At 34.1% G+C, this 144,179-nt stretch overlaps 10 protein-coding genes and 1 pseudogene across 12 annotated transcripts in view; 5 read left to right on the forward strand and 6 right to left on the reverse strand.

The window, feature by feature from the left end:
• Window positions 1–3,960: 3,960 nt before the first annotated feature.
• On the reverse strand, window positions 3,961–5,006 carry LOC109105457 (annotated as a pseudogene).
• A 3,274-nt stretch (window positions 5,007–8,280) lies between these two features.
• tmem176l.3a (transmembrane protein 176l.3a) lies at window positions 8,281–12,115 on the reverse strand. 2 transcript variants are annotated; one of them, XM_042773174.1, is made up of 12 exons: window positions 11,758–12,115; window positions 11,612–11,675; window positions 11,267–11,458; window positions 11,020–11,109; window positions 10,654–10,740; window positions 10,441–10,536; window positions 9,657–9,698; window positions 9,463–9,543; window positions 9,122–9,178; window positions 8,847–9,044; window positions 8,633–8,752; window positions 8,281–8,526 (listed from the first exon to the last, which is right to left on the reverse strand). In XM_042773174.1, the coding sequence occupies exons 3-12, from the start codon at window positions 11,438–11,440 to the stop codon at window positions 8,464–8,466; spliced, it is 1,008 nt and encodes a 335-aa protein (XP_042629108.1). In that variant the 5' UTR covers window positions 11,441–11,458; window positions 11,612–11,675; window positions 11,758–12,115; the 3' UTR covers window positions 8,281–8,463. The 2 variants fall into 2 exon arrangements, with proteins under 2 accessions (XP_042629108.1, XP_042629107.1); XM_042773173.1 differs by lacking the exon at window positions 11,612–11,675 and having other exon boundaries at window positions 11,758–12,111.
• A 1,611-nt stretch (window positions 12,116–13,726) lies between these two features.
• Window positions 13,727–20,318, reverse strand: tmem176l.4 (transmembrane protein 176l.4). 2 transcript variants are annotated; one of them, XM_042773177.1, is made up of 7 exons: window positions 19,946–20,318; window positions 19,352–19,557; window positions 18,264–18,380; window positions 18,040–18,096; window positions 17,733–17,960; window positions 17,445–17,564; window positions 13,727–13,878 (listed from the first exon to the last, which is right to left on the reverse strand). In XM_042773177.1, exons 2-7 carry the CDS (start codon window positions 19,526–19,528, stop codon window positions 13,816–13,818), a joined length of 762 nt encoding a protein of 253 aa, XP_042629111.1. In that variant the 5' UTR covers window positions 19,529–19,557; window positions 19,946–20,318; the 3' UTR covers window positions 13,727–13,815. The 2 variants fall into 2 exon arrangements, with proteins under 2 accessions (XP_042629111.1, XP_042629110.1); XM_042773176.1 differs by lacking the exon at window positions 13,727–13,878 and adding an exon at window positions 17,013–17,336 and having other exon boundaries at window positions 19,946–20,286.
• Window positions 20,319–20,535: 217 nt separating this feature from the next.
• Window positions 20,536–27,212, forward strand: LOC109105077 (ubiquilin-4-like). The gene is made up of 11 exons (XM_042773175.1): window positions 20,536–20,724; window positions 21,272–21,423; window positions 21,532–21,689; window positions 22,260–22,522; window positions 22,727–22,885; window positions 23,391–23,622; window positions 23,917–24,056; window positions 24,158–24,241; window positions 24,339–24,454; window positions 25,188–25,392; window positions 26,274–27,212. The coding sequence occupies exons 1-11, from the start codon at window positions 20,578–20,580 to the stop codon at window positions 26,424–26,426; spliced, it is 1,809 nt and encodes a 602-aa protein (XP_042629109.1). The 5' UTR covers window positions 20,536–20,577; the 3' UTR covers window positions 26,427–27,212.
• Window positions 27,213–28,833: 1,621 nt separating this feature from the next.
• On the forward strand, window positions 28,834–30,491 carry LOC109105073 (ragulator complex protein LAMTOR2). The gene is made up of 4 exons (XM_019118426.2): window positions 28,834–29,030; window positions 29,584–29,746; window positions 29,997–30,086; window positions 30,168–30,491. Exons 1-4 carry the CDS (start codon window positions 28,963–28,965, stop codon window positions 30,222–30,224), a joined length of 378 nt encoding a protein of 125 aa, XP_018973971.1. The 5' UTR covers window positions 28,834–28,962; the 3' UTR covers window positions 30,225–30,491.
• Window positions 30,492–31,623: 1,132 nt separating this feature from the next.
• Window positions 31,624–36,152, forward strand: LOC109105456 (ras-related protein Rab-25-like). The gene is made up of 5 exons (XM_019118759.2): window positions 31,624–31,913; window positions 33,808–34,003; window positions 34,407–34,600; window positions 35,587–35,667; window positions 35,829–36,152. The coding sequence occupies exons 1-5, from the start codon at window positions 31,877–31,879 to the stop codon at window positions 35,954–35,956; spliced, it is 636 nt and encodes a 211-aa protein (XP_018974304.2). The 5' UTR covers window positions 31,624–31,876; the 3' UTR covers window positions 35,957–36,152.
• A 2,168-nt stretch (window positions 36,153–38,320) lies between these two features.
• Window positions 38,321–46,136, forward strand: LOC109105071 (ras-related protein Rab-11A-like). Its single transcript, XM_019118424.2, has 5 exons — window positions 38,321–38,738; window positions 41,093–41,288; window positions 42,802–42,995; window positions 43,513–43,593; window positions 45,047–46,136. Exons 1-5 carry the CDS (start codon window positions 38,699–38,701, stop codon window positions 45,187–45,189), a joined length of 654 nt encoding a protein of 217 aa, XP_018973969.1. The 5' UTR covers window positions 38,321–38,698; the 3' UTR covers window positions 45,190–46,136.
• A 1,554-nt stretch (window positions 46,137–47,690) lies between these two features.
• Window positions 47,691–59,206, reverse strand: mex3a (mex-3 RNA binding family member A). Its single transcript, XM_042773179.1, has 2 exons — window positions 58,733–59,206; window positions 47,691–56,021 (listed from the first exon to the last, which is right to left on the reverse strand). The coding sequence occupies exons 1-2, from the start codon at window positions 59,136–59,138 to the stop codon at window positions 54,916–54,918; spliced, it is 1,512 nt and encodes a 503-aa protein (XP_042629113.1). The 5' UTR covers window positions 59,139–59,206; the 3' UTR covers window positions 47,691–54,915.
• A 5,434-nt stretch (window positions 59,207–64,640) lies between these two features.
• Window positions 64,641–69,205, reverse strand: LOC109060105 (spindle assembly checkpoint kinase-like). The gene is made up of 5 exons (XM_019077249.2): window positions 68,589–69,205; window positions 67,586–67,731; window positions 66,948–67,086; window positions 66,421–66,528; window positions 64,641–65,743 (listed from the first exon to the last, which is right to left on the reverse strand). Exons 2-5 carry the CDS (start codon window positions 67,729–67,731, stop codon window positions 65,342–65,344), a joined length of 795 nt encoding a protein of 264 aa, XP_018932794.1. The 5' UTR covers window positions 68,589–69,205; the 3' UTR covers window positions 64,641–65,341.
• A 5,058-nt stretch (window positions 69,206–74,263) lies between these two features.
• Window positions 74,264–78,011, reverse strand: LOC109067171 (cyclin-dependent kinase 1-like). The gene is made up of 5 exons (XM_042773180.1): window positions 77,873–78,011; window positions 76,693–76,847; window positions 76,466–76,604; window positions 75,485–75,592; window positions 74,264–75,198 (listed from the first exon to the last, which is right to left on the reverse strand). Exons 2-5 carry the CDS (start codon window positions 76,836–76,838, stop codon window positions 74,443–74,445), a joined length of 1,149 nt encoding a protein of 382 aa, XP_042629114.1. The 5' UTR covers window positions 76,839–76,847; window positions 77,873–78,011; the 3' UTR covers window positions 74,264–74,442.
• Window positions 78,012–90,397: 12,386 nt separating this feature from the next.
• Window positions 90,398–144,179, forward strand: part of LOC109106333 (thrombospondin type-1 domain-containing protein 7A-like) — a 97,645-nt gene continuing 43,863 nt past the window's right edge. The window contains 7 exon segments of the mRNA XM_042773181.1: window positions 90,398–90,833; window positions 126,211–127,054; window positions 131,416–131,664; window positions 135,864–136,045; window positions 138,480–138,548; window positions 141,540–141,695; window positions 142,128–142,331. Of these exon segments, the coding sequence (XP_042629115.1) occupies window positions 90,701–90,833; window positions 126,211–127,054; window positions 131,416–131,664; window positions 135,864–136,045; window positions 138,480–138,548; window positions 141,540–141,695; window positions 142,128–142,331 (1,837 nt within the window). The 5' untranslated portion in view covers window positions 90,398–90,700.

Consider the following 144,179-nt stretch of genomic DNA (forward strand, 5'->3'; position numbering starts at 1 on the left):
GGTTTAAAGTTAAAACGCTTTAATGGTGGATTTGTTTCTCACAAACATACAGCTTTTCACTTCCCAATACATTAACTGATGGACTGGAGTGGTGTGGATAATTGTAATGTTTTTATTTGCTGTTTGGGCTTTCATTCCGACGGCACCCATTCACTGCAGAGGATCCATTAGTGAGCAAGTAATGTAATGCTAAGTTTCTATAATTCTAAAAAATCTGTTTTGATCAAGAAACAAACTCATCTACATCTTGGATAACCTAATTTCTGGGTGAACTATTGCTTTAAATGTCAGACTGGGGTGAAAACCTGTTCCATCTAAAAGCAGTTTTGAGACAAATAATATATGAAAAGGAATTATGTGCTCAAGTACTCAAGACATTCATATCAAAAATCAGCCCCCTCATTTTCTAGCAGTAACCAAATGTTTAAGGATAACAGATGATAAGAATAAACATAGGAAATCATCTCACTACTATATTGAGAGGTGTTGTATGTACTGTATGTATTTGTTGCTTTATATCTCAGTGGGTTTGACTGATTGATTGTTGTAATAGTGCTGCTGATACAGTACCTTTGCATCTTCATCCTTCTTGCCACTGTGATGACCAGCTGTAAAACACAACAATATAAACTGGTGTGCTCAACATAACTTCCAAAAACTCTGATAAAGTGTTCCACAACTTCCAAAAACACTGATAAAAGTGTTAGTACGTACCAGAAAAGGACTGGGAAACTTAGCTGCAAGAATAGTCACGATTCCAACTACAAGGACCTAAAAAGAAAACAATTAAAAAAAACTGTGCGTCCAAACACAGTCATTGAAATGAAAAGTGTAAATTAGGTTTTGTGACCCATCAGATGTTCATTTTAACCTAAACAAAATCATCAAAATGCATCACATCTGTCATTGATGACATAAGACACTAGCAAATCAAATTCTATGAAAGTACATAAATAAAAAGTCCTCAACGCTACCTGCCACCCAAACAATAAAAGCAATATATGAGTCAACAGCTGAACACTTATTTATTATCAGGATATATGCTCTTCATAAATAAAAGAAAATGCAATTCAAACAATGACATGAATAGGCTTTTAAACTGTATTTTGATGCTTTTGTGCCTCTTGCTCAGGTGGTGTAAATAAAAGAAGAAGAAAAAAAACCATCTTATTAAAAACTTATAAAACCATTACAATAATAAAATGTTACTTTTTCTTAATATAGTTATTTTTTTTTTTAAAGTTATGGCTTTCAAATATGAATATTTAGCAAAAAAAAAAAAACAGTTACTACATGTGTGTGTACTATTTTCTCTTTCTTTTTTTTCTTAAATGATTAAGAGATGTACACTCACATTTTAGACATTTGAGTAACTGAATCAATTTTTTTTCAAAGAGATGACACTTCAAAAGTATTTGCACATGCATTTTACAGTATATTTCTCTCTTCTCATCCTCTCAAACATATCTGGTACTGACAAATTTAATTTATAGACTCATTACACATGTAATGGTTTAGAAACATGAGAATAAGCAGAATAAGACAAATTCTTACCACACCACCGATCCAGAAATCTGCAAGGTTGCCCCTTATCCAAGAGCTGTTAAGCAAAATCGCAAACACAATATTGATGACTCCAACTATTATCTGCATAGTCTATGGATAAAAAAAATAATAAAATAAAATAATTTGTTCATACACCTCAAAAATGAAAAATCAACTTAAAATGTCAGAAGTTTTCTAATGGAAGTATTAAAAAGACATTTGTTTAATTCACCCCAAGAGCAGTGTGGATGTTCGTCAGCTTCCCTTTCATATTCTGAGACACAGAACAGACTGGACTGCAGCACAGAAAACCCAGAATCTGACACAGTACGGGCCATCTGCTCTTTGGGTTCGAGGCGATGACCGTCAAACCCTCACCTTGAGACACTGTCAGAGACACGCTGCAGACTTCAGCCTTCCGACAGGTGATACAGGCCAAACGTCCCATCTAAAGACAAGCAAAGTACCATTCTAGTCGATCACAACCGATATAAACACATCAAGACGTTAAATCAAGCTTTAGAACAAAGCCAAAAAGCCTTGACACTGCTATTGCCAAGGACAAAAAGACACAGTTCAGTTAACAAATGATGACATAGCAGGGGGCATGTTGTCACAATAAGCCTTTAAGAATAAAGTGCCACAATGCAATTTACTGACACTTTTTAAAATACTGTGTTAAAAAGACATATTTCACTACATATTTTGTTAAAATATGATAAAATTCTGTCAACTGCAAAATAAAATTGGTAACCACTACTTTGTCCAATACATATATATATATATATATATATATATATATATATATATATAATATATATATATATATATATATATATATATATATATATATTCAGTTCTGACATTAAAAGCACATGTGACAATTTGCTAGAGACAAGAAGAATTTGGGTAATTAAATATACAGTACTTTTGAATTCAAATGGGACAACTTGGCCCAATCTCAATAGAAATCCCTCCCAAACATTCTAGAATAAATTTGACTATTGACATGGCGGAAGTTTTCCTTTCCACCAAAATAAAAAGAAATCTGTGTATAAACATCTACCAGTGACGTCAAATTTATACTTTTGCAGTATTACATATTTCAGAAGGCTTTTAAGAAAAAACTCAGACGTAATGTACCCTGTGACTAACAGTCCAGAGTTCAGTCAGATTTCAGGAAATTGTCAAACTTTAGGAGCAGAAAAGAACAATGATAGGCCCAAAACAACGGCGTCAGTTAATGAATCGTTCGTTTGATTCGGATATTTTCAAAGAATCTTCTGATCCAGTTCACAAAAAAACAGAATGCATTCAAAGATTCATTCACGAATCAGACTGAATCGGTTCGAGCGGTTCTCACAACAGTGACTCATTGAACCGTAAACCGTCTCCTTCAGACAGTCTGCCTAAAAAGTAAAGAACGATTCCTGCATATTATTTTAACAGACAAATAAACCTCTTTTAGCATTGTGAATACAAATTATATTTATGTTCTTATGCAATGCAGCATGATGATGATGACGCACCGCATTGCGAGATGACGCAAAGGAATCACTGAATCGATTTTGTGAACCGGTTCTTTAAAATGGTTCTTCAACTCGTTTTTCTGTCATAAGGCGGAGCAGTTTTGTTTTCCTGACACTGTTGTTAAATAGATATCCTTCTTGCTTATGCTGAACTCAGGTGTTCTAATCTACTGTTACATTAAAAGCACAATACAGGAAACAACAAACACTTTTACACTTGGGACAGCAGCTGACTTGTATGTGATACATGCCACCTGGTGGTAAAATCATGCAAACCTCTTCAGACATAATTTATGGCCCTTTATTTATTTTATTTATTTTTAATTATTATTATTATTATTATTATTATTATTATTATTATTATTATTATTATTATTAGATTGGCGCTTATCTTAATTTAGGTTAAAACAGAAGTTCGTTGATTTTCATGTCCCTAAAAAATATTAATAAAAAACAAGAAAAAGTAACAATTTAATAAGAGTTTTTTAACAGTAACAAAAATTTTGAAGAACCAAACAGTTGTTGGTCCCCACTGACTTCCATAGAGAAAGAAATACTATGGACGTCAATGTTTGATTACCAGCATTCTTCAAAATATCTTCTTTTATGTTCAGCATAAGACAGAAATTCATACATGTTTGATACGACATGAGGGTGAGTAAATGATGACAAAATTTTTGGGTGAACTATCCCTTTTAAACTATAAATGCAAACTACCAGATTTCACATTATTACAAATTAAAATTGTGAATTTTTAACATTGAAAATACACACATTCTAATTATCCCATCAAATCACATAAACAAGCAAATAAATAAACCAAATGATAGATTGAACTGAATTTCACATGACTCAGAAAATCACTTATGAGCAGATCATGCTAATTTCAGGTTTATTCAACTCAGCTGCTGTTGTCAAGACTACATGGTTTAAAAGTTAAAAGGAAAAGCATCCTAACCAGAAAAAAAACAGAAAAAAGTAGATATATAAATATAGACAAGAAGGCAGTGATGCTTTGTCATTAATAAAACAGAAAATACACACTTCTGTCCCACTAAAGTGTATACTTAATTAACAAATTAAAAATGACAGACTTATATGCCTACCTGTTTATTAAAATTGATGACCATTTGTATTAAATCAAAGCCTGGAAAGTCCATGGCTATAACCCCAAAACAAGACTCGATTTTTTTTTCATAAGTGTCTTTGAGATGATTATATAGCCAAAGGTTGATTTCTTTTGCCAAACTTTTTGGGGAGTTGTCTACCCTTAAATAAGGAAAGCCTGTGCCACTTGAATAGTTCAAAACAACATGATTAGTTTTACATGCTTCTATAGCCTCTTTCAGATGGTCAGTAATTTTATCTTTCTTTTTTTCCACATTTCCTACTTTATAGTCACCATGTTGATCAGTTTCATGTAGAGGGACACCCAGATGAAAGCTATTTTTTTGAACGAAAACAACCTTTCCTCTTACGTCTCTAATTCTTGGTATGTCTTTCCTTACCCAACTATTAGATTCATATTCAAGCTGGGATATAACATGATCTGGAAATTTGCTGCTATGCTTAAGTCTGACCAGCACTGTTTCGTTGAAGTCAGATAAAAATTCCTTTATTGTGTTGAAAGCATCAGAGAATGTTGTATGTTGGGAAATCGGTCCATGCACAACTTTCAGACCGTCCCCAGACACTCTCAGGTCAAAGTAGCGTATGCCGGCATTTAGCTGGTCCACTAGCGACCATGCCTGACATTTTGCTGCTGGTCCTCCATGAAGGGCCAAGCTGTCATGGGTACCAGGAATAGCGATGTCGGAAATAAACTTGTTATCATCCAGAGTTTTCATCCAGTCAATGGCATAATTTTCAGGGAGATTGAGTGTTTGCTCATCTACTCTTGTGCAGTCTGTGGAACAGAATAAGAATATCAGGTCAACGATTCTTGACATAAAAGTCAGATTTTCATATCATCATACATACAGACCTGTTGTTGGAGATTAGGATTTATTTAGACATTTATTTAGACATTATTTAGACAAAACAATACAGCTAGTCACCAAAAAAACTAAAGTCAGTGCAATCCCTTGTACAAAAAATAATAATGTAAGAAACAAATGTAAATGTGCAAGAAGCAAAGATAAGCCATATAGTGAAAAATAAATATAAAATGTATTTGAAATACATTAATTTCATGCTAAGTATACTACAAATACATTTGCAAATTTATGTACTTAATAAAAATTCCCTGACTTTTGGTATACTAAACTGGTATTCTGAAAGTCTGCTAAATTGGAACAACTCACTTTGTACTTAATGCACTTTAATTGTGCAGAACTAGTGCTGAAGTCCAAATAAAGATATTCTGAATACTTCAGGTACACTTTAAATATCTTGCATTTAAAGACCGATATTATTCAATGATCAAACAATCCTCAGCAATAGTGACATTAAAACACATTTTAGGCTTAATATTAAGAAATGTTCAATGTGCACAAATAAAGTTGAATTATAATTTTATATCAGTAAGTCTAGAGTAATATGTCAGTAAATATGTTAAAAGATTTGAACTATTTGAACTTGAAACTTTTTTGTTTTTACTAGGGAGACCACAGAAATGAAATAAAATAAAAATAGATTTAAAGTCCTCATTCAGCCCTTTGGTAGATCAGTAGTTTTCTTTTTGATTTCAAAGGCTTATAACCCCAATCTTTTTGGCAAATAAAAATAAAATGCATTAATTTAGTGATTTTCATACTCACAGCAGCATTAGGATGCACAGAAGTTTTCCAGGAGCTCCCATCCTCTTTATTGTCTAAGGTTAGCACAGAATAAAACAGTACAAATCTGCATTTATACAGTTTTTTTTTTTTTTTTTTTTACAAATATTACATTCTTTTGACAGATAAAATATAAACATTACTTTTATGCTTTTTAAATATTTGTTATGGATTTACATTTTTAAAGGTCAATTAAATTTATTTAAAAAAATTTAGCAGTTGTTACTGGTACAACAAAAAAGATAAAATAATACCTCCCACTTTTTGGTGGAAATCAAAGTGCTGATCACAGCAGTGTTTTTAGTTCTGGTACAGACAATTCCAGTCTGGGAGCTATAAGAACTCATTGGTATCATGTGATTGGCTATAAGCTTGATGTATATTTGCATATGAAATTGTTGATAAATATATTTGGACATTTAAGCAACACTTTTAATCAGTACATTTAAAGTGTCATTTATTTAAAAAAGCACAAGCTTTACAAGCAAAGTACTGCATAAAAATAAGTTTGCAAGGTTTTAAAGGATAAAACATGAAATCGATCAAATGTATTTGAACAACTATTGAATTACACGTAATGAATCCCTCAGCAAAACACAAAAAAAAAAATTCTAACCAAAAACAAAAAACTTTTAATTATGATGTTAATAATAATAATAATAATAATAACAATAATAATAATGATGTTAATAATAATAATAATAATAATAATAATAAACTTTAAGCAAATTTAAAGCAGCTTCTCAAGGCACTTTACACAGAAAACAAAGGAATAAAAACACAAAACATAGTATATTTCGTGTTTTTATTCCTTTTAACATACAAAGCAAAAACAATTAAAACAATCAAGTGAAAGCCAACCTAAAGAAGTATGTTTTAGATAAACTTTAAAAGTGCATAAATTCTGTGCATCCCTAAAAAAAAGAAAAGGAGTGTGTTTCAGAGTCTAAGAGCACAGGGTGAAAACGTCCTATCCCCTACAGTTTGCAAGCGTGTCTGTGGGACAACCACAAGGCCAGTGTGGGAGCAGCGCAAGTGATGCTTAGGAGCATATAAAGTTAAGAGGGCAGACAGATACTGAGGGGCCATTTATCCATTTAGAATATTTAGTGTGTTAAGTATTAGGGACCCTAGCAAGAAGTGCATTGCAGTAGTCCAAGTGAGAAAAAAACTAAAGGATTAATAACCCTTTCAGTTACAGGAAAATATAACATAGGGCAAAGTCTAGCAATATTTCAGGTGCTTTCACACTAGCACTTTTTGTGCGCACCCGGGTTCGACTGATGTCAGAGTTTTGTTCGTTTGGATGATGTGAAAGCTGTCTTCCGAACTCGGGTGCGGTTCAAAAACGTAAATATATAAAAGTGCTGAGAGCAATGTTATGCATTTGCCGCCTTCTCCTGCGCCTTCATTACTAAGCAACAGGGTAAACAGCTGCTGGCTTGAATACGCAAACAAACTGCTCGGACCCAAATAAAATAATATGAACGCAGTCCAGCTGGGGCAGGGGGAGGGGGGAGCAATCGAACTCGGGTGCGGACCAAGCAAGCGAACCAAGCGTGAAAGCATGTGTGGATCAAAAGTCAAATACAACTCTTAGATTTTTTAGTTTAGTAAAATCCAAAACAGAGTCATTCACATTTAACATTAGTGAACCACATTTACGAAGCTGATGAGGAGAGAGCCAATAAGCGTAACCTGCAATATAGATCATTCTGTATGATTAATACAATCTGCAAAGAGCACTGTCATTATAATCGTTAGGGTTAGTAAGAAACAATATTCCAATTGTATTACAGTACCAGATTGTGACCATATCTGTATGTTCAAGGCAAAACTTAACTGACTACGTCTGCTCTCCAAGTTGATATATGCAAAAAAAGGCAGTCAAACATACAAGAAGCATTTCATAGTACTATAGGGCAAAAATGTCGTTGGGCATGATCAGACAACATTCAGTAATGTTCTTTTATCAACATTTACATTTAAATGTATTGCAGCGGTTCTCAATTCCAGTCCTCGCAGCTCCCTGCTCTGCCCATTTTGTATGTTTCTCTTATGGCTTCAGACGTTTGTTGTATTCGAATGTAAGTGCCCTGCGAAGTGGACATCACAGGATATTCCGCCATGATTCCAGTTTGAAGCAAATGTAGGCTATATGTTCCATTCAAAGAGCATTGAAGTGTGTGAGAAGTAAATTTAAATTGTATTTATTTACAGAGATATACGATATCACACTTGTCCGTGTGTAGACATTCCACAGCGCAAATCCGTGAATTAATGTTCCGAAGTGAGGTAAACTTCAACAGATTTCCCCTGCTCAGGGAGTAGGGAGCATGTCAGTAGGAACACAGTTTATGCACAGAGCTCACTTCTAATGAGCTGATTTTCTGAATCAGGTGTGTTAACAAAGAGTGACATGCAAAATATGCAGAGCTGAGGGGTGCTTTTAATTCATTAAAAAAAAAGTTTTTGAAATCATTTGTGAAAAGACTACATGGAAATTATGCACCTTCATGTCTGTGGTGTTGCAGATGGCATCATTGCACTTTCCATTACCAGAACAAAGAAAGTGTATTCAAACAAAAATATGTATGCAAGTGTTCATCTTGTCATGCAGCACCAGCAGTGTCATCTTCCAGGAGCGGCTTGTGAAGTTCTGGATCCTCCACCGACTGCAAAACCACAAACAAACATGAACACACAGCAGCTCACTGAAACTCTCATGATCACAGTGGGTTTGACTGATTGATTGTTGTGATAGTGCTGATGATTCAGTACCTTTGCATCTTCATCCTTCTTGCACAAAGCTTTTCCAGTCAAAACACAGAAACTGATGGTCACACAGAGCTGAAGGACCGACAGCACTATCATCATGATATCTAGTCCTCCGAGCATCATCTAGAGGTGGAAAAACATCAGTGTATTATTAAAAAATAATAAATTACACACAAATATTTTTTATAACACTGAAAAAGATAAATCAAATCATTACCTGACTGAGATTTTTGTAGTAAAAACAGGACTCAAAGTTACTCTTTTTATGGGCAGGCCAGTCATTATTAGATGAATAATAATAATGTTCTCTGTAACAGCTTAAACTGCTTCCCATTGCCAGGTCTATTGAATACAGCACAGCAGCTGTGATAGCTAGTGCAGCACTGACTACATTCAGAGCCACTGTGATGACCAGCTTTAAAACACAAACAATATAAATTACTGATGCTCAAAAATAAATAAATAAAATCAAAACTTTTGATTCACACCTACCAGCCTGGGATGGGGAAACATCACTGCAAGAACACACATAATTCCAACAACAAGGAACTAAAAGGCAAAGCAAACACACAAAAAAAACATTGGTCCATGCAATCATGCTTCTTCAAATTGAAAGTGTGTATACAAATCACCAGATTTCACATTATTCCACCTCATTAGGATTTTGATAAATCATATAACATTTGAAAATGCAAAAATAAGTAAATTATTGTAGGGTATTCTCAAAATCTGATCAATGTCATAATTCACTTTTTGAATGCACTCACTCATTGTACTGCATGAACTCATTTAGAAACGTAATAATGATGATGAGAATGCGAAACAACTCTTACCACACTGCCGATCCAATAAGCAAAGACGAAGCCAAAAAACCCCACTGTGATATTCATGACACCAACCATTATCTGTACAGTCTATGAAATAGGAGAACAATATTTGTACCAGTTTACAGATTACAAAACACATAGTATAAACCATTAATAAAGCTGATAGTATCAAAAAGATCTCCAGTAAGTATCCGACTCACCCCAAGTGCTGTGTGAGTGTCTGTCAGTTTATCTTCCAAATCCTAAAATACAAACACATTGGATTGCTGCATCAAGTACAATCTATGAGCCATTTGCTCCTTAATTTTAAAGGAATGTTTTGTTTAAAAATGAAAATTTGACCTCAGGTCATCTAAGATGTAGATGAGTTTGTTTCTTCATCAGGACAGATCAGATCGCATTTGTAGAAATTTAGCATTACTTGCTCACCAATGAGAGTCCAAACAGCTGATAAAAACATCACAATAATACACAAGTGATCCACACGACTCCAGTCCATCAATTAACATCTTGTGAAATGAAAAGCTGCAAGTTTTAACTTTAAAGTGTCACTTAATACTGCCAAATTACCAGTCCAAATTTCATAATGATGCTTTCTACAGTGAAAAAAGCAAAAACCTCTTAACCAATCAAATTAAAAAAAACAAACATCTTTAAACAAAAAAAAAAATAAAAATTTATACTTTACTCACAAACACACAGCTTTCACTTCACAAGACATTAATTGTTAGACTGGAGTGGTGTGGATTATTGTGTTTTTATCAGCTGTTTGGACTCTCATTCTGACGGCACCCATTCACTTCAGAGGATCCATTGGTGAGCATGTGATGTAACGCTAACTTTCTCCAAATCCGTTCTGATGAAGAAACAAACTCCTCTACATCTTGGATGGCCTGAAGGTGAGTATATTTTTAGCAATTCTTCATTTGTTGCTGATCGAGGCTTATCAATTTAAGCTGATGGTGATAACAGTAAGTCCCTCACCTGATTCAATGCAAGAGTCATGCTACAACTGTGACCAAACGGAAGTGAATATTGGCTTTTCCCACTTCTAGATTCTGAAGTTGTGTTTTCCACCAACTGCAAATCCACAGGCAAACATGAACCCAGTAGAGAAAGGATAGCTATAAAGATAACTATACAGTGTTCACACAAGCAGATTGTAATGTTCTGTTTATTATAAGCACAATACTGTACCTTTGCACTCCCACCCTTCTTGCACAAAGATTTTATGGTTAAAACACAGAAACTGATAGCCACACAGAGCTGAAAAACCGACAACACCTAGAGAAAAAGTGGGTGAATTTATAAATTGCACATAGAAGGAAAGTAAAGGGGAATTTTTATTTCAACACACCCATATTCATTTTATAAAACTATCAAATTTCACAAAACTACAGCATATGATATATATGTTTGTGTGTGTGTGTGCAAAAGTATTCAGAACTCTTTGTTTTTGTTCTGCTGCAGTCTAATGCTATTTACAGTGTACATGCTCATTTTACTGCATGATCTGATATAGATATAGAAACATAAACATGAACATAATGAGAAATGTCTTACAATACTGTTGGCCGAAGTGGTAACAAAAAAGAAGATGATGCCAAAACATCCCAACACAAGATTCATGACTGCAACTACTATCTGTACAATCTATGGAAAAAAAAGAGAACAATATTTGACCTCCAACTTTTAAACTTGAAATGCAAAATTAAGAGTACATATATGAGGACGTACCTAAGAATCTTAAATCTGATTTATTTATTTTGAATGACATCAAGATTTTAATCAATGCAAGTCTCTCACTCACCCCAATAACTCTCTGGGTATCTGTCAGCTTCTCTTCCATTTCCTGAGATGCAAAACACACTGGACCATAGCATAGAGAACCCAGAATCTGACACAGTACGGGCCATCTGCTCTTTGGGTTTGAGATGACGGTGATGACCGTCATTCCCTCACCCTGAGACACTGTCAGAGACATGCTGCTTCAACCTTCAACCTTCCCACAAGACAAAGAAACAAGTAGGGCTCATGCATCAGAAAATCACAGTGACAAAAATGAAACGTTTCTTAGTCATGGAAATTCATAAGTTTGTTTTCCCTTCCCAAACAAGTTCTAGAATATGCATAATAATTGAAACAACATGCTGACTGTCGGTTCTGGTCGACTGCATCGATGATTCAAGAGGAAGTGAACGTTCACCTCCGCATGTTTGCTACAAAAGCAAATTGTTGCTATTTTTACGTTTAAAATGGTTCTTACTTTTTCAATAGCACGTGAATTTTATTTAGACTCACCTTATGAGTAATTGTATATATTTTACTGTCCAGACTGCGAGATAGCCTCTTCCCTGATGTGTTGAAGGTGGATCTGTTTTGTTCCTGATTCCTGTCAGTGATAGTTTCATATTTCCTTGTTCCACTTGAAATGTCATGGGAACCCATGTGTCAAGAACAGGAATTACATGATATCACTGAAGACATAAGATAGGCTACACTTTTCACACTCTTCACAAATATGAAGCCACATTAAAGACGATCTGACATGTATTTTCATGAAACGTATGAAACTCATGTATCAAGTAGCCTACGCAACACAATTTTCAGTAACGCTTCGCACTGCTTTAAAAAAGTCACATGATCGAATTCAGCTTCACTTTCTAAATCATGTGAGCGTTTCGCTGCGGGTCTAAAATTTCCAAGCACGCTGGCAGTGGTGGGTTTTCCGATGGTTGGTTGAATTGTGAAATGTGAAGAAGCCTATACGCTTCTTCACATTTCACAATTCAACCAACCATCGGAAAACCATCGGCTGTGCTGTACTTTTTGGGTAATTCATTGGACTTTTGATCTGTCTTTTCTTCACTCTGTTTTTTGTGTGAGAGAGAGAGAGAGAGAGATGGACTATGGCTGTTGTAATTCATTTGAGGCAGCAGATGGCGAGCTTCAGACATCATTTCTCCACCCCATGCAAAACCAGTCCTGGGTTAACTGTAAGTTATTTAAAGAGGAAAATCCCACACAACAACTTTAGGCATGTTTTCCACTTTAAACACTCCATGTAAAAATCTAGTTTTTTTTTTTCTCCATAGAAATTGTCATGCTATTGTAACTTTGGGTTTTCAGCTGCTATTGAATCATACTGAAGAATAAAAATCTGCTTCACGTTTTAGGAAAAGAGAAGATATTTTGAAGTCCTTGTCTATAAAAGAGGGGTTCAAATCAACATGTTAGAGGTTGTTGACTTTATTGTAGCTTTATTGTAACTTTTATCTTCTTTTTTAAAATACCTTCTATTTTTAAAGTATTTTAATTTTTGTATGTGAAACAAAAGGTAAGTTGTAAGAAAAAATACATAAAAAGGGTTTATGCCAAAGTGCTCCACTCATTTATCTAATTATATAAAAGCGGCCACAAAGATTGAAACATAATTGAAAAGGTAGGGGAGACCGGGGATGATAGGAACACTTTTTGTTTAGTATAGTATATTCATTTTTGGAACTTTAAACTTAACACTAACATTTCTGTGTGTGTGTGTGTGTGTGTGTGTGTGTGTGTGTGTGTCTGTATAGTATATTCATTTTGGAACTTTAAACTTAACACTAACATTTCTGTGTGTGTGTGTGTGTGTGTGTGTGTGTGTGTGTGTGTGTGTGTGTAGTATATTCGTTTTGGAACTTTAAACTTAACACTAACATTTCTGTGTATGTGTGAGGTTGTTTCTGACTGGTCAAACTTACAGTGTTATAACTAACCCCAAGTTACAACACTCCCCGGTCTCCCCTATAAAAGATAACATCCATTAATCTGTATATATATATATATATATATATATATATATATATATGTATATATATATATATATATATATGTATATGTATATATATATATATGTATATGTATATATATATATATATAATATATATGTATATATATATATATGTATATATATATATATATATATATATATATATATATATATATATATACACATAATATAATTAAACACCAGGGCCAAATTTACTACATCTTATGCAAAATCTTTTGGAGTTAAAAAAAAACTACCGTCAGGATTTACAGAGAAAAAATAGCTATGAAAATGCGTGTAGCCTACAGTTATTTGTAGGAGTTTTCAGATGCAAAAAGAGGAGAGTAGGCGACTATTCAAATGAATCATGCAGGTGTTACTAAGGTTTGCTGTGGTCAGAAACCTACTTTAGTAGTCAGTTGCGGTAAGCTACTTGCGTCATTATCTAATGCCAAAAAAAAAACATTTTGTCCTCGGCTCTGCTTGCAAATTTGTGCTGCTCTTGGTAGATTCTGTTGATTATTATGGAAAATTTTATGTTCATTTTGTCATGCAGCACCAGCAGTGTCATCTTCCAGGAGTGGCTTGTGAAGTTCTGGATCCTCCACCGACTGCAAAACCACAAACAAACATGAACACACAGCAGCTCTCTGAAACTCTCATGATCACAGTGGGTTTGACTGATTGATTGTTGTAATAGTGCTGATGATTCAGTACCTTTGCATCTTCATCCTTCTTGCACAAAGCTTTTCCAGTCAAAACACAGAAACTGATGGCCACACAGAGCTGAAGGACAGACAGCAATATAATTATAATATCTAGTCCTCCGAGCATCATCTAGGTGAGAAAAGATCAGTGTCAGCTTATTTAAATAAAAATTAAGTAATTGTAATTTATTTTTTATTTATTTATTTATTTTTATTTTTTTGAGTTAACTATCAAAATATTTGTTGTAGCTTGTCTTACACTGTCTAAACAGATTTTGGTCCTTTGTTTCTGTGTTGTGAAAGGCAAATCCTCAATCTGTGAAAAATAAACGTAGGAGTTGCAGAATTGAGTTGCAGTATTATTTTCCACGGCGAGGTCCTTTGAATACAGCACAACAGCAGTGATAGCCAGTGCAGTACTGACTACATTCAGAATCATTGTGATGGCCAGCTGTAAAACACAAACAATATTTAAAACAAAACAAAACAGAGCCAGAAATATCATAAACAGATATAATGTAGACATGGCTTTCTTTCATAGACACTCACCAGACAAGTACTGGGAAACATAGCCTGAAGAATGCACACTATTCCAACTGCTAGGAACTAATAGACAAAAGAAAACAAAGAAACATATCTGTGCTTTCAAAATTTATAAAAAAAAAAAAATCAAATGAAATGTGAAATATGAGGTCAAAATGAAACCGTAGTCTTACCACACCACCAAGCCAAAAGGGTCCCTGGGAAAATGTATAAATACTATAGGACCTAACCCACAAGAACAAATTCTCCGCTGCAATATTGATGACACTAAATATAATTTGCATAATCTATGAAACAAGAGAAAAACATAGTGATGCCACCAGCTGTCACGAATCTGAAAAATTTCAAGATATAAAATTAAGAATGTACACAGCTACTGACAGTCCTGACAGCTTGAGATCTTTTTTTTTTTTTTTTTGCAATGTTTTTAAAACATTTTATTTAGTCATATAAAGTTACTTTAACTTTAACACTTTAACTGGCCACAACCATGGAAAATTTCAGTTGTTTGTCATTGTTTGAATAAATTTAATTTGGTTGTATTAACATATGCAACTAAAAACTGGAACTAACAAGTGCAGATTAGTTCTAAGAATTTTTTATGATCCAAATACAAAAATTGCATGTCATGTTTTCAGTACATTTAAATGTTTTAAAAAACATTCAATATATTGCACTGCATCATAATTGTGAAATATTATCTTTTTTAATTTTCAAATAAAATCTGTCTAAAATCAGAAGGCCTGAAAATATCAAAAAGGTATTTTGCAATTAATGTGTCAGACTCACTCCAAGCGCTGTGTGTATGTGCATCAGCTTCCCTTTCATATACTGGGATGCAGAACACATCGGACTGGAGCACAGAAAACCCAGAATCTGACACAGTACGGGCCATCTGCTCTTTGGGTTTGAGATGACAGTGACGATGGTCAAATCCTTATAATGAGACATTGTCAGAGACATGCTGCAGAAGAACAGATGAACTTCAACCAAAAAACAAGTGTAAGACTCATACACCAGAAAATCCATTTTGTTCTCCTTCACAAACATGCATTATTATGAAACAGCATTGCTAGTTTATTCATCGACTGCACCAACATTTCTGGAAGAAGTGAGCATCGATGTGTGTGCTAAAAAGAAGTTGTTGAGATTCAAGTCACACTGTTTAGCTTATAGAATGTTTTAACTTTTTTAATAGCATGCAACTTTTACAGATCTTGAAACACAGTAAACTCAAACTCACCTTATGAATAACTGACTGTATGTAAGTTACAGTGCAGACTGAAGGTTGACTCTGATCTGATCCTGATCTGTTGAAGGTGGAGCTGTTTTTGTCCCTGTCAGTGAATCTCATATTTCCTTTTTGTCCCTCTTGAAATTTAAAGAACCCGAGTCTATAGTCAGGATAACACTCAAACTCTGCACTCGAACTCACATACAGTCAATTACTCATAAGGTGAGTCTGAGTTTACTGTCTTGTTTGTGAAGGGAAGCAAAATGTTGAGTGTGACTTGAATCTCAACTTGTTTTTAGCAAGCACACACACTGATCTTCACTTATTATGAAAAAGTTGACGCATGAGACAACTTGTGAAGGGAAACAAAATGTTAGGAATTTACATAACTGTCATTTGGGCCATTATGATTTTCTGATGCATGAGTCTGTTTCTTTTGTCTTTATCTTGTGGGAAGGTTGAAGTTCATCCCTCCTGGCAGCACTCACCTGAAGGTTGACTCTGATCTGATCCTGATCTGTTGAAGGTGGAGTGTTTTTGTCCGTCAGTGAATCTCATGTTTCCTTTTTGTTCCTCTTGAAATTTAAAGAACCTGAGTCTATAGTCAGGATGTAACTGAAGACATCATAGACACTGTTGATATTAGCTAATATTAAGCCACAATACAGCATAAAAAGATCTCACATCTACAACTTGAGTATTCTTGTCTTCAGTTTTTAAGTTGAATTGAAAAAATGGTTAATTTTATTTGTATTTTTTTTAATGTCTTATTAACCTTTTTATGATTACTATTGTTCCCTAATTAATTTTTTATGTCAAGCACTTTGTATAATATTTATATAGACTTGCCTTGCCTTACTTACAGATTGATCAAATACAAAAAGTAAACTGGCACAGTCTAGTTGGTTGAATTGTGAGGATTGCAGTGTCATTTACTAAGCAATACGTAGTATTTAATTTCTCAATAACTATTTTTTCCTTCTGCTTTTTGATTAATTTTTAGGAACATTTTAGTTGATAGAAATATGGCTAATTTAATGCTCAACAGCAAGGCTGGACAGAGAATATCATAACCATAAATGAATCATGATCCAACTTTATTGCGTTGATATAAATGAAGGTGGCACTTGGCCTGAAAACTTTGCAAACGACTGATTTATATAAAAATGTTTGCTAAATAAATATATTTATTGATTTATTTTTTTTTCATTGTACAGAGAAAGATTCAGATTTCATTTAAAAAATGAAAACATGAAAAGGGTTGATATCAAGTGCTCCAGTCATTTATTTTAAAAAGCATCCCCAAAGATCACAACAAAATTGAAAAAGGTAATAATCTTCACACAGAGAGAGGGTTAACACCACTTTTGTAAAAGAAAAAAATAAGTGTAATTAAATGTGTAATTTAAAAGTGTTGCGGGTGAGATTTGCTTTAAATCTTTTCACTACAATACTGAGAGACAAAATGTCATTGCATTACAAGCACAAAGAACAGCTTTGATTGTTTTGTGTGTTCATCTTGTCATGCAGCACCAGCAGTGTCATCTTCCAGGAGCGGCTTGTGAAGTTCTGGATCCTCCACCGACTGCAAAACCACAAACAAACATGAACACACACAGCAGCTCTCTGAAACTCTCATGATCACAGTGGGTTTAACTGATTGATTGTTGTAATAGTGCTGATGATTCAGTACCTTTGCATCTTCATCCTTCTTGCACAAAGCTTTTCCAGTCAAAACACAGAAACTGATGGTCACACAGAGCTGAAGGACCGACAGAACTATCATCATGATATCTAGTCCTCTGAAGATCATCTACAGGTGAGTATAAAGATCAGAGTGTCAGTTTATTAAAAGGAAAATCAAGTCTGTAAGACATTTATCAATAAAACACAACAGTTCCTTCCTTATACTGTGAGTATTTTTAGAAGATGTGCAGTATCTAGTCTTGCACCATTAAAAGAAAAGAAAGATAATCATTACCTCAATGAGGTTTCTGTAGTGCAGACAGATGTCATTTCTCCTACTCATTTCAGGGGAAGGTGTTCTATAACCATAACCATAATTATAACCATTATAATAACTTGGATAATAAGAATTGTAGGTTTCACAGTATTCAGTATGATCATTTGCAAGGTCCACTGAATACAGCACAACAGCTGTGATAGCCAGTGCAGCACTGACTATGTGCAAAACCATCCCGATTATCACCTGTAAAACACAAACAATATATATAAAACTTGCAAAACTGGACCTGTCAAAAACACAAATGCCTTTGATAGACACTTACCAGACAAAAATTGGGAAACCTAGCTGCAAGAATACACACGATTCCAGCAACAAGGAACTATAATAAGCAAAAGCAAACAAACAATAAAACCATCTGTGTATACAAACGTTTTTTTTTTTTTTTTGCTTCAGATTTTGAACAAATCAAAAGAAAGATACTTTGTGAGATGCACCTCACAATATTAACTGATTTAGAAACATAAAAATGATCAGAATGAGTCTTACCACACTACCGAGCCAAAAGGGTCCCTGGGCTATTCTATACATGTTATAGTACAACCCGACGCATGTAAACACAATCCCCACCGCGATATTGAAGACACCAATTAACATCTGCACAATCTATGGAACAAGAGAACAATGTTGTTAAGAATATACCAAGTTGGCACAATGACACGGTAAGTCAACCAATCAAATTTTTGCTTTCAGTGTGGTGAGGTTATAAATGTAATAAATAAGTATTTTCACAACGTTTCCAAAATGTTTCATATTGTTTGACTAAATTACACATGGTTGCATAGCCTAAATAAATTTGCAACTAAAACGTAAGACATTTTCTAAAGCACATCAAGTTTTCGTATGTTTTCGAGACCCTAAGGGACATTTATATGTGCTCACTCACAAAAGCACTGAAAGCATCATCTTTCTATCACAAAAAAGCCCACTTACCCCATGGAATGGCAAAAAAATAAAAAATCTTTTTTTTTTTAATTAAGAAAGGTACTTGTCACTTCTTATCTCACAGTTCGACTTTTTTTCTTGCATTTCTAAGCTTATATCTCACAATTTTAAGAAAAAACCCAGAACTGCATGATATAAACTCTTTTCTGGCTTTCTCACTATTCCAAGTTAATATCTCACAATTCTGACTTTTTTCTTATATTTCTGAGTTTACATCTCACAATCCTGTTTTTTCCCCCACCATGAAATATAAAATAAAACAAGTATTTTCGAGTTTATATCTCACAATTCTGACTTTTCTTTTCAGAATTGTGGTGTTATATCTTGCATTAAGTAGTTAAGATAAAATAAAAAGGACTTTTTAACTTACTTTTGAAATATGAGATATGAGCTGAAAAGTTGTGATTACATTTTCCCACTTTTGTCCCTTTAGGCAGGGTTTCATAACATTTAGGTGTTTAAAAAAATGATTTAATACATTGTGTACTGGCATAATTTAACTGTAACCAAATTTCTGCATGTAACATTGAATGTTTTTTAAAGTTCTATCCAAAAATCTACCCATCTTAAAATCACAAGACCTGAACATATCAAAAAAGGCATTTTGCAATTAATGTAAGTGTCAGACTCACTCCAAAACTCGTATGGACGACTTTCAGTTGCCCTTTTTTGATGTCTTGGGATACAGAACAGACTGGACTGTAGCACAGAAAACCCAGAATCTGACACAGTACGGGCCATCTGCTCTTCGGGTTTGAGGCGACGGTGATGACCGTCAAACCCTCACCTTGAGACACTGTCAGAGTCATGCTGCAGCGCTGAACAATGACCAATCCTTCTGTATGAAACAAGAAGAGCAAATGATTATCATTTCAGGAGAATCAATATATTCATTATACTGAGTGAGTGAGAGAGAGAGAGAGAGAGAGAGAGAGAAACAACCTTAACACTTAATGAACACATAATAATAATAATAATAATAATAAAAAGTATTATAGCATGTAAATTAAATATTCTACACAGTATAAATATGCATGATTTTCAAAACAGCATTGCTGACTGACTGAAGTTTTCTCGCCTGTTTTGGAGGAAACCTGCATTATTATCATTTCTATATGGAAGTTGTGGTGCAGGATGTTTAACCACATCTTTAACATTCTTGTCTTTTTATTTTTGTTTTAAGTTTATTATATTATTGTTAATAATCATAAGAAACACTGTGTTACCTTAAACTCAGCTTGTGTGGCACGTCCGTGGGTCTCAGAACAGATGAGTGCAGAAAGCATGACTCTCTGGGCTTTTTTAAAGGCGGAGTTTTGATTTTTCCCGGCAGTGACTTCCTCATTAACTCAAAACAAGTGTAACAGGGAAGTTGTCCATGACCTGACTCACCGTTTAAAAACTGAAGATGTAAGTTGTTAATAATAACAACCGATGTTACTTTCCTTCACTCCACAACGTTGAAAATCAAAGGCAAGATTTTAAAAAGTTTCAGGGTGAATCTAAAATGTAGCGTCTGTAAATGATTGATTAGACATGGAAACATCGCCATCTAGACTGGTGTTACGGTATAGAGCGAGACTGGGTTAAAAAAAAAAAATAATAATTCTGGTCACCTTCAACAATAAGCTAAACTAATCAAATTTTTTTTTTTTCTTTGCTCGCTTTTCGTGAGCAGCCTGTCGAACAAACCCAAAAAAAAAAAGATTTGAAACTTAATTTATTACACACAGACGTTTTTCTCGATGGTTGATGACACTCCGCGCCACCAGAGGCGCTGCGGAACAATCGGCGTTTGCAGCACTTTTCCCCGCTGCTTGTTGGTGCGATGATGTAATGAAGTAAAAGAAGAGTAAAGATGGCGGAGAATAGCGGCACGGATCCTGCCGTGGAGACTAACACTGAGGAAAATGCCGCCGCTAGCGCGACTATCATTAAGGTCACCGTCAAAACACCGAAGGATAAAGAAGAAATAGCCATCGCTGAGGACTCATCTGTCTCACAGGTGATTTTTTGGCGGGTTCTTGTTGTGTGTAATCACCCGGGCGTTCGTTACACCAGCGGCTAACCTTAACAGCTTTAGCCGGAGAGCTAACGATTGACGACGAACAGTCCAGAGGCGAAAACCGTCGCAGGGGATGTTTAGAATGACTTCCACTTTTGCTATTACTTAAATTGGGTTATTTTGAGCATCTTATTAATCGTTTTTAGTCTTTCAAAACGCCTACAAAGTAAGAGTTTCTAACTAGCCGTTGTCGTTGAAGAAACGGCCTGCTCAGGCAGAAGGTTCTAGTGTGTCATCATTGGTCGCGCTCTTTCTGTTTTGCTTTGTTTTGTTGACTTCAAGAATATATGGATGGATGAATTAAATAACGTGTTAGGTAGCATTTCCTAGCGGCGCTAGCAGTGTTTATGTTAGTTCATTTGACTAGTTGCTGATGTTCGCGAGATCGGTTTTAATAAAGGAGATTGTGATGTTGTACAAAAGTGTGGTTTTATTGATCTGATTTCACGTATAACATCATAACCGCATGTTTTTGTCCTCACAACAGTTTAAAGAGGAAATCTCTAAACGATTTAAGGCGAAGCAGGACCAGCTGGTTCTGATTTTTGCCGGGAAGATCCTGAAGGATGGAGACACGCTCGGTCAGCATGGCATTAAAGACGGACTTACGGTTCATCTGGTCATCAAAACCGCACAAAAGTAAGATGACCTGCTTTTAGGGTCAAAACACCAGTGGTATTTTCATATTCAAAGCCACAATGTGTTGTAGGATAATGCCTGTGCATTTAAAGTGTTTTTTCCCTTCAGGAGTTCAAGTGGTAGTTCGCAGACCTCTGTCTCTTCTGGCCCTGGACCATCACAGGGCAACACAGCTGGAACCGCTAACCCCAGCCCAGCCGGCAATCTGGGCACTCCCCAGGGCAGCGGGCCGTCCCCAACCCCGACACAGCCACCCAATATACTAGGTGAGTAATATTTTTAAGGTTTATTATATTAGATGTCAGCCTGTTGTCTCTTTTACATGTAATTTAAAAATATTGTCTGTGTTTTGTGTTGGATCCAGTGCTGTTTTTGTTAATTGAAATAAAATAAAATGTAAACATCAGATGAAAGTCTTAAACCTAAAAGAAAATAAATGTTGCCTTGGCAGCTAACTGAAACAAGTACTGAAGCATTAAAATTACTGATACTAAAACTATTTAAGATAAATTAAATAATATATAAAAAAAAAGAAAATAACAAAAATACGAGGAAAACTTATGACAGAATGTACATATTTCCTAATCTATTCAAACTTCAGCTCACTGAATGTTTTCAGTGTAATTTAACAATATTGTTGTGGTGTTTTGTTGTGCTGCAATTTTATATTTTTTCAGTTTACTGGCTGAATTTTTTTTTTCTGAATTGATTTCTCTACAAATAATTGTTTGAAATACAAACATTGTGAATCCTAATGGAGTATTTTGTTCTTTGTAAGACAGTTCTGTAATTTTATTTTGCTTTTGTTTGACGCTGGTTCTCTTGTGTGTTTTCAGCTGGGTTTGGTGACCTCTCGGGCCTGTCTAACCTTGGGATGGGATCTGCCAACTTCATGGAGCTTCAGCAACAGATGCAGCGACAGCTCATGTCCAACCCTGAGATGCTGTCTCAGATCATGGAGAACCCGCTTGTGCAGAGCATGATGTCCAACCCTGACCTGATGAGGCAGATGATAGTGGCCAACCCACAGATGCAGCAACTGATGGAGCGCAACCCAGAGATTTCACACATGCTTAACAACCCAGAGCTCATGAGACAGGTATGCTCTTGGACTTGTACTACAGAATGGAAATTTACAAGATAGTTGATTTGTTTGCAATAATAAAATGCTAAAGTTAGTGTGCAGTTATATTTGTCGTCTTTATTCCAACTTGCACTAATAAAAGGTGTGCATTTGATTCACTGCATTAAGGAACTGATTTGTTGTAAGTAACATTCTTTTTTTTTTTTTTTTTGCTTGTTAACAATGGAGTTGGCACGAAACCCAGCCATGATGCAAGAGATGATGCGTAACCAGGATCGGGCGCTTAGCAACCTGGAGAGTATTCCCGGGGGTTACAATGCTCTTCGGAGGATGTACACAGACATTCAAGAGCCCATGTTTAGTGCTGCACGTGAACAGGTCAGACACATTTATTGATTTAAAAAATATTTATTTTAATGAGGAAATAATGTTATTTTAATTAAAATAAATAAAAAGGTTTTCACCTAAAATATCATTGAATTGATCAAATTCAAAGTCAAGTCTCACCACTCTGAAATGGCTAACAGTAAGTGTTAGGCAGCTTTCACACCGCAAGCATAAGTGGCACGTGAGCAGCGCTGAAGTGATGGTTTCGGCACAGAGTTTATTTTTGCTGCACCGCTCAGGCTCAATTAAAGTGACAGCACCCTTTTGATGAACAAAATAAATGTGATTTCACACTAAATGTGCTAAAAATGCACCGAATTTAACAAGAATTGGACTATGTCACAAAAGAAAAAGAAGAATCAAAAATATGTATAGAAGATTTACCCATTTAAAGCTTCCAGTGTGAATACTCTTGTGCGTCTGACTTGATGGTGACACGAAGCTCAAGCTTGCAGTGTGAAACAGGCGTTATATTGCATCATCTTATTTTGAACAGTTTGGAAATAACCCCTTCTCGGCATTGGGTGGAAATACTGATAACTCCGGAGTACAGCCCTCCAGGACAGAAAACCGAGAGCCCCTGCCAAATCCCTGGGGTCCCCCTGATGCCTCCGCCGCCACTACCACCACCACCTCTGGGACGGCTACCACCACCAGCTCCACCACAAGCTCAACCACACCCAGTGTGTCCAACCCTCTGGGCATAAGCTCCTCTAGCCTTGGAAACGGTAATGGCCTTTTATGTAAACATTTGGCTTTCATTTTAAAACCAGGTCCATGATTATTATTATTTATTTATTTTTTTTTTTGAGGATATGTTGTAGTAGAATTTGCAAGCAGATAATGTAAAAGCACAGATTATTTATTTTGTTAATAATAATAATAATGAAAAAAAAATTCTGGTTAAATACTGCATCAAAGGGTTTAAATCTCAGTGTAGAATTGCTTAGTATTTCTAATTGATTTTATGTTGAACTATTTATTTATTTTACTTTTTTTTTTTTTTTGTGGTATGCTTTTAGGTATGTTCAACAGTCCTGGCATGCAGAGCCTAATGCAACAGATCTCTGAGAACCCTCAGCTAATGCAGAACATGCTTTCTGCTCCTTATATGCGCACCATGATGCAGTCACTGTCCCAGAATCCTGATATTGCCTCACAGGTTGCAAGACCATCATTCCCAAAAGTTCATAATTCATAGAAATTTTAATTTACTATGATGATCTGTTATTAATATGTTCTAAAATCGAATCATTCTTTCAGGTATTTACGAACAACCCTCTCTTTGCCGGAAATCCACAGCTGCAGGAGCAAATGAGACAGCAGTTACCTGTATTTCTACAGCAGGTGTGTTCAGTTGGAATTGTTGTATATTATGTCTATGGGTTGTAGGATTCATTTGCTTTTATTTGCTAACTGACTTGTTTTTCTGACTCGCTTGCAGATGCAGAACCCAGAATCCCTTTCTGTCATGACAAATCCTCGAGCCATGCGAGCCCTAATGCAGATCCAGGAGGGACTGCAAACCCTTCAAACCGAAGCCCCTGGTCTCATGCCCAGGTGCAATTCCATTTGTCAACCTCTATAGAAACATGCAGGGCAAATTGATAGGACTTTTGTTTTTATTTATACACACAAACATTTATTTTTTTTTTTTATGTTTTTTAAAGAGTAGTCTCTAATGCTCACCAAGGCTCCATGTATTTGATCAATAATACAGTACAAACAGTAAATAGTGTAAGAATCGGAATCAGCTAAAAACACATCTCTTCCATCTTTATTTGACCCTCTAACTTTAGCACTCACTATTCTAATTCTATTCTTTAAAAAAAAAAATCTAACTAGCTTTCTAATCTTTTTGTATTCTATCTGTTTACTTTTCATTTATTATACAATTAACAAAAGCAAAAAAAAAAACCTTTAACACTAGGTTGCTCTATTCTTTTTCTATTCTATCTGTTTTCTTTTTATTTGTTATATTATTTAAAAGCCCTTGCTATGTGTACTGTGTTAAGCTAACCGAGACTTGTTATAGCACTTCTATATCATTGCTCTTTTGTTGATTTTGATTGCTTCCATTGTCCTCATTTGTAAGTCGCTTTGGATAAAAGCGTCTGCTAAATGACTAAATGTAAATAGTGTGAATTATTATTATAAATGCATTTAAAATTTATTCATGTGATGCAAAGCTGAATTTTCAGCAAGGTAAATTAGTTGACGGATCCCATAATCTAAACAAACAGCGCGGCGATATCTGCACTTTCCTAATTAAATGTGTCTTGTCTCTTTCTAGTCTGATACCTGGTGGGATGGCTGCTGGTATCCCTGGTGCCCCACTGCCCACAGGGGTGAATGTGACTCCTGAGAACCCTCCGCCCTCAGGCCCGGCCCCCGCCCCTGCCCCCACACCCACCCCCACCCCCGCTGCTGGAACAAACACCGCCCAGCAGCAGCTCATGCAACAGATGCTACAGATGTTTGCTGGAGGGAATGCATTGGTACTTAAGTTTTTTGTTGTTGTTGTTAATAACATCATTACTATTTCCCATTAGTTACCTATATTCTGGTGACTGGCCAAAATCTAATCTGTCCTGGCAGTTTCATAATGAAACAAAAATATTTTTACATTCTCATAATAACATAAACTGTCTTGTGTTTTGTGCCATTCCTTTTGGCAAAGAATCTGTCAAGTGAACTGAAATCAAATGCCCAATATGTCATAGTGCCCTTACGAAATTGCAAAAGGTCGTGATTTAACTAAGTGCATAGTCTGTTGTGCAAGGCACGCAGTTTGCTCATGGTCAGCTTATGATCCACATTTTTTTTTTTTTTTTTTACATTTTTGTGGACATATTTTTACAGCATTTCACCAGATTTGAAATCAAACTCATTTGTGAACCTGTTTTCACTGAAACAGCAGGTTTCCGCCAAGATAACAGCTCAAGGGTTTCATTATTGCAAGTGAAGAAATTAAGACAAAAGTCTTGTAGTGTTCCCTGTTGTAAAGTAAAATATGCTTATTACAAAATATAAATTTTTCACTTCTGTTTATTTACAGTGCAGTTGTTATACAGTAATAATATATTTACAGACTTGTGTAACTAAAACTCAGATTTCTACTACTAAAAAATATAATAATTATTTTATAATTGTTTAACTTTCTAAAAACCAGTGTGACTTGAGACACTATCACAACTAAAAAGATTTTTGGAGTCCAGGTACTTTTACTCCGGTCAGGTTAGACTATGAAAATGGGCTTTAGCAGACTTTAAAATGTGCAACATTTTCTTCTGGAAGGTGTATCACCAAATCTTGTGGGAAATACTGAGTATGTTATGTATATTTGATTGTGCTCACTTCTTTTCACCTTGCTTTGCAGACTCAGACTCCAGAAGTGCGTTTCCAGCAACAGCTGGAGCAGCTGAGTGCCATGGGCTTCATCAACAGGGAAGCCAACCTTCAGGCCCTCATCGCCACTGGGGGCGACATCAACGCTGCCATCGAAAGACTGCTCGGCTCTCAGCCTTCCTAATTCCATCAACTGAGAGCGTGCGAAGGGAGACAAGAAGCAAACATAGTCCTCATCACATAAAATCTGACAAGCCCTATATAGACAGAATTCCAATTACTCTAATCATGTTTTTTTTTTTCTTGCCTTTTTTTTTGATTCTTCAATCAGTTGATCTCTGAATCATCAGCAATGAGGCTTTCAAATTTGTTTCCTTAAACAAAAAACAAACAAACCAGAATCGCTGTGTAATGATGTCACACTAACCCCTCATCACTAGTAAGATGGGACAAAGCTTACAATTGCTGAACCAAGATTAAATTACCATTACTTACAATTAGAACACACTCACCGGGAATAAAATCCATACGCTTGATTACCGAGGCCCAGAGGGATTCTTGTCTTCTGTCAAAATGCTTGGTTTCCTTTAATTTCTCCCTGTTTCTCCTAATTCATGCCTGATCAAACCAGTATTTATTGCAGAAACATAGAGCTTAACCTTTACTCCCTTTCCGCCCTCCTCAGTTGACGTTGATTTGAGCGTTCCTTGACATTTTGATGTGTTAATCGAAATCTAATAGACATGAACGGAGCACTATAACACCTTGACTCTGATCGCTTACACTTCAGCTATTTTAGAAAGGAATGAGTTTTGGAGATGAGATTTGGAAAAGATATTCAGTCATCTCTTTTGTCTTTTGCCTTTGTGAGGAATGTACATGAATTGACCGTAAAGGCTTGTCATATGGGTAAGGTTGTAACAAAGCATCAATAAAATATTTCTCAGCTTAACAAGCAGTGGTGAACGTAGACACCATTTGTTTCGACCATATCTTTATGCTTTGACATAGAACTATTCTAGTGCCTGGAACACACTTGTATTGTATACTGGATACATCATCATCAAGTTGATCTGGCAAAAAAAAAAAAAAAAAAAAAAACAGCAGTTACAGCATGATAGTGATGCTAGCTTCTCTCAGTGCTAACCAACAGCCTTCTAATGGAAATAACTTTTTTGTGTTTTATTGTGAATTTAAAATGTTAAAATTTCTTTCTTTTTTTTGCTGCACGTCCATAATCCACTCTTTATTGAGCTTGAATTACATTACAGAAACCTATATTCATTGGGGTTTGTAGTTCCTTTTGACTTCTGATTTTGTCTTAAATCCAATGTTTTTTTATATTTGCAATGTTGGGCTACATGACACCATGCAATTTAAATGTATTTTATAGTTTAAGAAGTATTGCATGATCATATTCTTCTCTTATAACCGCAACATTTTTAATTAATTATTGTCTAATTAATGTGGAGGTCACACACAACTCATTTGTTCTTGTTGGCACATTACATAACCATTTAATTCCACAATCACAAAGCTTTAGACATTATGATTGCTTTAGCCAGATACCTTAACTTTTGTAAATATAATTTCTTGTTAATGTACTTAAGCACACAATATGAAAAATGAAAACCAGAATTTTTTTAATTGTGATTTCCAGGATTGGAAACATGGTGAATCCTGTAGTGAAGTGTGAGTTTATTATGCTCTGCTGTAAAAATGTGCTTTTTGTGGGTGCAATTACTATAAAAAAAAAATTTTCTTTAAGATTCTTAAAAAAAAAAAAAAAAACTTAATTGGACATCATTTGAAAATCAAGGTTCCAAAGAGTGAAGCCAGATGTAGAAGAACCATTTTGGGTTCCTCAAAGAACCTTTCAGTGAGCAATTCTTAAAAGAGACTTTTTAAATGTGAAGAACATTTCAATAAATTAAAGAACCTTTTTATTTATTTTTTATTTTTTTTATAAAGTAACCTTTAATGCATTGGAAAGGTTCTATGAATGTTAGGTTTTTTCCATGGAACCATTGAAGCCAATAAAGGATATTAATATTTAAGAATGCATATGTACAGTATATTGTAAACAGGTTGTGACTTATGAGGGTGAACCAGTTGAAGATTTAAGTTAAGATATCTCTCAGTGATAACAGCCTAACAAAGGGCTTTCTTATCTTGAGAGGTTGTTGCACTCATCTCCCAAAAGAAAGTCAAAACAAAAATGGGAAGTCTCAAAATTATTATTTTGTTTTTACATACAGTTATAGACATTTGAACTTGGTTAAAACAAAAATTAACAGTTAAAGCGTGCTAAGAAGACGCTTTCGACACGATACCGCTCGAGCCATTATTTGTGATTTTCTAACGCATTTATAAATCTCCATATTAAAAGGTGTGGGGAATTTTTTTTGTTTGCGCATCAGAATTAAAATGACTACCTTTTAATTTCTTAGCCAACAAAAATAACTCTGGCTTTGTCGTTTCTATTGTTTTATTAATGACCCGGAAAACAAATATATAAATCATCCATGTTACGTTCAGTTGTGATGCAGGCCACGTTTTTGTAGTTCGCAAGCACTGCCATGACACTACATTTCCCATGAACCACCAGAGCGGAAGTTAGAAGTCAGCTGATGTTCTTGTTGGGCTGCTGGAAGTTCTTGCTGTAATTTTTGCTAAAAATTTAAACTTGTACTAATATTATTGCCGTTTTCCTTTAAATTATGTTGCGTCCTAAAGCATTAACACAAGTACTCAGTCAAGCAAACACCAGTGGCGTACAAAGCACGCTGTGAGTATACGAAATTCACTCTTTGTTCGTATCAGTAGCTTTAGCTAGCAGATAAATTTGTAAACAACATTGTACATTAACATGTTCTCTTAAATTAAAATTGAGTTATTTTATTGCGTTTGGATTTTGTTGAGTAATGTCGTCTTGTATGTTAAATCAGTATGATTAAGATGTTAAATCATTAACGATGTCATATTCATACTTGAGCCATACTTAAAAATCACGAAATATCTTTGCATTAGATTACATAACAAATCAGTCATTATTTTAAAGAAATATAGCGCACACACACACACACCTTTCAAGCAAATCATGACTCAAAAATAAGTTTGTTTAATATTTACTTGCGTGAGCTCAAGAAGAACCGACAAACATCTACCAAAAACCACCAAAACACCTGTTTACTTTTAATGAATTAGTGTTTATTGGGAGAAAAATGATGAAATTGGTTCTGAGAAATGTTGTTTGCAGATGCCATTTGATATTGGTTTTAGTTTTTGGGCCACTTTACAGGTCAGAGGCAAATATATGAAGTGCTTTTGTTGTGTTTTAGGTTATTGAATAATGAAGGCTCTCTGTTGGCGTATTCTGGATATGGAGACACTGATGCAAGAGTCACTGCAGCCATTGCCAGCAACATCTGGGCAGCTTATGACAAAAACGGACACCAGGCCTTTAATGAGGACAAACTGAAATTCATTCTGATGGATTGTATGGTAGGAATGACAGTCATATATACATGATTGTGAATGCTGATCTTTGACATATGCAATAACATATGCACTATACAAGATATGCACAAATTCAGCACAGCAGATGCTATAGAGCAGGCCCTGTCTGGATGTACCAAACATATGTGCTTTTTTGAAATCACACCATGCCAGAAATAATACTAACATGATGAACTACTGTATTGTTCTACAATAGTTTTCTTTACAATGTGCTGCATTTTCTCTGTCATTACAGGAGGGCAGGGTGGCCATTACACGGGTTGCAAACTTGTTGCTTTGCATGTATGCCAAGGAGACAGTAGGCTTTGGGATGCTTAAAGCCAAGGTGAGATTTGGTGTATATATATATTATCACATGGCATGTATTTTCATGAGCAATCAAAGTAACTGTTTGTTATGTTCGCAGGCTGAAGCTTTAGTGCAGTACCTTGAGGAACCACTAACACAAGTGGCAGCGTCGTAGGATGTACTTCTGTGTATTTGTGTACATTGAAACAGAAACTTCTGAAGATCTTGGCCTTTATAATATATTATCTATGGCTTTATTTATTTGCATACTCTATATGATTGCTATATCAAATTTTGTGGCTATTAAACCCAAAATGATGCTTTACATAAACATTAGTGATTACATTTGAACTGCATTTTCCCATTTTATTATCTTTTCTTTGTTTATGTCTCAGTATTTTTGCAGTCAGTGTCAACAATATGAAATAAATTTGGAATCATTTTTTTTGTTACATGTTGTTATTTTACCTTTAAAACAAGAAAGTGATGCTTTTTATTAATTACATTGGAATAATATTTGTTGAACCAAAAATATACAAAATAAGGAATATTTTATTTTTCGCATTTCATTCAGCTAAAAATTGTGTGTGTCATAATGTATGTGAAGTTGAAATATCTCTGTCTTAGTTTGGGGTTCCTGCATTTCTTAAAAAAAAAGTCTTAAAGTCACACTTTTAAAAATCAAAGCTGTAAAAGGTCTTAAACCAGAGCACAAAATCTTAAACACAAAAACACTCAATTAAATAAATCATACACTAAAAAAAAAAAACATCTTCCTTTTGTGTTTTTGCCTTGTTTTCCAGTACAAATACCTAAGCATCCTTAAATCGAGGTACATTTACTTGAGATGCAAAAAGATATGAAGTCTTGTTTTCTGCGAAACTAAAGAAAATTAATTGAGGTTATACTTAAAACAAGAACAAATATGTGTCAGTAGGGTAGTTAAAACATTTCAGAGCCAGATATTTTTTCGTTTTAATCTCACTTTATTCAGTTTCTAATAAAACAAGATTTCTTATATCATCATTTTGCTTCTAAAGCAAATCTATCTGGATTTAAGAATCTTTTGTAGTAGAAAATAAGACAAATTCTGATGGAAGAATGTCACTTTTTTGTAGCGTGATCAGAAGGTACAGTAAAAGTTATTTCCATATTCTAGTGGTTAGAAGCATAAGCTTGAATAATTAATTAAAAAGTAATGAAGATCGATCGGAAGTTGTGTCTTCAAGACATTTACAATTTTAGACCATACTGATGTTTGTTTCATTCAAATTATTCAGTTTATTCCGTCTTCTTGGTCTTAAAAAACATAAAATCTTCATAAAACCTGCAGAAACTCCCTATAATATTTGTGTTCAAGCAGTAATTAACCATGTAATCCATGGCAAATGCCTGACGGATCTTGGGAGAAACTGCTTCAAAAGAGCGATTGGTTGCATATGGTGTGTATGTCGTCGTTTCATTGGCTGAACAGGTGCACTATTGCACCCAGTTTCATATGACTGCACCTGCACTCACCCTACCTGTTTGACCTGACTTGAGCACACCTAAAGTCACGCCCACTTCCCCCAGGTAAGGCACAATTGATAGCGGAACTGCCAGGCTAAATAACAGGGCTAGTTCCTTGTTCAAACAACTGAACTGTCCACCATTAAAGGTGGAGTTTCATTTATATTCCTTACTGTTTTTCTGCTATTTCAGGTTAGCCACTGTAGCATAGAGAGGGGGAACTTACATTCTTGGGTTTCCTTGGAATTGGCTGGGATTTTGACTCATGCAGCACTAATATAGATTAGTGAAGGAAGATCTGCTTACAGGAGAGACAATATGGGGTCTGATGAGGCCTACAACTTTGTTTTCAAAGGTAAGATTTGACACTTCCATCTTTGATGGAGCTTAGACTCTTTTCAGTGGTGTTTAGTTAGTTTTATGATCTGCAAGCATTCATTTCATTGTTTTGCAGTTGTAGAATAATGTTGGTATTTTCTCAAGTCATTAAAAAATAAATCAGTTATAGAGGAATATATAAAGCAATTGTGATAAGAAAAACAAGGTGTCATACCTTGTGCAATTAAATTCCTTCTTTTGTAAAGCACTGAGTTTACCAAAAAAGAAATGGAGTCCTATGTGTTGGCTGAAATCTGATTTCCACGACAACAAGGTTTTATTTACACAAGATTACTCGGTTAAGTTATTCAGTATGGGAGGGGAAATAGTTGTCCCTGTTAAAGCCCATTGTGAAACGATGATCCACAAGTGCATTCTTTAAATAACATCAAATCACAGTGACTACTTTAAGTGCCATGCATTTTTTGTTGGTTTCATTACGGTTAGATTGAAGCAAAAAGAACAGTAAGTTTTAAAGTAAACAATTTAAAACATGCAAGATCGTGATCATTTAAAGGGCCATGTTTATCACCTGTGCTGGTGGTTTAATCTGAAGTTATATTAAAATATCAAACACTGTAATTAAAAACATATATTTGTGCATTTGTGAGTTAATTAAAGGAATAATGGAAAAATAAAAGGGGGAAAAAAATGACAATTTGAAAATGAAAATGTTCAGGTCATCCAATATGAATATGAGTTTGTTTCTTTATGGACAGATTTGGAGAAATCTAGCATTGCATCACTTGCTCACCAGTGGATCCTCTGCAGTGAATGGGTGCCGTCAGAATGAGAGTCCAAACAGCTGATAAAAATATCACAATAATACACAAGCAATCCAAAAGATTAATGTCTTGGGAAGTGAAAAGCTGCATGTTTGTAATAAGCTCATCATTTTTTAACTTCAAACTGTTGCTTCTGGCTAAAATATTAGTCCATAACCAATAATATTGCTTCTTCCAGTGAAAAAGTTTATTACTATAAAAAATAATAATAATATTGACCCTCTAGCACTAGCTCTATCTATTCTCTTTCTTTTATATCTACTTTTTATTCCCTGTATTTATTTAAAAAAATTGCTACAATTGCTGCATTACACGCCGCTTTTCACGTCACAAGATGACAAGTGATGGAGTGGTGTGGATTACTTGTGGATTATTGTGATGTTTTTATCATCTGTTTGAACTCTCATTCTGACGGCACCCATTCACTGCAGAGGATCCATCGGTGAGCAAGTGATGTGATGCTAAATTTCTCCAAATCTCATGTACGTCTTAGATGGCCTGAAGGTGATATATTTTCATCAAATGTTCATTTTGGGGTGAGATATTCCTTTAATACTTCTTAGGCTTCTATAATAAGCTTAAACCTTGTATGATTCTTGTTTTCTAATGGTATTCTTCCTTTTTTATGTGCATAATCTCTCCTGACATAATATGATAAATGAACTACAATCCCAGAAATGTCATAATAATCCTACATGGGTGGAGAGTTGATTTTACTTTTGACATGTTTGAGTCATTCTTGTTTGCACCTGCAATGAGTTTTCATAAGGAGTGCTGTACTGGGACAATCCTATGAGGATTAGATCTGCTTCTGTCTCAAGTTTTAATGAACAACAAGTCTGGACAATTTCATAATAAGGATGCAGATTTGTGACTGTATAGTACATTTAGCCTCTTAATGTGGCATTTGTTATTGGAGAGTTACTTGCCACAAAAGTCCAAGAAGACAAGTTACATCATGAGTTTGTTAGGGGCTGGCCTTTTAATTCACAAATTATTGTAGATATTACACAACTGAATGTTGCTTAATACACCAAGCAGAGGTAGTTTTTCCAGACTCATACGCACCTCCATGTTTTGTTGCAGTGGTTCTTATTGGAGAATCTGGTGTTGGCAAGAGCAACTTGCTGTCACGGTTCACCAAGAATGAGTTTAGTCTTGACAGCCGGACGACCATCGGAGTGGAGTTCAGCACAAGAACTGTGCAACTAAACGATCTCACCATCAAAGCCCAGATCTGGGACACTGCTGGACTGGAGCGGTACCGGGCCATTACTTCTGCGTGAGTTTAACATGGTATAATATATGGTGGTGCTAAACAAGTAATGCCCATAGTTCAACCAAAATAATAATTATGTCAATTATACTCAGTATCATGTTGTTGTTGTTGTTTTTTCTTCTGTGGAACATAAAACACTTTTTCATAAAAAGGAATGGTTACCATAGTGTGATCTCAAATAAAAAATAAATTCATTAAAAAAAACTTTGATTTATTTTACTGTAGTTAATTATTTTTATTTCTTACTTACATTGCTATACAACTCATTTCTCACCTGTTGTTCTAAACCATCTCCATTATGTGATCTTGTTTATGACACAATGTTTTATGACAGTGTTCTGCACACTCAAAAAAGGAAGTGACTCCAGTCATCTGATCTGATGTGATCTGTTTTCCTGTATTTCAGATATTATCGAGGAGCGGTTGGAGCTCTACTAGTCTATGACATTTCAAAGCACTTGACATATGAAAGTATTGAGCGCTGGCTGAAGGAGCTCTACGATCACGCAGATCCTCATATCGTAGTGATGCTTGTGGGCAACAAAACGGACCTGGCAGCAGTACGAACTGTTCCAACAGAGGACGCCAAGGACTATGCAGGTCATTACTAAAGACAGCTTATTATATTATACCAGTTTACACAAAATTCACACACAAACTCAAAGGTCATCATGACCACCCTTCAAAATAAAAGTTCCACCTAGAAATTACAACAGATATATTTATAATAATACAATTTATTAAAACACACAGAAACTCAAAATAAATAAAATAAAGTTTTTCTAACTTGGAGAAATGATTACATTATGTATATTACTGTTGCACAGTAGAATGTATTTCTTAAAGTAATAATAATAATAATGATTATAACATTTATTTAAAAAAATTAAGGAATATTAAAATGCTTAATCCATGTTTTAATTAAAAAAAAAATAATTATTTATTAAAAATAAAAGGAATTATTACATTTTTGTTTGACTACATTTTAAAAGATTAACTAAATTGTTAGTTTTATAACTTGATTTGATTACCACCATTTTTGATAGTAAATTTATGTTTGACATTCCAGTGTTTTTTTTATATTCTATGCATTCTTGACAGTAAAAGAAGCCACTATAAACCCATATAAGAGCCAGTAATAAAAAAATCTGCACTTTAAAGAAAATCAGTAAAAATGTACTGTAAATCATGCGCAATGTACTGAATAATATGAAGGAACTTTGAAGGTGTTTTACCTGTATTTTAAATGTTACACTGAATTGCATTGTGTTTTAGAGTTAAGGGAAATGTAAATAAATGTACAGTTTACATTTCTAGTTTATTATCCAGTCTAACCAGTCTATTTTTTTAATTCAGTGAAACCCCCACTGTAAGAAAAAAATCTGTAGAAACTGGATAATGTCCTTGCATAAAATCACCAGTTCATTTTCTGTTAAATTTACAGACATTTCATTAAACCCTGAAACACTACACAGTGCAAATCATAATTCACAGTACACAATAGTACACTTGGTTGTATTTTTACGGACTTCTCTTAGAGAGTATATATTATATATCATTCAGCACAATACTGATTTTTTTTATAGAAAAGAATGATCTTCTGTTCATGGAAACCTCTGCTTTGGAGTCATTAAACGTCGAGGCAGCGTTCAACACTGTGCTTACAGGTAGCTACTGTTTATTCTGAACACATCTCACAATATTTACATGTACTTTACATGTTTTTGTAACCCTCTTGGTTTCTCCTCTTCAGTCAGGCTTGAAATAGTGTAAGCACTTGGCTTCATTATCACAATCATGCTGTCATTGTTTGATCTCTTTCTTTCAGAAATCCATAAAAAGGTGAGCAGCAAAGAAGTGACCCGAGGCTCTATCAATGCTGTGACATTATCTCAGCCTAAAGCTCCAGCTGAAGATGCTCAGGAGGAAAAGAAGGCCTGCTGTAAGAACCTGTGAAAGAACATATCGAATAGAAGGACTTTATGAGGGTCCTTATGGAGTTGTGAATTCAGCTTGAACACAGAGTTATTATTGAGAAAGAACGAGTATGATAAAAAACAAAAGGAAATCCATTTCATTGACTGACAGCCATATTTGTATTGTTAAATATTATGTAACAATTAAAAGGCATTTTAATTTCTGTCCGGTCTGACAAGAATTAATGTCAATTTTAATTCATTTAAATGTTAAATGTTCCCTCTCAGTAGGAGATTTGTGTTTGTATTATTTATGAAATGTCATGGCAAACCTTTCTTTCTTTCTTTCTTTCCTTTGTTTTTTTTTTTTAACTTTTAACATTTATTCACTTAACAGAGACTTACAAATGAGAAAGCTTTTCATCTTACTCAAGTTATTTAGATAAATAGATGCTGGACAAATAACCTTATCACTTTAATTAGAGTAAGATGGAGGAAAGAACATATTTTTTTATGCTGTTCATCCAGACTGTTTAGTTTTTAATTTGATTTATTCAACATGCCCAGTGAAGTTAATTGAACACACACACACACACACACACACACACACACACACACACACACACACACACACACACACACACACACACACACACACACACACATGGTATATAAACAAAAAGTATTTTTATTATTTAAGACTAATCAGCACTAATTTAATATTGCGTGCTATTAAAATCTATATATAAAACATTTATAAGCAAAGTGTTGATTTGTAACTTCATAAATGAATGGTCTCTACTCTTTTTCCCAAAATATCCACTAGATAAGTCAAGATAAATTTTTGTTGTAAATATGGGCTTCTGGACACATTTAACTTTTGTTTCACAAAAAAAGAAAATGACGATCTACCCTATCAGTTGCTGCTGTTAACACAATAAAAAGAAATAAACAGAGCATGTAATTTTCCAAAAAGAATTAAAGCAGAACTATGTATGAAAAACATCTGAATTTATTTAATTTTATTTATTTTTTTGCACAATGAGTCTCAAGTGCAGTTTGCAAACAACAAAAACAAAAAAGGGAAATAAAACGGATTACACAAAAATTTGATAATGGACAATGAATATATTTGAATCATCATTATTCAATAAACAGAATAATAAATATGACTTGAAATATTAATTGATTTGACCAGTTTGAATTGGAACTGGCTCTTTGCAGTCATAAATTTTGGATTATGATTATTTATATTAATTGTGAAATACACCAATACATATATATATATATATATATATATATATATATATATATATATATAAGGGATAATGTAATGTACATCCAGCCGGTCGTTCTCGCAACCACGACAGGGTGATCAGAACCGGTCTTGCATCAGACTGAAGGGCTTTTACAGGTTGTTATCCAGGAATAACAGAGACCTCGGAATGTCGCGACTGACCAATCAGAATCAAGTATTCCACAGAGCCGTGAAATAAATAAATAAATGTAAAAAAAAAAAAAAAAAAATATATATATATATATATATATATATATATATATATATATATATATATGTGTGTGTGTGTATATATATATATATATATATATATATATATATATATATATGTATATGTGTATATATATATATATTCTTAATTGGAATTATTTAAGAAGTCTCTTATGTTCACCAATGGTGCAGTTATTTAATGAAAAATACAGTAAAAATAGTAACATTGTGAAATATTATTACAACTCAAAACTTCAGAGCTGCTTTCTATTTTAAATATAAAATTAAGTATAATTTATGATGGCATAGCTGAATTTTCAGCAGTCATTACTCCAGCCAAAATATATATATATATATATATATATATATATATATATATATATATATATATATATATATATATATATATATATATATATATATATATATATATAGTTTTTGCTTTTGAATGAATATATAAATTAAATTTCTATTGAAGTGGCATTTCATTCAAACACTGATGACTGACTAATAATCCAATATGTGTAATTCTGATTGGTGCACAGCCCTGCTTCCTCATTGCCTCCTACGTGGCAGTTTCAGGTCCCATCATCCTCTGTAAAGCAGTGAGTGAAGTCACGCTGTGGAATGTGGAAGAGCTCACCTGAAATTTAGGCCTACCCGTGGCCCCGTGCTTTTTTTTTTTCTTTTTTTAAAAAGCTATTTTTCTAATGTACTGATGTACTTTAGTATCACTATACTCTGTTTATATTGCCTGACAACTATAAAAGACACACCTGTGACGTTACACACCTGTACGGAAGCCCCATCAAACATTTAATTGGGTCAAAGAGGCACACTCGTGTGATAGACAGGTTAGTTGGCCAATAAGATCACCGGAAAGGCGGGGCTACGTCTCAGCACAATGACGTAAGTGTTTGTCTTAAGAAGAGACAGCAGGGCGAAACTTGGTTGACGTAGACCAGCAACATCGTATCAAAGTTGATTAGCTGTAATTTTGAAGCTTATTCGGAACCTGTTTCTCTTAACGGTTACTTTATTCATAACCGTCGACAGAAGGAAATAAATTGTATATTTGTATTTTTTGTGATTTTGAGAGTCTTTAACGCATGAAGCGCACGTAGTAAAGAAGCGCAAGTCATCAACTGATGCGTCAACAAAGTTTCCTTGACTTCGTAGTAAATATTAGAGCGCCTTGTGGTTCTCCAGAAGAGCATAACATCTTTATATTTGAAAACACGGACCTGTTATTAAGCCGGTAAGAAGATTAAAGCCATGACGGGTAGAGAGGACGAGTATGACTATCTCTTTAAAGGTGAGCACCACGTTCGTTTCTGCACTTCAGGAGCAGCTGACTTTCAGATGAGCTCCTGCATGTCGGCTTCATGTCATGCTTTGTCTCCCTTGTCATAGGATGTCTTATTTTTCTATTCTAAAACACAGATTAGCATATCCAAGATGTGATTTGCTACTCTTTCAAGAAGGTCCGAGTTAGTTAGTCGCTGCTAGGCCACCTTTGACCAGCAAAAAAAAAAATAAAAAAAAATAAATAATAAAAAAATAACCGCCTGGTCACACTGGCTTTAGCTGGACAAGGTGGTTTTTAGGACATGGTGGCAGGTCAAACAGCTAATAATCATCTTAGAGCATGTAGAAGCAAGTTTCATGGATTTTCCAACAGGGCAAATGCATAAAAAGGCATAGAAATTATACATTTGTTTTTTTGGTTGATTTTATAATACACAACATGATTGGCTTCTCCTAATGTGTTTTGTTTTGCTTTATAATTCTCATTTAGATCATACATACAACTTATGAAATGGAAACAATTTGGACGGCAAAAGAAAAGCTTTTGTCTTTCGTGTGAAAATTGATTTTGATGCTTCCTTTAACCTCTTAACCGTCACCCCCGATTTTTGAACATAGACTTAAAAGTGCACTATCCAAACTTAATAGTGTCAGCAGAATAAGCACAGTTAAACCGGTAAGACCTGTATAAATCAGGTCCTTCTCAGGATGGGTTTGCATTCAGGAGGTTTTAAAAACTCTCCTTTTATCTAATGAATCAAATCTCTTTTGACTGAGAAAATCATTCGGATCATTCATTTGTTCTATTTTTGAGATCTAACCAATTAATCAAGATTAAAGGCGATCAAATGTAAAAGTTTGAGAATTTCTCTCAGTAATCGACTGCTGAAGTGAATGCTAATGATATTATTTTTACTAATCTGACCTCTTTGATGTCCGCGGTGGTTATGTCCATGAATTTGACTCTTCCGTTAGTCAAAGTTCTGCTCTTGACCTCCATGTGTGTCCGTGCACCTTTCGCTGTTTGATCGTGAATCAATCAGTGCTGTTCAATCACCGATCTGCTCTTTAAACATATCTGTCCACCAGCTTTAACACAAGCAGTAGTCTTTGTCAAAGTGCATTCCTGTGTGCCTGCCTAACTCCGATATTATTAGCTGAGACATCTGTTATGGATTTCATCTTTTCAGTTGACGATTTGGCATGCAACATTAACCCAATTTATTTCAGGTTCAGGTTGAATACAAATTTTAATTGTAATTTTTTTAATCACCTTCATGTTATGTTCCAAGTCTTCTTCTGAAGTCTCACAACATCTTTGTGTGATGATGAATAGACTGTAATTTATGTCATTAACTAATAATACTTCCCTCAACAAAAACTTTGAAATCATACTTTCAAATTAAAAATTCTAAATATGAGATTTGAGGTCCTTGAAGCATTTTTTTTTACATGGAAGTGTTCCTTTTATCTCTTACAGTATGCTGCACTGATTTCATTAAAGATAAATACATAAAAATAAAATAGATTAAAAGCAATTCACAAATTATTGTAAGTTTAAGTCTCTTCTGCTCACCAAGACTGCATTTATTTAATCAGAAATACAGTAAAGACAGTAATGAAATATTACAATTTTGAAATAGCTTTTTCTTTTTGAATGTACTATTTTAAAATCTTTTTTATTCCTGTGATGCAAAGCTGAATTTTCAGCAGCCATTACTCCAGTCTTTAATATGACATGATCCTTTAGAAATCATTCTGATATCCTGATTTGCTGCTCAAGAAACATTTATTATTAGCAATATTGAAAAGTTTTGCTGCTTAATATTTTTTAATATTTTTGTTAATCTTAATTTTTGTGTGTGTGAATAGAAAGTTCAAAGGAACAGCATTTATTTGAAATTGAAATCTTTTGTAACATTGACAATTTCATGCATCCCTGCTGAATAAAATGATTAATTTCTTTAAAAAAATCTTACTGACCCTAAACTACTTAAACGGTAGTGTAACTGTAGATATAAATTCAGTAATATCTATTCCATTTTTGCCTCTGTCAGCAGGAGACACACTCGTTCCCAGTATTTCGTGGGTGAAAAAGGGAGTTGCTCTTCAGTCGTGCCCTTTTCATTCATTGTTAAAAGCTTTGTGGAAACACACCCTTTGTGTGTGAAATATTCAAATCTAATTGCTGTTGTGCGGCGGAGGGAAGCCGGTTCCTGCAAGCGCACAAATGGAATCTGTTTGAAAGAGCACTCACAGTGTCATGTGTGTCTCCAGGGACAATAGCAAACACAATAGCGTTTAAAAGCACCATAAAGAGAGCCGGTTGATCTCACGCACTCGTGTCCTCTTCATCCGCAGTGGTGCTGATCGGTGACTCGGGTGTGGGCAAGAGTAACCTGCTCTCTCGCTTCACCCGCAATGAGTTCAACCTGGAGAGCAAGAGCACCATCGGGGTGGAGTTTGCCACACGCAGTATCCGTGTGGAGGGCAAGACCGTCAAGGCCCAGATCTGGGATACGGCTGGACAGGAGAGATATAGGGCCATCACATCAGCGTAAGTGTCTTCATAGTATCTGTCAAGACATCAACTTCTTTTAAAATGTCCAATTCTAATTTAAAAATAATTCAATTTAATAAAGTTAATAAAATCAATATAATATCAAAAATAATATAAGAACTTCAGTGTGTGCATAATTATTAGGTAAGTCAATATTCTGATCATATTTTTTTTCCCCGAGCATATTTTACCAATTCCAAATCAAGCAATCAGTTTTAATAACTACTATTAATTTTGTACATAGTCATTTATAAGTGATTTATAAAAAACAACAACTAATATTCAGATGTGCATAATTATTAAAGGGATAGTTCTCCAAAAATTGAAAATTCCATCATTAATTATATACTCTCCCTCATGTTGTTCCAAACCCGTAAGACCTTCATTCATCTTCAGAACACAAATTAAGATATTTTTCAATGAAATCCGAGAGCTTTCTGACCCTGCATAGACAACAATGAGACTGACACATTCAAGGCCCAGAAAAGGAGTAAGGACAAGCACATCGATAAAATAGTCCATGTGACATCAGTGGTTCAACCGTAATGTCATGAATACTTTTTATGTGCAAAAAGGTACAATCTTCTACAGGTACAGTTATTAAGATTGATGTAGTTTGGTGTTGGTAAAATGTGCTTGGAAAAAAGTATAATCAGAATAATTGTAAGTTTAATTTTAATTGAAAAACAAAACGAAAACACAGACGTATTAGGCATATAAAAAAATACAATCTTTATAGACGATAATTGATCTTACAATACAGTACTCTCACAATATTTTAAACAAAGCCAAATTAGAGTTAAAATAGTAAGTTTTTTTTTAAATTATTATTATTTCTTCTGAGACATATGACATTCTTGATTCTGCTTGGCTCAAAATACAGAATTGTTAGATGCACATGCTTGCTCTCTGTCCCTGACTAGATGTGTGTAAAAAGTTTTAAATGTATTTTATAAATAATAATTGATAAACATGGAAGCTCAAATGTGTGAGGTAACTAGAAAAATAACAAAGTGCAGTAAATGTTAAAACCATTTGCGTTCATGATTATGATAATAAATAAAGATTGTTTTAGTAGTTAAAATAACTGGAAGCATCTGACACTGGAAACAATGCACATTCAAGTTAAAAATCACCGTGCCCACTCTTATGTTAAAAATGTAAGGTGGATAATTGTGCCAGATTTCTAATCTTTTATGCTTGCCTTTTTAAAGTATAGTACAACAGAAGGACATAGACTCGAGTGAAGTATGAAGCATTTGAATAATAAGAAAACAACACCATTTGGCCCCTAATGATTTACCCTCAGATAAGATGAAGACAGCTGTTTTATTTCACACACTGTATCTGTGATCATGTGACCAGCTAAATACTTCTTGGGAATCACAGTATTATTGGGCACCTTAGACTGTGGAAGAAATGTGGTGTTTGTGTGTCTTTTAGTTGCTAAATAATGAATGCATCTTTCAAATGTGTATGTGTGTGTGTGTGTGTGTGTGTTTGGTCACAGGTATTACAGAGGTGCTGTAGGAGCCCTGCTGGTGTATGACATTGCCAAACATCTGACCTATGAGAACGCCGAGCGCTGGCTGAAAGAGCTGCAGGATCATGCTGACAGCAATATTGTCATCATGTTAGTAGGGAACAAAAGTGACTTGCGCCATCTGAGGGCCGTTCCTGTGGATGAAGCCAAAGCATTGGCAGGTTAGTGTTGTGAGGACTTTATTAGCTTGTTTAATTACTCAAGAGTTTCCATGAGTGACATTGTTATGGCAAATCAACGTTATAAAATGATATCTGAAAACACTAGACTTGTTATATAATTTACCCAGATTTATATAAAGGAGTCAGAACATAGTAATGAATTGTATTTAACTAAATATTTCACTGTAAAAATAAGACCTAAAATGCTGCTTTTGTGAAGACAGCTTGTAGAGTTGAGAGTTAACTAAATAATTGTTAAACACCCTTGGTAAAAACCAAAAAGGTCACTTTGAAAACCTGTATTTGAGAAGCTAGATATATATATATATATATATATATATATATATATATATATATATATATATATATATATATATATATATATATATATATATAGCTTCTCTAAAACAGGTATATATATATATATATATATATAAAAAATGTTTTTTTTATTTGTCTGTGTTTACGAGATGTCAAGTACTCCGTTCAATTGTGTGTGTGTGTGTGTGATTTACAGAGAAGCATGGACTTTCTTTCCTGGAGACCTCAGCGCTGGACTCTTCTAATGTTGAACTTGCCTTTCAGACCATTCTTACAGGTCAGTCCTGAACGAATCATCTAGTAGCGTCAGTATCACAAAGCTTTTGGAGGTGAATCTCATGAAAACTGTGAAGAACATCTACCAGTCGTTTTGTAAAATTAAGAGCATTCTTATTACTGTAATGAGAGAAGTAGTATTTCAATAGCAAAGTATTTATGCATAATTTAGTATATTAAATTATTATATAAAAAACATGGGCATGAAAATACTCAAAAGTTAAACATCCAGTTGCATTGCCATAATTAGATTCATTTTCAATGAGGGTCATTTTCAAACGTTGTAAATTTTTAATTTTAGAGAGAAATGTGACCTGGATGTTTTATTAACTGGATGTTTCTGACTCATTTCTGCTCAACTGAATCATATTAAAATATGCAGAACATGTACAATATATACATCAGGAAAAAAAACTTTCAGGCATGTGTGGTTTGTTTCTCACCCCTAAAAAGTAGAAATGCACCATTTGTGGTATAATTGTCACTTCTGTGAAGCTTTCCAAAAACAAAATGAAATTTACATTTATGCATTTAGCAGACGCTTTTATCCAAAGCAACTTACAGTGCATTCAGGCTAACTTTTTTTAAAAAATTTTTTATTTTATTTTACCTAACATTTGTTTTTTGTTATTGTTGTTCTTGTTTGTTGTCGTTAAATATTTATGATTTATTACTAATTTCAGAACAGTCTTGTACGGGTAAAAGAATGGAATATATTTTCCCCCTTGAAATTACTAATAAAAAAATTGTTAAAATTATCATATAATTTACTCAAATTTACTCAGACAGATTTATTTAAATGAGATATTACTTTAAATATTTGAAAAAAAAAAATAGTAATGTGAAAAAAAAAGTAGTCATTGCTGTAATACAAAGATAACCCAGAAAGGTTTTTAATTTAGAAATAAAACATAATAATTACAATTACTTCATAAATATCATTTATAGTTTAAATAATAGCATTATTTTTGTCACATTACAGTAATGAGAGTTTGGGGTTGCGAGGATCTGCTCAACTGAAAATTATTAATGACCTAAAAAAAATCAGGCTCAATTTTCTTTTATTTATTTATTTATTTTTTATAAAGTATATATCTATTATATACATAAAGCATTTATTGACAGTTTTTTTAGATTACAGTGTGCTTTTATATGTTCTCTAGTATAACCTCTAGATGGCGTCAGACTCCACACCACAGATATCCTCTGCTTTTCCTGTGAATGAATGAAACCGTGTTTTGAGGTCAAACTTTAAAAGTAATAGTGATTTGTTTTTATGCATTTTTTCTTTTTTGTTTGGCCTGGGATATACCTCTCTACAGCCACACTGTTACACAGTTACACTGTGTCATAATGAACCGTAGCTAAAGTTGTTGCACTGTACATGAAAGATCAAGTTTATCAGACAGCCCTGCATCATGCCGAGCTCTGAATTCTGACTCTCTCTCACACAGAAATCTACCGTATCGTGTCCCAGAGGCAGATGTCAGGGCGTGGCGATGACAACTTCTCCCCCAGTGGTTCCAGAGTGGTTCCCATTACTGTGCAGCCCACACAGAATTCGGGCAAGCAGGGTGCCTGCTGTCAGAATAACTGAGCTGCCACAGCACCACCATGGGATCTGGGGAGAATCGTCACCTTTGTTGGGCTGGGCTGCAAGGTTGACCATGACCATTGTATTCCCTGCGCATTGTGTGCTTAATGTATGTAACGGACTTGCTTAGTTATGCCCAGAATCAATAAGTAATAATCTTCAAAACTGGAGAACAAGAGATGATGTTGAAAGGATTTTCTCAGAAATGAGAGGCCATGCTTCTTGTTTCAGACAAATTAGAAATGAGCAGTTAGCTGGGGCACTCAGACATGGCTGCTCTGTTTATTTTATTCCTGCACTTTTTGCCACAGACGGTCTGCTTACAAACAGTGGGCTGGAAGAATGAGGAAAAAATGCTTAGAATGTGTAATGCTACTTTTAAGTAACTCTTGAATGGTTTCTGATCACAATGGGGATTCACTTGTGAAGTTATAGATTCTTTTTCCTTTAGTGTGCCAGTGCAGAAGTAGTCTGAACTTTTTCCATGCATCTCAACACCTGAGAAATTCACACTGTGGTCATCATAGCCGCCTGTTCGCTCAATTCTTACACGTTAACGACCCTTTTGTATTTATTGAATGCAAATATGATCTTGTTATTCTGTGGTGTTTTTGCCTTCTTTTTTGTCATGCTTTTATCCGTCACTAGATTATTGATCAGAATTTCTCAAGGGTTTCTCCTTCCAGTCACAGCACTCATTTGCATAAGCGCTGGGAGTGTTTTCTGTGGAGCAGAGTAATGTTCATAGGTAAAGTTAATGACTGGATGTGCTGTAGTTTTTAATAAGAGTGCAGTATGTTCAGATTTAGGGTTGGGAATCGTTAACTGGTTCTTAAATTATTTGATTATTTTTTACGACACTTGATTTGGTTATCGTTTCTTGAACTTATGCATTCTCAATCTATGCTCTTTTATGCATAATAAAATATACAATATAGAGCCACTTTAAAGTTTTTGTTGTCATGGTGATCTTATTTACTCACAGCATTAACATCAGCAATGAACTTTCAGGTATATTATTTTTGTTTCCAAACATTGTAAAGTCCGAAAACACACCATTTGTGCTATCCATGTCACTTGTGTGGTGCTTTTTCTCCCCATAAAATAAGATAATTTATTATTATATTCATTTATGATTTGTTCCGTGTGTCAGATGTTCTCCATTCTTTATTTTTTACTTTAAATTACTACAGATTAATTAAGGTGCCAGAATTATAAAATAAAATAGTTCATCCAATCATATTATCATATAATTTACTCAAATTAGGACACAGTTTTTTTTTATTTTGTCAGAAGAGTTTCTTTAAATCCCTGTGATTCCCATCCCTACTCAGAATACAGATGCAGGTCAGATGTTTTTTGTTTTGTTGTTTTCTGCTTAATGACTTCATGATGTTAGAAATTTGCATGATTCATTTTGCTTTAGCTGGTTTCTGGGTGTTGTCTTTGACTAATAGCTTTTTTTCTGCTTGGAAAAAGAGCGGCAGGTGGGATGCAGTTTTCTAATAGGAGCTTCTATGATTGGGTACATTGACCATATTATATTGCAGGGCAGGGGTACTGATGGCTTGTGATGTACTGCTGAGGTTTTCTTACTGGAAGTGAATTCCTCGCTGGCCACTCTTGTTATCTGCTACATGTAACCCGAAGAGCAGTAGTTCTCTTGAGATCTCACTCACTGTCCTGGCTTTTCTGTCTTCTATGGCTTTTGGTGTGGTTTTATCTTTGCATATGTGTACGGTGGCGTTCAGATCCTCCGCGCCTCAGGACAGGACAACCGGGTCGTGTTTTTGGCTTTATTTTTATGGTAGTGTTGTCATTTGTTAAAAGACACGACGTGCTTCCCTGAATGCCTTGTCTGTAAGATTTATGCTAATGGCATCAATCTGCTATGCTGAATATCAGCCGTTTAGCTGGAGTCGTTGATAATTACTGCTTTGGGAAGATTCTGTCATCATGCCTGTTCTTTTCCCAGTGGGACTCCTGAACAAAGACTCTGAATACTGCAAATACATTTTGAGTTAACATGGATGTTTACCAGCTGTTGGGTTTTTTAAACTTGGGTGAATAGATTTTACGTAGACATTTGGAAACTTGTGTATTTTACAGGGTTCCCACATCTTTTAACCAGTGACTTCCACATGACCTTTCCAGTCGCTCTTGAATACCGGATAAGGGAAATTCATCGTATAGAGATTGCACTCACAAAGAGCAATTTCTAGTTGCTGAAATATTCATGAGCTTTTTGAAATGTTATTAATTTCCATGACTTTTCCAGGTGATCTTAAAATTCCCTGATACTTCCGTGACCGTGGGAACCTGTGAACGCTTCTGTTTTTAAACTTTTTTTTAGTTGATTTTTATCCTTTTTTATTATACTTTTTTTTTTTTTTTGGGGGGGGGGGTGTAATTTTACGGTGTATTTTAATTACATATATAAATAAAATCAGTTTTGTTTCAAATCATCAGGTGTGCGAGCAAAAGAATTCAAGGTAGCAGTGACAGATTATTCAGTTTGTTTTATTAGAAACATTTACAATACAATTTCTCGAAAATAACCAAAAAAATCCAAACTAGTATGGCATAGATACATTGATCAAATATCAAAAATGAAAGTCACAAAGAACATGTTCTAAGGAAAAAACCTGCAGTTTGCGTGCTCCGTGTGGACACGATACTGAATTATGAAATCAAAACGACTCGTGGATTATTGGCTAGCCTTGTCTATGATATGGCAAACCCCTCATTTATCAACAATAAATTGAACACTAGTACCAGAAGATGCTTGACCAAACTAATGCACTAAGACCACTATGAGAGCTGTATGAAACACTTCTACTGTGCTGGAAGCTACCAAATACAGACTGTCGGACCGGAGTAACTCATCCCAAGCGAGGTCATATCAGTGACCGTCCTAAACCCCCCACCCACACCCCATGTTCCTGTCTGACTGAAATTGAAACCACTACACAACTATCATTGCCACCACAGAGCCAAAACAAAGTCGAGATGCGTGTTCACCATGAAGTAAGTATTGAGTCTATGCTTCTGCGTGTAATCTTGTAAACAATAGTTCACTGCTTTGACATGTTTGAGACACTCTCGGTGATAATGAAACGTAGGAATCAACCCTTGAGAGTAGTTTGTACATAAGCCTCATTTACATGTGACAAAACAGGTTGATAGATGTTACATGCAAATAACGGTATTACTGTGAATGTGCTCGAAATCTGTATCCTGTTCACATACCTGCAAACAAACATGATAACGGTACATTTGATTTGCGAAAAAAAAAAAGTGTTTTTTTTGTGTGTTTTTTCATGCATATTTTTAAACTATTGGAAATCGGAACGGCGTTACATGTAATTGATTTTTCTTGTATTACTACTGTATGCATGTACTATGCACAATCATTTTTCTTTTTCACCCTGTTATACTTCAGCCTGTTATCACTTCATAACAATTGCATTTAAAAACAAAGCAATTTAATATAAAAAAAAAAATGAAGGGACCCTTTATTCACTCAGCTATGAGGTGTTAAAGGATGAGTACACAACACTTCTGAGCTCTTCTAATATGCAAAAACGCGGTATTGAGGCACAAAGTTGAAGTGACTAAAATACCCCCAAATGCTATAAAATATTTCTGCCGTTATCCCATTGTTAATGCACACATTACCTATCCGGCGTTTTAAAATATAAGCCTTTGAAACCCCACCCCACTCGTTTTATGCTGTCAGAAGTGTGGATTTTTCTAACTTTCATAAATAAAAATTCTATAGTTTTAATAATTTTAGTAGAAATCAACTTCATGCATTTTAGAAATATATTAACTTTTTAATTTATTAATTAAAAAACAAAACGTCTTGAAGTTACTTATAAATATGTTTGCTTCATTAAAGATATTCATAAATAACATCCAGATACTGACCTCTTCCTCTATGAAATAATAATGCATGTTAGCAAAATAGAATCTTACGAAACAGCTATAAGACATTTGAAGTTCCCTTTTAAGTTGCTTTGTATAAATGCTGTGAGGAAGAACCTAAACAGATATGGTGGTATTTCTCTAGCCATGAAATTCAACTTAAAGCTCACTTTTGATAAAGAAACAAAGGCAAAATTAGACATTGTTTGGGTGGCCATTTTTACATTCAAATACATTATTTGCCCTTTGTACTATACTGAAAGGCATTATAATTGCTTAAGTGCATCACGTATATGTTCTCTGGTGATTCTATAGAATGGACGCTGCAGTGGTTATAGATAAATACATGCAGCTTCGCTATCTGCTATGTAAGAACATATAAGGGTATATACTGTTCGCCTTATCGGACGCATAAAAAAACAAAACTAAAACTGCAAATGTATCCATTACGGGAATGCAAGGTACAGTTCAGCTTATAAGTTTGCAAACCCCTTGAAGAATTTTTAAATTGCATTTTATTTTATGTTTTAGTACATCCCTTATGCAGTTGTTTGAAACAAGGCAAGACACTACAGGCAAAATCATTGTTTTTAATGCATTTGGTCATTTTTGAGATTTTGTAACGGGTGGTTTCAGACTACTGGAAAGAAAACAGGCAAAATTGCAAATACACTTTTAAGTGGTTATTGTATTGCAGTTCATGTAGATTTCAGTCACAATAGATATTTTATACCTGATTTTATATACCCCCCACTAAAACATGAAAATTTGTTTTCTGATTTATGGATTGATAAAAAGACATACAATTTTCCCTCTTAAAAAACATTTATCTCTAATATGAAAGAAGAATTTTAAATGAGGCTTCACCCAGTGTTTAAATTTGTTCTGTAAATGTATGCAAATTTATTTATATTTAATAGGATAATGCCTCGTGCATATTTAAACCTAACATTTCAGAACACTTGAAATACAAAAATGTAATCAATCAACTGGAGAAATATGGTGATTTCTATTTAGTTTAATTTTTTTTTTTTACCCTATTCACCTGGAGTGTCTTGTGTTAATATTGTTCATATGCCCTTGTTTATTTACATGTGTTTCTTCCTCGAGCATCAATGACTGTTTGTATCATATGTGATAGTGCTGAAGCAGCCCACTGTTCTTGATAAACATCATCCAAGTTCTTTGGTTTCCCAGCATGCTCTGCACATTTGAGTTCTTCCCCACAGTGGCTATATACAGTGTTGATCTCCAGCTCTGACACTCGGGACAATCGAGGGACTCATGCAGCTTTTACAAAAGGCGGCAAACAATCACTGACGCTCAAGAAGAAAACAGTGTTACAAACTAAATGTATGCGAACTTCTGAACGGAATAAATTATTTGTGTAAATCATTTTGTATATGGCATCTTCAGGGCAGTACTAAAAATATAACTTTTTTTTTTTTTTAAATGCTAAGCACCTTCTAAACAGATTCTGCTTGGGGTTTGTAAACATGAGCACAACTGTATTTATCTGGTATTTGTGCATTAGATACTTTACGTTGGGTAAGAGAAATATGTTTGGAAAAATAAACTGGTGTCATTGTACAGCATTACATTAAACACCAGCTGTAGTCCTCACTAAAATTCTCTGTAGTACAAGTGGCTCTGTTATATTTTATCTACACAGGCTGTTCAAAGGTTAATAATGCTCTGTAAAATAATTTCCCAGCATGCACAACCAAAAAGGAAGCAAGAGAAACTGTTGAACTGCAACTATTTAACAACACCAGATAATTACTGAAAAAAAAAGAAGCAGAAACGGAAATGATTCACAGTGGTTCTTAATATTAAACTTCACGTTAGACAACACATTCTTGCTAAACCTGTTAGACTCTAAACCGGACCACTTTTCACTGTGAATCTGGAGTCGTATGTTGTGACCACTCCCCCTTCTCGATCAGAATGGTATTTTTGCACGGGCAGTTATTATTTTGGATTAGGCATAATAATAGTGCCCTCGTCATTCTGAAATTATAGCGGAACTTGCCAGTTTAAATTATTTGAATGCAGATGATTAGACCGTTCTGATATGCATTTGAAATATATTTTTATTTCTTCTGAGCTGCTCTTACATGCAGTGAATCCTGTTAAAAGGGTGTGTAAATATATTTTTGTATTGTCATAACCGTATGCATCAGTATAGGCAAAGCAAATGCTGTACAAAATAATCTATATTAATTAATTTCCCTATTGATTGTGATAACCCTAATTTTTGGCTATGTATTTTCTGAAGAGCTTTCAGATTTTGGGCATCAATAACATCACACTTTATTTAATTTTCTACTGGGATGACACCTTACGCAATATTACAAACTAGCAAGTAGGCTATTAGAGACTATTACAATATTTTCAGAATTGCTTATAAAGTGAAATATATTTAATGATATGCTTATGGTAGTCAGTCTTTATTATATATCTCCCTAAATGTCAATAAATATAGTCTTATTCCTATCAAATAAATAATACTTAAAAAAGTTTTGCTGTGATTGGCTGTATAAAGTCTTTAACAGTTAAAATGTCTCCCTTTCAAAGCCTGCATTGAATAATATCTCCCTCTGAATACTTACACAGCACCTTCTCCATTGATTCAGGCTACATTCTTTGAAGTACATCATCACTCTATTAGAAGTTATGACATTTGGTTAAGAAACATTTAGCATTTTCTAATTGGGAAAGTCGTTACTGCTTTTGTTTTGTTCTCAAAGGGGCTTTAATCGGGTACATACAATGTGCATGGCTTTAAACAATTCTTAGGGTTATCAACCATTCAGAAGCATTTTTGTAACAGTGCATTTTAGGATAAGGATTAACTTATTTTATTAAGTATTAAGACAGTTATTGCTGTTTCCTGCATACGCTGACCTAGTGACCTTAAAAGAGGCAGGAGAACAAAATGTGGTACATAGACAGACAACTGTTGTTCTGAATCAGATTCTAAAATTCAGGCTATTAAGGTTTGCATAATTGATTCTATTTTTTTTTTTAATGGTTTTGGTTTTCATATATATAAATGACCGAAATGCACAACATACATTCCTTCAATGGACGAGCTTCTGTCCCTGATCAGTGCTGGGGATTTGAAGAACCAGTAAGAAGGTAAGAAAACGCCATCGTATTGTCCCTTCATTCTAAAGTAAATTAAGATGCTATTTCTATTTAGAAATACCGCTACGTGACTAGTTCAAAATATGCTATCCGTGCAAATACAACCAACTAACCCAAAATATAACCTAAGTGCAATAAGAACGATAATATTTGCCATTTGAGTTCGCTGTTGAGAAATTCACATGCTTTTCGATTGCAAATGCTGTTTGCTTGCTTAAAAATAAGGTGCTTTTAAGAGCTTCAATTTAAGCCTTTTCAGTTTTATATCTCAAATCTGAGAGTTACTTAAAGGGACTTGAAATATATTTCATTTAGAAAAAGTATCTTATTACACTAATGCTTATAGAAACAAAAACAAAGGCAAAACAAGGCGCTAATGCGCGGTAATATATGAATTCAGATGAGGCAAACAAAAGTATATCTGCTGTAACAGTCAAAAGTTTTTCAGAACTAACATTTAAGATGCTAATGGCTCAAAGGTAAATCGTTATAGTAAGTTAAATACAATCACAGGCTTACCCTAGCATATCTTCTAACACCGCGCACGTGGCAATGGCGCGCAGAGGCTCGATGGGGGAAAAACTGACCCATTTCAAACTGAGAACATTTTCAGTGGCTCCGTTCTTTTGTAGTGGCCTTCTAGCAAGGGGGAAAAAAAGACAGTTTCCCAACCTCAGAATGCTCTAATCCCCTATCCCGAAATCCCCCAGCCTGCAATGAGACAGGCAGTGGGTGTGTAATTTGATTCAGCATGAGCGGCCACCAAATTGGGCGTTTCCCCCCCTTGCTTTCTTGTCAATTACAATTGTCTGATTTCATTGTGGAGTTCAAAGTTGTTCTCCGATTGGCTGCTCGTGACCGTGTGCTGGCAGGCCTGTCTCGAGGGGGTCACGGCAGGATGTCCCGCTCATGAAGGAAGACTCCATGGAAACTTCGACGGCCTGCCTCTCATGCACATTAAACAAGAAATCTCAGAATAAAATTGCTTTGGCTCTATCTAGTCACACTCTCTACTCAGAACGGCCAGCTTTTCTCTTTGAAATAAAATCTGCTCTTGTATTTTTATTTTTTTTTCACCCCATGGCAGGACAAAAGAGGCCCCTTTTCTCTCCAATGGGAATACCAGAACGAGAGCGGGCAAGCGATCAACAGGAGGGGCCCCAGCTGCACCTAGTTTAGACCCCTGCGCGGCGTCTCCGTCCTCATTCACGCCACTGTACGCCGCCCCTCCTTCCTACAGCAGTTGCTTTGCACCTGGACTCTGATGTATGGCTAATTATCAGCTCCTCCTAGGGCAGGCCATGTCGGGGCGCTCCGGGGATTGTACCACCACTGCGACAAAACAATATACTCACTGGGAGGAGCTCTGTAGTCATTACAGCGAATGAGCGGTTTGTAGATTTAGAGCACAGTCATCCCCGACCCTCAGAAAATTAAAAAAACTTAATCTAAAGTACGATATGCAACACCTGCCTCACTACAGACGGACAGTCAGAGGACGCTTTGCACCTCGGGAACGGGTGATTTACATTGTACTGTAACTCGGAGTCTTGCTTGCTTTTGTTTATTTGGTCTATTCAGGATCAGATTACAGACCCCCTCCCCTCAATCGCACCCTCTGCTTTTTTCGTACTTCATCTTATGCCTCATGCTTAGCCTTTTACTAAATAACAGTGAAAAAGAAAAATTCATAAACATACTGAGTGCAAAAAGGAAAATAAAAACGTTACTGAAAGAACCCAGCAAAGTCCTCTTGAAAACAGAACGCTGGATGAATTCCAAGGTTTTTTGAGCTGACCAATCAATTTGCTCAAATAGTATTTTTTTTTCTTTTTTTTCGTATTGTACCTAATAAGACCGTTTTAGATACATCACATAATAGGCTCACTGGTGCAGAAACAAAACAAAATGAATAAAGAGAAACTCCCTGTTTTACTCGTCAATTACCCGTTCGATTTGATTTGCAAAGCAGATACTAAATCGGTAATTGTGTCGTTTAGAATATGATCCAGATTTAAAGCCATCAGGTTGTACATATCAGCCCCTATTTCTATACCATCTATTTCATATAGACATCTAGAAATGTAATGTTTTTTCGACAATCACTTTACATCAGTTTTAAGATTCTAGTTTGCCTTAAAAAAAGAATACTCGCTCATTTGCAGATGCTGGGATGTAAAACTATACTCCAATCTTAGGAAATAAACGTGAAATGATATTTTTTATAAAATAATAAACCTCCCCAGCAAAGGAAAAGTGTAAAATGTTCACATTATTTCTTCTGTTACTGTCCAAACACAGCATGTGGAAAAAAACAGCACCAGTAAAAAATTAAATAAAATAAAGCAAAACAAACCAACATGCTAAGAACTACGTTCTTTCCATCCATAAAAAAAAAAACTTTTATAAAATATATATGTATATATGTGTACATATAAAAGAAAAATCTGAAAATACTTCTTCCTCTTTTTTTAGTAAACCAAGCAGTGTGTTCTAAAATATCTGCTTGTTTTGGTTTTGTGTTTTCTGAAAAATAAAAAAGTGAATACTGACCAAATAAAAAAAGATTAAAAGTGAACTGATTCTACAGAGTAAAAACGAACCATAAAATAACAAAAACAAAGCAAACCAAAAAATAACAAAAACGACTTTTTAAGAGAATATCCGGATGGCCTGTGTGACCAGGGTGTGGCAGACAGGACACTCCGGATGGTTTAGCTCACAAATTCGGATGGCGCACTCCATGCAGAAGAGGTTATGACCACACGGGACCAGAGCGGCGGTCACTTTGCTCTCAAAACAGGTCATGCACTCCCGAGCCACGGCAGGCGGAGAATCCGGCACAGGGAGACGCCCGGTGAATGCGGCGGTGACGGCGGTGGGCTCGCTGTGGGCGCGGCGTGCCTGGGCGTGAGGAGACCCGACAGCGTTGGAGTTTCCGGTGCCGCATGGTTCAGGCAGTCCCGGCGACAGTCTGGTCAGAGGAAGAGGCAGGCCTCCAAAGCTTTTGGAGCGCTGCTGGGCATAGTAAGCCACCTGTTTGGGATAGTCGGGATCGCCCCAGCTTTGAGTGCCCTCAGATCCGAAGTAGGAGCATGGCTTGTCCCCACTGCCATGGTTGGTAAAGTCACCTTTACTGTAAATCCCACTTCCTCCTCCTCCACTACTTCCGACCATGGCGTCTGAGAAATTCTGGCGGTAGCTGCTGGCAAGCGGTTTGCGCGGGGCCCCCTGTAGCCCCCACACCTGCTGCAGGCGGCTCTCCAGACCCCCGTTGCCGCTGTCAGGTCCCAAGCAGTCGTTCTCATTGTTGTGGTCATGCAGGCCACCCGTGCGGAAGGCGATGTGCGCCTCGATTTCTTCCTTTGCCCGTTCTGCATTCCCAGGGGAGCCGGTGATCTCAAAGACAGGGTCACGGTCACGGCTTGGAGTCACGATGTAAGTGCACGTTTGCTGCTGGATGCGTTTTATAGTCGAGCCTTTCGGTCCGACCACCAAACCCACGACGCGGTAGGGCACCCGCACCTGTATGGTGGTCTGGCCAGGTAGCGGCGCAGGAGGTGATCCACTGAAAGAGACGCCCAACTTGTTCCTGGAGGCCCGCAGCATGGAGAAGTGCTCCGCAGCTGAGATGATTTCACGTCTGGCCAGGGCCACATCCTCTTTGCGGCCAGTGATGAGGAAGACTGGTTCTTCGCCTCGGACGGGGGTCTTGATGTAGGTGTTTGTCTTTGCACGCAAAGCTTTGATTTTGCAACCTGTTGAGTGGAGAAGGAGTATTATAATAGTAGTATAACTAATATCTGTAAAATAATACTTATTTTGCTTGTTTGTCTCCAGGTCAAAAGGTCACCCATGCTCAGAATCTGCAGCAGAACAACTCATTCGCAAAGTTCTTTATGTGTTGAGAGTAATTTAAACATTTTGGATAATTTGATTGTGTTTTCAGTTCTCAGTAAATGTACAGTACTGTTTATTCTGTTCAATTCAAACACAATTTATTATGTTTAAATTAATCATGTTTCATAATTTTACCATGATTACATATACAAAATTCTGCAGATTCATGGCAAAAGTCAGCAGATTCAGACTGGGCCTGCCCATGCCTTTTTTTTCTATTGTAACCTATTTCTATTGTAACCAAAATATACTAAATATCATTTTTGATTATAAAAATGACATTGTTTTGCAATTTTAGTAGAAAATATATTAAAATAAAAAAAAACATTGGCTGGCATTTATTTTTTTTGTACAAAATATACTTTTGATGATAAAGTGAGAATTATCTTGCAGTTTGTTGTATTTGATTACACCCACTTGACCTTATTCATAAACAGAATAAATGTGTTAATCTTTCTTTCTGTGTCATTTCTTTTGATAAAACTATTGATTGAACAATGCACAATGGAATTTCTTCTGCTCGTGTTTAATGAATGAGGCCCAAAGTGAATTTGGAAATGACTGTTCGCTCTTCTCTGCTGTGGTAAAAATACAAAAATCGATTGAAACAATTACTTTTTTTTTTTTTTACCTTACACTGTATGCATTAAACTACTATTTTGCTGTTTCATTCATAATATAGAAAAAATGTGTCTGCTTTTAATTATTTAGCATAATAAATCCCATTAAAATTTTCCATTCTATGTTGATGTATCCTATTAAAAAAATCTAATCTGTAAATACAATAGTGCTTAAAAATCACTCTTGTCTGAATGGAGCCTCCTCTGCAACAGTGCCATGTGTTAACTGACAGTTACAGATACTATGATATTCAGCACCGAAGCCCAAAAAATGTTTCAGATGTAAATTTCCCAACTATTCTGCAGATGGAGTTGACTCAAGGACAAAGCAAGCATGCAAAATCCCCCATAAAGTTATTGTTGAGATATGAATTCATGACAAGGTGTGGTGTTCCACAGCATCTGCCTCGTGTTCAGCACCAGAGTATTTATTAGCACCTCAGTGGTGTCTTATCAAGAGTGGGGTGGCTTTCTCCGCCCAGGGGCCTGTTCAGTGGATAGATCTCTGCACACTGGTTTCATGCCTCATTGTGTATGGCAGAAGCTAAAAAAATAACCTGGATGGACTGTCTAGCACTGACAGCGGGGAGCACAGATTCCCTCCCACCACTGAATCGTACCTCTCTCTGCAGGAGCACATCTCCTAACAGGCATGGCAGCCACTGCAGGTGAACAAAGCACTGGAACCATACAGCTCAAAATTCCAACTAATGGCGATAACAAGGATACATAAGTGTGCTGCTTTTTTCTTTTCTTCACATCACTCTTGCTTGTTACTATGAGGCCAAATGCATCTATCTATTCATAGAAAAATGCAATTAAATTAACCTAATGAAGGCCAAACGAATGTCACAGGATGTGGCAGTACTATCAGTGACTAATGAGGTAAAGACCCCATTTCGAATCCTCTTAATCAGCAATTTCCAATCCACACGCTCCCTGCATCCCAAGTTAGACAAAACACGCAGGCCACTTTACAACTCAACAAAGTCACCATATGCAGGGAACCCACTTGCTGGGACATTTATTAGTGCATAATTCATCTGGGTGAGATATTATGCTCCTAACGAATGGACAGTAGAGGCTTCCTGGCCCCCTGCTTTGAGTGCAGGGCTGTTGTACTGGTAGACGGGGCGTGACTCTGATACAGTCTTTATAGTCTGTCTCTCCAGGACCAAATGCAACATGGCTTTCCAGGATACTGGAAATGTATCACGAAGTGACTTATTAATGGCAATGAGACAACAGGCTCAGCAAAGTGATCCAACAACACGCAATTGCCTCCTCAACTTACTCCAAATATCATCACACATTCAAAATGCAACTTTTCCGCTAAGTCACGTTTATATAGCTCTGCCCTCAAAGCACACGAGGACTTTTACTTCTTTGTCTGACCACGCTGTAAGAATTTCAGCACTTTTAGACGCTCACGACACATTCGGACATCAGTGATGGACTAAAGTTACCCGACAAGTCCTCTTTGTCTGAGGTAGCCCGACAAAACAACGTGGTTCTGCATATGAAAGCCCCCAGGAACTACAGAGGCGCGCGAAGGAGCGAATGACACAATGTATCCAGTCAACAAAGACCGTTGACTGTTACAATGTATCCAGCGAGCGCACACGCGTTCCATTTTCTGTTTTTTAAAAACCAGAATTACGCGCGCTCAGACGACAAAGGGAAAGCAGCATGCTGACATTGAAGGCGTGGATGTGGAATAACGCCTTTGTTCTCGTACCCGCTGATAACTTTGCTTAAAGCTAAGAGGAAATGCCCATGTATATGCCATCTACGCGCCGAAACAGAGTGCTGAATTGTGGCTAAAACAGACACGTTAAAAGCATCACCACTCCCTTTTTCTTTGTTAAGACAGCTCCACACTTAGTTTGAGCCGTGCACCCTGGAGAACGAGTTGGAAAGCATGTGAAAGTGCGCATCGTTGTATTTACCTTGCCTCCCCACTATTTCGGCCACATGTTCGGAGCTTGGCACGGGGACGCACTCCGTTATGTTGCAGCCCCGTCCTTTGGTTTCGGTGGGCGAGCTGTCGTACAGGGCGCACAACTTGTTCTTTCCTTGTAACATCCCAGATTCGGCTTGGATGTGATTGTGGTGGTTATTGTTACTCCTGTCTTGAACTCCACCACCACCTCCACCCGCAGGAGCCCCGTCCTCGCCCTCTCCAAGACCCAGCAGCGACAGTTGGCCCAGCGCAACTCTAAGGGCACGGGAATCGTCCTCCTCCTCTTCGGGCGGAACCAGGAGGCCCTCGCTGCCGAAGCCGGAGCCGGCCAAATCCCCGCCGTAGCCCCCATTTTTCTCCATGATCCCTGCTAGAACCAGCAAGCTAGGCATGGCTAACAAAAGAGTGTGAGACAAAGACACTGGTAAGAGACTGGAAGAACAGCACCCTCGCCGCCACCCCGCCCCCTCCTGGTCCTAGTCCCCCCTTTGCGCTAGTCCCTCCCACAGACCTGCCCCCTCTCCGGTTCTGAAACGCACAAGGCGAACGGGACACAAGGATGTCTGCGCCGAGAGGGGCCAGGCGAAGCGATGCTCCACCCCGTCTGGTTCACTCAGTCCCCGCCTATGGCAAGCCGTTGCTGCATCTATTCCCTAGAATCAATCTATTTTTTTTATGTCACTAGTATGCAGACTGTGCAGAATGTTTTTTTTTTTTTTTTTTTTTTTTTTTTACAAAAAGTTACTGTTTAATTATGTTAAAAAGCATAAACAGAATGTTAATTAAATTAATAACATTTTATATACTTATTGTATATAATTTATAAAAATATTACATTTAAAATGTTTAAAATATTTATAAATTACACACACACACACACACACATATATATATATACATTTACAAAAAATACTGATTCATTTCTTAAGTAATGATAAAATTCAATTGTAGTTGAATATTTAAATTTTTAAATATTCAGTTATTTATACATGCTCTGATGCACAACTTGGACACATTATCAGTGTTGATTATTGGCGTCATTGGGTGTTTCAGTTCTTTCAGCAGACACCCTCTTCCAGGCGACCCAACCGAGGTTGATCAACAACTTCAAAAAGCGTATTTATAAGTGTATTTTAATATTATTTTATTACTTTTACTAAGTTATTATTAGTAGTAATGCGTATCCAGGTATCACAAAAAATATTTATTTATTAATATATATTTTTGGATGTAATACTACAAAAAACTGTTCTAATTCTACTTAGTAATTAAAATAATATTTCAAAAATAAAAACAATATGCATTATACAGATTTTGATTTTTTATTAGTATTGTTTTATTATTTAAATTTATTATAGTAATACTTATCCAAATACATTAATGGGACAATTAACAACATGTTATTTTGTTGATTGATTGATCGATTGATTGCATGGTGTAATTTAATTATCACCCGCAAGTGAGTCATCATCATTCATAAAAATATTAATATGAACACCAACAAAAAAAAAAAAAAAAGTTTTTATAAATAAATTTTATTTTTATTTTTTTTATTACTTTAACATATCCTTTTATCCTTGAAATCTGAGAAATATCTCTACTGGTAATAACTTTATTACTAATATTAAAAATAATAATACTAAAAATAATCGCTGTTATTTTTGTTGTTGTAGAATCTATGTATTTATTTCTGAAAGGGATAAGCTACTAGTTTAAAATAATAAATGTTCAAACAGCTTGCCATGCCCTGCCTCCCTGAGACAGAGTCACCAGCAATCCATCCATCCACCCATCCATCCATCCCGCTGCATTTCAGACACATTTGTAGCAACCAACAACAACTCACTTCTAATGAATAATCCAAAACATGAATTTTATGCCGTAAATATTAGGCTACAGCATCATAGTTAATTGTCTTGTGTTGTGAGAAGAGGCGTGCCAGAACGATCACACATGTGCGCCTGCAAACAACATCATGCAGCTGCCGCTCTGCATCTCAACAACAGCACTTGTGTTGTGATGTTGGGTCAACGGAGTGTCATAACATGACCGAAAATACGCGGCGAGTGTCGGCGGCTTTTTAAGCAAAGGAAGTGAAACATCTGTCCCCAATATTACCCCAAACTGAAAGAGTTGAACTGACATTATTTGGGGGTCCGCCCACCCTGTTTGCCGCTAGTGGCAGCGGGTCACTGAGTTGTTGTTTGGACTACAGTTGCGCATGGAGTGCTGTTACACTGAAAAACACTGAGAAGAAGAGACACGGGGAGTTATCAGACAGACGTTGCAGGATCTGCACTGCACATTTATGGTAGAGAGAGAGAGAGAGAGAGAGAGAGAGAGAGAGAGAGAGAGAGAGCGCACGTGTCTAGCAACATCGAAGGCAAACCTTGAACAAAGACCATTCGTGTTTCCACCTCAGACGACACTGTCCTCATGATGCCACGCCTGGCGGCAAAGATGAAATCTGGAACAACAGCAGCAGCAGTAATACTCCTACTACTACTAATAATACAGCATATCGTAATTTGAATTGTATAAACGATACCAGATGTTGCTATTTTAAATATTATTAAAAATAATAAATATTATTTAAAAAAAGTATGATTTATATTAAGCAAATTGATAACACTCGTAGTTACACTCCTAGATTAACCTAATTAATATTTTCAACATTATTTTTTATATATAATATTTTTAATATTTTCAAGGTGGGGTTATTATTGAAACTCAGTTGAAGCATAAACGTATACAAAATATCGTTTTTAAAAATACATGTACTTAAAAGTAATAAAAATGACTTAATTTAAAATATGTTGACCTTAAAGTGGGGCATGTCACACTATATGGGGTAAGTTTTCACCGTGGAGCCTGTTTTTAAGTATTTTATAGGCATGTAGGGTCAGGTAGAAGAGTTGAAACACTAATAATAAAAAATAAATAAATACAATATGTGTATGTGTGTGTTGAAACAAATATTATTACATAAATATATTATTTGGATGATATGCAGTTATAGACTTACAAATGCATGCAGTGCATCAGCTTTGAAAAAAATGTAGTCGTGGTGACCACATGAGGCTGTAGTCTAGTGTCTGGATTTATTTCCATGCAGACTACACAGAATGCCATATTTCTTTTCCATAATTGGTGAGCATACTTATCTGATTCCTTAGGAAATGCTCATGAAATTCTTCTCTTGGTAAATACAGAGGTGCTTATTTACAATCAATCACTTCTCATTTGCATCTGCAGTTTTTCCAGTGTTTTAATTGGCCAGTCAAACAGTTGGACACTTAAAGTTGCATCAGTTGATCAGATGGCAGCACAAATATGAGATGTACAGGACGGGTCTTTCTCACACATTCTGGATCAGTTCCAGCACCTTAGTGACAGTCAGTATGTCCAAAAGGTCATTTGCCTCCATTAATGGTGCCCACTGGGATCCCAAGGCCCAAATCAATATCAACTATGGATAACAGATCATGTTTCCCTGCATGCCTCGTCTTTCTGTGGGCCTGGGTCTTTTGTTTATCAAGTCCCCCTTTTGTCTTTCCGCTTGTTCACTTTGCTTGTTTTAGTTGAATCTAGTCATTAGCAGCATTTCTTGAAGTCTGTGCTGAACATTCTCTTTCCTAGCAGAGCCTATATATTTGCATATACTCATATTGTACTCACTACACCCACATTCTGTAAATAATGACCTAATATGACATCATCCAGCAGAGCATTTGTCAGTACACACGCGTGCTGTAATGTGGTGTCACATAACAATGAAAAGAATCAGTCAGCATTAATACCATAATCTTAAATAATTCTCACTCTTAATATGGATAACATAATTTGTAAATGTTGTAGATTTGTAAATAAAAACTACAACAATAATAATGCTATTAGTAATAATAATATTTCACACCTATGTTAAATAAAAAACACTTCCCTTTTTTATGAACAATATTTGTCAAAATGAGTGGCTATGTTTTTCTCGAGTACAAATAATAATATGGATTTAATATGGATTTTGACAATTATGTAATCCATATTAAGTGTGTTTAATTACTAGTTAATTAATACATAGCATAAAAGTAATATAATACAATATAATTTATCATAATATATAAAATATCATAATAGACAATATATGAATTCAATATTAATTAATCACACTTAATTGATTGGTATATATATTTTTAAATAACAACAACATTAATAATAATAATAATAATAATTGTATTACTTATATAATATGTACTTATACTCACTTGCTTTAGAATTTATATTTGAAGATATGTTGTTATCAATGGCCATCACTCAGGTCTTCCTGCTATTGAGCTCTATGACTGTACTGACCCCCCCCCCCCAATCTCTCTCTCTCTCTCTCTCTCTCTCTCACACACACACACACACACACACACACACACACACACACACACACACACACACACACACACACAAGCACTTGAGGTTTACATGGAGTGAAACTGCTTCTCTGAGTTTGGAATATGAGTCAGGTGAGTATGACCTCATCTCTTTTTCCTCTGCTATGAGGTAATGTATCTCTCTGGCTCTCTTTCTCCTCTGTGAGCCAATCATTAGAGGTGCTTCACCGATGACACACCCCACTGATGATTCAGATTCTCACTGTCACGTGATGCTCACACCCTCAGGTGATCTCACTGTACAGATGGATCATTGCCAACAAAACCACTGAACACTGCAATAGAATAAACATTTATAGTCCATTCTTAAAAAAAATCAGTTATAGTTTAACTTAGACATATCAGTTTTCTTTTTGGAATCAGTGAATTCATAAAACAAATAAACAGTTAAATTTCTCTCTCTCTCTCTCTCTCTCTCTCTCTGTGTGTGTGTGTGTGTGTGTGTGTGTGTGTGTGTGTGTGTGTGTGTGTGTGTGTGTGTGTGTGTGTGTGTGTCTGTGTCTGTGTGTGTAAAACCGTAAAACGTTTTTAGATTCAAGTGTGTCCAAACGTTTAACTATGTACAACGAAGTGATTTGTGTCACACAGTTGCTGTTGAGGTTGGAGGTTGCATTATCTAAATGTATTTATCTATCAATATAGGTGAAATTATCATCTACTGTTCACACATAAATAGGACGACAAATACATTTTCTTTCGCCTTACTAACTCACTGAAAGAAGTTTGGCTGGTTTTTGTTTACAAAGCGTTCGCACACCCTCTGCTGGCTGGAAAAACGAACTGCAAATAATGGAATTGACTGCAAAAATGGTTAGTGCTGTTCTAATTTATCGTAACATTTAAGCTGTATCTAATAATATTGTATATTATTTATGCTTGTCGTGGGTTTATAGAGAAGTATTCTACAGTATTTAATAAACCATGACACTACTTAACTCATTAAACATGATAACACAAGAGTAAGAAACCACAGTGAAGTAAATTGGGCCTGCTTCTGTAAAAATTAATGTCATTGAATTCACCCTGTATGTATACTATAGAGCTAATGAGTTAATTAGACACAGGTAGGATCAGTTAATAAAAATGTAAAAGTACATCTTTTTCTTGCTTTCACTGAAGTTGAATATGTGGTTTGGAATAAGGTAAGGACAAGTCATATATTAATTTCTAACAGTGTAATAGTTTTCTTTTTTAGTAATATATATATATATATATATAATATATACTATATATATATATATATATATATTATATATATATTATATATATAGTATTTTTGTAAATTGACAAGTTTCTTTAACATGACAAGAGAATTACCTAAGATGCCTTAGAAAATCATAACTTAATCACTAAAATCACATTCATACCATTTTTATTTTTTAATTTTTTACTATTATTATTATGTGTGTGTGTGTGTGTGTGTGTGTGTGTGTGTGTGTGTGTTCACAACATTATTAACAGTTAAACCAACTTGGCTGCAACTGAAAGAACATTTAATAACTTATTTTTTTGTGATTTAGTGGTCGAACTACAAACTGCAGATAATAGCATTTTCCACATTTCCACATCTTTTAAGAGAAACATCTGAAACTAAGCTGATTATTAAAGGAAACACATATGAGATCTCCATTATGTCTTCTGAGGCATGAAATGGCAACTTCTAAGCAGTAACATCTCAAAATGTCAGAAAGTGAAACATGCCAACAAATGCATATCAATAAAGAAGTTATTTCTGTAATGAACAAACACCTTACATTTCAATCAAATCAGTAAAATCAGCTTTTTAATCATCATCCAATATATTAAAATGAACAAAACCATTGAGAAAAAGATATTATACAACATGCTTTTCAAATGAAACCCTGTTTGTATTCCACTAATCCGACACTGATCATAATCAACCAATATGCACTGCAAAAAATAAAATAAATAAATTATATATATATCTTTATAATCATTTTATGTAAATCTCAGGAAAAAATAATCTCTGACAAAAATGCAGTAAAATAAATTTAGATTCTCACAAAAATACATAAAAAAATAATTTAGGCTCTTTTGATTGTTGGACGTAAAATTTCGTAAAATTTCGTAAAATTATGTTACTAAAGTTTATCAGCAATAAACTCATTCTCAAATCTAAGATTCTTGAGAATCTTTTAAATAGCTAGTCCTACATTCCCTAAAATGGAGCTGAACAAAATCCACCTCTTTCCTGCGTTAATAATATCTCCCAAGATCTGCTGCATTGTAGGTCTGAACACAACAAAGCTGTCCACCATTCTAGAGACGGGGAAACCATAAGGATTTAAACCCATGGCTCCATACACATAGAGAGTGTTGATAGTCGGAGGGAGTCTCACTCTGGGCACGATCAGGAGCTCTGCTATGATTTTACCCATCGCCCACACATCAGAGTACTGGTCTCTGTATTTCCCTTGGAAAATCTCTGGGGCAGAGTAACACAAATTGCCTCCTTCTGCACCAAAGCAAAGCCCATTCTTTTGGAACCTGGCGAGGCCTAAGTCAATTATGACAGCTCGGTAAGTGTTGTATTCCACCTGTAAAGAGATGAAATGACCATTGTTAAAAAGGCATATCAGAGATTGTTCTGCCTTCGCCAGCTGAGGAAGTTCAACCTGCCACAGGAGCCGCTGATACAGTTCTACTCAGACGTCACTGAGTCTGTCCTTCATTAACAGTCTGGTTTGGCTCAGCTACAAAATCAGATATCAGAAGACTACAGAGGATGGTTCGGACTGCTGAAAGGATTACTGGTGCTCCCCTATATATATATATATATATATATATATATATATATATATATATATATATATATATATATATATATATATATATATATATATATATATATATATATATATATATATATATAGGTTGTTTTTGTCTAATCCGCTCCAGAGATATATTCATATTCTGTACTGTATGGAAAGTACAGTATGGAAAGTTATGAATAACAGTAAAAACTATGATAAAGTATAATATTCATGCTTTGGTGTGAATATGTTTCCAGAGCTAATTAGACACACTTTTTTTAGGCTAATAAGATTTCTAGAGAAATATTCTTCATCATTTTAAATAGAATATTTACTTAAAATGATTTAAAAAGTGTATAACTTAATTAACATAGTGTATATGTGGGCATTTGTTTTCAAGCACATTTTCTTGTCAGATCAGGAATCATGTCACACATCCAGAAAAACTTTAATTAACTCACCATGATGTTGTCGGGCTTCAGGTCCTGGTGGACGATATTCTTTCTGTGCATATAAGTGAGGCCTTCACACATGCCACGGATAATGGTAATCATGACAGGCTTCGTTAGCTGAGAAAGAAAATAAAAAAACTATCAGGACTATGTGCATTGATGAAAATCAAACATCATGAATGGTTGTGGGTTGTTCTGTAAATTATTTTATTTTGTGCACAGAGATAAAAGTTTTTTTGTTTCTTTGTTTCTTTGTCATTTTAAATTGTGTAGCTTTCTGAATAATTAGGTTTTAGAAATGATAGACTGAATATTTTAGACAGATTCTGATTTTCTGATATTCTCTTTGACTATTTTTTTTTTAGTTCATGGAGCACATTTCTACACAAATGTTTATTTTTCTTCTTTATTTGATTTAAACATTCTTGAATTTTAACTAGTGTTTGACTAAGTTTAGGATAAATCTGTTATCAGTTAAAATTTTTATCTAAAAGTAAATAAAAATAGATAAATTAAAATGTCATTTTTAACAGTACCTCCATGTATGATCGTGAGCTGAACATAAGCTTTTCCAGAGTTTTCCCAAAGATTAATTCCAATGGGATATTCCACATGCCCTGAGAGTCCAGCCAGGGTTCAGCCAAGAGCTTCACCACATTGGAATGTTTCAGTGACCTACAATAAGATCGCATGTGCCAAATATGAAATATCACAAATGGCAGTAGGGTAAAATTAAATTTTTATTATTTTTTTTTAAATTAGGCTATATGTAATGCAGTAATCGCTCACAAAACATTATATTAAATAGTAACAATTTTTCCCGTTTTCTCAATTTTCAATGATTTCTATTAATTTTCTATTTTCTCACTTTTCACCAAAACACAGAATAACACTCAAACTTTATTCAACAGTTATTCTGCCGATCCAGTCTCATACAAAGCATGCTGGGAAGGAGTACTGATTCAGGAACAATACTGATTCATGTAGTCTGTCTTAAGACAAATGGATGAAGCAGTTTATAAATTTTATGGATTGAATGCAATTTAGTTCTGTAAACAAAAAGCTACAGTAGTTCATTTTAAAATCAGTGGCTCAATTTAAATCAGTAATAAGCAAAACCAATTTTTTTTTTTTTTTTTTTTTTTTTTTTTTGAGCATATATACAAATACTCACCAATATATGTTTTTCTCTTTCTGAATATCTTGTATAGTTACAACAGTGAACGGCACCTTCTTAAGAGCTGCATGTGTATTTCCATAGGTTACTTTATACACCTTTCCAAAGCTTCCTTTAGCATAAGTAGCAGGTGAAAAAGCCATCTGGAGAAACAATCAAAACTTCAAATGAATTCATTGTTTAATTACTTGATTTTAATTAAACCGATTTCTCATTGATTTATGTCTTTTCCTCAGTGTTTCAGCTGAACTATGTATTTCTCAATAAATAAACACTCAAGTTTATCTGGAAGTCGTAATAATAATACCTCACTTAGAAATTTAATATATTCTTAATACATTTGTTACATTTCAAAGTGTTGTGTCATGTTGTGTTTAGTTTTTAACTCCTTTAATTAGAGCATTTTAACAACTGTAAAACTTCAAGCACTAGTTACAGGAAAAGTGTGAAAAATGTTGCCCCTCTTGTTTTTCCCGACAGAAAGATGTCTTGAGGCTTAGCTCATGCTGCACATACTCACTGTTGTGATTTTTGCTTTCATTATCCACTTTGACAAGCCTCAAATCAGTGTCAGTAACTTTTGTAAAGAGCATTAGTACTGCTGTAAATTATGTCTTCTTAGACATAATAATAATAATAATAATAATAATAATAACTTTATTTTCTATAGTACCTTTAAAAGACACTCTCAAAGCATTTTACAATATAAGAAAATACATATAAAATAATAAAGAAAATACAAAATAAAACGAAATTATTATATTTTAAAAGTACTGTCAATTTGTTTGAATTAGAGGCTCAAAAATTACATTGAACAATTCAGAAACTGTATTTTCACTAAATTTTAAAATATTAGTAAAGCAATCAAGAGGATGAATGCATAAAAAGACATAAAGCAATAATAAAATCTCAAAAAAATAATGCAGTTGGTGTTACAAGCTATTCAAATTCATAAACAGACTGAATCAATGATAAATAAATTTTAATGAATCATTCTTACCACTGCAATTGTCCAGTCTTTAAAACAATGTCATGACAGTCAGATAGACAAAAAAAAAAAAAAAAATACACCAGATGAATGGCACCAACTACCAGTCACCAATAGTGTGCGTAAAATATCTTGTGAAGGCAGTATTTCTCTTTAGCTGCCTACTTTCAGGATTCCTTCTCTATTTTGACCAATGAGGTTCGCTTTTTCAGTTCTTAGTGATTACAGGTTCAAATGTTCAGGAAATCTTTCAACAGAGATTGCTGCAGGGCTTTTTCAGATACACATACCAAGAGCAAAATCTAAATCTAGCAGATGAAATATTTAAGAGAAGACTGAAACTGTTAATTAACTATTAACAAACTATTACTAATTTCCATGATTCTTTTTCCCCTGTGAAGTCTGGAAATCAGAATAATTTTTTCCCCCACTTATTCCATTTTTTCCCATTCATTTTCTATTTCTATTTTTTTTTCTATTAATTTCATTCCATTTATTTCCTCATACATTTCTTATTAAGGCAATGCACTCTCATTAATTCTCAGTTCCACCACCAGAGGTCCCATAATACCTCACACACCTCTAATCCTTATCTTTCTGAGAAGTCTTTGTAATATTATTGTAATTTCTTTACACACACACACACACACACACACACACACACACACACACACACACACACACACACACACACACACACACACACACACACACACACACACACACACACACACACACAATGTTATAAAGATGCTAAATTGCAGTTTTTCTGAAAGTTCAACTAGCAATGACATATTATGGAGTCCCATGACATATTTTAGGAGACATTAATAATTTGAATACCAAACGATTGCTTCAATCGCTTGGCCATTCCGCATGTTTATATGTTAGATTTGAAAACCATCCTCTATGTTGTTGTTATGGTGAGTTAGGAACCCATTTCTTGGTATACAGTCATGCTGTTACTGTATGATGGAACCATTGCATTACTGTGAGAAAAATATGAGGAAACACAAGAGGGGTTTCATATTCATAGCCATAGATTAGTAAATAAACCTAGAAAATAAACTGAATGATATGGTTTTGTAGGCCTACTAGGCAGTTAGCTCTTTTAGAAAGTTACAGAATAATATCATGAGGGATGTTATTCTTGTGTTTAGCAAATACACTAGAAAACACTTTACTTTTTATTATTGGTTTTGGGGTGCATGAAAGAAGATACTATATCACAGTTCCTCTGAAAGTTCAATTTCAGTTTTAATGGCAACATGTTAACATATTATGGACTTCCAACTCAGTTTATTGACTAAAGAAATCACTGAGAATACACAGTAGATATCTTATCAACCCTGACAAGTACAAGTATAGTAAAGCAACGTACAAGAATAGTAAAGCAAATAGTTAGTAGACAGTATGATCATCTAATTTATATGAAGCATTAAGACAATAGTCATCATTGTTTATGTATTCTATGTTTCAGCACAGAAAGACCCCACAACATTTTAATTACATTAAAAACTGCTCTTCTGTATTCTTCAAGTATCCTTTAATCAGTTGAATAAAACCTGAATTCTTCGGTTTCAACAGGTCTGCCATTCTTCATGACTACACGTTGATATGTTTGAATGCCTCGCTCCAAATCGTTGTGATGTCGAGTCATTGCCCCGTTTCTTGGCATGGCCATGGAGCTCTGGATGCTGCTGTTACTGTGTGATGCAACCAATGCATTCCTCATCTAAGAGAAAATGAAGGAAATGTAAAAATGGTTTTATGCTCAAACTCATCCAGGGTTATTTTAGTTAACTGTAACTGATATATAAACAAACTTATTTTATTTCAGTTACTTGCAAAGGCAACATTTCTCATTTTCATTAAGTTTATCTTGATTTACTAAAATAACTACAACTAAATAAAAGTTAATGAAAACTACATACATACTATTTAAAAATGATTATTTTGGAATTCTTACCAGAGAAAAAGGTGTGGGCTCTTCTTCATAGTTACACTTACATTTAAACCTTAAGTTTAAAAAATGAATCGTGTAAGAAGTTATGTATTGATGGAGCTTGGAGTATGTATAACTTCACAGGTGAAAAACATATTTCTATGCACATTAAGTTCATAACTCATCTGAAATAAATACATACGGTAATGGTCCATAGTAGTTTTTCATCAACCCACATTTATTACAGGATGTTTTTGCCTAGTAGTTTGGTAAGAAAAGATCACATCAACAATCAATCAAAATGCCTTTTATCACAAAAATGATATTTACAACTGCAGACTGAATGGTCTCATTAATTAAATAAAAGAAAACTAGATATTTATATAATAAGACATTTATTTTAAGCAACATAAAGGACAGAAAACTGTATTTCATCATGTATTTTAATGTATTTCATTATTTCCTTACCATTTTTGTTGCTAATGCTCCTCTTCAATGTTGTAAAGGCACTTCGTGACACATCTGAACTGACTAGTTTCCCACAGAGATCTCTGTAAGTCTCAAATGATAACCGCTCCGCCCATCTGACAGCAGGAATGTTCCAGTGGAAGCCAAGCAAAAAACAGAAATAAAGGACAAGAATGAAAAACTTGTGCCATGAACTTGACAAGGCCACACATTCCCCACAACAGTGTTTTACGAACATATTTTATTTCAGATAGATAAAATAGGGATTAAAATAGGATTCTTTGTTCTTATAACAGGTGTTATATATTACACAGTTCAGAATTTTCCAAAATCCCACCCAAAAATAATGTTTAGCTAATTCCCGGGTTATCTAATTAATTTAAATTCAGTGCACTGAAAAGCATTGACAATTAAAGTGTGCTTTTAATGGGTGTAAATACATCTGAGACTACAATAAAATGATGATATATAATCTCCAAAAGATGATAAAATATAATCTCCATTTGCCATATAACCATTCTTTGGCTCTTGAACTTGTTTTTTGGAATGTTTTCAAGAAGGAAGAATGTGGCCACTATTGTCTGTCAGAAGAGACTGGAATATCCATTTAATTATAAAGATTTTTGATATGTATACAAGCCAGTTTTAGAGAAGGCGTGAATATTAGGCCATAGTCAATTAGCTTTGTTTTCTGTTAGCTATTATGAAAATTTACCTCTCTTTTATTTTCTGTAGGAAAATATTTCAAATTCTATAATTCCATTAAATGCTGTGAACTGTATGCTTTGATCAAATCACTGTTTCATATACAGCATAGTGCACTGCTGTATATAAAGCCAAAGCTAATCAGTATTAGTAAAGTTCTTGGAAAGTGAAGCAACAGTATAACAGCAGACACCAGTTGTGCTTATAGCAAACTGTAGCTCCGTGGATTTCTGGGTGAATATATTGAACATTACCTGTCAAGACAAATCAAGTCACCTTTATTTAAATAGCACTTTATAATACAGATTATGTTAAAGCAGCTTTAAACAGTGTATAAATAATGTTTCAGTGATGCAAACAAAATTAAATTCTGCAGTAAAGCAGCTCTAAAAAGAGGACAATAGTAAACATTATTTTTTCTGTTAAAATCAGTTCATTGATGATTCAGTTCAGTTTAATAACTGTGTGAGTTCAAATAATCTATAAAGCAGCTCTGGAGAAAAAAGTGATGACACCATCCAGCTCAGTTCAGTTCTCATTCAATTCGATCAAATTGATAATATTGGCAAAAAAAAAAACAAACAAAAAAAACAACTTAAATAGGCATTACAGTAAACATGTTTTGTTAATTTCTTCGTGGGGAAATTTTTACCCCACTGTTAAGATGTCTACATGAAAATCACATACTGGCCTTTGTAATTTAGTTTAGTCAGTAAATATAACTTAAAAAAAAACATTATTAGTTCAGTCAGATTTGCACTTATTTGGTAATAGTGTATAATTAATAAATAATAGCCTTTATATTTATAATATAATATAATATAATATAATATAATATAATATAATATAATAAATATAATATAATATAATATAATATAATATAATATAATAATATACCTTTTTCACATAATAGTTTATTTTATGATTTACAGAAATTGCATTTTATAATCTGTAGTATCTGTAGTAGTACACAAAAAAAATCACACTTTATGTACAATTGTATATTAGACTGATGAACAACACCCACTATGAGTAAAACAGAAAGGAAAAGCAGCTTCTATGTACAAAACAAAGATGCATGATTACATATTTGGACTTGAAAAGCAGGTCTCTGTCAGTCAACCAAGTTCTTTAACCATAACAAAGTATGTCATTACATGGACTACACTGATTTTCACACAAACTTAAAAATGGACAGGAAAATCATTACTAAATCATGTTGGTTGTCCTATCCATGATACAAGACCAATTTATCAGTGCTCTTAATGGAAGCTCATTGAGGCCTCTATATATTTCAGTTGGATTTAAACAGTAAAATATATGTTTTAAATGAAAAGTAACATTTTAGTTAAATAATCACAATGTTAAATAGTTTTGTTTTATCATTAATATAATATTACTTATTAGGTTACCACATACATATTACTATGACATTTTACTTTGATCACTTGATATTTGCAGAATTTCCACACTTTTTATCAAGTGTACTATCCTTGCTTTTTTCTATGAGTTTAATTACTGGATAAGGATTTTTGTTTTAGATATTTTAACTTGTATGTCAGAAACCAATCTTTTGTTAACATTATCTATATGTAGAAGCCACATATTTCATGTTTTTTAAGACTTCCATGTGGATGCAAAAAAGAGTGAAAACGACAATGTGCAACACTGCATTCACTGAGGGAAAAGGAGTACATTAATCATAATAAACATAAAAAAGTCTAAGGTTACGTATGTAACCCTGGTTCCTCGAAGGAATGAGACGCTGCGTCGCAGTGCCACACTTCCGGCATCTCTGGCCAGCGCTAATATATAAAATAAAATAAAATAAATATAATTCATAAGTGTGTCCATTATGGACTAAGCTGAGCTCATGTTCTAAATCAAGGGTATTGTACAGTTTAAGACAAACTTGCAGCAAAGGAAACCCCCTAAAATATGCTCTTTGCATGCTTTGTTGGTGTCAAAGTGTTACTTTAATAAACATGACATTTGGTCACCTGTTCATCATCAAATTGTTCTAACTCTCCACAAATTCTTTGTTAATCAATGATAACATCAATTACCGTCTGTTTTATTTGAGAACCTTCATTTGAAAAAAAAAAAAAAAAAAAAAAAAAAAAAACAAACAAACAAAAAAACAATCAAAGTAAAATGAAGCAATTAAAACATTTTGGAGTGTATTGATGAAGTCAAATCAAAGATTTCTTAAAACTGAAAATGCAGGAAACATAATTTTCAGTTCTGATTATTTTTAAACATGCAGTATTGTCCTCATATAGCAGTAATTCTAAAAGATGCAAAGCTGGAGGAAATATAATGAAATACACACCTCAAAGATAAATTTACTCTCAGAATAAATGAAGCAAATGCATGACGTGACACTTGAGGGCTCCACTTTTCCAGTCCACCAGAGGGAGCCAAAATATTAGTTGAGTAACCTTCATCTGTATGATTTTCCCCCTCTTTTGGAGACGGATTGCCATTATTGTGCAAATGAATTTGAACACATTTCAATGTGTAATATAATACACATAATTAATAACAGAAAAATAGATAAACACATTGGTGTTTTTGACATTTTAATGGTTATTCTTTACATCAAATGACACAAATTGAATGAATATAAACAAGATATCAGTAATGACAAAAACCTATTTCTATTTACAAAAAAAGCATTTCACCTGTGTACAATGAAAGTGCTCACCAACGTTTTTAAGAACACAAGTCTATTCACAAGTGCTATTTTTAAGAATCTTTGGTTATTTGCACTTTCTCATATTTAATGATTCTCCCGTCCTTCGTGACGATCTCTTTATATTCTAGAGCGCCATTCTCTTCGATGTAGCGTTCTTGAGTCACTCTTCCAGTTTCTGGGAGAGGACAAGGAAATGACATCAGGGACAGCTGCTTATTTAAGGCCTCACCCTTAACCGGTACTATTGCCTTTCCCATCTCTCTCTGTTGAGGTAGACCCTGACGATAATATAAAATAGGAGGTTTAGTTACCTCCACTTTAGGAACAGGAGGTCCTGGTGGACTCCATTTTTGATTTGGCCTTATGTCATTGCCATGTGTCACTGGGATGTCTCTTTTGATGTCCCTTGTAACGTCTCTTGTGATGTCTTTTGGTCTAATGTCTGGTGGGTGAGCTGAAGGAGCTCTCCTGATTTCTGCAATGACTCCAGCCATAGTAGTTCTGTACGCCGGATTGGGTTCAACCATTCTGGATACTGGATTACAGTACGGCTGGTCTTTTAGAGTTTCACGAATCTTGACAGGAGAGACAAATTGGGTGGGTAACCTGATCCTGGCACAGAGTTCTGCTATTATTTTACCCATGGCCCAAACGTCTGAGCGCTTGTCACGAACACCATTCATCTGTAGGATCTCTGGTGCTGAGTATGCTTCATTGCCCAAGTTAACTGCCGAGGTGAGTCCATTTCGAAAGAATTTAGCAAGTCCTAGATCAATGATCACGGCACGATGGGTTTGATGCTCCACCTGAAATGGGACAAGAGAAGTAAGTTTCTATCCTCATGTTCTAGGAAACAAACAGATCAAATTAGACCTGTTTATTTATTTAGTCTACACCACAATGTGTAGATTAAGTGCAGAGACTTTTGAGTCTTTGCAATCAAAAGTCACAGATTTCAATATAAACTCAAACATTGCTCATTGAATTCTTCAGAAGAACATTAGGAGCAATACCTAAGACAAATGAAACCTAGTTGAAAACTTATTCAAGTCGAAAAAGTAAAAAGAAAAACTAAAACATTTTCAGTCTCACCATAATGTTATCAGGTTTGAGGTCTTGGTGGACGATGTCTTTACTGTGCAGAAACAGCAAACCTTCACACATGCCAGTGATGATTGTGGCTTTCACTGCTGGAGTCAGCTGAAGAAGACAAAAAGACATTGTTGCATTCTGGGTCCACTAATACATAATCTAAAGCATACTTTTTAAAAATGTTGTAAAGAAATAGTTCAGCCAATGCAAATTTTGTCATCAGTTACTCATCTCACTTGAGATGTAACTGAATGTGCAAAGACCCGAGTAAAGTATACAGTAAAGCAGGGGTCACCACACTTGGTCCTGGAGGGCCGCTGTCCTGCAGAGTTTAACTCCAACTTGCCTCAACACGCCTGCCTTGAAGTTTCAAGTATACCAAGCAAGACCTTGATTTGCTGGTTCAGGTGTGTTTGATTAGGGTTGGAGCTAAACTCTGCAGGACACCGGCCCTCCAGGAACAAGTTTGGTGACCCATGCAGTAAAGTATTAATTAAACCAAGCAAAATTGCAACTGAACTTTGCTAGCTCTTATAGTACAGAAAACATTTTACTAATAATTGAGATTCATGTGAAAAAGACTTCCTATCCAAACCACATAATAATAATAATAATAATAATAATAATAATAATAATAATATTCAATAATAAAAAAAGAATATAATAATAAAATAATTCACTTTATATAATAGAATAATATTGTATGGAATATGGCACCTGGAATATAGCTACATTCTGCTTAACTATACGTTATTATATTACATCAATCTGCAGTTTTAAAATATAAATACAATTATAGATTAGTATTATATCATATGAAAAAAAGCACCCAGCCATGACATTCAGCTAAACTTCTGTTTCAGAAGTTTAACTTCACTTTTGTTTCTGTTCATCTGTTTCACTGTAGAAAGAAAGTCATATAAGAGAAGGTAGAGTAAAGGATGACAGATTTTTAATTTGAGCTGCGTTAGACATCTTTACCTGTATTTTAGAAAGCTGTACTTTGAAGATGGTGGTCTCAAGATCTTCCCCACTGATGAACTCCAAAGGAATGTTCCACTTGGAGTCTTTCAGCCAAGGATCACCGAGAAGCTTCACCACGTTTGTATGTCGAGCATTACTGGAGTTTAAAAGTCATGTTTCATGGTTATCATTTTAAGCTCAGTAGTTAAACATTAAAGATATATATCAAATATATATATACATACTAATATACTCTGCATTCTCTCTCCAACTGTTGTCTGCTGATGAGTCCTATAGGAACTCTCTTCACAGCAGCCCATGTGTCTCCATACTTCTCCTTGTATATTTTTCCAAAGCAGCCTCCAGCCAGTGTTTGTGTGGAGTATGCCATTTAGTTATGCTGTTAGTACAGTACACATCCATATGAGAAAATATCTATCCATATATCTACCTATCTATCTACACTCTCAGAAAAAAAGGTACAAAAGGTGTCACTGAGGCGGTACCTTTTTCTAAAGGTACTAATATTAACCATTTAGGTATTAATATGTATATTTTGTAATGTCTTTTATGTTAATATCTATCTATCTATCTATCTATCTATCTATCTATCTATCTATCTATCTATCTATCTATCTATCTATCTATCTATCTGTTTGTAAAAAATCTATCAGAAATGTCAATGCCAGTATCTTTGTGTCCGTGTATGTAATCAAAACAGGACTGTCTTGAAAGTGATTACCGTCAGCACATAGCATGCAATATGGGTCATCTGGTATGTTTTCAGGAAATCCCCACCATTACTCAACTCATATAATCACATAAGTTTAGAAATGCCTACATAGTTGTAAAGCTATAAAGTCATACAGTTTTTCTTTTAAATCTACTTGACATTTTGATCACAAAGTTACCTTAACGTATGTAATAGAAAAACCTGATTTTAAAGCTAAAGGCTCATTAACACACATCCATTAACACAGAGAGTTTTGCTGGAAAGCCTTTGGGCCTGTATTAAGTCTGTACATGCTGCTGGGAAAATGCTGTCAAACTGGATCTGGATTGTAAAAAAAGTCATAACCCTTTCACACAAAGAATAAATTCAAACCATCTTTCTTTCAAATTTATGGCTGAATATTTGTAAGACTATTACCCTCCTACCCACCTCCCTCCATCCCCTGGAAACAAAAATAGTTTTAGTATGTTTCTGCCCGTATACTCAGTGTTATGATTATCCAACCATCACACATACCCTACAGCAACTACACAGACAAAAGAAGTGGTTCCCTGATAGCCATAAACCAGAAGAAAGAACAGAAACCATGTCACCACTATCTCTGACATTAAACATCAAGCTATAATCACTGAACTTTATAATAACACACAACACAATAAGAATTTGATTCAATGGTCATTGAATTTCCTTACCTGTTACAGCAGGTTATGTGGCTGATGCCAATGAATTTGCTCAAATAAAACAGGAACAGAGAATTTCTTTGCTAATTACCTTCCTTCTATAACCACACCCTTGTACTTCAACACCTATAACCAGCCAAATAAGAGAGAGAGAGAGGGAGAGAGAGAGAGAGAGAGGGAGAGAGAGAGAGAGAGAGAGAGAGAGATTGAAAGAGAACAGTGTTGCTGGTTATCATACCGTGAAAACCTGAGACTTTATTAAGAAACATTCCGTGAGATGTAGATAAAAAAAAAAAAAAAAAACTAAATAACTGCATGTTTATGTATTTATTTTATTGAGAAAATATTGTATCAATAAATGTACATTTTCTTCAACATTCCCAAAATTACATAATTTTCTTGGTGACTTGAACTACCTAATTATAACATTAGAAAATATTAATACCAAAAAAGTGTTACATTTCTGAAATTGTATAATGATCTGCTGAATGATTTGTAATTTTGATTTACTACCTCTGTATTTCTTTTTTATCTATGTATTGTTATTTATTTTTATAATTTTTTCTTTGTCGTCCTATATTATTTTTGTATCCATAATGATATCCAGTGTTGTATTTAATTGTTGAAGTTAATTGTTTATACTTGCAATAAAAAAGAAAAATATCTAAAAAATACACACACACACACACACACACACACACACACACACACACACACACACACACACACACACACACACACACACACACACACACACACACACACACACACACATGCTATATATATTTAACAATTACATATTATTAAAAATCATATAAATGACTGTTATATAATGTGTTATATACATGTTATATTAAAAATGACATTATATAAAAATAAAAATTATGTAAAATATTATATAAATATATTCCTTTTTAAAAACAGAGACTTCAAATAAAGTGAAAAAAATGACTGTACAATATTTAGGTTAAATATGTGTTTCCCTAATTTGTGTCCAGAAGAGATCTGTGATTACGCAGATTACAGTAGGTTTTTGTTGTTGAACTAAATATTACACACACCTAAAAGAAGAGTTATGTAGGTCAAGTCAGAACAAGACAGGAACTATTTTAAGTATTGGGCAAGATGAGACTAGTGTCCTCAAAAACATCTCAAATCTGTTCTGTTTCTGTGATATTAGGACTAGTATTAACTAACTGTCACTGACTAATTTTTACTAGTTAGATAGAAATATAACAATACTTAGTCCAAAATCTATTGGAAATTTTGTATAGAGTAGACATGTATTATTCCTTCCGTGTTATAAGTTTTAATGTTTCCATATGCATAATATTGGATAAAACATTTAAAATTGCAAAAATGGAAATTATATTAGTTTGTTTTCTTTTGTCACAATATTTACATTTTAAATAAATTCCACTGCATTTATTTTAAAGAGCAGGTGTTTCTTAGTTATTTTTCTTAATTAAATGTTTCAAACAAAATTCAGTTCGTATCTCTATATCTCAATATCTCTATCGACCCTGTTAGTCTTTTGTAAAATCCCTAACGTGATTACCCTACAGGAAGTGACATCGATTTGTTTGGATGGAAAACAAGAGCACAATTTGGCTCGCAGTGAGTATTTGCAATGACTTTGAGCTCTGTGATGTTTTATGGTTAGTTGGTTTCTGCCACTTTAAAACATCCATCCCGTCTGATAAAATTACAAGAGTAAGCTATAATATCAGTATATCATTCCAACATTTCCTGAAAGATACAAAAAACTCATACACAAAACTAGGGCCTCGCGCATTTGTTTTTTTCCGGTGTTTTGAACCCAACAGATGGCAGTGTTGTAATGAAGTGAAATTGATTTTCTTATGTTAGGCCCGTTTTAATTTTGAATTATAGATTTAATATTATAGCATGAGCTACTGGAGTAGTAATTATTATATAGTGGTAGAGTATTAAAATAGTTGTTGCCTGTCTCACTCTTTAAAGAGACACAACCTGTTAAAAGAATAGCTGTCATTGTTTTTTTTTGTTTTTTTTTCAACTTCTTGTCTTGTTAAAATTAATAATTTATAACAGATGTGACATAAAATCAACTTGAGGCTTGTTCTTGAACTTGATGGATAAACTTTAGTTTGTTTGTTCACTTTTATGTTACCAATTCACCTTCTTAAAAGATTAAATGATGTAAATGTCTTTTAGTTTGTTTTATCTGGAAATTAATGGGAGAAGAACCTAATATTTTCTTTTGTAGAATTTCTAGACCAGATGATGCTTATTTCAGCCTCAAACACGTTTCAGTTTAGTTGTCATTTATGAAATATGCCATGTTTTCCCGTGGCGTTGACCAAAGCATAACAGAAAATGGGATTGAATTATGGTCCTTCCACTCTGATCTCCAAAATAACCCTTTAATTTATCAGATTGCTGTGTGGTTTGATGGTGATGAGGGACTCTGAGCTGGCAGGCTTGTAAAGCGGTGGCCGCTGTAGGTCAGATTGATGGAGGCGGATGCGCAGTGAGCCCCAGCGTCCCTGTGTTGGTGGTCCAGTAGACTGACTCCATGTTCTCTAGTGTCCAGTATGAGCTCACACTTTAGCCAAAGGACTTTAGGACCAAACAGAACATCAAACTGTTTTAATAAATGGTAATTGGGACTAAAGCATTGGTGAATAGAGTGCCCCCGGGAGGTACTCAGTATGAGTCTGGAAATGTCACATTTTCTATTAACATGTAGGCCTAATTATATTAATTAATTATGGCATTATGTTGCTCACAGTCTTTTAGCTTGCATTCAAAAATGTAAGGAAAAAAATAAAGAGACATTGAAAATTTATAGAGAGCATGTGTCTAGGTGATACTTGGTTATTCTTCTTTAATTGTTTCTGACACATTGCACGAGTAGATTGGGCATGAGAAATGAAATCAGTTTTTTCTTTCTTAACAAACAGTCAGTGTATAAGGACCACTTGTTTCCTTTAACACTCATAATATTTCAAACTCAGGAGGTCAAATTGAACATTGCATGATTAATTTATTTTCTGTTAATTTTTTCAGTGTTTGCAATTTTTTTTAGCTAAATTAAAATTGAGCTTTTTTTATGAAGTTCAAGCAATAAATTAATTAGGCATTTTTTTAAAAATCAAAATATATAACATTAAAAAATAAATATTACTTGTATGTTTTAGTATTTAAAATGAGTTAATGAGTTTACATGTGACTAGGCAGTGGTTATTGTGTGACTAGATTGTTTAAAGTACAAAACGGCATGAAAATGTAATTTTCCCCCTTTCTCAACAAATCAGTATAAGAAGAACCATTTGTTTAATTTAATATTTATAAAATGTTGCTCAGCAGGAGGTCAGATTGACTATTGTATGTCATGTAATTTCTGTACATTTTTCATGAGGTTTGCAATTTTTGCAGCCAGTTTACTAAAGTAAAACAAAAAACTGGTTTGCCTTTTTTTATTATTATGTTTAATCAACAACAACAACAACAAAAAAAATACTGTATCAAAATATATTTAAATAATTAATTATTTATTTAAATTAAATTTAGTTAAATTAAAAAAAAAAAATTATTTAGTTAATGTTACTTGACTACGTGGTATACTGTAAAACAATTTGGTGTAGAAAAGGTTTTCACTCAGAAATTGTTAGTAAATCTCACAAACAAATAATAAAGTAACACAGTGAATTAAATATGAAATGTTTAAGTAGAATAATTTAAATAGTATTTTCTTGTGTAACGTAGTCCAGTTATCTTTGTTTTATTAACAAATTATTATTATTATTTTCAAAAAATTTGAAAAATGAAGACAGTTTTTTTTTTCTTTCTTTTTTAACTGTCACCATCCCCCTCTAGCGGGTCACCTAACTTTTCTTTAATATATTACAATTAAATCCTAATCTAATCATGACAAACTATATATCGTTGGAAAGGTCTAAGACACTTAAATTGATATTTTACCACTGTTTGTTGTTAAAAATATGTAGGAGCAGTATTAGATTATTTAATGACAAGAGTGCACCTCAAACATATACACCATAACAGGAGCTCTGACCTTTGTCATAAAAATTCTATTCGCTTCCTTTTTTCCTATCACATTTTTAGTAATCATCATATATTATATATCATTTGAAAGCTTAAAATCTCAAAATTCATCCTGTGAAACCGTTTTGAAATTGGACATTACCATAGAAATAGAAATACCATAGACCTTGAAATCTTGTAGCGGGCTCCTCCCCCTTAGTGCAGTGTGTCATATTACAAAATGTATTACGGTCTTTTGGAATCAAACCTTTTTAGAATCTTGACAAACTACATATCATCAAAAAGAGTCTCAAGATTCCATATTTGGTGGCTATTTTGTTATAGGAGTAATACTGAGAGAGTATACATTTGTGACAGAAAAATGCATCAAAAAATTCAATGTGGCTTGGATCGCACCTGGTGGCTGTTTGTGGTATAACACCTAAACAAAATTGCATAGTAACCTCAATTTTTTTTACATCAACTTCAAATTCAATTCAAGTTCAAACACACCTTCTTTAAGTATATGGCTTTCATTTTATGCCAAATCTGGATTAAAACCTATTTTGTAATATATTTATTTTATATAAAATAAAATAAAAATACTACAGTACATATTCTTTACAGTAAATTTAATTTTTTTACTTTCATTTTTTAAAATGATTTCACTTCTGCAATAATCTGCTCATTGTCTTCTTTAAAAGAAGACCAACCTTAGGTCTCTATTCAAAAGCGTTCATAAATTGTAACAATTTAAGTTTGAATAGTGCACTTTCAAGTAAAAGTGGGTGACAGTTAAGAGGTTAAGAAATGGCCAGTGAAAGGGCCACTTCTTTATTTTAACATTCAGAAAATGTTGATTGTTGAACTCAGGAGGTCAAATTGAATATTATATGCATAATTTATTTTAATTTTGCAATTTTTGCAGTCAATTTACCAAAGTTTGGGGAATGTCTAAATACAGTTTTACTATCAAGCAATAATCATTAAATATTTTGTGTCTCTAATAAAGTGCAGCTTATTCATGCAAATGCCTTCTGCTGACATTAAGCATTTGTTATTGTATCCTTGATTTAAGTGCCATGAGTGACAGCGAGCTTTTGATGAATGACACATGACTGCCTGTCATGAGCCGTCAGTGTTTGTTACCATGGCGATGATAACGAATGGCGTGTCCCGCTGCTCATGAGATCTCCTAATGATGCGGTTACAGTAGAGGTCAGAGGCAGAGTGTTGTCTGTAATTTCATCACGTACCCAGATAGAGTAAATGAATGAACCTCAAGGACATAAATACGTCATATACGTATTAAATCTTCTTTCTTTCTTTTTCATTTAAGTAGACGTGTGTCAGAATGAAACACAGGCTTCTCTGATCACCGGTTGTGTTTCTCGACAGTCACTTCTGTGGTTCAACAAACCGGAATTGACTGCCTTTGAAATGCTGTGTTAAATGTAGTTAAACAAGAATCGGCAGCTGGATCTTTTTCTATTAATTTGACAGATTAATCCCAATTGCAGTTCAGTCTGACCTGTTTCTTTCTCTGCTCTGTTGTCGGTTCGCTTTAATACTGTCGACCCACATTTACTTTGATACTATCAGTGAACTCAAACCTTCCAGCACCCTCAGAAGTGGCAAGACATTTTCCCCTGAATTTGCACAGCTGTACTGCCTGAGAACCAACCCAAATTACCCCACTCTTTTCTTATAATAGCTAATTATGACTGTTATATTTGATTGAACAAAATATTAACAGTAGATAGCTAAAAACAAACAAACAAACAAACAAAAAAAAAACTCTTTCAGCCTTTTGGTGATAGTCAGCATTCATAACATCTCAATATTTATGTTTTTTCTCTGAAATGGCTTAGATTTGTTTTCTTTATGGGTGGATTATATCTGATCAGATTTAGATTTGCATGGGCATGTTTACATCTGTATATATTAGATTTTTTTTCCAACATTTTTGTAAGCTGTTTTGCATAAAATAAGTGAAAAATAACAGGAAGGAAATTCAATCCACTGAAAGGAATTCTAAACAGTTTTGCTTCTCAAGTACATTTATCTTGTTCTAAGCACATTTAGATATTTATACTGGAAAACAAAACAAAATTACTGGTTCAGAAAAGTTTTTTTTTTCTTTCATTTTGTTTATGCAAATATGGCATTTGGATTTTCAACTTCAGAGAGCAGTCAATGGGTATATAATCTTTTTTTCCTATTGGTAAAATCCATAGACGCAAACAATCTGTTCAAGGGAAGCTGCTTTACTCTCAAAGTTCTAGTTCAGTGTCAACCAGAACTTAGGTTTGAAGTCCAATGTTTGATTAAGTCAGTATAGAGTCAGTTTTGATGAGTTAAAAAAAAAAAAAAAAAAACAAGCTCTTATCACTAAACTAAAGCATTTTATCACCTTATTGTATAAATGATCACTGCCGAACAGAAACTGATTATTACATGTAATGTGGATTAATAAATAGATTCCAAAAAATAAGTACTTGTAATTAGAGTAAATTACATTTTAAAATGCTTATAATCAGATTAGTCACTTTTTTTTGATTACTTATTATGGTCTTCTTTATATCATAGGAAGACATTGCATATGTATATGCTCATTGTTAAGGCACTTTTAGGAAAGTTGCCTTCTTATATTTTAAATCTCCTAATTCATTACACAAATATTTACTGTAGCCCTACTAGATCTCAATCGTACATTTGGTTAAAAGTTTCAAAAATCTGCTCAGAATTTGGAAAATGTGCTTAAACCCTATTCTTTTTTGCCTTTTAAATTTGAATTTCTAAATGAACTTACCACTTATATACAGTTTGGGAAACCCTGCTCTAATAATGTTTAATGCATTCATTTTGATAACAAAGAATATATATATATATTTTTTGTCAATATGGTACACAATAATCCCATTTAAATCAATTTGATAAACAAGTTAGATCAAAAGTAATCAATTATGTTCAGGTATTTATGAAACTGATGCTTCGTAAGAGGGCAAAATCTTAAACTCACTTTTTGTCAGTTGCTTATATAGCTAGCAAATTTTAAGAAGAGTTGATTGACTTAATTTATGAGTGACTTGTGGTTGTGTTGCTGAAGGGGAAAGAAACTTTACACATTTTGAGCCATGCAAAGCTGCAAGCAAAGCACTGTTTGTGTTTGTCTCTGTGTTTGCTCAACAGTTGTCTGAAAAAGGGCACAGTGCCATTGTGCTCTGATGAGCTTTCACTGGAATTACAGCATTGATTCATTGGTGGATTTGTGTGAAGATCAAGTTAAGCATGTGTGTGGGGACAGTTAAGATGGATTCATGAAGATGTCTGGGATGATGCATGGATGACAGTAAGAGTTTGCGGAGATGGTCTGTATTTTGTAGAATTTCTGCTCATCAGTTGAGCATGAAAATTATGCATTTATGTGGATAAGAATCACATCTCTTCTGGAGAGCAGAAACGCATTTGAAGAATCTCATCAGACTAATTGGTTTCCCCCTCTATGATCTCAGAGTAGGTCAACAGAGAGAGGTAAGTGGATGATTTAAGCTCATAATCCAGACCCTACCCACAAAGCACACACACACAAATGTGATGCTTTGTCTAAATGGGGTAAAAAGATTATAATGTTAAATTATGTTTTTTTTCAGTATATATGTATTTATACAAATGTTATTTATTTATATATTTATGCATGCTAGTGGTGTGACTATAAAGAGTAGAATTTATTTATTGTAATTTAATTATTAATTTACTTACTTACAAGTAGTGTGCCTACATAAAATAGTTCTAATTCTTTTTATTTATTTATATACCTAACAGTTGTGTCACTACATTTTGTGAGCTTGGGATATTTTTTGGATTAAGAAATGTATTAAATGGAACATTTGACCAATTTTAGTAAAGATTTATTAATAAATCCTTGTCTGGTTAAGAAGATCAGATACTATTCACCGAAATTATAATAATTTTCTCTCACAATATTTTTCCAATCATATCATATGATGTGTTCTGAATTTTCTAAAGTGTATATTTAGAATCAGAAGTAGTGATGCTCGATTCGTAAATGTATCTATACTTTGTTTCTCTGCGGTTTGTTGAAAACGTTCTGAATCGGTTCACCCAGACAGTTCACTGAATCGTTTAAAATGGCTTCTCACTCCGTAAACAGTGATACTTTAAAAGCGACAACTGTCAGCGTTTATAACCGATGAAGTTCAACACATGCATGCCACTTTTACATGAAGCAGAATGGCAGGTAAAGACATTTTCCTACAGTACATGACATTACCATGATATTACCATGTTTTTCAGGACATTTGTTTAAATACTATGGTATATTAATATATGGTAATAAGGTTGTGAGTGCCGGGCGGCAGGATCAGTGTTCTGATTGTTCAGTCATTTGAACCGTTAGCATCGGCTGTCTATTTTGGACTCTTCCTTTCAACTTCCTCCTCTCTGAACATGAGTCACTGGCTTCAGGCATCACTATGGCGACTCAGGGACTGTCAGTCCTGCGAGACTTTGCCACTGCTGTCATCGCATTTGCCTTGTGACTCAGGGACAGCAGTCTAATCTATCGCAGGCCTGTCACTACGGCCAGACAAACTGTCATCCTCCTCTCTGGCAGTATTCAGTACGGATTTTGACTTGGAATAAAATTCAGGAAACAGCCATTTATCGCTTTAGTTTTTTTTTTTTCTTAAACGTTGAAGCCACCAAATATGGTGACTTCAGTGTGAAGGTAGGATAGAGAACCTTGTGCATGTTTTTAGTACAATCATCTCTTCAGCTGAGTCGTGATGCTTCAGATTTGATAAGATTAAATTGATGGCTTTATTTGCATTATCTTTAGATGGCTATAAGCAATGATTCACAACACAATGGGAACAACACAATGGGAATGCCGATTAGACCTGGATTAGAACCTGAATCATGGATTCATTGAAAGAATATAGACTCATAAAAGAGGGATTTGTCCACAATTTGCACATATAGCCCTGATTCTAAGCTGCATAACGTGTGGGACATTCCTATAACCCAGACGGAAAGATGACTGTTTATCATGTTTTACACATCTGTTTGCTAAACGAGTTTTATTATCCTGTATTGAAGGGCGTTTGACTAATCAGTGCACTTTTGTTTTGCTTAAAAGTGAATGTTTATTAGTTGTGTTGATTAATCTTTTGGGGTGCTGTGTTATTGTAACATCATGCATCCTCAGCTCTGTGAAAATTTGCAGATTTCCACACAAGTTGTGTTCCAAATTGGAAGTCCACAATCATAAAAAAGTAGACAAAAGAACCTGGGATGATTTGCTACTTTCTAACCAAATATAATACTTACTGTACAGTATTCACTTTCCGATGCAGAGATTGTATTGTGGCTTTTCTTGCATTGATTTGAAATGCAGCATGACAAATTAAAATAATTTAATAAATGTTACTTGTATTTCTTGTATTTAAATAAACACAAGAAAGAAGGCCAAATGCAGTTCTGCATTTATTGAAGGCATTGTAGTCTCGCGTAGCCAGACCTACAGATTGACGGCAGAAGGTCTGGGAACTCTGGCCACTTTGAATGGCCAAGGACCCCCCAAGAGGCCATATGACTGACAGGTTAAGCAACCAGTCACGTTTTGTTTTTTGCCATATTTAGGGGCGAGGAAATGTCCCCACAATAACAGACCAGTGTGTAAAACTTGAACTTGACATATTTCACATAAATCCAGCATTTATTTGATCCTGATAAGCACAAATTGTCACAGTTGTAAACACAATGGCTTTCTTCTTCCATGAGGTTTGGCATCTTTGTTTCCAGGAGGAATGTTAAAGAAAGTGACACACGTCTCCCGAAAATCCTGTATAATTCAACCTATTAGATTACGACTTTGAAACTCCTGAAGTGTTTCCAATTTTTTTGTCACTAGCTATGTTTTCGTCCAAAGTTGTGGATTAAATCAGCGCCAAAAACTGGAATATCGCATGAAACATTTGCAAATAAAACAACGTTTCCATCCCAATGTTCAAAAAAACAAAATCTGCACTTCAAGGGAAACTGGTGCAAAGTATAAGTAATAAAACATTGCTGCGATTGGGAAAGCCTGTTAGCTCATGAAACGCACAAACACACATTGTCATGTTATCTTGCTGTGAGAAGCGAATGCATAATATATGGGAATACAATTGTGTGAGAAATTTCTGGGAGGTAATTATGCCTATTAATTTTGATGACTTCAGCTCAGGCATTCCATAAAGACTTGGACAATATTTTAGATGGTGTGCGATGAGATTGGCGGTGTTGAGTGAGCATTAGCCCTGACCGGGGCAGGTTCTGCTTGAGTGGCTTCACTCATGGCCTGTCTGACCACTGGAGTGGAAGAGAAGATCTCCTGCAGGGTTCAACTGTCATTCATAAAACTACCAACCACTGCACTGCTACAGACTCCTAGACACATTTTTAATAAATGAGGTGTATCTCTTGATGTATCAGTGACGTTTGCCTTTTTGTGTTTGCATGCATTTCAGTGTATTCTACTTTAGACTTTAGGTGGCTTTTGCTATATAAGAGAATCCTAAAAAAGTCTGAAGGTGCATTCAGGTTTTTTTTAATTTTTTTTTTTTTAATTATTTGGTATAAAGAATAGCTCTTCTGATTAATGAATGAAGGGATAGTTCACCCAAAAATGACAAATCTGTTATTATTTTCTTGTACAGCAAATATTTTGCCTTTAGGTTGGGTTAAAAAGACATCAAAATAATTTGATCTTGATAATTAGCATGAGCTGATGCTTCACATGATCTAGCTGCCATATGTTTGATATGACAGTTTCAAAATTATATAAAATTATAATATGACCTAAGATTTGCAACTGTTATTGTTCAATAATTTTATAGTTGGTTGATTTTCCACAATAAACAAGAAGTTTCAAGGATGAAGCAACATGCTGCGGTGGCAATATCTTTACATCTTTGCACCCCATTCATTGTTTGTGCATTTAGTGACTGAAGTATTTTTGCACCTTATATGTAAAGAGTGATTTAAGAGTTGTTTGCTATTTTTACTGTTGCATTTTCTGTGTACAGTATAACATCAAATATATATGCTTGATGTAGATCCAGTATTGAGCTTCTCAAACAGCGTCAGGATGTATTTAGTGACTTTTTATATAGCAAAATTGTTACACTCTTTTTAAAGTACAGTCTAATGCAGTTTGCATCAGTTTAGATCAGTCACTTTAACAGCAAAATACACTCAAATCCACACCGAAAGCTCTATTGTGAAAGTGTCTTGACTCTAGAGCCTCACACACTGATATTTAGTCTGCTCTCATGCCCGTGCCAGTATCTGCTTAGGAAAGTGGATTAACAAGACAGTCATTAAGATTTAGTGATCTCTGCCTGCGTAATGACATCAAAAGCTGTAGTCTGTCGATATACTGAGAATAGATTATGTTGAGTACAGTAAGATTGTGCGGTTTAAAATCATTTGATTGTACTGTTTGTTCATGGCTGATATTATATTATGGTAGAAATGATATAAAAAATGATGACAATTTTAATATTTGAACATTTGAACCATTTGAAAATGCACTTCATCCAAATGAAACACCAATTGCAAACCATAATACTATTGTAATATGAGTGAAATACTTATCATTTTAGAGGAGTGTTCATTTAGTATTTTTGAGATATTATTATAGTTTCTTCTTTTTTATTTTTATTTTCTTATATTTCATTTTCATTTTATTTATTTAATTGTTTTATTTGTATTAGTTTTTAAAATGTCTACATAGTTTATTACTTTTATTTTAGTTATTTAGTTGTTATTATCAAGTTAAACAATTACAATTTGAAATGTTTCCTTGACAACAGGCTGAAATAAAGTTTTTCTTTAATATTTATAAAATATATATTTTTTGTGTTTTATATTTGTCTTAAAATTTATTTTAAGTGACTAACTATTTATTTATTTACTTACTTATTAATTATAGTTAACTATTATAACATTGTTCCAATTAGCCTCATGGCAATTATGACGGCACAGAGCACTTTGCGATTGAATCAACCTGTTTCTCAGACCACATTTGTAATGTTATTCAGAAAGCAATATACAGTAGTACAAGTATTGCATTTTGAAGATGAATTACAAACAAACTTACATGCACATTGTTCACAAAACACCCAGAAACATGTATAAAGAAAGTAAATGTCATGCTTTCAGGCAGAGCATTTAGTGTAACTCAACATTATTTTTCTTGCATTATTTTTAATTTCCTTCATATATTCAACTAGCTTCATGCAACTCCAGTCTCTCAGCAAGCAGACATGTGCAATAATATGCAGTTCATAAATCTCCCTCTTTCTCCCTCCATCCCTTAGCGACAGCACTCCCCTCTTATCTTATCGTCTACTTTAGCGTCACAGGAGCATGGTGAAGGAGCGTCCTTGTGCCCTAAGCTTGAGAAGAGAGAGAGAGAGAGAGAGAGAGAGAGAGAGTGAGTGAGTGTGAGGCAGAGGGAGGGGAGATGCAGCGTCAGTCAGCTGCAGTAGGCAGAGGACAGCGGCAGCAGTAGCAGCAGTGGCTGCCGTTCACTATTATTCAGCCAGAACGTTCTCCTTTTTGCTCCAGCCAACCAGAGGAGCAGAAGCCGAGGAGATCCGCCACACACACTGTTCCTTCGGGGGGCACTAACTGAAGAGGCACGCAAACTCTTTCAGTCTGTGCGACTGAACTTCTTTCTCTACTCTCATTGGGGTTTCTTTTCCTCCCGACCGAGTGGATTTTACCCGACTCAGGGGAGCCATGGGACTTGGGGTTAGGGGTGCAAGGACAGCGTCCCTGTGTTTATGGAGGTTATTTTTTCTGCTCTGTGGAATCTGGACCGCTTGCTCCCAAACGACAGGAGATGGGAAGTCGCTGTACTTCTGGGAGACAGGTATACGGCTATTTCCATAAGTACCTTGATGGATGTGAGTGGGATGTGAAGGTTCCAGACTGGCTGTTTGTACAAACTTGCATTACAATTGTTTTATTATCTGGTTAGAAAAAGGACAACTAAAGGTCTTCGGTCTCACTTAAAAAAAAACAGTTCTGTATAGAGTTTTTGAATTATTTCTCGTCATCCTAATTTCTGATTCTCAAAGTCTGTAAGGTAGAGAAACATGTCCTCATTTCAGCACAGTAGGTTGTCTCCATTTTTCCAGGCTGATTGTTCAATCTTTTGTGCTAGATAACAGCCGTATCATTATTATAATGCAATCTCTCAATATAATAGAAGGAGCTCTGAGGTACAGAGTAATGGAAGTTATTTGACTTTTGATTTGCGAATGTGGCTGTGTTTCACATTCACCTCTTCTGTGCAAAAATAGCATCTGCTATAACAAAAAAAAATCCTGTTTTACTATATTATACTGTATATTGCATTATAAAATATGATAAATTGTTATAAATTTAATAATTATATAATATACGTAAATGTTTGTTATATATTATATTTAATAATTACATTTAGTTTTAATTTGTCATAATTTTAGAACCATAATATTTTTACATTGTGATATTTTTTCATCACAATAGCACACCTCATCTCCAGATTCTCATTACTGTAGTGTAAATGTATATGCATTATATACAGTACAACAATTTTTTAATTTAATTAGTTAATAGATTTTTGTAGTATATTAATCAAGATCAGTTAATTTTCTGATTTAAAAAAAAATCTCATTATTGTAATGCAAGAAAAAAAAATAATTACTGTAATAAAATGATGAAAATCATTCTTTTGGGAATGAATGAATGTAATAAGCATTTAATTCAGTACAATGAATACATTCCTGATTAACAATTTTAGCATTTTTAGCACATTAATCTGAATCTGTAATTTTTCTGATTAAAATGGTGTTTTGTAAATGTAATCCATGAGTTCATATACTAGCTTTACAATTGGTACAATGCATTCAAATCAAAGCTTTATTTGCAAACTTGAAAGTGTAAATGTGCAGTTTGGACTCTTCTATTGGCCAGAGCGACGTCTTCAGTCAACGTGTATTTGCCGCTGTGTTAGTGAATTTTAAAAGAGGATGTAAGCGTGTAAGGAGATTAAAGGAGCTGCTGGGATTTATATTTTAAAAACATCCCTGGGACATGCATGCAAAGAAGCGGAGCAGTGGCAAATTTAACGTACATATCTCTCTCTTGTAGGTCACAGTAATTACAGATCTTTAGCTCATTTCATTGAAAAACATCTGGTGGAAATGCGGAGAGTCTATCTTGGATGGGCAGATGCATGATAGTGTGCAGTTTGACTGCGATATCGCTTGGGTGTGATAATGTTATTGCGCTTTCTAGAGCGCTCAAGGGGTGGGAAATTTAGTTTTGACATATGATGTACTGTATGCATAATGAATCTGACCGTAGAAGAGCTCAGGCTTCAACCTGTGGGAAATTGGCTCACATTTCTGCTGTTTATTGGTTTCACAGAAGAGCAATAAATCTGCTGTCTAGGGCTGATATCCTCCCATGATGGAGATGTTCATATAACAGGCCTGGAAACACAAGTGCTGTAGAAGAGAATAAATCAACGCTCCTTGAAATGATGGTTAAAACCAACAAGCTTTTTGTTAAGTGATTCTTAATGGCTGTGTTTTTCTTGTTGCAATCGATAGAGCTGGCAGACTTGGTGCTTTTCTTTCTAATAAGCAGGCTGGATTAAATGGCACACTGGTCTCTGTACATTTTCTTCCCTGTTTGCTGTCTGAACGTGGGTTTGATGTTCAAACATCCCTGGAGAAGACTGGAGCAATTTTGTCCATATCTCCCTCTGCCTCAGCCTCCAATTAGAAGCACTCTTTCTTTTCTTATTTTGTCATTATACAGTCTAGTGTTGGCCCTCACCACTCCACATCTCAGCTCTGGCTCCCATGGGCCTTAAACCCAGCTAATATTGACTCAAGAACGATTCCTAATTAATGAGGGTATTTACAGGCCAGAATTGACTGGTTACTATAACCTTGTCTTGTAATCTTGATTAAATAGTGAGTAGCATCAGAAATCTAAAGTGAAAAAAGTGAAAACAAGTGACATACAGCCAAGTATTGTGACACATACTCAGAATTCGTGCTCTAAATTTAACCCATCCAAAGTGCACACCCACAGCAGTGAACACACACACACACCGTGAACACACACACCAATCAGCAGCCATCCATTCATCCTGCGCCCCCCGAGCAGCAGTGGGTTCAATGCCTCTTCAAAATGGTTCTTCTCTGGCATCAGTGCAAAAACCCTCTTTATTTTTTAAAAACAAAAATGGTATATTTGTTTTCTTGTATTGCATCAAGCTTTGTTATGACACATTGTAAACTACTGGCTGTACTCTCAACCAATGGGAACAGTTAATGCAGACTGAACGTTCGTGTGTGGCCCATGCCTCAGCAGGGCTTATCCACTCTTAGAGCCGAGATTACCCAGATTACACAAGATTCGCCTCTTGTCTCCTGATCACACAATCCCCAAAGAAAAAAGTTGTGCTGTTAGAGCCACTCCCACTTCACACCACATTACCTCCTATAATAAGGCTTGCTAATGAAGCAGGAACATTCAGGTTGCCTTCTCTTACCTTCGCTTCTCCAAGCAAACACACACACACACACACACACACACACACACACACACACACACACACACACACACACACACACACACACACACTAGTCTAAAAAAGACTATAGTGTGATTATTCCACTCAGCTTAGTTCAATGTTGATTCAGTTTAGTTCAGTAACAGTGCAAATATTGCAAACTCTATTCAACTAAAAAAGCAGCTCTATGGAAGATAGTAGTGTCATTATTTAGCTCGTCAGTACAGGCTTAATTCAACTGTGAGCAGCTCTACAGAAAGCAATAGTGTAATTATTCAACTCGAGTTAGTTGATTCAATTCAGTTCAATAAGTGTTGTAAGTCAATCACGAAACAAATTCAGTTTAGCTCTAAAGCAGCTCTACAGAAGCAGCTCAATTTAGTTTAAGTTTTGTCCTCATCCAGTAGTGTGAGTACAGTCAAGTTGATAATATTACTGAATATTAAGGTTTTTTTTCCCCAAAATGCTTTGAAGTTTGTGTAGTTCAGACTAAGGGCACAGGATCAGAAGCCACTTATAGTCCAAATAATTGTTTGAAGATTCCTTGTCTCAAAATAAGAGGCTTTATTGAAAGTGGAGTGTGAGGATAAACTCTGTGTTAAAGACCAACATGTTATTTCAAGAAAATTAAATTGGGGGGAGGGGGGTGTATTTGTAGGTGACTTAATTGTCACCTTCTTTCCAAGAAGCGGATAAGGAAATGTGCCGAGTGAAAGTCTGAACTCATTTCAGGGAATGCATTTTAATGTCACCCTGTGTGACCCTGATTTCCATACGGACCTACAGGCAAACGAACCTCGTGACTATAATTGGTTGAAAACTACTCTAGACTCTTGGCAAAGGGCTTTAAATTTAGGACACGCATACAAACGAAGCCGGTTTCCTCGGAATACATTATTCTCACAAAATATTTAATGGCAGTTTGGAAAATGCATTTCCTTTGTGTGATTGATTTTTATTTCTGCTTATTTTGAAGCACCTAAATTTGTCTCTAATTTAAGAAAGCTGCAGTTCTAATTGCACTGTGCATTAATAGTGTGAACTTCCCAGAAGCAGTTTGATCGTGTTCATATTCACTAAATGGAGCGCATCCTATTCTCTGAACGCTTTAACCACTGAATTATGCCACATATTCCTTTGGGATGAAATGTGACCTGGGTTGAATGTTCTTAAGTGCTGCAGTGGTATAGCGGGTTTAAAGCTTAACTGTTTTCATTATGTTTATTATGTAATTTCCACTCGTGGTCACATTTAACTTTTTTTTTCTTCAGTTGCCAATAATTTCCCACTGGGAGTAAGGAGTACGATTCTGTGATATTTTTGGAAGTCTTACAAAACTATAAGCTCTTTGTGTCCATGTGATGATACTGTACATTCAGTATAGTCACTGTAAACTGGTTGAAAACATCGACTCTATGGAGTGGAGTCAAGGACAATTTTAGGGTATTTAACCCTCCATAATATATTATGTTCGAGTTAGGACAATAGTTAGGAAATATTAATTAATAATAACAGTTAGGGAATATTTCTGAAAATGAAATTTCTTTCTGTTCTGAGAAATACACACACACACACACACACACACACACACACACACACACACACACACACACACACACACACACATATATATAAGAACAACATTTATTCAAAATAGAAATCTTTTGTAACAATGTTTTTACTTTTCACTTTTTATCTATTTAACATACGTGCTGAATAAAAGTATTAATTTCTTTCAAAAAAGAAAAAACAAACCTTTGAATGGCAGTGTTTAATGTTACAAAGGATTTATAAAAACATTAAATAAATAAATTACTAAAATTTAAATTAAATTACTAAAAATAAAAAAAATAGTTCTTCATTTATTTTATTATTTCAATTTTATATCAGTTGTTCTTTTATTATTTTATATCTCAATATACTTTATTTATTTTATTAATTATTTTATTTTATTACTATAATTTTCATTAATTCAAAAATCAATTCAAAATTGTATGTTTTCTTAAAAGCCATTTCAGAGCAATTAGAAATATTTACTCTTTTTTTCTTTAAATATCAGATGAGAATTGCATTTAAGTTTTGAATTTTTAATGCTCTCATATTAGCATTATATTGGTGACATAATCTTTAGGAAACAGATAAAGAGCAATTGTAATATTCATGATGCTGCTTACATTTATTACCATGAATATATTGTGAATATTATATATACTTAAGTCCAAATTCCAGTATTAAAAAACAGCATTTCTTTGAATATATTGAATATATACCATGAATATATTGTGAATATTTTATATACTTAAGCCCAAATTCCAGTATTAAAAAACAGCATTTCTTTAACCCACACAGCGACCAGAGAGTGAACAGACTATTGTAAGATCCAGTCTTTCAAGGAATATTGCATTTTAATCCCTTTATTTTGGCAAAGAAAGCATACAGTTGTTGCATTATAATGTTACATAACCAGCTCTTTTTGCCTCATAGGGTCAGTAAATGTGTTAGAGCATAATAATTTCTTAAAAAAAAAAAAATCTGCTTTTCATGAGATAGGTCGCACTTTACGGATGTGCTTGTGTGGTCTTGGTCCTACTGGGAAAGTGGTGTTTGTTTAATCTAAATGGCAGGGCTTACGCTAAAACCAAGGCATCTCTAATATGGCTGTGTTGTGTGGATTAAAGATTATTCTAGATCCATAAAGTTTATTTAGTGTGGCATAAGAGGATTAGTCTTTTATACCATGTTCCACAATGTCTTACTGCCAGACCACATATGATTATGACTTGACAAAGCATCTTACATGAAAAACCAATAAGAAAAAAAAAAAAAAATGTTTGAAAGGAATTGTAAGAAAAAAAGACTAAATCTGAGATTTATTCTCCATAAAGCTTTATAGATGATCTGTGGCTCTATGGATCTAGTAAGTTAAGTGGCATTGTTGTTACTTAAAGAAAAAATAAATCTTTTTTTCTGCTAGTTGCCAAGGCAACATTTCCAATTTTCATTTAGTTTAACTAAAACTGAAATAAAAATAATAAAATCTATATAGTACACATTTAATAAAAATGAATAAAAAAATTAAATCAAATTAAATCAAAATTTAAATAAAACAAAAATGAAAACAGAAAATATAAACATTACAAATATTTGGGAAAACTGTAAGAAAGTAGTTCAATCTAAATAGAAATGGTGTATTTTACCCAGTGTTTATATGTGCTGTGTATTTTTATGAATATTAGAATATTTTGTTGTTAGCCTACATTTACATTTATGCATTTAGCAGATGCTTTTATATAAAAAAAAGATTAATCAAAGAGCAAACAACATTCACAATATACAATACCAGTTTTGTTTATTATGAATATTTAGCAACTTTATCAATTGTGAGTCAATTCTGCTGTGTGCTTCACGTGATGAGCTCTATTTGTATGCATATGTAGAGCATTTCAATAGTCATGTCACTGTTTTTTTAAAAGTGTGTATGTGTGTGTATATATGTGTGTATATATATATATATATATATATATATATATATATATATATATATATATATATATATATATATATGCATGCTGAACAGAATGACCTCAAATATTTTTAAGTGTCTCCTCAGCAAGAGAGTGAATATACTTAATACTCTGACAATACCGACTGAAAGAGGCCAGCTAACTTCACATGTACCCTGCTGTGGATATCTTTCTGAACTCTCCAGAGCAGAATGAAAGCGGCCTTCACCTAGAGAAAACAGACCCTGAACACTTCTACAATGTACACTCAAGAGCACTTCTTTCATCCTCGTGAAGCAACACACAGCTTTTCAGAGAACTGATTGAAATGGACTCTGTTTGTAAGTGCAGTGACATTTAGTTGGCCGATGTAGTCATTGTTCCTGTGGATAATTGCGCAAAAGAATTACATTCTAAAAGAATGAAAAAATCTGTAAAAGTAGGGCACAATGTACTGTATTATGATGAAGGAATTTTCTATATTGTTTTATTTTTTATTTCTTTTTTTGTAACAGGTGATTTACCTATGTTTTACATTTTGCAAAAACTGCAAAAATTGCAAAAAAAGTGAAGAATTAATTTAAATATTATAGCGCTTTAATTATGGTTACTGATACTTAATAATAGTCTTTGCTTAGGCAAGCATCATTATCCCTATCACTGTTGCTCATACTCAAACCTAACTATAGATAGTAACTAACCATAGGTATAATTTTAAGTATATATTAAGCTTCAGTGTACAAATCTAATGTGCTACAGGTAAAAATGTTACTTCAAACTGCATAGCAACACCCTAGCATTGCTGTGACATTTGCACAAACAGAAGCTGCTTACATTTTCTGAAAATATAGCTGTACTTATTACTTACTCTCGATTTTACTAATGTTTGGAGACATTTTGAATTGAGCTCTCAGGTGTTCTGGACAGGTGAAGGTCAGCAGTCAGCAGTAAGTTTGGACTGTACTGTTGTTTCCTATTTTTCAGAAATATTTCTTGAGCAGCAAATCATCATATGAGAATGATTTCTGAAGGATCATGTGACACTGAAGACTGGAGTAATGATGCTGAAAATTTAGCTTTAATCACAGGAATAAATTACAATTAAAAATAAAAACAAATACAAAAATAACATTAAATTTAAATAATAATAAAATAACACAACATTACTACTTTACTTTATGATTTTGATTTACTGTATTATATTTCTTTTATAAACATTAAAAAAACTTTTGAACTGTAGTGTATGACTTTGCATAGGATTGAACTTGAACTTTCCTGCTCAACCTGAATGTGTAAAGAATCTCACTAGATGATCATGTTTGACAGGCTCCTGGATCTGAAAGTAACAAGCAGGTATTTCCTGCACCTCTCTGAGCTTTGAGCTCGTCTTTGGTGTTCAGTATCAAACTTGACAGGTTTTAGAGGTTACTCAAACTGATCATAGCTTGGGAAGCTTAATGGAGTTAATTTGGGTTTCATTTAATTATTGTCCTGGAATAAGAGTATAGAGCTATAAAATGAATGTAAATAGCATACTTCAGATCATGTAGTCGCTGAATAAGTTCAATGAGAAATGTTTGAATTCATTTTTAACATACACTACCGTTCAAATGAGAGAGTTGAAATGAAAGATTTTCCTGTTTTTTCTTTAAAGAAGTCACTTCTCCTCACCAAGGCTGCATTAATTTGATACAGTAAAAAAGTAATATTGTGAAATATTATTACAATTTAATATAACTGTTTTCTATTTGAATGTATTTTAAAATGTAATTTATTCCTTTGATGCAAAGTTGAATTTTCAGCATCATTACTCCAGTCTACAGTGTCACATGATCCTTCAGAAATCATTATAATATGCTGCTCAAGAAGTTTTTTCTGATCATTATCAATGTTGAATATTTTGGTGGAAACCAAAATACATCTTTTTCAAGATTCTTTGACATATAGAAAGTTCAAAAGAACAACATCTATCTGAAATCCTTTGTAACATTATAAATATCTCTACTGTAACCTTTGATCAATTTAATTCGTTCTTGCTTAATAAAAGTATTTATTTCTTTAAAAAATGCAAAGTTTTATGAGCTCAGTTTGAAATGTTGTTGAGTGAATCTACATATGAGATTTCTTAGCAAGAAAATCTAAAACCCAAACATCTCCATTAAGTCTTCTGGATGACAGACTGTTATAAACAGATCTCAGTGATATTTCTTTTATATGTATTCCTTTCTCCCCCTTTCAGTTTTGTACCATTGTGTAAAACTTAATTTGTACAGTAATTTTGTTCTGCTCTCTGATGTGGGTGTTGTTTGTAGTGCCAGTTCTCGTTGTGGCAGCACCTCCACATTTACACCCCGGCACTGACGCCTTCAGATCTCATAAAGGCACAGCGGGCGTAAGCTTCAGCTCTGTCGCACCTCCCATTATAGTTCACTTCATTTACTGACACAATGCCAATGCTAATATCTTTCATCTTCTCTATTACTCAGCTTCATTACTCGATACCTGCCTCCCTATGTCAACACGACATGTTTTCAGTTCCATATGCGTCAGTAGAGTGTGCTGACACTGTGCTGATGAGCTATTGATATTTTGATTCCAGTGGGCTGAGGGCTATTATGTATGTGGCCCACATGGGTGTGCATCTGTTTCATATTATGGGTTCCAGGAATGAAAAAATTGTCATATTTACTATTTTTTATTCTTGAATCATACAAGACAAGTGATTTGGTGCACAATAACGCTCCAACAAGGGCTGTAAAACAACAATAAAGTACCTTAAAATTAGTCTATATGACTTGTGCACTATATCCCAGGTCTACGGAAGTCATACGATCAGGTTTGTGTGAGGAACAGACTCTAGGATTTCTATTCAAATTGAATATTCATGTTCAAAACATCTCATCTGAAGAAAATTAGTGTGGAAAATTAGAAAATGTGATTTTTTTTTTTTTTTTTAAGATAGGATGCCCAATATTTACTTAAGTATTACATATATATATATATATATATATATATATATATAATATATATATATATATATATATATAATATATATATATATATATTATATATATATATATATATAAATATTTACTTAATGTATGTACATACTGAGATTTTAAGGTAATATCTCAATTATTCAACAGCATTTATGTTTGCGGTTCTCTGATGTATGTTAAAAATATTTTTTTAGCAAGTGTTGTTTTTATATTATGAACGATTTTTATTTTAATGATTTAATTATTAGATTTAATATAAAGATTTCATATTTAATAGTTAATATTTCAATAACTTAATATTTTAAAAAAGTTAATATTTCAGTAATTTAACATCACATTCATGGTTATCTGTTGGTTAAAACACGACTTGCAGGTTAAAAGATGAAACGTTTCACCTTTTTGGTAAATGTTTTATATTGATTTGTAAAACTTTTAAAATTAATTTAATTTAAATTTATTTGTAACAGTTATTAATTTATATTTTAATTTATGAGTTGATTATGAGTTGCTTATTTATTAGTATGTCACACACCCTTGCAGTTTATTCACGAATGTCAGGTGAAGCCCTGGCCGGATCTACAGAAGTCATACCATAGTTGGGGACTTTTATTCTGAATATAAAGTGAGCACTGTTGTTTCTTATTTTAAAATTTTAAATTGCTTTGATTTAAACTTAATTATATTTATTCAACAGCTCTGTAGATTAATCATCCTTCAAGAAAGTAAATATATTGATTTTAACTTTGCCTATAAACCTCACAAAATGTATTGTATTATGCTCATTTTTAAATTTGTTTATCATAGTGCTGTCAAACAATTAATCACGATTAATTGCATCCAAAAGAAAAGTTTTTTGTTTACATAATATGAATATGTGTACTGTGTATATTTATTATGTACATATAAATACACACAAGCATGTATATATTTAAGAAAAATATGTTTTATGTATAAAATATTTATATATATATATATATATATAAATATTTTATACATAAAACATATGTATAAAATATATATATATATATATATATATATATATATATATATATATATAAATTATATTTGAATATATATATAAATATATATATAATATAAATTATATTTGAATATATATATAGATATATATATATATAATATATATATATATATATATATATATATATATATATATATATAATATATATATATAATATATATTTGTAAAATATATAAAATAAATTGAAAATGAATATACACAGTGCACACACACATATTTTGTAAACAAAAACTTTTATTTTGGATGTGATTAAACACGATTAATCATTTGACAGCATTAATTTTTTTATCATATATTGCTGATCGCGATACTTCGTCCTGTCACTTTCCTTCACCTTCCCACCGGATTATTTCCTCTCTGTCTAACCACCTTGAAGATGCTTCATGAATTTCTCCTCTGTCAGAATATGATTCCATGTGCCGGGCGGCGTTCCACTGTGTTGCCTACGCGCTCCTCTCCCACTCAGTTCATGTCGAGATCTCTGTGCAGTCGGGCTCTGATGAAGACTTTTTTTGCAGCGAGGGGATTGGATTACATCGCTGTCACAGCTGTCAGTCATGGCATGAGCCCCCTGTGCCATGCTGACAACTGCAGCCATAGCAACCACGCCATGACGACGATGTTATATTAGGCATAGCATCGTTTTGAGCTTCTTTCTTCTGGTACTCTGCATATGCTTCCTTTGAGTGCATTTCTACAGTGGATCCTGACACCACTTCTGTTAAACTGAGCGTGTTCCTTATGTGGAGGAAGCACTTTGTTATTAGGGGTGGGTGGTGTGACTAAAATCTTGTGTGAGTCATTTTAGATCACTGGAACAGTATATATTATCAGCATAGTTGTTTTATTTCTATAGCACTGTATTTTGAAATTACATATGATTCCAAAGCAGAGTATTTGGTGCTATAGCAACAGCAAGTTCATGGGTTTGATTTCCATATGCATAAAGCAATTAAATGTATGACTTGAATACAATGTAATCATGAAAGTGACAATGAAAGGTTAATCAAATTTTCAAAATGTGAAGTTTTCCCATTTTAGATGCAATAGATATGATTAAACAAATAATAAAAAAAGCTAGTGTCACATAGTGTCCAGGCACTAGATATATAGCTGCCCACTGCTCCGGGTGTGTGTTCAAGGTGTGTTCACTTCTCACTGCTGTGTGTGTGCACTTGGATGGGTTAAATGCAGAGCACCAATTCCGAGTATGGGTTACCATACTTGGCAAATGTCACGACTTTCACTTTCATTAAATGGCTTTGTGCTGACATTCAGGTATATAACACGCTTTTTACAATTCAATAAATTCTGAACAGACTATATCAAGTCCTGCTCTATTTTTTCTCATCAAAAGTTTAATATTGTCTTGACATGGTAAAACTTTGGCATTTTTCATACATGTAGCCATGGAAAGGTTACAGGAGTATTAAGGTTATAGGAAAATCTACCGACTGACACATTTCTAGCATCGTACTGTACAGCATATACTGTCAAATCCGTATGACCCTAGTGTATCCTGACATGAGCTCTTGTTAAACTGAACCTGTTACAGTTTCCGTACATGGAGGAAGCACATTGTTATGCTGAAAACAATGTGGCTGGTGTTCCCTTTCTCTACATTTCTTCCCTGACTACATGTTTTTTTTTTATGCGTGGAGTATTTGCAGTGGTGGAGCCATGTGCCTGAGTGTGTGAGATTCGGTGTGCTTGTGCTGTATGTAGGTCAGTACGATCTCTCGCTGCATCACTATCTCTGCTAGCCAGTGTAACTTGTGGAAAAAGGCTATAGATGGAATCTTGCATTGGCTATAGTGATAGTTTTTAAAAGATTAATATGATTAAAGTGTTGAGCGTGGCGTCATGTGACTGCCGTGGAGTGTGTGGGTGTGTATTGCCATGGCTCAGAGCAGTGAGGCAGCTGGTATTTACATGAGCACAGATTGGCCAGGAGATACCATGCAGAGGGATGAGACAGGATGATTTTTTCAGTCCTTCCATTCAGCTTGCTGTGAGACCACCATAACAAGTGCAGAAAAGTTTGTTTTGTAAAGTTTTATGGCAGATTGGAAGTGTTTATTGGCTGATAATTTGAATCTACTGTAAATGCCAAAAATTATACAATATGTGTAATATGTGCAACAATAATAATATTTTTTTATTAAAATATATATATATTTTTTAATTATTTTATTTTATTTATTTACATCAAAAAATAAACTAATCAATTAATTAATAACACTATACAATTCAAAAGTTTGGGGTCAAAAATATATATTTTTTAAAGAAATTTATACTTTTATAATCTGAATCTGAAAAATATTAAGCAACACAACTGTTTTCAATACTGATAATAATAAATGTTCCTTGAGCAGCAAATCAGCATATTAGAATGATTTCTGAACTATCATGTGCCCTAAAATCATAAAAAAATTTGAACCAATTATTTGTTTATGTTTAATATTTAATATATTTTTATATTAATATGTGTATTTATAGGCTACAGAAACCTTGCAACCCCAAATGATAAGCTGTTGGGAGAATGGATGTTTATTTATATTTATATTTATAATTTATTTAAATCCTTTGTATATATATATATATATATATATATATATATATATATATATATATATATATATATATATTTATTAGTTTGATAAACGTTATAGTATTTATTACAGTGAAAAATATGTAAGCAATGTCTTAAATGCCTATATAACTTATAATTAAATGTATGCAATTATTATATTGCATTTCTGTGACAGAAGAGTGAGAAACCTTTCATTGGTGTAATGACAAATTGTACAAATTGCATAAGCAAATTTTGATCAATATTTCTCATACTGTAACTTGACTTTGCTAATACATGACTGAATCCACATCAGACCAGACCAAAGAAATAAAAAAAGCCCCATGTTTTCCCAATACCCCTTATTTTGACTAGAGGATGCGTCAGTGTCTGATCTGGAGAAAACATGCTCTTTGGAACGGGTTGGCGTTTGAATTCTTTTGATGTGCTTCCTGCTGGGGTGGTCTTTGAACACAGCTCTTTGGATTTGAGTCTGCTGACCCGTCAGAGCCGAGGCCAACATACACCAGTCCGTCTTGCTTTAGAGATAAACTCCACAAACTGTCTGAGCAGTTCCACAGACAGAGCAGATGAGCTCCATCTTCTGTTGCAGATAAACTGTCCTGGTGATCACCAATACTCCATAATCATCTGCAGGACATTCAGGCTTAAGACGGGACGACATGTTTCTGTTGACAGTTCTTCTGGCATCCCTCCACCTCCCCATCTCCTCCTCTATGTCTGTTATTCTTTTTCTACCGCTATGGGGTGCTGAACTCCGAGCTCAAGCCGAGCCTCAGGTTCGAGCCTTCATCGAGAACAGCAAGCCAAGTTTGTTTAACATTAACCATCAGGACTGGATGGGCAGGCGAACTCATGAAAGGTTCTTCATGGAATCATGATGCTGATAAGAACATTTCATTTTAAGAGTGTGAAAGGAAATGTGACATACAACTAAACTTAATGTTGATTTCGGCACAGATAATTTGATATTTGAAGAATTTGATGGTGAAATATCATATTTTTTTTAGTATCTTAAGCAAAAGTCTCCAATTTCTAACTTTGAAAAGCAATTTGGAGAGCGTTATATCCTAGAGGAAGATGTTATTGCTTGTTCTTTCAAAGCTCAGGAGACTAAATAAGAGTTGGCATTTAGATACAAATGAAACTATTATTGAGGTAATTTGGTTTTGGGAGAATTTAATGAGAAATGTTAGAGTTCATATTGCAGTCTTTGACTTTTAATTGCAGAAATGTATTTTGGCAAATCCAAGCAAAATTTGAGATTTTTTTTTATTTTTTTATTCTAGTTTACATGAAACGGTTTCAGGACAGAGACTCAACATGAGTTTCATGAAGAGATCTGTGCTTTACCTGATTTGTGTCCTAACCATCATAGAGCCCTTCGTATCCTGATAACAGCTCTAATCCCAAAAGGGTGAATTCGGGCAAACACTCATTCAACCTTCAAGCATGATTAAATGGGAAAAAATGTCGGAAAGGTCCAGATGTTGGGAGGGTGTTTGTTGAGATAAATCCCTGGTTTTCCACCGCTGTGCTTCATTGATTGTCTCTTTCTCTCTGCTTGCTCGATATGTTGGGTCAGATTACCTCGTTTGATCACCGGCGACTCGCAGCATCCGAGTCCAGAATTTTTATGAGGCTCCTGGATTGAATGTAATCTGTGGGAAGTATCACAATCCCTTTGATCTATTTTAGGGCTCCATTTAGATGTTTTAAATGTGTTGGTAAGTGTGTTGGGAACTGAGAATTGATCCTTATTATCATTTTTAGATATAAGAAAATAAATTTTAATACCAGTGTAATCTTAGTCGAATCTTATGAATCAAAGTTATCAGTTATGAGTCAAATCTGTCAAAAAAAACAAAAACTCACGACTCAGCGACGATGGCGGAATCTACTATGCCTGCAGCATATTCAAGCAAAAGTCAACACAGAAAAGTTGTCTGAAAAAGCAAAATCAACATAACTTACTTATCAAGAAGAAACAAAGCAACCTAGTGCTCCTGTAGCTCAAGTGGTAGAGCATTGCATTACCAAGCGCAAGGTTGGGGGTTCGATTCCCCGGGAACACATGATAGGTAAAAATTGATAGCCTGAATGCACTGTAAGTCTGCTAAATGCATAAATGTAATTTAATTTAATTTAATTTAATTTAATTTAATTTAATTTAATTTAATTTAATTTAATTTAATTTAATTTAATTTAATTTTGCGTCCAATTCCCTTCGCTCCTTGAGTTCTCTCTCCGATGCTGGAAGCTGTTCCGATATTTATGCGGGTCCTACCTCTTGCCTGATCGTAACCCCTCTTTTTAATGTTTTGTTCTTCCGAGATGTTCCTCTTTTTTATTTTTTATCTGCCATCTCTCGCTATCTATAGTCATATAGCTTATATCTGTGTGCACTCACTGATCGCTCTCTTCTCCCTATCATCACTAGACACGCCCCTTACCGCTGATTGGCTGCGAGTGTGTTTCTGGGCTGGGTCAAAGATGTGAAGAAAAAAATCAAAAATCGCTTAGTGCACCTTTAAGTCAGTATTTCTGTGAACTGGTAACTTTTACTGTGTTTATGATATAATACTTTTATAAAACAATCTTCATCAAACAACAATTAGTGAGTAAAAAAAAAACACCAAAAGTGTGTAATAACAGTAATAATATTTATAATGTTTTAATAAATCTTGAAAAGCACTCAGGTATATATATGGCACTCTAATAATAAACCAAAAATTATACTGTTTTGTGAAGTATATACCATACTGTATATGATTCGGAATGATTGTTCTTGAAATACACAGAATCTGAACCAGATTATTCTTTATGATTCCCATAGTTCTGAGAGAATTAGCACTGGTTGGAAGTAGTTAAATTAGAGCCAAGCTAGAAGTGTACAATACAGTTTACTCAAATCAATCAGTGTTTTTGAACAGCTTCATTTACTTCACTAAAATGAATTGGACTTTCCAATGCTACATATGAGAGTGAAAGCGAGGCATTTCTTTTTTCATTGGTTTGCTTGTCAAAGAGCTGCGTGTACAGTGTGCAAAAAATCTTGTAGTATTTTTATTTTCAGCATAATTATATTCTGCTCATTTTAGGGCATAAATAATTTACCAATCCAGTGATTGCATATGCAACAAACTGGCCTGTTATCTGTGCAAACTCTGTATATATTTTCATCACATGTGCTTGCCTGGGCTCGAGGAGAAGAGCAATCACAGGCCAGGGGAAAAAAGAGAAGTGTGATCATTCATCCTGCCCTCCTGCTAATAGAAAACGGCAGTGTTCATTGTGCCCCTGCCTGCTGTGATCACAGCCCAGTGGCCGTGTCATCTCAGTCAGAGCCGGCCTCCAGGCGAGCTGCGCACGTGTCTCTTTGGAGCTCAGGACATTTGATTTCAGGCTAGGCTTTCTGAAGAAAATGAGTACTGTTGTGGGTAATTGCCAGGGCATTGCAATTCGGCCGCTAAAATGTTTTTAGTGGTTGCTATGCGGTTGTTAGGGTGTTTTATATTATTATTAGGTTGTTGTTTTCTGACCCAAGTAAAATAGCTCAAGTGTTTCCTTTGTTTTATTTGTTGTTGTTGTTGTTGTTTTTTGCCCATTTAATGTTTTGCCATTCAAAAAATGTAAGTCAAAATAAGTCAAAAAATTTTATGTTATGTATTTTGTTTTATGTTTCCATTGACTCCATTGATGGTCATTCAAACATATTCATATTTTTGGTTGAAATGACAATTTTTTTTTTCTAGCAAGACATGTTACTTTTAAAATTTTGAAGCCTTTTATAAACTTTGAGGAGATCTTTTATAATGTGTTTGAAAGAAGTCTCTTGTGTTCACCAAGGCTGCATTTATTTGATCAAAAGTACAAGGAAAAAAAAACACTAATATTGTGAAGAATTATTACAGTTTAAAATAACTCTTTCCTATTTGAATATACTGTAAAATGGGTAACACTTTACAATAAGGTTCATTAGTTAGCATTAGTTAACTACTTTAGTTAACATGAATGATCAATACTTCTACAGCATCTATTAATCTTAGTTAATGTAAACATTTAATAATGCATTATTAAAATCAAAAGTTGTGCTTGTTAAGATTAGTTAATACACTGTGAATGATCATGAACTAACAATGAACGACTGTATTTTCATTAACGAACATTAAATAAATACTGTAATAAATGTATTGTTCATTGTTTGTTCATGTTAGTTGAACTAATAATAACTAATGGAACCTTATTGTAAAGTGTTACTGTAAAATGTAATTTATTCCTGTGATGCAAAGCTGAATTTTCAGCATCATTACTCCAGTCTTCAGTGTCACATGATCCTTCAGAAATATTTCTTATGATTATTAATGTTGAAAACAGTTGTGTTGCTTAATATTTATAGTCATATTTAAAGTCAATTTAATGCAAGCTAATGCATCCTTGCTAAATAAAAGTATGTTTCCTTCAAAAGAGTATATATAAATAAATAAAATTACCTTTGTCGTGTAAGGTATAAATCACAAAAGTCACATAATTCTAGATGTTTTTCCTATTATAGCAGTGGTTAATTACCTGTGCTCTGAAATAGACCTGTTTTTGTTTGCTGCAACGGGTTCATATAAAGTCACAAGTGCTAGTATAATTAGCCTGTTTTTGTTCTAGTCGACTGCCTGGTGTTATTCGCCTTAGATGTTTTCGCCTGCTGAGTTCAGTTCCGTGCGTCTCTGTATTTTTAATCTGTTATACTTTCAGTTCTCTCTCATTTTTTGGACGTTTTTGTAATGAGTAACATTAAATATAGCAGCACTTTTGAAAATGTTTCCCCACATGAACCAGCACTTATTTTCTCTAAAGCTCATTTGAAACCATTTGCATTGTCAAAAGTGCTATACAAATAAACTATAAAAATATTAATAAAAAATTAATGTTAAACAATGTGGACTGTGTTGTGCAGTATACTGCACAATTGTGGGTAATCTGCATATTCTTGCCACCCAAAAAAATCCCACCTTGCACTTTTTCACTTTGAAATATATCAGATTACAGCAGTAATATGGGTTGCTAACGGCTAACTTTATGTTGTACATAATCTGGAATATTCCTTTTGTCACACCCTAGTTGAACATGATACGAGATGAGACAAGATGATGAATGGGACAAAATCTAATGAAATCTAATAACTGAAGCTCACAGAATCAAAGGAAGTCAGGGGGAGGAGTTTGATGGTACAGCCAAAATATAATGAGGATGCACGAGCGATTATGAGCCTCCATCTGATGTAATCATCTCATTATCTAATGCAAGAATCGTTTTAGCACAGTAAAGAGGAAAAACAAAGTGCTTTGTTTACAACAGTGTGAAACTCCTTTAATGGGGGCAAGAAACATTGCTATACTGACCCCTTTCAAATGTAAATCATGCCGAAATCTAGCCGATTTAAACCTGAAGGATGGGAACGCACACATTGGAGGGCGTGCGTTTTATGAACCTGAGATCTTCCACAACATGCCTGTTCTCTCTTTCAAGTTGTTCCCTTGCAGCACTTGAAAGCCTGACGCATCCATTAGTGTGTTTCAGCTACAATGATTCGAGCTGTGCTTGATTTGAAGCGCTGCGTCAATCTACCGTAAACACAGTCTGTTTTAGACTCCCAGTATCTTTCTTTTTCTGGATATACTGTATTTTTGGAGGATTGGTTACAGAGCTTGGCTTTGTCCTTACTGGGTTACAATGGTAATTCAAAACCTGGAAATATAATCTCATATCATTACACACACACACACACACACACACACACACACACACATATATATATATATATAATGTTTCTGCAAGACAAAAAATAGTTGAATTTATATACAGTGGGTATAGAAAAGAATCACCCCCCCCTTTAAAATAATCACATTTTGTTGCTTTGCAGCCTGTAAATGATTACCTGCTGTAAATGTCCCTGTTCAAAAGTTTACATACTTACATACTTTACATACTTTACATAAAAGTTTACATAAGTTTACATATTTATTGATTCATTTTCTGGGTGATGGTTGTTCATGAGTCCCTTGTTGGTCCTGAACAGTTTAACAGTCTTCTGTTCTTCAGAAAAGATGGACTCATCCATCTTTTCACACTGATGACAACTGAGGGACTCCCATGCAACTATTAAAAAAAAAACAAGGTTTAAATGTTCACTGATGCTCACTGGTTCACTGATGCAGAAGGAAAAACAGTGCCAGGGGTGAAAACGTACGTACGTTTTTCTTATTTTGTTTAAATATATATTTTTTATTTAGTACTTTACTCCTATATTTAGTCCTTTAGAAGATATAGAGGATACTTACTTGTTTCCCAGAAGGCAAAATAAGCACACTCTTAATGCATTGTGTTTCTTTCTGGAGCATCAGTACACATTTGTAATAGTTGCGTATGAGTCCATCAGTTTTCGTCAGTGTGAAAAGAGGGATCTCAAAATCATACAGCCACTGCTTGGATCGAGTTCAATTATGCAAAAGATGCTGCCAGAGAATTTGGTTTTGGTCTTACAAAAAAAAATTAAAAATCAGTTGTGGATCATCCAGGTGACACACACACATATACTGTATATCATTTAACGTCAAATGTCAAAAGTGTTTATAATTAGCTGAATGAGATTGTATACCATCTTGGAAATTACCATTCTGTGTTTCAAAAATCAGAATCACCAGTTGGTGGTCACGTGCTCATAAATGTGCATTTCTAGCTGTATACTGTACATCGGAGACAAATAATTAGATTTGTGTGTGGACTGAAAGAGCTGGCAAGTGTCTGTCAGCGGCACTGATCAGCCTTCAGCCTCTTCAGGAGAGAGGAGGTGAGGACCGGGCTAAAGACACCAGATCTCCACCTCGCTGTCTTAACACCAGACACTCCCCAGAGATGCTATTTTTATCTGCTCTGCTCATCACAGGCCTGTCATGCACTTTAATCTAATTTCTACAGAGCTCCCCGAAGAGAAAAGAAACGTGCATGTGGTTTTTATTTTTTTATGTATTTTTTTGAGCATGATGCTCTTCTTAATTTAGCTCTGATCACCAGATGCACAGCGTTCGAAGTTCACAGTTTCATTTGACACATAAAGACGTTCTGGATTTAAATTAGCAGAAACATTTAACATTTCACTCCTGCAGGGAATAATAAGCTGTATTTTATGACATTTAGGTTTTTTCTTTTCTTTTCACGTTTAAGCTTAAGAGATTGATTTTTTTTTTCTTTTTCTAGTTGATCTAGATTTAAGGGTGGTAAATCTGTTTCAAACAAGCTTAAAATCAACATGAGATAAAAACTGGCCTTTAGTATCGGCATGATTAATAAATATCCAGTTATCCGATTCATTTTTATTCCAGGTTTATGTTAAAATTGGCAATTCTATCTAACAATAAATCAATAAAAGGATCTTTAAAAAAGCTGTGCACACAATGCATTTATGGAACAGGAAATTGAGAGTTGTGGAGGGTGCATTACATTGTGGTTATACAGTATTTGATTCAGTTTTTGGCTAATATTAGTAATATGCATACTGCAGAAATAGTAATGTATTATTATAGAAACCTGCTAAAATTGCAAAAACTATGTTGTGATTGCATATTTCTGGTGTTTATTATTATTATTATAACATTATAAAGTATGATTTATTGATGCACATTATTGCAATGGAAACTTTATTCTAGTATTTAATGTCGCCCTTTCATGTTCCAATCAATTTTTGACTGATAAAATCAGTAATCAGATACTTCTGTTTTACCCATTAGTACAACATACTGCAGTAGTAAAACAAAATTCCATGTTGGCCTTAAATCTTCAGTCCTCTTTATGTGTTATACTTGTTTTCTGGTACTTTCTGCCTGTAGTTTTGTTTGATACTCATCATGCTGGAACTCATGAGCTATTGAGATGGCAGAACTCAATAATGAATTTTTCACCCATTGTGCTCAGTTTTAGTGTTTGACATTGCATTGAATTTCTTGCACCATGGTCCTCTGTGTCTTCTGTTACTGATGCGGTTCAGAACAGCAAACCCTGTGCAGGTTGGGGTTTGGTTTATTTCTCCTCATGATGTGAGAGATGACAGTAAACAAACATGCAGTTATCATACTATATGTTTGCAGTATGCAAAATATATACCTGCAGTATCTGTCTGCAGGGAATGTGAACTATTATATTTACCAAAATATTTAGTATACATGGTTCATATCTTGCCATTCTGAGGAATAAAAAGTCACAATAACCTTTTTAATTTTTTTATTACATGGTGGAAACAGTCTTCCATACATGACTTTGCATGCATGTTCAAATCAGCGAGTGACATCATAATTTCATATTGAATATACTTTATTATAATAATTTTAAATGCAGTTTTGTGTAAAAATGCCTCAATTTGGCCAAATAATATGATGAATCAAGAACTGGAAATGGAAGGGCATGTTTATTGATTCCTCACAGTGTGCTCTGTTGAGTACAGAATTTTTTTTTAAAGATTAATAGATCATTTAGTAGATGCATACATAAATTTGTGAACCACGCACTGCATGCTGCAGTAGGAGTATGAGTACTGTGGCAGCCATTTTTCATAAAATTAGATTAAAATGCCAAATATCTGTTTTTATATGCAAGACACAACTCATATAAATCACTAGTATGCTACATTGCTGACCTCACTACATTGCATGGATTTATTGTTTCATCCTGTCTATACTTTCACAAATGATTTATTAAAAATAATATGCAGGATAAAATATATGCTTTAATATATGTTTTGGACAGAGGCATCTGCTAAATGATTAAATGTAAATGTAAAGTAAGCACTATTCAGTATTTCATGATGATCATAATATTCTATTTGGATGAGAAGAAACTGCATTCAAAATATTTTCAGTTTTTTTTTTTCTTTCCTTGAAAGCAAGTGTGACTAATGATTGCACTAATGCAAGAAGACATGGTCTATAACACAGTATGAATTTATAAGCAGTTAGTATATGAATGATGCACTGGCATTCATTGATCTAATCATATTCACAGAGTGAGCCCCATCTGACATGATGTGAGATTTTGTTTTTAATATTATATACTGTAGATATAAATGAAGACACAGACTGAAATGCATGACCTTTAAATGTGTTGCTCAAAGGCACAAAGTGTCTTCAGTAATCCTCGTGAGCTGGTGTGATTGTCTCTGTTTGAGAGGGGAAGCTTGGGAAATGTTGCCTTATCTCAGTGATGCGGCTGATGAGAGACTAATCCTTAAATTACTGTCATTTCCCCCATAATTTATTATGTAATAAAAGTAAAACCTTTCACATCGATTCATTTTTTCAAAGCTATTTCACTTTTCAGAAGTCTTACAAGGAGTGTTTGTGTCTTTGTGTCTCGCTGCTTGAATGTGTTTAACAGACTTGGACAGAAATGAGTTGTAGTTATAGTTCTTTTGATTATAAGTTTAAGGAATAGTTTGGGTTCAGTAGAAATTAAGCTCATTCGACAGCATTTGTGGCATGATGGCAAAAGTTTTAATTAACTGTAAAAATAATTATTAAAAATATTACATTAATTTAATATTTGTGGAATGAAGTTGAGTACAATATTTAACTCATTGTAACTAAATTGTAATTAACTATAAAAAATATAATTTATTTAACATTAATATAAAAATTTTATGAACTTCTTAAATGATAAAATAATTACATAATGTAATTTATTTACTAATATGTAAATGGGTACATTTATGAAGGATTTTAATGCAGAAATGTGAAGCTTATAATTTTATAAAAGCACTTACATTAATTCTGTAAAAATCTTGTGCATTATTTGACCTGTGATTTATTTTATTTTTTTTTAATTCTCATTTTTACAGTAATTTTAAGTTTTTTTGGTTACAGTGTTGTCAGAGTGACTAAATTGAACAATTTAATAAGTTTTAAAATTATACATTTAAAATGTACTGAGTTTACATTGAAAAGGTTATTAACCCATTTTTCCACACTAAAATCATGTTAACCCATATTGTTGTCATCTATGGCAATACTATTAAAACCCACATTTTTGCTGTTTAAAAGATCATAAACATCAAATTCCTCTTTATCCCACATGTGCTGTTGATTAAGCTTAACTTATATTAAACCCAGAATATTTCTTAAATATACTGTGACCCAAAAAGTATTCGGAAATCATTCATGAGCAGCCCAGAAATATCTCCAAGTGTTATATTTACAGCAATGCTGCATATTAAATTGGCCAAAAACATATTTGGACACTTAAATCACACTTAAAATGCCACTGTATTAGATAACAACACATTAAAGGAAGTGACATTTGCTTTAAAGGATAGCACACACTCTTCAAGAAAAAAAAACATTTCATAAAATCTATTTTTGGAGTACACTGTGTGTAAAGATTCACATTTCTGTGCTGGTTTATGAATGATCTTCCCTCGAAATGTCATGTTACATCCACAATGAAAATCAAATGGTGGCTGATATGAAGTGTCAGTCGATCTGAGAAGTTCAGCTCGCAGCTGTGATTGTTTCGCTCTAATCAGATGTGATCAGCCCCTCCATCTTGACCCACATTGTGCCTCTGGCTTTCCATCCCGGCAGTCCTGGGGTGAGTTTCTCTGTTTCCATCCGTTCTCACATCCCTGTCGGTGGTTCTGCATTGCAGCCGAGCAGATTTCCCCGCTGGCCTGAAGACTGCAGCACAAACCCTGCGAGTCTCATTCTTAGTCAGCAGTGCCCTGTTTACACACACTGTCACCGAGGAGGTTGATTGTATTTTTCTGGTTTATTGCGGTGTGCTGTGTTGTTACAGAAAAAAAATGGCTGGATTAAGAATATTTGCAAATGCCATGGAATGTATTAAACTTAAATTACCGAGGTACGTTTTATTGCTCTGTAATAAAAATGGCAGCATTATACAAGATTACTTGCAAATGCCAGGGTGTGCGTGTTTATGTGTGTATACATATATTGAAACCAAATCAACGATGTGTTATGCTAAAAAGGGAATCACATTGACTTCTGTGTGAATTATGTAATCTTTTGTCATGCCTTTTAGGCCAGAAACATACTTTCCACAAACTAGAAATAGACCAATACTTGATTTGACCAATATTTTTAAAAAGATTTTCATGTATAATTTTTTTTTTTAATTTCTAAAAATATGTCTGTAACCTGGTAGAAAATCTAACCTTGTGTAAAGTTTTATTAAAATGTACAACTTTGCACTATTTACAGCATAATTCTGTAACAAAAAATATTCAAATGACTGTAAACATGACAATAAACAACTCAAATAATTAATATAAACATCCCAAAAATATTACATCTTAAGAGATTTAACAAAGCACTTTTAAAATGATAAGATTCACAATACTCCAAATATTGACCCCATGTACTTGTGTATTTTTTCTTAATTATTCATTTTGATAAATATTAATGAACTCTTTTAATGTAAAATAAAAATATTAATTATTACAATATTTTAATAAAATAATAAAATCTTTTTTTATATTTATTAATATATAAAATGTATTATATATAATTAAGAATTTATTAATAATTGTTTTCATAATTATTTAGTTTTTGCTCATCCACAATATAATGAATTATTAGCAATTTATTGATTTATGTTGCTTACAATTTGCTAACAATGTATAAATTGCAAATATTTCATTATAGTATAGTAGATGTTTTACCAGTGAAAAATTTGTTTTTAGGCTTTCATTCAGTGTTCTTTTAGTATCATTGATATATTATGTTTTTTGTTATGATTTATACTTTCTGTTTTTGTTTTTGTTAGTTAATGTTTTTATTAGTTTATTTATTTTTGTTATTTTAATATTTCATCCTAAAGTACAGTAAATGAAAATAAGAAATATTGCCTTCACTGTAAAAAATAATCTGTAAAATATTCGGTAAAAAACTGGCAGCTGTGGTTGCCAGAATTATACCGTAAAAAAATACGGTAACACCATTTTAGGTTTAACGGTTTTACCCTTAAATGTACAGTTTAATACCGTAATTTAACTGATATAATATTAATATACCAACTTATTGAAGTACTGAAATCTGTTTTTTTTAACTTTGTAATACACTGGTAACCACCAAAAGCAGGTGGTGATGAGAAAGTCACGTGATGAAACAAAGCCCATCACAAGCAGCTTTTAAATAATAAGATACACAGAAGGTGCACAGTGTCATTCACACAAGCACTAAACACCATCATGGTGAGACTCATTAAACTGAAATATGCAATAAACATTCATTTAACAACATTGTATGTAACATACAACCCTAATAAACATAACAGATAAGAAAAAATTAGGAAGAAACATTGTTATTTCAAAGAAAAAACATCAAATTCAAACTAAATTTGAAATGCAACGCAGAGAATTCTGGGAATGACAGTTTACGTTTTTTCCTTGTAAATTTTACAGGAAATTACCGTTAACCATTTAACAGGTTTGTACTGTAGCATTTTCACAGTTTTTTTTACCGTTTAAATCACAGTCATTTACTTTAAAATTACATGTACAGTCCAATACAGTTTTTCACCGTATAAAGTAGGGGAATTTACCGTAAACCATTTAACAGGTTTTTACTGTAGCATTTTCACAGTATTTTACTGTTAAATTTACGGTCATTTTTTACAGTGTTGCCAGCTATCTCAAATAAAACATAATTTTTATGTTTTAGTTTAGTTAACAGTAATAACCCTGTTTGCATTGTGGTTGGTGATCTAAAACATTTCCGCATGCAGTCAAATCTAGTGTTTGTGCAGATATGCTTGTGTTTAGTGTGTTTTGGACCTTATTTCCCAGAGGATGTTGTGATATGTATATACAGTAGACCCCTCTGACCTTAGTGTTTATGTCGGCTCTAATTAGCGTCTTGCGTGACCTTTGATAAGGCGTTAGACCTCAGCATTTTTAGCATTATAGTGGAATGTCATGAGTGTTATTGAAGAGAGATTTCCTGACATCTGTCAGATATGCTCTGTAAGTACACTGAATTACCCGAAAGTGTGTGTTTGTGTTATGGTTGTCCTTAAGAGGTCTATGGGAATGTCTCCTGAGGGAATTCTCTCATCTTATATGGAACCCCAAAGCTGCTTTTACCAGCTCTCATGGGGTCTTTGAGGTGAATAACCTGAGCAGACAGGAGACCACCATATGCTTGACTGCCTTATCCTTACTTTAACCCCTTTAAGGTACTTCAGGAACACATAAATCAGGCTAGCAGGTGAAATTGCCTAATAACAGATCCGTTAGAAGAGCTAGTGGTGGTCTGTTGGTTTTATTGTGTGTTTTATGTCAAGTGTTCAATCAGATTTGGTTTTCCTCTCAAGCTCTGGGCTGAGGTTGATTTAAGGTGAAATATTTGCGTCACCAGATGGAATTGGAAAAATAATGACATTTTCAAACAGCTCTCTTGACTCACTCCATTAGTTGAGCGGGTTTTGCTGTGATGGGCCACGTGACTATTCCGAAAGCCACAGTTTTTACACTTTTCTCCATAGGAAATGAACCTATGAATGGCTGATTTATAGCTGTCTCCTGATATTAAACTAGGATAGCATAGTGTATTTTAACAATATAGATTTAGATAAATATATAACACAGGATTAATTTTTAAGTGATGCATGCATCACTGCAATGTTGGTTATCAGTGATATTTATTGATTTATTTTTATTGATCACTGTATTAGGTATTTAATTTTGCACAATTATTTCTATTTGTATTTTTACAGTTAGTTTACTTTTCCTGTCCTCTAGACCACACATCATTTAATCTTTAAAAATACAAGTAGTTGTTAAATTTAATCTTTAGCAAATCTCTAAATCAATGTTTATATATTTTGATGGTAAAAATAACTAATTCCAGCATTTAAAATATTGGTTTTCAATTTTTGTTTTATTTTCAGTTATACACACACACACACACACACACACACACGCACACACACACACACATACATAAGTGACTGCTCGTATCATCCAGAATTTCTGTGCATCCCTATTATTTTTTCATTAATTTGTTTGTTCATTTGTTCATTCAAATTTTAAATAAAAATTTAATATGTTTTGATATAGCTATCAGCAACGGATATAATTAACTGCTTATCGTATTGTCCAGAACTTTTTTGTTAATTGATAGGTTAATTAATTGAAAACTATCTATAAATATAAATGTATTTCTGTCTATCCCTCTTAATTTTTATATTAATTGATAGGTTAATAATAATTTAAAGAAATTTAATGCATGCGTTTTAAATGAATATGACTGCATCAATTAAAAAATAAATAGATTTAATGTATTAAAAAAAATTATTTTATTAAACTATGAAAGATTACTTAATATAGTGGGAACATAGTTAGTCTATAGTTTAGTCTTTCTGAATGCCTCATCAGCGCTTCATCCCGTAGCTGCAAGTCTCTCTTTTATTTAGATGCAACATTCTCTCCCAGAGCTTCTTCTTACTGTTTATGAGCCAAAGCCACTCACTCTCCAGACCCCAGACTTAATGTCTTTTATCTAAAGGGCACATTGGTTGAGTAAGGCTCTTCTGTGGTGGTAAAACCTCTTTTTGCTTCCCAGCCGCCCCAAGGGAGGCTTCTCATGTCAGATCGCCATCAACAAAGTGCTGCACACAAGCTCCGTATTCATATTTACTGCTGTATGGAGAGGCACATGGTCCTGCTGTGACTTCTCATCCCTGCCTGTGGGGAAAATAAATAAAACCAGAATTAAAATGTTTATGCCTGAAACAAATTAAACTCTAATATTCTTTTTATTTTTCTGTTAATGTTTTCTTTTTCCACAAGCTAAGTTGATTCATGTTCATCATGGGTCATGCTTCAATTGCACTGCTCGTGTTCTTCCATATTGATCTATAGCCTCAAGATCAGAGGTTTTCTGTGATGTTGTTTTAATGTTTCTTTTTATTGAACATTTCTACTCATCAAAGAGCAAAAATGAGCGTAGATTTTCACCTGCTGAGTGTGGATTCGTAGCCATGCTGAATAAATGTATTTTTCTCGGAACGCTTTGGCAGAGTCATAAGGAACTGATCTCCTCTTAGCCAACTTTCCCACATCCACACGATGTTCTTGCTTCATCCGCTTTCTACTTTTGTAATTTCCATTTGAGGCTGTAGCTGAGTGAATAAAGAAAGAAATTAGATGTTTATCTCTTTTACCGCAAATCTAGACTTTTGACTTGCAGCATAATGTCTGGTTCACTTTACTTTACATTGCTTGCTTATTCTGCTGACTTAAATTATAACACCTAACACATAATTAAGATTTTTTTTATAGTTTTGAAAGAATTAATTTGCTTACTAATTATACTGTATTAATCCAAAATACAGTAAAACAGTAATAGCATGATATATTACTACAATTTAACATATTTTAAAATGTAATTTATTCATGTGCTGCAAAACTGAATTTTCAGCATTAATACTCCAGTCTTCAGTGTCACATGATCCTTCAGAAATCATTCTGTTATGCTAATATGCTGCTCGAAAAAACATTTCTTTAAATTGTTATTCAAATAGAAAACAGTTATTTTAAATTGTAATAATATTACAGAATATTACTGTTTTTGTTTGATTTTTGGTCAAGCAAATTCAGCCTATAGGTAAACAGAAGATACTTTTTTCAAAAACATTAATAAATTGTAATTATTCCAACCGTTTAACCGGTAGGCTATGTAGACTGGCATAGAAATAAATGGCAAATAGCAGAAAATATATAGACTATAAGAATTCATTTCTATCCAAAAGTAATAAATACTCAGTTAAGTGCACATAAACGTCTAGTTTAATTATTACTATACGCATCAATCAAAACACACATTTGAATATCTTTCACAGATTAGATTTTTTTCTGGTAGCACTAAGTCAAGGGGTTTTTTAGCCAGTGTTTTTCTGTTATGTGTGTAAATACATCAGATTGGCAGACAGAAATCCAGCAGACCCGCACCTCTACATCCCCACCTTCAGATCATCACAAAACCGTATGGTTTGCTTGCTGCCCTGCAGTACAATCTGATCTTGATTACTGACGAAAGCACTTAATATGTGGAGTACCGGGGTTCATAGACAATTTAAGAGAAAATAAAGGTTTTATAAATGGTGTTTTAAAAGATTAGTCACACAAATATCAGTTATTCATTAGGATCAGTTATTTGATTTAGATGTTTCTTGAGCAGCAAATGCCATCACATGATTTAATTGCATTTTGAAATAGAAAACAGTTATTTCAAATTGTAATAATATTTCACAATATTACTATTTTTACTGTATTTTGATCAAATAAATGCTGCCTTATTGAGCATCAGAGACTTTTTTTTTTCTTCATTAAAACATAAAAAATACTTGGTTTTATAGTATTATTGTAAAGCTTACTGTTCTCCCATGGTGCTCACTTCCTAGGAGCTCCCATTACAACCCTGCCAAGCACACAGACAAATTATTAAGCGCTGACCTTTGATATTTCACTGTTGGAGTGCCGGTCAGGAAATATTGGATGTGAAAGTGTGAAAAATACAGACTTCCTATTGTAAATTCTCAGTCTTGCCCCTAAGCTTTCTTTCTGCTTTTTTTCTGGCAGGTGAGTGTTTTTATGTTTTTAGTGTTGGGTACACCGCCTGCTAACCAGAAGTGACGCAACTGCTTTCATGTGACTAGTAATTTTTCAGACCACACTGAAAACAAAAATAAGTGTATTTGATGTTGAATGAGGTCATGAGATGGATGGGCATGAAGTGACAGACCAGAAGTATAAAATGTCACTTTTTGTGGCTAGTTAGGACAAAAACTCATGTTAAATGAACACGGAAGAGATGGCTTTTATAGATTGTCACATTGTGTGTGAGTTTGCTATTCGAGCATCACTATCAGACTGCTCTGGTGGAAATTAATTTTGAAATCTGCAAAAGCAGGGATGTTGAAAGGCTGAAGGCACATGGATGACTGGATTTATCTTCAGAATGTCCTAAGAAGTTCACAGTTTGCTTATGAATTTAATGGTCTTTGCCTGGGGTCAGTTTTCTCGCATTTGACTGACTTACTTTTGAAGCTGACTGCAACAGGGAAGAATAAACGTATGTATCTTTTTCATTTCGACATGCAAAGAGCAGCAGATTTGGGGAATGTAAAGTGACTTGAAAGACATTATCAGAGATGTCTAGTGCAAGTTCAGTGCATTATAAAAATTGTGTTTTTTTTTTTTTTTTTTTTTTCATTTTGATTAAGGATACTCATATTTAACTCATGCAGTTTTTACTAGCATCTTTGATGTAGTGGTTTCTGACCAACTTAAATGCATTTTGTGTATATATATATATACATATATATATAGATATATATATATATATATATATATATATATATACATATATATATATATATGTATATAGTATATATATATATAGATGTATATATATATATATACGTATATATATATGTATATATATATATATACGTATATATATATGTATATATAGGCGTGACTTTATTATACCCGGCTAATAAATTTAAATGAATATATACATAAAAAAAAAACAAAAATACACATATGTGTGTATATAAACATATATAAAAATATATACATATAATAATATCTATACATTTAAATATAAATACAAATTTTAGTATATATATGTATGTATGTATGTATTGTATATATATATATATATATATATATATATATATATATATATATATATATATATAATAAGATGGTGAATTGTCAGAAAATCAAAAATGTATGTATTTCACCATTAACTATGCATAATATTGTAAAACGATTCAGGGAATCCAGTATGTGTAGGGTGAGGCAGGACACCTCAGTTGAATGTGTGTGACCTTTGAACCCTCAGATTACATTTCATGAGAAACCGTAATGCAACTGTGTGAAATATAGCCACATGGGCTTGGGAGTACTGTGGAAAATGTTGTCACCTAACATAGTCTGCCGCTGCATCAAGAAATGCAACTTGAATCTCTTTTAACACAAGGAGAAATCTATACATCCATTCTAGGCAGAGACGCTAGTGTGTTCTCTTGGTCCAAACATATCTTATGTGGTCCAAAAAAACAGTGGAAATGTGTGTTGTGGTCAGATAAGTCCATATTTCAGCTTGTTTTGGGGAAAAACAGACATCAAATTTTCAGTGGCAAATACAAAAGGGACCATCCACACTTTCATCAGCAACAAGTGCAAATGCAAATGACTAGTATATGTGTGAAGGTATCACTGAGGTGGAGGCATATATAGGATTTGTACAGAGACATATACTGCCATGAAGATGACGTATTTCATGGGATGTCTATAGTAATTAGTTCAAGACAATGCCAGGTCTCATTCTGCATGTGCTTTGGATGTGACTGACAGGCCAGCAGATCTGTCTTCTATTGAAAATGTATGGCCCATGATGAAAAGAAGAATCAGACAACAATGACTATGGCCTGATGAGCAGCTGAAGTCTTTTATGTGTGCAAAACCCTCCTAAACCCAAACACACACAATGATTGACAGGCAGAGAGTGTTTCTGATTGGCTAAAAAATGAGCAAGCCACTCTTCTGTGCCTCTTTTGTGCACCATTACATTTGCAGCACCATTAAACCTAGGTTATTTTGATGTTTTTTCATCCCTAATCCATCTATCTCTAATACATCACATGCATGTTATTAATGGTAAAAGCAGTGATGTGTTTCCATTGAATGTTGCTTTCTGTGAACTGGACTGTGGGTCCATTTGACTGACAGTCTGAATTGTCTGCACATATACCTGTCAGCACTTTGTCAGCCAGAATTACCTTTTATCATGACAGCTGGCGTATCCTCTGAGCACAGGAGATAATGATGTGTGAGATACTGATCAATCCAGACCCGCTGCAGGCCTGATCCTCTAACAGTGACCACAGTGTGGCCAGATGGAAGTATCACCAAAATATTACATCATGCTACCGGTATATATCACAAATTAGATGCTTTTCTGGAAATTCACAGAAGAAATTAGTTTTTTAGAAAATTATTATTTATTTATAAAAAAAAAAAAATTGTGGTTTGTGGAGCCTAAAATCAAGGTGTAATTTCTCAAGATACCTTTTTTCAGGTAGTATTGTCATTTTATGTGTGTAATTTTAAAAAAGGCCTGCTGCACCTTTAAATTTGCATGTTTTGGAGCATTTTATGTCAGAGCTCTTCATGTTCACAGACCACCACAGTGTAGAAATCCTCTCTCTAAACCTGTGGGGGAGTCGGGAGACATAAAAGGAGACTTTTTATTTTTTATTTTTTTGATGAAACCATTGTGTAGGGATTGTTTACCCCCCCCCCAACCGTTGGAGGAAGCACATCACGCAGTCATTAAGTCTGTGACATAAATGGAAAAATGTATGCTGTGAACATTGTTTGCTTATTTGCAATACATTATAATAAATGTTAATGTTGAGCTAGCAGACACCGCTGTAGTTCTCTTCCTAGTGAACTACCTTTATGTTTGGTGCCTGCATAGACGACTGTTTTACCTGACTGCATCCTAATTACTGGTGTGGAATTGCAGAGTGACTGATTTGAAACACTCTACATGAATAAAGAAACTTCAGATGTTGCACAAATAACACTCTGAGAAACTCGTTTCACAGTTGATTACATCAGACACAACAGTGACTTCCCAGGTTAATTATTTATTTATTTTTTCTCATACAGCCCTGATAAATCACCTCTGAGCTCATGATTGGTGTTTCTTGAAAAGTTTTGTTTCAGTAATCTTCATTCTTCAACTGGTTTGTTTCTTATTTATCATTTGTATATCATTTAAAGGGTTTGGGTCAGTAAGATTTTTTATTCTAGGTTTTGGAAACAAAACTGTTGTGAAGTAGTTATATTTTAGCATTATTTATATGTCATTATAGCATTTATTAATATTTTGAATTATCCTTTAGTTTTTTTGTTTTGTTTTGTTTTGTTTAGTTTTTGGTTTTTATTTTAGTTTTGGTAATTTTACTATGAACTTTTGTCTTCATGTATGTATATACAAAACATACATAAAGACAAACGTATTACCTTATTTTTATTTTAGTTTTAGTCATTTTCATATGTCAACTGATTTATTTCTTTTTTTATGTATAATTTGTGTGCCATTTAAGGCCGGGGTGAGTAAGATTTTTTTTTTTCTGGGTTTTTAAACAAAGCTGTTGTGATGAAGTTTTATTTTATTGTTATTTACACACTGTTATACTATTATATTATTAATATTTTAAATGAGCTTTTATCAGTATGCATTATCAGTTTACATTTTAATTTGTTTAAAATTTAGACATTTTGCTATATGCTTTTAATGGAAACTAATGATACTTCATTTGTGTTGAAGAGAGGTGTGCTGTTACTTTTGTTGATAATCAGACTTACATATTTTATCTGACAGATAACAAAAAAAAAAGGTCCAAAATATCTTTGACTTGGGTCAGTAAGTAACCACCAACATTGCCTCCACCACCAAATGCATATCAGTAAACTGGCATCAGAAATATAAAACTCTTTTTGAATACTTTTTTTATACAGTGCTATACAAAACACTATTTCCCCTGCTCTTGTTTAACACGATGAGGCCCAATGGGCCACGTTTGCAGCAGAAACCTTCTAAGATGGATTATTATTGGGCCTCATTACGGGAGAGACTATTTATCATGCAGGAGGTGCTGAATGTGAGATGGAAACTCAGTTATGGTGACATAGCTAATGTAATACAGTGAAAATTAATGGTAATAAAGCCTGATTTTCTAATGTGGCTGTGAGATTGAGCCCCTGAAGCACAATCACAGTCCTTGTTGTCTTTACAGATCTCTATTTGTCATGCTTTGCTGTCTGCACTCGCTGGATTCTTGGTTTAGGCTGCTTTTTATAAACCACTGATTCTTGAGACTGTACAATATGCTATTTGCTTGCATTTCATTTATTATTAACACAGTAAAACTGGTAATTAGTCACACCTGTCATAAAAAGGACAAAAAAAAGCTTTTGGAGGTGAAATGAATTTAATGACCCTTTAATTGCAGTAACTAAGTGTGCAGTAACTAAGTAATTTTATCATGGAGTTACCATGATAAAATAAAGGCAATCTATTTTTACTGATACATCAGTTCTTAGCTATTAAGAAAGTTAAATAAAGTTATTAGTCAAGCTAACAAATGACTATAGATTAACATGTTGAAGAAATAATTTTCTTTTTCAGCTCTGTAATTGTAGTTGGTCCTATATTTCCTATTTTTCCTATACTCTGCTTAGTATGTTTGGTAACAATTTATTTCATTTGACATGATCCCAGAATTAGAGCCCACGAGATACTAGTTGATTCTTGTGTTCCCATTCTCTGTTCAGAGTTTGATGCTGCCAGCAGAAAAAAAACAGCAGGTACTGAGCGGTGATTAACTCATTTTGACTGGCTAATTGCTTCACAGCCAAATAGGCCAACACTCAGATTATAACCTTAAGGATCAGTCAGGTACAAAAGTGAACCTATTCAAATTTCAAAATGTGTAAACCTGACACCTGGCTCTGTTCCAACACTTAATGGGCTGTCTGCTGTCTCCAAAGACAGCTGTCTTCTAACACAGCATCCAAACTGGGTTTGGTAATGTTGCACATAGGCAGCAACTCACAAATAGCTCTTCACTAAAAAGTTTGGTGTTATGCTGCAATTTTATTAGCTTCAAAAGTATAGCAGACATAAATATTGTGTAAAAAAAAAGACAATTTTAATTAGATTTGACATTTTAGTTTTTTAATTTTAAAATGATTGGTTTGTGTGTTTTTAATTAAAAAATGTCAAATCTAAATCTATCTTTTTAATGAGCTAATTTGGGGGTCAATAGAAGCTTGTTTCTTCCAATGAATAAATAAACAAATAAGTTAAATGCATCATTTCACTTTTTTTGAGTTTATATCTCACAATTCTGAGAAAAAAAGTCATAATTAGTCATAATTTTTTTTTGGTTGTTTTAAAGAAATGTATTATTTTTTTCAGCAAGGACACATTAAATTGTTCAAAAGTGACTCTGAAGTAATTTACATTGTTGCAAAAATTATTTTTCAAACTATTTTTCCCCCTTTACATTCATCAAAGTATCCTGAAAAAAATAAAATAATTCATGGTTTCCACAAAAATTATTGAGCAGTACAACAACAACAATAAATGTTTCTTGAGCACTAAATTAGCATATTAGAATGATTTCTGAAGGATCATGTGACACTCAAGACTGGAATTACATTTTAAAATACTAAATACTAAAAAACTTATTTTAAACGGAAGTAATATTTTTGTTTTTATTGTATTTTTGATTCATTAAATGCAGCCTTGGTGAGCATGAAAGACTTCTTTCAGTAACATGGTTACTAAAAATCTATCAATGCATCGCAGTGCATTATGTCATTATCTTCTGAAGGCATCTTTTAAGGCAGCATCATTTCCTCTTAGACTTTGCACTAACTTGTGTGTTTTGCCAGGTCCATGGGGCAGATGTATGGGCAGCGAGTGCGGTCCAGGAGGCAGTCAGAGTCGGGCGGTGTGGTGCGCTCATGTGGAAGGCTGGACGACCCTTCACACCAATTGCCTTCAGTCCACACGGCCGGCCAACCAACAGAGCTGCTTCCGTGTCTGCGACTGGCACAAGGACCTATACGACTGGCAGCTAGGCGAGTGGAACCAGTGTGTTCCTGTATCTCTGCGGACCGGCCGCACAGGTGTTTGCCTGCAGGGTGAAGAGGGTATCCAGACACGGGAGGTGAACTGTGTGCTCAAGGCGGACAGCTCAGCTGCCGACGACGCCATCTGTGAGTACTTTGAGCCCAAACCCCGGCAGGAACAGGCCTGTTTAATTCCTTGCCCTCAAGACTGTGTGGTGACCGAGTTCACCCCATGGACCACGTGCTCTAAGACCTGCGGGCTGGGCCTGCAGAACCGCGTCCGCTCTGTCATGGCACCGCCGCTTTTCGGCGGGCTTCCTTGCCCCAATCTGACCGAGTTCCAGACATGTGTGCCGAGAGCCTGTGAGGGCAGAGAGACAGTGTTCAGTCTGAAAGTGGGCGGATGGAGCGAGTGCAAGATGCTGTCTTTACCGCCACCTCCGACCTCCTCTGCTGCCCCCTCACGCACCGCCCGCCAAGCCCGCCGGCGGAAAAGCAAAGAGAGGAAAGGGAACCGGGACCCGGAGATGCGTGAGCTTATCAAAAGCAAAAGAAACCGCAACAAGCTGAATCGACTAGAGGACAACCTCTGGAATATGGAAATAGGCTACCAGTCTCGGCAAGTGGTTTGTGTGCATCGAAACGGAAGCACGGTGTCACTCAGGTTAGTGACTTTTCCCATTAGAACCAAATTAATTTGACATAAATAAAAACGAGGTTGTGAGAGGTGGAGGAATAGTCTGTTCAGTGTACTGTATTACCAAGTAAATCATATTCACAAACTTAAAGTACATTGTTTTATTATAAACTAATTAAACAGTGAATGTAGTAATTAATAGTAATTAATTAATTATTAGTTATCACGGTTTTGTATTAATATTCATCATAATTAATTAAAACAATGTAAATTTTTTCAAAAATATATTTAAAATTGCAATTTATACAATGACTAGAGTACACCTCTTCTGTGATGAGCATGTTTTATTTGTGTCTGATTTATTAATATTCAATTGGATATTTTCCTCTGAGTAGTATAGGTTGTAAAATGTTTCATGGTGCAACTTCCCAAAAAGTTAATGGAATTAATAATTTAATAAATACCATTAAGTTAATATTAATATTTATTAAATGTAATAATAATTATTATTAAATAATTACGTTGGGTTGTAAAATGTAATGTGGTGTGACTCGCCCAAAACTAATATTTATGTTATAAATTATATTATAACATATTATGTTAAATAAGATATTTATGAATTAGTAGATATCATTACATTATTATAATGAATATTAATAATAATTAACATTCATATTATTTATTCCAAAAATACATTAAAAATCTATTTGTTCTATGAGTTTGATACACCTTTTCTATGATGACCATGTTTATAATTTCTGAATTATTAATATTCATTTAGATATTTTCTATAAAGTTGTAAAATGTGATTTGGTGCAACTACCCAAAAACTCAATGATACTTATGAATTAGGAAATATCATTAAGTTTATATAAATTCATATTAATTATTAATCTTTATTAATTATTATTATTAATTGCAACTGCCCAAATACTTTTTTCCACATTTTTATTTTATTTTTATTAATTGATGATTATTTGATGTGCACACTATGTTTGTGTCAAAAAAAAAGAATATTATGCATTACTTTCTCTTGAGCCGCATCTGTTTTGTTATAGCACTAATGGTTCTCAGACTAATAGCAGTTAAATGAGTCGTAAAACTAGGGATTCCGGCGTATTTCTGCACTCCGTCAGCCGCTGACGGTAAGAGGATGATGGCTGTGTGACTCGTCTGGGTCTCCGCTGTGCTGTCAAAGCACTCCCACGCTTGAAGTCTACTTTCAACTGTAGAAATGACAACTGCATATTCCCCAGCAGCAGATTGTATGACACGGCAGGAACCTATGCCTGCACCTTCCATCGAGTATTAAATGTTCAAGAGTTTTGTAGTTATTTAAAAAGTTTTGGCGCAGCCTTTTAGTTTGTGTATCTCAGGCGTACAGTGTTTGGCCTTTGATATTCGTTCAAGCTCAGGAACATGGGAAAAGTTGAAAGGAAAACATTCAGAGTGTTTTAGCTGGAGGAATCTGCAGGAAATGTTAAGTTTATGGAAACAGTTGAATAGCCAACATCAAGGTTAAAGCAATCCAGCAAAGTCACATGTACACCGTTCAAACGTTTGGGATCATTTTAAAACATTTTAAAGTCATTTATGCTCATCAAGGCTGCATTAATTTGTATTGAAAATGAAGTAAAAATGTTAAATATTATTATGATTTATAACAGGTGTTTTCTATTTTAATATAATTTATTCCTGTGATCAAAGCTGAATTTTCAGCATCATCACTCAAGTCTTCAGTGTCACATGATCCTTCAGAAATCATTCTGATATTCTGATTTGCTGCTCGAGAAACTTTTTTTTTCATTTTTATTATCAGTGTAGAAAACAGTTGTTTTGATTGTTTTTTATTTTTGGGGAAACCACAAAAACAGTGTTTATTTGAAATCTTTTGTAACATTATAAATGTCACTTTTTTACAGTTCTATGCATCCTTGCTGAATTACATTATTAATTTCTTAAAAAAGTGTTTACCCCAAATTTTTGAACGGTAATGTATATTTAAATGGAATCACAAAAACAACCGTCATACCTCCAGGAGAATAAATATTAATATTTGACTTGTTTCTCTTTGCTCCTGAAATATTCGTAACTGTTTTGCTTCTTCAAGAAAGTGGAAAAAAGTGCTTTCTCTGTGATCAGCCAATAGACCATCACAAACAAACCATTCACACCATTCTTATTCTGTTTCATTACTATGCTTTTGTCAATATAGTAAACCCAACAGTTCTTAAGTGTAATATTTTGCCAGACATCTCATCTGTTGTACTAGTTCTTTGTGTCTGTGGCTTTACACATGCACTTGAAAACCAAGGTCTGTAAATCATATAACTTTGCTCAGTGTTCTGCATACAATAGCATTGTTTAATGGAGTGTTTCCTGCTAATTTTATTAAGGATTTGATGGACGTCTTCATAATGATCCTGCTGCTGCAATGAGGTTCTCCTGAATTCCCACAATTGAGTTATTCTTACATTAAAGGAGAAACATCATTCTCATTTAAATGGAAATGATGGTGTCCTCATTCCATCAACAAGCTGTAAACAACAGCTCAAAAATGTGCAGCCCAGTGCATAAAACAATGCATGTTTGTAATATTGGGAGTAAAGCACATTTCAGTAGAGCAACACCGTTTGAAACCAATTCGACACTCAGGAAAAGTCAAATCCCACACTAAACGTTTTTCTTGTTGAATATCCTGGTATAAACATTACATTATGGAAAATTTAGTTATGGAAACAATTTTCATGTTTAACTTAAACTTCTTTAGCTTCATTGAGAATTGATAAGTTTGATTTATTTCCATTAATCAGGTTCATTTGTCCAAAAGTTAATGATATTTATAATTTAATAAATACCCTACAGTTCATGTTAATATTAATGTTTCTTTATATAATTAACATGTATTAATTTAGTAAAAACCACTGTTATGAATTATTAATATTAACCATAATTCATTCTCAAAAAACAAACAACATAAAAAAACTAAAAATAAATCTATACAAAATTCTCATATCAGAAGTGTTTATATGTTACAACAAAAGTTTTAAAATCTAAATATATTTTAAATACATTTTAAAAACGTTATAATTTTTAAAATATTGTATATACATTTTTTTTAACACTGGTTAATGTAAATTAAACTTATTAACTACACTGAGGAAAAAAAAATACTGTCAATGGGTCAATATACTTTCAAAAGGTACTAATATGCACTTTTAAGGTGACCATTTTGTAGCTTCTTTTAATCTTTCTTCCTTGTGTTGGTTAATTAATTTGATTTTGCCCAGCCCTAGTCACAATTTTGATAGTAGCCCCATTTGTTTTATAGCACACGATCGCAGTTCCAGCAACAGACTGGCATACTCTCCATTTCTGCCAAATACAGTTTACCAACGGCTACTATTGCTTTTATACCTCAGGAAGAGTTATTGTGCTGCAATATGGTGTCATTATTTTGCCAGATTTTAAATGGTTTCAAGACATCTTAATCTGGGTTTAAAGTGGGTGGAAAACAGTGCCACGAGTCCGTGCTGCCCTGAGGTGAGTTTGGCAGCCACGGCACCTAAATGAACGTTTGCTAAATGAAGCTACGCTGGAAAGGAAGCAGCCTGTAATTAGCTGTAATAGCTCATCAGCTGCATTGTCTACAGAGAAAATAAGACACTGAGAGAAATTGCTGCATTCACAATGCTCAGCATTAAGTTACCGGCCACTGAAACAATTACAAAATCTGTTGTTCAGCTGCAAATTAATTTACCATGTTATTAAAGTATTAAAAAAGAAAATATTACAGTGATACTGTGGTAAAGTGATGGTATCAGAGGTTCAAATATTTTTATTTGTTAGTTAAACCCATGAACTTTTTTATTTAATTTTATTCTATTTTATTAATTATATTAAAAATTATATATAATTATGTTATATTGTATTTTAATTCTATTTTTTGTTTTATCTTATTTTAAATAAAATGGACTTTTGCCCAAACATTTCAAGTAATTCTAATGTTGAAAAAAAATAGCCATTTATCATATTTATGTAATTAATAATATGATTTATATGCTATTTTTTTATGTCTGTAGTTTTTATAAAATTTTAGTTTTTTATTTTGTTTATGTAGTTTTAGTTATTTTAGTGTTTCAACTTAAACGAAACAAAAACTTTTTCGATATATGTTTGAGTTATTTTATTTCAGTTAATTTTTTTTTTTATCTTGTTTCAAGTACTGAGAATATTTTTAATGGTTTTAGTTTTAGATAATATTAATAACCCTGGTGTAAAGAATGTTTTTTTTTTTTTCTACCATTGAAATATGTTCTTGATTACTGTAAAAGAATTATCTTGTCATGTTGACTGACCAGTACTTCTACTCGTCTGTCCTGTATCAGCCAGTGTCCCCACTGGAGCCTTCCGGAGACGTTCCAGTCCTGCCTGATGACTAAAGACTGTGTGGTCAGTGAATGGAGCGTGTGGGGCTCCTGCTCAAAGACCTGCTCAGACCCCAGTGTTCCTCAGGGCACACGCTCCCGCAGCAGACAGCTGATACGGCTTGCTACCGGAGGAGGGTCTGAGTGTCCCCAGCTGGAGGAAAGCCAGGCATGTGAGCCTGAAGGGGACGGGGTGCCACCCTGTGCCACGTAAGTACCATCAATTGCTGTGTTCTCACTACATTTTACATTTGTTGATAAAGTACATGTTTTCAAGCCTTGAAAATTCCCTGCCTGCATCTCATGCTATACTAGATTGAAAAGTGAAGTGTGATCATCTAGTGTGTTTTGTGCTGAATTTTCAATAATGGTCAAAGTACAGTCAAATCAATGAATATCAAATAGACACTGCAGGAATATTTTCTACTATTACATGCATATTATATTTGATACATACAGTACAGTTCAAAAGACTGGGGTCATTAAGATTTAAAAAAAAAAATAATAATAATAATTAATACTTTTATTCAGCAAGGAAGCATTAAATTAATCCAAAGTGGCAGTAAAGACGTTTATAATTTTTGTCAAATAAATGCTCTTCTTTTGAGCTTTCAATTCATCAAAGAATCCTGAAAAAAAAGTATTACAGTTTCCATAAAATATGGACTGTTTTCAATAGTCAGAAATGTTTTTTGAGCAGCAAATCAGCATATTAGAATGATTTCTTAAGACTGGAGAAATGATGCTGAAAATTCAGCTTTGCATCACAGGAATAAATTACATTTTAAAATACACTACAACAGCTAACTAATGTTTGCTAGAAACTAATGGCAAATGCTGAGATGGACTGGTGTAAAAACATTTATATGTTAAATTATTTTTTATTTTTGCCGCAGGCCCAGTAAAAATCTGACCCACTGGCTTGGCAGGGTCAGACAAAAAAAAAAAAAAAAATCTGTATGCATGATTTCATACAGTCAGTATGAGTGAGAGCTTCTGAATTGCAGACATAACACTTTCTTATTTAGACATGACAGCCAGTCGTATCTCTGTTTGGGATCAAAGGTTTTCAGTTCATGGTTTTGTGTGTGAAAATGCAGCACATTATTGGAGTGATATTGGAGTCATCTTGTCGTATCTCATTATGTGTCAACCCAGAGGAAACATTGCTGCTCAGAAGATGCTCTTTTGTATAACTCAGATGATTAAATGTGGTTCCTAGCAAGCCTGTCATTGAAGTTTCAGCTGTTTCAGAAGTTTCTTCATCAGAGAAATGAGACAATTCTTGACATACAGTAAAAGTACAGAGAAATACTAGAAAATTGTGCCTCTATGTCCATTTTTCAGAGCTCCCAAATCATACCTATACATACAGTTCACTGCAGTTTCCAGCTAAAATGAACATGGCAGTAAAACACCAACAACTTTTGTTCCTTTCCAAAGAAATTATGATTACGGGGCAGATTATCAGTTAATAAAGACTTACTTATGTATGGTTCCTTGCACAAAACTGTTATGACCTTAAAACACTTTAACATTATTTGTGCATGATTTGAAAATAATATATTTTGACATTTGCATCACATAACCAGTCATGATAAAAGAGCTCAAAGACATGTAGAAACAAGGTAAAATGGCACAAATGCGGTTTTTTCCTATTTATTTATCGCTCATATGCTGTCGTTTAGGTTTAGAATGGTACATTATTTTCAAAAATAATAACGCATTACACTTTTAGCATCACTCACTGGATATTTAATTTCCCAACAGCCACATTACGTGCAACAACCAACACAATAAACATCGCCAGATTCAAGTTCCATTTCAGATAAAACTGAACGTGCTTTTTGGGGCCACTCAAAACATGCAAGAAGCAACATATCATTCTGTATAGGATTATTATAGTTAATTAAAACTAAAACCATAATTTTATGTTAACGTTTACTAAAATAAAATATTAACTAAAATAAAATAAACATTAACTGAAATAAAGTAAAATAAATTTGGCTTTTTTTTCTTTTATTTAGTTTAACTTGATATACTAAAATAACTAAAATCAAAACATTAATAAAATAAAGTAATAATAAATATGTACGTAAAATGTCAAACACACAACAAAATCACTGAAACTGAACTGAAAAAAATAAATAAACTGTATATCAAAAAATAAACAAAAACTAGGCATATTAAAAACAAAACTAAACAAATATATATAAAAACAATTCAAATGAAAAAAAAAAAAACGTGCAATGGTCTTTTTCTCTGGAGGTAAATCTAAGAAGCAGGAGAACTGTGTAACTAAAAAACACAAAGCTAGTTCGCAATCAATTTAGTCTTACTGCTGTCAAGAAGAAGCAATTGAGATGTTAACGATATCTCATTTGGTATTTTCCTATCCCGCGGACATGTACATGAAACTAGCAAAAAAAAAAAAAAATCTGAAGTCACTTCTCAGCATGATGAACTGTTATGCTTTCTGCTCTTCATGGAGAAATGCCGTCGTGAAACGGGAAGCCCTGCCGGGAACCGCTTGACCTCTGGTCTGTGTGAGCGGTGGTGCCAGTGAGAGTCAGCACATGAGCATATGGAGACGGGGTGAGACGGATTGGGCTGCTCTGTGCTTCCGAGCCAAAAGAGATGCACTGACAAATGGAAGTGATCTTAAGAGCTCGGTGACGCTGCTCTAATCTCGTTCTCTCACAGATGGCCTGCGCTGGCTCGCCGTCACAGGGCACACAATGCTTTCTGAGTCTCCCACGTACTATGAACAGGCAGCTCGAGAAGATAATGGATTTTTGCAATTCTGTTTCGCACTATTGCGAAAGTGGGAAAGAGAAATCACAAATGACATCTCTTTAATATCACTATTTTTTTTCCAAGACAGAAATGGGATTAAATGGAGGCTGAATAGAGATTCTGAAGTCTTTTCAGACTATAAAAGACCCCAGTAATCAAAGGTTTAAGAGATCTATCCATCCACCCATCCACCTACCTATTATGCTGTACATCCATCCACCAACCTATTAATCATCCAGCCATCCATCTACCATCTTAATTAACCACCTACTTATCTACCTTCCTATCCATTCACCGGTTCACCTATTCATCCATTCGTCCAACAACCTACCTACCCATTTATTTATCTGCCTACCTATCATTCATCAACCCATCCATCTATACCATCCGTCCTTCCATCTGTCCAACAGCCTACCTACCCATCTACTTGTCTACCTTCCTATCCATTCCTATCCACCTACAGTACCTACCCATCCATCAACCCATCCATCTACAGTACTGTCCATCCATCCATTCAGCAACCTACCTACCCACCTACTTATCTACTTTCCTACCTACCTATCCATCCATCTATTCACCTACCTATTATCCATCCATCCATCCATCCATCTACCTACCCACCTACTTATCTACCTTCCTACCCATCTATCCATCCATCTATTCACCTACCTATTATCCATCCATCCATCCATCCATCCATCCATCCATCCATCCATCCATCCATCCATCCATCCATCCATCCATCCATCCATCCATCCACCCATCCATCCATCCATCCATCCATCCATCCATCATGTTTTTATATTCCAATTAAATACCTGAATTTTAATATAGGTAGCAAACAGTTATACATAATTGCTCTTTGAGTTGCAGTTTTAAATAAAATAATTAAAATGCAGTCAAGTTCATATAATTGTTATTTTTAACTAGAAACATTTGTAAAACAAAAAGCTTAAAGTTTGAAGTTTTGTAGACTTTACAGATCGTGAGAACCAAACATAGACAGACTTTCGTAGACCAACTTTGGAATTTTTTTTTTGCAATTTAGTAATATAGTTAATATTAGTTAATATCCTTTCCTGTCATTCAAGTTCAACTTTTTGTGGGATGTGGCTATTGTAGTTTACAGATTTACCCAGATCAGAGGCTTACTGGTACATTTGACTATTATTTATTATTATTATCTATTTTATTATTTATAATATATTATTGTATTTATTAATATTTTGAATTAGTCTGTGTTTTATTAGGTTTTGTAATATATGTATATATCACTTTTAGTTTTTACTTTCTGTAATTCAGAATTAATATTGAAATGTTTTATTGGTAAAAATGTTTAGTTTTAGTTAACAACAGCACTGCCTGTTAGGTCTTCAAGTCAGAAGTCTTAATATGATTTCAGACATTTATTGTCAAATTTTTCCAAGATCCGTTTTATTGTTTTTTTTGTTTGTTTGTTTGTTTTTTTAAAGCATTCATTCAAACATTTGTTTGGATATGTACATGACAGTGACACATGGATTGATGTTGTTGTTTGGAAATGTTTTTAAAAAGATTTATTATAGTATTTCATAATACTATAATATATTTCATGTATTTCATGTTGATTTCAGTTATGCCTGGCGGACCACTGAATGGAGCGAATGTCGTGTTGATGCGCTGCTCAGCCAGCAGGACCGGCGGCGTGGGAATCAGACGGGTTTGTGTGGTGGAGGTGTGCAGAGCAGAGAAGTGTACTGCATCCAGGCCAATGCAGAACTTCTCAGCTACATCTATAGCAACAAAGACAAACAAGGTACAAGTATCTGTTCAACATTGTATAGTTAACATAAGTATGACATTTTTACCCACAGACATTCAATTCTAGACACACTTTTTTATTGTTGTTGCTGAGGAAGTCACCTGAACAAAACCATGATTGGCTGATAGTACAACAAATATGTGTTCAGTCCCAAACCCTTCACTATAGTGAATATCCTGAGCTGTGGTTTTTTTATAGTCCTCCAAATTTTTATAATTTTTATATGATTCCATAAGAGAATGCTTATAGGTTTAATATGATGACAAAAGCAAATCTTTTCAAGTTCTATTTGGTTCCATAAGAGAATCTTTAAAAAAGTGTAATATATATTTCCTTTATTAGATGTATTTAATGCTATAAGCAAATCTTTGATTCATATGATTCCATAACAGAATCTTTATAGTGAATCTTAATAAGTCTCCTACAATTCCATATGTGAATTCTGTAAGTTCCAGTTGATTCTATAAGAGAATCTTTTTAAATTACATTTGATTCCTTAAGAGAATCTTTGTAAGTTTCATATGATGCCATAAGCAAATCTTTATAAGTTCCATTTGATTCCATGAACAAATCTTTATAATTTTAATTTGATACCATAACAGAGTCTTTGTTTCTTAAGATGCAATAATCAAAACTTTATATGTTTTCATAGGAGTTTAATATAATGTCATTGAAGAGTCACTGAGTTCCATATGATGCTGATATTGAAAACAGTTCTTTATGGGGAAAAAAATAAACATTGACTCAATTATTTATTTATTTATTGCAAAACATCTACTATTATAACATAACATTTTATGATTTATATTTTGCTTTGCAAAAAAATTCTCAGAACAATGTAAATCCTAGAATACATGGATCTGTCCCTCATGATTTTCCTCTTTCCTGCTTTCTCTTTCCACCGCCCACGTGCATTTGTGTATAAATCTCTTACTCTACTGTATATATTGCATCAGCATTTCTTTGCATGCTTCACACGTACACACACACACACCATCACTCGATTAATGGCCCACCCATCTTCATGGAAAATACCTTTTATATCTCTCTCCATCCTGCTTGCTCTTTTGATGCTCAGAACTGTATGGTGAGCACATTGAAACATATCTTAACTCCGTACATTAGAGCAGATGAGCGCTGACTGCATGAAAAGCTCCGGTTAAAGAAGAGCTATTAGAACAGGCCACTGGTGGAGCTGCGTATGCTGGGAAATCTGTGTCCTTATCAGCATGGTGCAGGAGACGCCTCGCTTCACTGGGGGGTAATCTGCTCCGCCAACCGCAGATACATGAACGCAGACGGTGCAGAAACTTAAAGGGAAAATGTGCTGGAGCGTTAGTCAACTGATGGAGTCGTGATGTTCTCACCCTGGGAGGATGTTGTCAGCTTCAAGATTCTTTGATGTGATGAAACCTTCATCAAATCTTTCTGGAAGTGATGCTCATTTGCATTTCCTTCTAAGAACACAACATTGTACTCACAGCACAAACAGAACGTTATTTCCCACAGGTGGCTTCACTGTCTTAAAATCAAATGTTTCCAAAAGGATTTTAAAGCCTGATGACATAGGAGAAATTCCAATTTGATTTCATAAAGGAATCTTTATGAAAATTTCATATGATGCCATAAGCAAATCTTAATGTTCCTTTGGTTCCAAAATAATCTTCATAGGTTTTCCTATGATGCCATGAAAGCTTATACCTCACATTATCACATTACCGTCTGAATGAAAGTCAATGGAGGTGATGTACGCTGAATAAACTGCCGTGACATTCGATTGGACAGAGCTAAATTTGAGTCTACTATGGAAAAAATTATTGCTTTATACAGGAACCAAATGTGATGGATGTGATTCATTTATGACATTACAAACCAATGGGTTTGGCTGGTTATCATGAGCAGTTTGGCCCTGCTGGTAAATGACATAACCAGAGGTTGCATTAACTGAACGTTTTTCTGTCAATTACCAAATTGTAAAAAACATTGACAGATAATTGAAAATGCTTTCTGTTGTTTTGACGGATATAGAAATAAGATGTGTGTTCTATTGCATTTGGTGAAGAAAACTTGAGAAAATAAAATATGAAAGTAAAGATTTAAGTTGAGAAACAAGAGTTTTTCATATTTTACTGACAGGTAATAGTAGAGCATGCTGGAAAATTTACAACCCAGTCCATCAGAATGCCAGAAAATGAATTTATTTCAAACGTGCCTGTGCATTGTGATTAAATGGATGTTATTTTATTTTATGAAGGACTCTTAAAAGGTCAAATGGATATATTTTCCCTTGCCTGCTGCTTTTGATGTCACAGCTCAGGAAACTTTAAGTTAATATTTCAGAAGTAGTCTCAGTATAGAGCTCATAGAGATAGTATTTGTATTTGTCCTTTGAGTGATGTTTATTAGCAGTAGTTTGTGTGTTTTATAGAAGGTCAGTCTCCAAACAGCCAGATGCCTAGTGTCCCTCCCCTCCTGTCTATCACCTATGAGATCTCAGGTAAGATGTTTAACCCCTTAAAATGAATATTTTGTTTATTTTTCATCTGAATGTAAACACACCAATATTGCTTCAAAAGTAAAATCACCACTTTTATTTTATTTTATTTTATTTTATTTTAAATGTATTATTTATTTATTTAATTTTTTTTTATTTTTAATGTGTATTTAATGTGTGTTCCTGTGGCTCAGTGGTAGAGCATTGCATAAGCAGCGCAAAAGGTTGTGGGTTCAATTCCCAGGGAACACATGTTAGGTCAAAAAATGTTAGCCTGAATTCACTGTAAGTCACTTTGGATAAAAGTGTCTGCATAAATGTAAATTTAATTTTTAAGTTCATTTAATAATTTAAATTATATTAAATATATTTTATATTATTTTATTCTACTCTCTTTCCTTTCCTTTTTATATCTGACATAATGGTCTTTGTTTGATCAAATCTCTTTGCTTAATTAAAGCATGTTTGCATATTTTGTTTGCTTAGTCTGTTTACTCTCTGTATTTTTGTAAGTGTTTTTGTCCATGGAGAGCTCATTACAAGGGCACACACTGATGCAACACTCCGTGCTTTAGTCAACACTCTCCTCTGGGCACCAGACAACTGACAGGGAATGATTGACAATGACTCCTTACTGTACACTCTTATTCAAAAGAAATAAAATGTTTTTGTTTGTATTTGTTTCATTTGGGCCTTTTAAACTAGCCCCTTTTGCCTATGATTTCATGGGCAGTTATTTTGCTAATTATGTATATTTTGATAAGCACTACACTATTCAAAAGTTTGAGGTCAGTATTTATTTATTTTTAAAGAAATCAATACTTTTATTCAGCAAGGTAGCAGTAAATTGATTGAACATGACAGTAAAAGACATTTATGAAGTTACAAAAAAATTCCATTTCAAAAAATGCTTTTCTTAAGAAAAATATTAAGCAGCAAGTTTTTAACATTGACAATAAGATTGTTTTCTTGAGCACCAAAGCAGCATGTTATAATGATTTCTGATTTCTTTTAAAATTCTGCTGAAAAAATCAGCTTTGCAATCACAGGAATAAACTACATTTTAAAATATATTAAAATAGAAAACAGTTATTTAAAATTTTACAATATTACTTTTTTTATTATTTATTTTTAATTTTTTTATAATAATGCAGCTTTGGTGAGCATAACATGCATCTTTCAAAAAAGAAAAGTCCTTCAAACCCCAAAGTTTTGTCAGGTAGTGTATATTAATAAATAGCAGGGCCACCTTAGGTTTTTCATCTATTTTCAAACAGCTACCGAGTCCCAGATCATTCTCATGCTTAAAGCTAAGCCTGTCCACCTGGGTTTGTCAAAGCAGGCACAGACCGCAAACTTTGATTAGACAGAAAGTTTGCGCAGAAGGTCTAGAGACCATCTGGCATGTAAACAAGGACAACCTGTGCTGTGTTATGTTAACTTAGATAATGGTGCATTACACTGAAATCTGTCTCTCCATTAATTTTGGGAACATGCAGTGCCAGAAGAGTTGAACAAGGTGATCTGTCATTCCCCATGCCCATTTCCAGAGTTCAGTCAATTATTTTCGTTGAAGGTCTGTGGCGCAGTCAATCTTCTTATGCTTTTTTTAGTTTACAATTTGTGTGTGGAGAGCATTTTGTTTTGGAAATCTCTAGAGAGCAGAGCTCACCACATATCAACATGGAGAGCTCTATGAGAAGAGTTTACCTCGCTTTGATGCAAACACAGCAGTCATGTCACCTGTCACCCATCAAGCCGACAGGAAAATCCTGTGTTTAAACATTAATGCACCGTTTTTGTTTGTGTTTTTGAATTTTTGTTTTATAGTTCCTTTCCACACATACTGGGTCCAGACAGGATCTACAGGCTTGGCTTGCATTTTATACACTCATTTGAGAACTATTCCTCTGAGAGGACTATTTTAGATTGATTTTGTGTGTGTGTGTGTGTGTGTGTGTGTGTGTGTGTGTACCTACTTAACCATATATTGGGGACAAATTTGTACCCAAAAGTGAGCAAAACCTGACAAAATCGCCAAAAACCTCCATTTGGGGATGTCCTCATTTGTAAAACTGGATATAAAAATAAAGTAAACAAAGTTTTTTTGAAATTGTACAAAGGGGTTAGGGCTAGGGTTGGGTTTAGGTTAAAAATGTATTTATTATTTTTTTTTTAATCTATTTTTTAATATATTACTATACAACTATCTGAATATAAAAACAAGAGAAGTCTATGTAATGTCCGTGTGTGTGTGTGTGTGTGTTTAATCTTTATTTAAAGTAAGTAATCGATATCACATTTTTATTTTATTTTTTATTTTATTTCAGGTGAATAGGATAAAAAATGTAACTTATGTATTACCATAATTCCCCATTTAATTACATTTAAGAACTATTTTTGTACAAAAAGAGTTTTTTTCACTTGATATATCAACAGCAGAGTTAAAATATATTTTCACCGTGTTTTTAGGATTAATAGTTACCCAAGTGGAGATTTATAGCTATGTACAGGAGAAAAAAATCTCAAAATTGACCAGTACATGAAAAATACATTGATATTGCCTTAATTTTATAATTATATAATTTCTAATTTATTTATAAACATTTTATATTTTAATTATTTTGTTAATTATTTTAATTTATTAAATTTTTCATGATTTATTTTTATTATTGTTGTAATTATTTTATATATAATATTTTAGATTATTCATAACTGGGAACATTTTCAAATTAGTCCAAATATGTCCAAATATGTAAAAAACAAACACACTGGGTTGGGACATGCATTGAAATTATGCAGAAATCTGTGGAGATTCCGGTTTTCTCCTGTTTTTCCTTTGCCGTGATGCAGCAGGGAATCAGGATTCTTCGGAGCGTGTTTAATGTTGCCATTTGTTGTTTCCTGCAGTTACATAAACCTAATTGTCCGTCATGTGTCATGCTCATGTGGGAGTCTTATTGCAGTGTTTTAATGCATGTTTTTGCGTTATAGCATCGAAACCTGTAGACGTTCAGCTCTGCAAGGGAACGACTCCGAGTACCACGCAGCTGTGTCACATCCCGTGCCCTGTGGAGTGTGAAGTGTCCCTGTGGGGCGCCTGGGGGCCCTGCACCTTTGAGAATTGCAATGAACGCATCGTGAAGAAAGGTAAACATGGCTGAAACCAATAATATATTCACTGAAATGGAAGTGTCAAATACTGAGACACTATATTTTACTGAGGCACAGGGATATTTTACTGCCAGAATATAATATTTCCTTTTGATTTAACCATTAACGGTAAATAAATTATCCAAGATTGTGCATTACGGCATATCAGCTGAAATCACGTTTCAAACATGTCTTAATATTTCTCTATTGTACACTGATTATATTATATTTTGAAAAACAAAAAGCAAAATAGACCAACAACTATAGAAGTTTAAATATGCTGAACTTTGCCTCTCTATATAAATGTAACTAATTGGCCAATTTTTAATGCAATAATGATATTTTTACATTGCCCCTATAATTTTATACATTTTAAAATATATAAAATTATACCTTTTAATAAACCTTTTCTGTCATGTTTATTTGCAGGTTTCAAGTTCAGACGACGCACAATCACTAATTACCCCACGGGTGGCGAGGGGAACTGTCCTCATCTGGTGGAGGCCATCCCGTGTGATGATCCCAGCTGTTTTAGCTGGCAGCTGGTCAAACTAGAGGAGTGTATCCCTGAAGAAGACATGGACTGTGGAGAGGGAACGCAGACTCCACAGGTCCGCTGTGTCAACAGCCAAGGTATTAAACACTGCTCAGGTCAGGTTTACACTGTAAAAAAGATCTTAATTTTAACAGTTAAAGACTGTAAAATTGCTACAGTAAAAACCAATTGGTTAACAAGAAGTTCCTTTACTGTATATGGTGAACTGTAATAGATCTAACGGGACATTTAATGTCATTTTAAGGTAAAATACTGTTAAATGTACATTTAAAAAAAAAGTAATTTTATAGTTAACAGTGGAAAAAAATGTACATTGGTATTTCTAGAATGTATCAGCTATGCACATTAGTACAATATATGTTTCATGTAAGTATTTTATTATATTCTTTGTTTATTTTAATCATATTTTAATGTATTTAATTTTATTTTATTCAATTTTTTTTTATTTTCAGTTCAATTCAATACACTGTATTGATTTATTTATTTTAATCCAATTGTTACTTATTTTATTTTATTTTTATTTATTTTAAACATATTTATCTAATTAATTTTACTGTAAGTTTAAGCCCACTCTGTAAAACATATTGTCGATATAATTTTTTTTTATACAGCTGCTATTTATTTTACCGTAAATTTTCCTTTTTTTTCTTTCTTTTTTTTTTTAAGGGTATTGTTTTTTAATGTGTTGATTCAGATGGGTTAGGGATCTCAGTTTTGATGTTGTTACTGCATTCATTATGAATCGTGTTAAATTCAAACTGGATTACAATCACGTACATCTATAAAACTGTCAATCCTCTTCAGGAAAAACTGGTCCAGTCCGAATAGGGCTTAAGAAAACTGTAACTGGAGCATGTGGTCTTTTTCCAAAAATGCAATCTCTTGTGTGAAGCTTGCCATATGATTATACCGCAAAAGCAGGCCAGTAGATTCTCACTTGTGTTTTGAAGGCTTCTGTGGTGGATGTCTTTAAAAAGCAGGATTGATTTTAAATCCGGTAATTAGCCTCTGGGAATTCAAACACTATCCTGGCGGAAGGCAGCCGTATCTCGTCTCTCAGCTGGTGTGTCCGGAACATTTCCCTTCTCAGCTGGAGCTCTTTACAGGGTTAATGCTGCAGAGAGCAGAGGAGTGTAAACATGCTGCTAATGGTGATTGTGTCCTCCTACAGCTCAGGTCCTCAATAAAGACAATCTCAGCCGTGCCTGGAGAGACACTTGTATATTTGACCGACTAAAGACTTGCAATAGCTGGTAAATTGTCCTCTTCAACAACAACATGTTGTTGAAGAGGACAATTGCAATGTGCAATGTATTCTGCAGCGCTATTTAGAAATATACACTGCCATTCGAGAGTTTGCTCAGATTTTGTTCCCAAAGCATGCATGTATTTGATTTATTGATCACAGGAATAAATTACATATTACAATATGTTCAAATAGAAAACAGGCACTTTAAATTTCAATAATATTTCACTCACATATATATATATATATATAGACAGAGAGAGCGAGAGAGAGACAGATTATTGCAATTTAAAGTAACTGTTTTCTATTTGAACATATTGTAATATGTAATTTATTTCTGTGATCAAAGCTCATCATTACTTCAGTCTTCAGAAATCTTTTACAAATTTATCTAATATGCTGATTTGAAGCTCATTTTATTATTATTATTACAGTAGTGCTTCAATAAACATTTTTTTTCAGATTCTTTGATGAATAGAAAGTTCAAAAGAACAGCATTTATTTGAAATAGAATCTGTTGTAACATTATCCACCTTTACTTTTGATCAACTGAATGTGTCCCTGCTGAATAAAAGCATAATTTCTTTCAAAACAAAAATAAATAAAAAATAAAAATCTCACTGACCACAAACTTTTAAGCGGTAGTCTATATTGGCACACTGACACTTAAAATCAGCTT

The sequence above is a fragment of the Cyprinus carpio genome, chromosome A16 (genome assembly GCF_018340385.1).
Source record: "Cyprinus carpio isolate SPL01 chromosome A16, ASM1834038v1, whole genome shotgun sequence".
NCBI lineage: Eukaryota > Metazoa > Chordata > Actinopteri > Cypriniformes > Cyprinidae > Cyprinus > Cyprinus carpio.

What these genes read in the sequence shown, in the direction of transcription:
- tmem176l.3a (XM_042773174.1), bottom strand. Translation starts at nt 11,440, where the DNA reads ATGTCTCTGACAGTGTCTCAGGGTGAGGGAATGACGGTCATCACCGTC. An exon ending in TGACTCTTGCATTGAATCAG is followed by an intron (nt 9,699 to 10,440) that starts GTGAGGGACTTA and finishes TTTGTATTTTAG; the next exon opens with GATTTGGAAGATAAACTGAC. An exon ending in TGTTTCCCCATCCCAGGCTG is followed by an intron (nt 9,045 to 9,121) that starts GTAGGTGTGAAT and finishes TGTGTTTTAAAG; the next exon opens with CTGGTCATCACAGTGGCTCT.
- LOC109067171 (XM_042773180.1), bottom strand. Translation starts at nt 76,838, where the DNA reads ATGGCATACTCCACACAAACACTGGCTGGAGGCTGCTTTGGAAAAATA. An exon ending in AGAGAATGCAGAGTATATTA is followed by an intron (nt 76,605 to 76,692) that starts GTATGTATATAT and finishes TTTAAACTCCAG; the next exon opens with TAATGCTCGACATACAAACG. An exon ending in TACAGCTTTCTAAAATACAG is followed by an intron (nt 75,593 to 76,465) that starts GTAAAGATGTCT and finishes TGTCTTCTTCAG; the next exon opens with CTGACTCCAGCAGTGAAAGC.
- LOC109105073 (XM_019118426.2), top strand. Translation starts at nt 28,963, where the DNA reads ATGTTGCGTCCTAAAGCATTAACACAAGTACTCAGTCAAGCAAACACC. An exon ending in AGTGGCGTACAAAGCACGCT is followed by an intron (nt 29,031 to 29,583) that starts GTGAGTATACGA and finishes GTTGTGTTTTAG; the next exon opens with GTTATTGAATAATGAAGGCT. An exon ending in TCATTCTGATGGATTGTATG is followed by an intron (nt 29,747 to 29,996) that starts GTAGGAATGACA and finishes CTGTCATTACAG; the next exon opens with GAGGGCAGGGTGGCCATTAC.
- LOC109060105 (XM_019077249.2), bottom strand. Translation starts at nt 67,731, where the DNA reads ATGGCTTTTTCACCTGCTACTTATGCTAAAGGAAGCTTTGGAAAGGTG. An exon ending in AAAGAGAAAAACATATATTG is followed by an intron (nt 67,087 to 67,585) that starts GTGAGTATTTGT and finishes ATCTTATTGTAG; the next exon opens with GTCACTGAAACATTCCAATG. An exon ending in TGAAGCCCGACAACATCATG is followed by an intron (nt 65,744 to 66,420) that starts GTGAGTTAATTA and finishes ATCTCTTTACAG; the next exon opens with GTGGAATACAACACTTACCG.
- LOC109105456 (XM_019118759.2), top strand. Translation starts at nt 31,877, where the DNA reads ATGGGGTCTGATGAGGCCTACAACTTTGTTTTCAAAG. An exon ending in TACCGGGCCATTACTTCTGC is followed by an intron (nt 34,004 to 34,406) that starts GTGAGTTTAACA and finishes CCTGTATTTCAG; the next exon opens with ATATTATCGAGGAGCGGTTG. An exon ending in GTTCAACACTGTGCTTACAG is followed by an intron (nt 35,668 to 35,828) that starts GTAGCTACTGTT and finishes TCTTTCTTTCAG; the next exon opens with AAATCCATAAAAAGGTGAGC.
- LOC109105071 (XM_019118424.2), top strand. Translation starts at nt 38,699, where the DNA reads ATGACGGGTAGAGAGGACGAGTATGACTATCTCTTTAAAG. An exon ending in TATAGGGCCATCACATCAGC is followed by an intron (nt 41,289 to 42,801) that starts GTAAGTGTCTTC and finishes GTTTGGTCACAG; the next exon opens with GTATTACAGAGGTGCTGTAG. An exon ending in CTTTCAGACCATTCTTACAG is followed by an intron (nt 43,594 to 45,046) that starts GTCAGTCCTGAA and finishes TCTCTCACACAG; the next exon opens with AAATCTACCGTATCGTGTCC.
- mex3a (XM_042773179.1), bottom strand. Translation starts at nt 59,138, where the DNA reads ATGCCTAGCTTGCTGGTTCTAGCAGGGATCATGGAGAAAAATGGGGGC. An exon ending in CGAAATAGTGGGGAGGCAAG is followed by an intron (nt 56,022 to 58,732) that starts GTAAATACAACG and finishes TCCACTCAACAG; the next exon opens with GTTGCAAAATCAAAGCTTTG.
- tmem176l.4 (XM_042773177.1), bottom strand. Translation starts at nt 19,528, where the DNA reads ATGACTCTGACAGTGTCTCAAGGTGAGGGTTTGACGGTCATCACCGTC. An exon ending in CCTTTTGGCTCGGTAGTGTG is followed by an intron (nt 18,097 to 18,263) that starts GTAAGACTCATT and finishes TGCTTATTATAG; the next exon opens with TTCCTTGTTGCTGGAATCGT. An exon ending in AGAAGGATGAAGATGCAAAG is followed by an intron (nt 13,879 to 17,444) that starts GTACTGAATCAT and finishes GTGGTTTTGCAG; the next exon opens with TCGGTGGAGGATCCAGAACT.
- LOC109105077 (XM_042773175.1), top strand. Translation starts at nt 20,578, where the DNA reads ATGGCGGAGAATAGCGGCACGGATCCTGCCGTGGAGACTAACACTGAG. An exon ending in ACCCAGAGCTCATGAGACAG is followed by an intron (nt 22,523 to 22,726) that starts GTATGCTCTTGG and finishes TTTTGCTTGTTA; the next exon opens with ACAATGGAGTTGGCACGAAA. An exon ending in TACCTGTATTTCTACAGCAG is followed by an intron (nt 24,242 to 24,338) that starts GTGTGTTCAGTT and finishes ACTCGCTTGCAG; the next exon opens with ATGCAGAACCCAGAATCCCT.